This window comes from Haliotis asinina, chromosome 13, assembly GCF_037392515.1.
Source record: "Haliotis asinina isolate JCU_RB_2024 chromosome 13, JCU_Hal_asi_v2, whole genome shotgun sequence".
Classification (NCBI taxonomy): domain Eukaryota; kingdom Metazoa; phylum Mollusca; class Gastropoda; order Lepetellida; family Haliotidae; genus Haliotis; species Haliotis asinina.
The window spans coordinates 42,490,275-42,634,453 of record NC_090292.1 but is presented as its reverse complement, the minus strand read 5'-3'; the positions used below and the strand labels follow the sequence as shown (position 1 = coordinate 42,634,453).

The 144,179-nt window shown below is 40.1% G+C and overlaps 3 protein-coding genes across 4 annotated transcripts; 1 reads left to right on the top strand and 2 right to left on the bottom strand.

Moving 5' to 3' along the window:
• Nucleotides 1-54,536: 54,536 nt before the first annotated feature.
• Nucleotides 54,537-80,263, bottom strand: LOC137259923 (glutathione hydrolase 1 proenzyme-like). The gene is made up of 12 exons (XM_067797567.1): nt 80,169-80,263; nt 74,356-74,574; nt 70,865-70,987; nt 69,338-69,438; nt 65,328-65,517; nt 63,060-63,217; nt 62,331-62,480; nt 61,464-61,600; nt 59,537-59,724; nt 57,835-58,075; nt 56,466-56,579; nt 54,537-54,848 (listed from the first exon to the last, which is right to left on the bottom strand). Exons 1-12 carry the CDS (start codon nt 80,195-80,197, stop codon nt 54,705-54,707), a joined length of 1,794 nt encoding a protein of 597 aa, XP_067653668.1. The 5' UTR covers nt 80,198-80,263; the 3' UTR covers nt 54,537-54,704.
• Nucleotides 80,264-91,192: 10,929 nt separating this feature from the next.
• Nucleotides 91,193-117,067, bottom strand: LOC137259981 (uncharacterized). The gene is made up of 3 exons (XM_067797646.1): nt 116,885-117,067; nt 94,014-94,428; nt 91,193-92,550 (listed from the first exon to the last, which is right to left on the bottom strand). Exons 1-3 carry the CDS (start codon nt 117,065-117,067, stop codon nt 91,193-91,195), a joined length of 1,956 nt encoding a protein of 651 aa, XP_067653747.1.
• A 4,737-nt stretch (nt 117,068-121,804) lies between these two features.
• Nucleotides 121,805-127,089, top strand: LOC137259951 (uncharacterized). 2 transcript variants are annotated; one of them, XM_067797606.1, is made up of 2 exons: nt 121,805-122,576; nt 126,036-127,089. In XM_067797606.1, the coding sequence occupies exons 1-2, from the start codon at nt 122,120-122,122 to the stop codon at nt 126,569-126,571; spliced, it is 993 nt and encodes a 330-aa protein (XP_067653707.1). In that variant the 5' UTR covers nt 121,805-122,119; the 3' UTR covers nt 126,572-127,089. The 2 variants fall into 2 exon arrangements, with proteins under 2 accessions (XP_067653707.1, XP_067653706.1); XM_067797605.1 differs by having other exon boundaries at nt 126,033-127,089.
• The last annotated feature ends 17,090 nt before the right edge of the window (nt 127,090-144,179 follow it).

Here is a 144,179-nt window from a genome sequence, read left to right as displayed (position 1 = left end):
AAGAGGAGATTTTACTAGCGCTTCGTGGGATGGATAATAATAAAGCCCCTGCGTTGGATGGTTTAAGTAAAGTGTTTTATTTTTCAAGTTCTGGCCTTTATTACAAGATGTATTATTACATATTTATAATTTGTCAATACAAATGGGTACTCTTAGTGATTCTCAGAAATTAGGTTGTATTTCTTTGTTATGTAAGGACCCCAAAGCTCCTCAGTTGTTACGTAATTGGCGCCCTATCAGCCTGTTAAATGTAGATTATAAAACATTGTCTAGGGTTGTACAAAACTGGTTGTCATCAGTCATTGCTGAGATTATGCACCCTGATCAGACTTGCTCAATCAGGGGCAGATCTATAACGGACAACATACATCTTCTACGCAATGTAGTTGATTATGTGGAGCAAAAAGGAGATTCTGTGGCCTTTGTTTGCCTTGATCAGGAGAAGGCTTTTGATCGGGTAAATCATGATTTCATGTTCAGGGCCCTACATCAGTATGGGTTTGGTACAGAGTTTATCAACCGTCTCAACATGGCCAAAACAAAGGCCATATATTTTGGGAAATGGCGTTCTTCGGCCGACCATCCTTTCGGTATATCATGGCCCGATTCTTGCAAAATTTTAGGGGTTGTTTTTGGTAGTAATGTCACTCCTGATGATAACTGGAATAAAATTTTAACAAAATTCCACGGGGTTCTAAATTGTAACTTTAAAGATAGGTTCTTATCCATATATGGTAAGTCCACTATTTGCAATGTCATGGCCATGTCAAAGTTGTGGTATGTCGCAGCTGTGTTGCACATGCCCAAACACTTTGTCGATATTTTCACACGAGTAGCATTTGATTTTTTCTGGGAATCCCATCATTTTGAACCTTTGGCTAGAAGTATTTTATATAATGATAAGGAATTTGGAGGTGTTAATTTTCCCCATATACCTACACGCCTTCATGCTTTACGTTTATATCATTTACATAAAATTATCAACAATAGTCAGTGTAAATATGCATGTTTTGTTTTGTACTGGATAGGGTTTTCACTTAAAGAAATAAATTCTGATTTTGCTTCTAATTTATTCCCTCATTCTGATTACATAGCACCATATTATAAAAAGATTTTAGAATCTTATCGATATTTCAAGTCATTGTATCCAAACTATAATTGGTTTCAACCTGTTAAAAGTGGTGTATTTTATGAAATGTTAATTATTTATACATGTACAGAGCCTGTCATCTTTAAACACTTTCCGTGTGTACTTTTTAAGTCTGCTTTTCTATTGCTAAACGACTCGTTTCTTGACCCCGTTCTGAAAACTTTTCATGGCGTCTCCTTCATGACATTATCCCCACTAACTATACACTTTATTGCAGACGTCATTCCCTAGTTAAAACATGTACCTTTTGTAATGAAACTGAGTCTGTTGAACACCTATTCTTTAATTGTAGCATGGTATCTTCTCTTTGGAGTATTGTCAGTAAATGAGTTTTGGATGTATCGTTTGGCTTAATTGATTTAAATGCTAGTAAGATTCGGTTTAATCAGTTGTTCTTTTGTCATTGTAATTATCGGAAATGTGTCATTGTATACCTGGTGTGTTTGGCTAAACATCAGATTTGGCGTGATAGGTGTAACTTCAAAAATGGAAGGAAAGGGGTGACTAAGGAAAGTATGGTTGCCCGGTTTTTGGAAAGATTACGTTTTCGAATTGTTGTAGACAAAGCCCGTTTATCTGACACTTTATTTGATAAGTACTGGGTGCAATGTAAATTGTTTTGCACCGTTAATAATAACAAGGTGGAATTTACTTTTTAATATGTAAATGCTCAATATACTATTGTTCTCATTGTCCATTCAATTCCATATGTATATAACATGTATATGTAAATATGATTTATAAGTACTTTCCACCTTTAGTTTTGTATATGTCCCTCATTTGAAATAGTCTGCCATTCCATGTATAAAGGCACCCGTGGCGAGCCACCTCCTCGTGGTGGGTGCTGGGTAATGCTAAGAGCTCGCCGACACCCCCGTTGTGGAACCGGGGGGATATTTGGTCCACCAACCTGTTTGCCATGGGTTGCGGCCCTGTGTCGGTGGAGGACGGGAGTCTGGGGGTTGAGGGCACTGGGGCCCTGTAATCGTGTTCCCTTTGCTCAACACACCCCTTCGACCCTTACTTCACCTAGACGGGTGGTTGAATGGGCCCGGTCCAACCAATCGGCTGGTCATCCCAAGCCCCGTGCATGGAGTTTATGTTGAAATTTGCACAAACTATGATTTGGAATTGTTTAAATTTTGGTCTTGGCGCCCTTGGTTTAAGTAATATTATTTAAATATAATTTTGTTTACATGAACTTTGCCTAGAGTCTAATGCCCAGAGGGCGGTGGCTCATGGGCCAATCTTGTGGTGCATATCTCTAATGCTACTGCTTGAGTATATCCTCTTGGTATCCTTGGTGCAGCCTGTTGGAGGCCCACAGGCATTAGGCATCGTCCTTGTTGACACTCCGTGGTGGGTGGGGAGCCAGGAGGATGAAACACAAATCTATTACCATGGCAAACCAAAACCCCAAAAAGCAAAAACGTTATCACATTGATGATACTGATGATGAGGATGATATCATTACCAGACTCTGTTACTCTGAACGTAACACATGGCCTCGATTCATTGTCGCTGAATCAAGTGAGAAAAAGTTAACATCTTGTTCTCCCTTTCTGCTTGAGAAAGCAATACAAGAAATTGCTGGGACTGTCAAGAATGTTACAAAAACTCGATCTGGTTCAATTCTCATAGAATGTCTAAAGAGAGAGCAAGCGTCCAATCTTCTGGAAGCAAAATCACTTGCAAATATCTCTGTAAAATGCTATGCTCACAAATCTTTAAATTTTAGCAAAGGAATCATCCGAGACAGAGATAAGAGTCTTGCTGATCTGTCAACCGATGACATTGTTAGTCAGCTGCGTATGCAAGGAGTGGTCGAGGCTAAGTGATTCAGCTTTAAAAAGGACGGAATATATCTACCCACAAATACTTACTTGCTTACGTTTGATGTACCCAGTTTACCTCAATCAATTAAAGTAGGATGCTTCTCTATGAAAATTGACATGTACAGTATGGTTCAAAATTATTGAGAATAGCTAAAGCATTTCATATTATTAAACGAGAACAAATCAGATAAAATTGAATGTATTGTGAAAGTGAACTGACCTTTTCATGTTGTGTAGGTAACAATTTAATATTTTATCAAGTCTCCTTGAGCTTCACGGCACAGTCTAAGACGGGTAGGCATACTTCCTATCAGACAGGTTAGTGTCTCGTGAGTTATGCTGTCCCAGTATCGGACCACTTCTCTCTTCATGTCTTCAATTTTTGTCAACCCCTTTTGATTCACACATTCCTTCATCATCCCCCAAATGTTCTCAATGGGATTAAGTCAGGACTATATGCAGGAAATGGTAATGCAGTCACATTTTTCTGCTGAAACCACTGCTTGGCATGTTTTGCGATGTGTTTAGGATCATTATCTTGCTGCAAAATCCAGTCATTTCCATAAAACACATGTGCACTTGGAAGGAGAAAATTATCTAATATGTTAGTGTAGCGTTGACTTGTCAGATTTCCCTCAAACACACACAGCGGGGTCGTTCCTAATAAGGATATCCCTCCCCATACATGAAACTTTGGGCTGTACTTAGGTCGTTGATACAACGGTGCTGACGCAGACTTTGTCCATATTTTCACATTATTGGGATATACCCATATTGAGCTTTCATCAGTAAAAATCACATTTTCCCAGTCAAAGTTTGCATGTGCCAAACACCACTCAACACGCCTGTCTTTATGTTCTTGTTTCATGAGAGGAGAAGGAATTCCAGTCTTTTTCTCCCATCCAAGATCAATCAAATTTCTTCTAACTGTAGATTTTGATACAACTGTTGATCCCCTTTCTATCATTTCATACCTGATGTTGGAGATGCTTGCCCTTTGCTTTTTAGACGCTAAAATTCCCAGCCGGACGCGATCTGAGAAGTCCAATTTTTATGGGTCTCCCTGCTCCTTTCTGGTGCCCAAAATCCTTTCCCTCTTTAAAATTCTTCCTAATCCTATACACAGTAGAAAGAGGAGTTCCTGTTCTCTCTGCCAATGTATTTACATCATCAATTCCTTGATTACACAACTCAAAAATCAACCTTCTTTTATCTTCAGCAGACATTGTTGACAGTACTGAGGAAAATGACGTCTGCTACAAATTCAGGGGAGGTAACTCTAATTGTACTATACTCAGTAGGCCAAGATGAGTTACCTCCTTTATACCATTACTTAGTTTTAAGTATCAGTGAATCAGTTGAGGTGTTAGGATAGCTCAAAGTAAGAAGAAAAATTCTCAATAATTATGAACCAGACTATATGTTCCAAATCCACTGAGATGCTTTCACTGTCAGAAGTTTGGCCATGGGCAGAACACTTGTAAGAATCATGCTTCTTGTTCACGCTGTGCTGGTAAAGATCACGACAGCAGCACGTGTTCGTCTGAAATCAAATGTGTAAATTGTTCTGGATCTCACATGTCGTCTTCTAAAGAATGCCCGGTATGGCAGTTTGAAATGCGTATCCAACGTATTAAAACTGAGAAGAACATAAGTTTTTCAGAAGCAAGGAAGTTGGCAACTTCAGCTACACCATCTGGTAGCACTGCATTGAGAGGAAAGTCAACATATGCAGAGGTGATGAGACCTTCCACTAAATCTATTGATTGCCAAACAGACCTGACTTGGCTGACAGCTCAGACACCTATGAGTATTCAGGATCTTCCTTCTGTTTCTTCCTCACGAAAAACTTCACAATCCTCTGAAACTCAAACAGCACCTACACCGGTTATCAAAAAGAAGAATGTAAATGTAGATTACTCTAAGAAGCAAAATACAAGTGACCGTCTTCCTAAAGGACAAAGAGGCTCTGTTTCACTTGTAAACAGATTTGATCTTTTAGATGACATGGAGGTGTCACCTCCTCTGACAACCCGCTCTCGGAGCCATTCTCCTAAGAAAAAGGGTCGTGAACTGTCACCGATAACACATCCTAAATGACGGATACACTAATACAATGGAATTGCAGAGGACTTAGGAAGAATTATAATGATTATATATATGTATTCTGCACTTGATCTAACTCTCACAAAGTCGAACATTGTCAATGAATTTGAATGGTCTGTACATGATGACCTTTGCGGAAGCGATCACTTCCCTACGCACCTGAAATCCATAACACCAGGTGACAATCCACCTTCATCCCTCAACCAATCGGCTGGTCATCCCAAGCCCCGTGCATGGAGTTTATGTTGAAATTTGCACAAACTATGATTTGGAATTGTTTAAATTTTGGTCTTGGCGCCCTTGGTTTAAGTAATATTATTTAAATATAATTTTGTTTACATGAACTTTGCCTAGAGTCTAATGCCCAGAGGGCGGTGGCTCATGGGCCAATCTTGTGGTGCATATCTCTAATGCTACTGCTTGAGTATATCCTCTTGGTATCCTTGGTGCAGCCTGTTGGAGGCCCACAGGCATTAGGCATCGTCCTTGTTGACACTCCGTGGTGGGTGGGGAGCCAGGAGGATGAAACACAAATCTATTACCATGGCAAACCAAAACCCCAAAAAGCAAAAACGTTATCACATTGATGATACTGATGATGAGGATGATATCATTACCAGACTCTGTTACTCTGAACGTAACACATGGCCTCGATTCATTGTCGCTGAATCAAGTGAGAAAAAGTTAACATCTTGTTCTCCCTTTCTGCTTGAGAAAGCAATACAAGGAATTGCTGGGACTGTCAAGAATGTTACAAAAACTCGATCTGGTTCAATTCTCATAGAATGTCTAAAGAGAGAGCAAGCGTCCAATCTTCTGGAAGCAAAATCACTTGCAAATATCTCTGTAAAATGCTATGCTCACAAATCTTTAAATTTTAGCAAAGGAATCATCCGAGACAGAGATAAGAGTCTTGCTGATCTGTCAACCGATGACATTGTTAGTCAGCTGCGTATGCAAGGAGTGGTCGAGGCTAAGTGATTCAGCTTTAAAAAGGACGGAATATATCTACCCACAAATACTTACTTGCTTACGTTTGATGTACCCAGTTTACCTCAATCAATTAAAGTAGGATGCTTCTCTATGAAAATTGACATGTACAGTATGGTTCAAAATTATTGAGAATAGCTAAAGCATTTCATATTATTAAACGAGAACAAATCAGATAAAATTGAATGTATTGTGAAAGTGAACTGACCTTTTCATGTTGTGTAGGTAACAATTTAATATTTTATCAAGTCTCCTTGAGCTTCACGGCACAGTCTAAGACGGGTAGGCATACTTCCTATCAGACAGGTTAGTGTCTCGTGAGTTATGCTGTCCCAGTATCGGACCACTTCTCTCTTCATGTCTTCAATTTTTGTCAACCCCTTTTGATTCACACATTCCTTCATCATCCCCCAAATGTTCTCAATGGGATTAAGTCAGGACTATATGCAGGAAATGGTAATGCAGTCACATTTTTCTGCTGAAACCACTGCTTGGCATGTTTTGCGATGTGTTTAGGATCATTATCTTGCTGCAAAATCCAGTCATTTCCATAAAACACATGTGCACTTGGAAGGAGAAAATTATCTAATATGTTAGTGTAGCGTTGACTTGTCAGATTTCCCTCAAACACACACAGCGGGGTCGTTCCTAATAAGGATATCCCTCCCCATACATGAAACTTTGGGCTGTACTTAGGTCGTTGATACAACGGTGCTGACGCAGACTTTGTCCATATTTTCACATTATTGGGATATACCCATATTGAGCTTTCATCAGTAAAAATCACATTTTCCCAGTCAAAGTTTGCATGTGCCAAACACCACTCAACACGCCTGTCTTTATGTTCTTGTTTCATGAGAGGAGAAGGAATTCCAGTCTTTTTCTCCCATCCAAGATCAATCAAATTTCTTCTAACTGTAGATTTTGATACAACTGTTGATCCCCTTTCTATCATTTCATACCTGATGTTGGAGATGCTTGCCCTTTGCTTTTTAGACGCTAAAATTCCCAGCCGGACGCGATCTGAGAAGTCCAATTTTTATGGGTCTCCCTGCTCCTTTCTGGTGCCCAAAATCCTTTCCCTCTTTAAAATTCTTCCTAATCCTATACACAGTAGAAAGAGGAGTTCCTGTTCTCTCTGCCAATGTATTTACATCATCAATTCCTTGATTACACAACTCAAAAATCAACCTTCTTTTATCTTCAGCAGACATTGTTGACAGTACTGAGGAAAATGACGTCTGCTACAAATTCAGGGGAGGTAACTCTAATTGTACTATACTCAGTAGGCCAAGATGAGTTACCTCCTTTATACCATTACTTAGTTTTAAGTATCAGTGAATCAGTTGAGGTGTTAGGATAGCTCAAAGTAAGAAGAAAAATTCTCAATAATTATGAACCAGACTATATGTTCCAAATCCACTGAGATGCTTTCACTGTCAGAAGTTTGGCCATGGGCAGAACACTTGTAAGAATCATGCTTCTTGTTCACGCTGTGCTGGTAAAGATCACGACAGCAGCACGTGTTCGTCTGAAATCAAATGTGTAAATTGTTCTGGATCTCACATGTCGTCTTCTAAAGAATGTCCGGTATGGCAGTTTGAAATGCGTATCCAACGTATTAAAACTGAGAAGAACATAAGTTTTTCAGAAGCAAGGAAGTTGGCAACTTCAGCTACACCATCTGGTAGCACTGCATTGAGAGGAAAGTCAACATATGCAGAGGTGATGAGACCTTCCACTAAATCTATTGATTGCCAAACAGACCTGACTTGGCTGACAGCTCAGACACCTATGAGTATTCAGGATCTTCCTTCTGTTTCTTCCTCACGAAAAACTTCACAATCCTCTGAAACTCAAACAGCACCTACACCGGTTATCAAAAAGAAGAATGTAAATGTAGATTACTCTAAGAAGCAAAATACAAGTGACCGTCTTCCTAAAGGACAAAGAGGCTCTGTTTCACTTGTAAACAGATTTGATCTTTTAGATGACATGGAGGTGTCACCTCCTCTGACAACCCGCTCTCGGAGCCATTCTCCTAAGAAAAAGGGTCGTGAACTGTCACCGATAACACATCCTAAATGACGGATACACTAATACAATGGAATTGCAGAGGACTTAGGAAGAATTATAATGATTATATATATGTATTCTGCACTTGATCTAACTCTCACAAAGTCGAACATTGTCAATGAATTTGAATGGTCTGTACATGATGACCTTTGCGGAAGCGATCACTTCCCTACGCACCTGAAATCCATAACACCAGGTGACAATCCACCTTCATCCCGGTGGAATTTCACTAAGGCAAATTGGCCTGTATATGAGCTATTATGCGTTGAAAAATTAACACCTGATCACTTCAGTAATGTACCAGATCCCATCTTGATGTTCTCAACACAACTGAATGAAATTGCTGATCAAACCATTCCGAAGTCCTCTGCAACTCCTCATATTCGTAAACCATGGTTTACTGACGAATGCAAACAGGCAAGAAAACGTAGGAAGAAAGCAGAAAAATATTTTCGCAGACATCCTACTGTTCATAACTTCAACAACGTTAAAATTACTAGTGCTAAGGCACGACGTACGTATAAGCAAAACAAGCGCCAATCTTGGAGGAACTATGTTTCAAAAATTAATTCACGTACACCCATGTCTAAGGTGTGGAACATGGTTCAGCGAATAAAAGGCAAAGGTTCAAAATCTGCAGTTCACCATCTTAAAGATGGTGACAAATTAGTAACTAACAAAGCAGACATTGCAAATAAAATTGGCGAAACTCTTGCCAAAAACTCATCATCAGCAAATTCTGTTCCTGAGTTTCAGAGGTATCAGAAACACCAGGAAAAGACAAAAGTTAATTTCGATTCCAATAATGGTGAAGACTATAATGAAGTGTTTTCGTTACATGAGCTCCATACGGCTCTTGATCAAGCTCATGATACTGCAGCAGGTGATGACAATGTTCATTACCAGCTATTGAAACACTTGCCTGAACCATGTCTAGTCACACTTTTAGATATATTTGACAAAATATGGACGTCTGGAATTTTTCCTCCTTCGTGGCGTAATGCCATTGTAGTGCCAATACCAAAACCTGGCCGGGATCACACGGACCCATCAAATTACAGACCGATATCTTTAACCAGCTGCGTCTGCAAAACCATGGAACGAATGGTAAATAACAGATTAATTTGGTATTTGGAAACTAATAACCTCATTACAAATATTCAATGTGGTTTTCGGAAGAATCGAAGTACTATTGATCATTTAGTACGTTTAGAATCCTTCGTCAAAAATGCTATTATCACCAAACAACACGCAGTATCTATATTTTTTTATCTTGAGAAAGCATACGATACTACGTGGAAGCATGGCATTTTAAAGGATTTACATGATTTTGGTTTGCGAGGTCGTTTGCCTCTCTTTATATCACAGTTTTTAACCGACAGGCAGTTTCAAGTCCGAGTGGGTTCAACCCTGTCTGCTCATTATAATCAGGATCAGGGTGTCCCACAAGGTAGTATTTTGTCGGTCACGCTGTTTAGTATTAAAATAAATAGTCTTTCAAAGGTTTTAAGTGATTCAATTGATAGATCATTATTTGTGGATGATTTTAATATTTCTTGCCGTGGTAAAAATATGCGAACTATTGAGAGACAGTTACAAATTTGTCTAAACAAAATTCATAAATGGTGTCTGGAAAACGGGTTTAAATTTTCTAAAACTAAAACCAATTGTATACATTTTTGTAGGACATACAAACCCCATAAAGACCCCGAATTATCATTAAATGGCACACCCATCAAAGTTGTGAAGGAGGCTAAATTTCTTGGTCTCATCTTTGACTCGCATCTAACCTTTCTGCCCCACATTAAGTACCTCAAAGCCAAATGTCTGAAGGCACTCGATTTGTTAAAAGTTGTTTCCAATTCAAAGTGGGGAGGGGACCAAACTACCCCCCTTCACATATATAGATCTCTGGTTCGATCGAAACTTGATTACGGTTCCATTGTGTATGGTGGAGCCTGCAAAAGCAACCTAAAGCTATTAGATTCTGTACATCACCAAGGTCTGAGGCTATGTCTTGGATCTTTCAGAACATCTCCCATTGACAGTCTCTACGTTGAGGCCGATGAACCATCTCTAAAACTTCGCCGTATCAAATTGTCTTTACAATATATCACAAAGTTATATTCTAATGAATCCAATCCTGCTCATAACTGCGTTTTTAATCCTCTTTATGAGGATTTGTATAATAAAAAAAACTTCACTTGTTCCACCTCTTGGGATCAGAATCCAGCAATTCATTTCTGCTGCTGGCATTGAGCTGAAGAATATTTCTCCTTCCCGGCTTTTTTCTTCTCCCCCTTGGCAAATGATGAGGCCACAAGTTGACCTAACACTGACAATGTTTAAAAAATCAGATACTAATGAACTACAATATAAACAAGAATTCATTCAATTAAAACATAAATATAATACATACAAATCCTTCTTTACAGATGGGTCCAAGGATGGTGGCGCAGTAGCTTGTGCCACTGTCATTGGATCCAGAACAATCTCTTCTAGAATACCTAATGATAGCTCTATTTTTACAGCAGAAGCAAACGCAATACTAACAGCTCTTCAATATATTCAAAGACATCCTAAATATAAACAGTATATAATCTATTCAGACTCTCTTTCTTGTCTTCAGGCTATTAAAAACATATCTTGTAACCATCCACTTTTAACAGAAATTATTGAGTTATATAATGTTCTTGCTACTGGCCAATGCGACATCGTCTTTTGTTGGTTACCCAGCCACGTTGGCATTTCTGGCAACACAATGGCTGATCTTGCCGCTAAGGCAGCACTCAGTAAATCTGTGACACCACTTCTGATTCCATACTCAGACTATAAAGCTACAATTAGATCTTATATCCGTGATCTAATGCAGAAGCAGTGGGACACCCAAGTGGGTATTAATAAATTACATGAAATAAAACCCTATATTGGTTACACCTACTTGGGTTGTCAGTCCAGATTTGAGGAGGTTGTTATGCGACGATGTCGCATTGGCCATACTAGATATACTCACGAATATATACTTAAAGGTGAGGATAATCCGTTTTGTATCCCTTGTGATGAGGGAATCACGGTTAAGCATATCTTGCTTGACTGTATTGATTTTGCCATCACAAGGGATAACTATTTTTATGTCAAAACAATGAAGGATCTTTTTAATGTTAATTATCATTTTATCATTGAATTTTTAAAGGAAATAGAATTATTACATAAATTTTGAATACTATGTTTTGTAAATAGAAAGCTGATATTTTAACCATGGTAGTAAGAATTATCAACTGCGATCGTTAGTGGCTGTGCCCTCAAAGGGGGTTAAAGTAGCGTAAAATTATTGTCCCCTTGAGAGGATACGTAAGTCCCAAAACTTTCAAAGTGAAATCTAAACTGACCAATTTTTTAAACGTAGTATTTTTGTCATTTTAAATTTCGGCTACATTTTCCTACAATCACCAACGGCTGAGGGGATGGTGTAAATCCAGCTAGGGTCCATGCAGGTAGCAAAGTAATGTAAGTCCCCATGGTCCCTAGTATGGTGATCTACCTTCAGTTGTTGGCGATCTACAGCCCGTATTGTATATTGTATTGTCCAAATAGTAGTATTTGTTTTAACACTCCACACTAGTTTTAATTGTAACTGTGATATTCTAGTTGTTTTACTGTCCTTTGACGACAGGTGATTATAATGTATACATATTTCATTTCAATATCAAAATGTTCTCGTCACGATATGGCTGAAATATTGCCGATGTGACGTTAAATATTAACTCACTCACTCACTCCCCATGTATAAAGTGTTATTTTATGGTATGACTATTGGGACCCAGACACCTTTTCTTGTAATCATCATCCCTATATACCATCATCATTTTCATTTAAAGTATACTGTTGTATATACTCATGTCCATTGCTATCCTCAAGGTGTCTGGGGAGTATTGTTCTTATTGCCTTTTAATGTAAATAAACTTTATTAAAAACAAAAATAAGCAAGGCTGTGGGCCCAGGGCGAGACCTTTCCATTGCACCTCGGTTTGTTTGACCCCTGTGGTCACTTGTTGATCACTGGATTGTCTGGTCCAGACTCGATTGCTTACAGACCACCACCATATACTCGCATAACTGGCCTCTATTTGTGTCATTCTTTATCCCGATCATCATGATGTTATCTTAGCGTCACTATGTTGGGTTTTTTCTGTATCATTGTATTCTTTACCCCATCATTACCATGTTATGTGTGTTAGTGCATCATTGGCCTCCTCGTGTTGTTTCAGTGTATCACTGGCCTTTTCTTAATTGTGCTGGTCTCAGATACAAAGTCATCAAGGAACACCTGAGTTAAATGTAAGGCGAAGTTGAAGTTGCCTTGGTAAGTTAATATCTGTCATGGATGTAAGCCGAACATAGGACAATTTATTGTAGAACTGGTCTCTGGCATAACATTTCATACTTGACTTCTTATGAATAATTATTACATAATGGGTAGATACACGTCTTACAAAACTTCCTTTCTACCTCCTGTTTTCCAAATTTGGAACTCCCTCGCCAGTGCTACCCTAAACACCTCAACATTTGCGCAGTTCAAACGTATTGTTAACAATTGCAAGGATAGACCTCTGAGGCCAAATTTAAAAACAAATATGTTAACTTTGCATCACGCCATTGTCAAATAATACTGCGCAAACCCCGTCTTGGTTATAGCAATCTGAACTCAAAACTCACATTTAGCTGAAACCCCTCCTGTCCTTGTGGCCATTCCACAGAAGATCCATTACATTATTTTTTGGCGTGTCCTCGATTTAATCATTTGATTTATTGTTCCCTTTCTGGTAGGGACATTATCACCCATTTTAACTAGTTTAGTGTGTTATTCTAATTCTGGTAGGGAGATATTCACCACCTTTAATTGGTTTAGCGTGTTGTTCCCTTTCTGGTATTGAGATTGTCACCCGCTGTAATTGGTTTAGCATGTTGTTCCATTTCTTGTAGCGATATTATCACTCCATTTAATTATAAGGGTTTCATAGTCACCCAACAACCGAGTTGTTGGGATAAACTTTCCTTAGCTAAGGATAAACTAGAGAAGTGTAAACAAAACCTTACATATGACCCTGGGACTCCATAAATACTTGCTCTACTAATATTGATGAAAGTCTACAACTTACAGATGTCTCATAAATAGGCGGCAGTGATATGAAAATATGTTTGGTGTAAAAGATTTTAAGTAAGGTCTGGGCATAGCGCTATATAATTGTAATAAGTTGAAAGCAGAAAGATACAGGCATCTTAATAGAAGACGACCCCTTAAACCTATACATGCCATCCGTCTCTTTCATAGAAGATGGATAGTAAGCAAATGACGGCAGCACGAATCCTGTGAAACGGGATCCAAGAGAACTCTAAACCACTGTCACAACAGCAGAAATAATTATACGGCGATCTTCAAATACAACCGAGCGAATACATGGCAAAATAAACAACAAACTCTTGAAAACTGTATGAATGAATCCAAGGTATTTTAGTATACATGTTTGAAATAACTGAAGTTAATATCTTCAATAATGTATTAATGCATAGAATTTGCACTTTAAAGATCATTTGCCTCTACCGACAGATAACGATCACCCACTGAAAATCTCTTTGATATTTTAGGTATGAACAGAGAACCGACAGACTATATACTCGATTCCTTCATCACTAAGGATGAAATTTCATTCAGTATTCAAACTTTAACTATTACCCAAACCAGATCTAATTAAATATATTTAATGTGATATTTGAAAATTGACAATTCCCCAATTCTTGGTCAGTAGGTATTGGCATCCCGAACATAAACAAAGTGACTTGAAAAACGCAGATAAGTATAGACTCATTACTCTCTGTAACGTATTTAGCAAGATATAAATTAACATCCACATTGGTCAAAAGGCTAGTCTTTTGGGCTATTCCTTTTAATTAAGTAACTATATCACCAGCCGGTTTTATTGAGGAATACAATATCACTAATAATATAATACCGGGCAAAGGAAACTTACCACCTGATGTTGTCACTCAAAAGGTGAAACTGTCCAAACCTTCAGTAGCGCGTGTGACGACCCCGTAAACCTATACATGCCAAAACACATCTCCTTCATAGAAGATGGATAGTCGGCGGATGACGGCAGCAGAATCCTGTGAAACGGGATCCAACAGAACTTGTGCGAGCTGCTGTCGACTTGCTGGTGTACGTTGCCGTTGTCTCATCTGTCTGTCAAGATAATGCTTGAGATGTTCTATTGGATTCCTGTTTGGGGATCGTGCTGGCCAGAGCAATATGATAATGTTCATGCTGTATAGTTACGAGTCTGGGAGTATGCGAAGATCAAACCCTTCGGCTGCTGGCGCACAAAGGTAACACCGCTGAAGACCTCCCTCTGTACCTTTGAGCAGTCACATTTCCATGAAGGATGACAAGCCGTGTTCTCAGATCACCACAAATTCCCGCCCCATACCATGACACCGCCACCACCAAAAGAGTGTATCACTTGGATACAGTTTATGATAATGTTTAAAGAATTATTTTTCCCCTAAAACCAAAATAATACATTTTCTAATGTTAATTCAATTTGTCGATCAATGTTTCAAGCTATGAGAATAACTCTATCCACACTCCCTTTACAAAACTAAAATCGAACAGTAGATGCCGTACAAACTCTCGTATCTGTTCACAAAATGGTATAATTTGGTAATTTTGGTTCATGTTGACTCGATTCTCATCTGCAAACAGAATCCTCTCTCAATTACGCCACTGCCACTAAGGTGCAGTTCGAGCCAACTGTAACCTGCGTTGACAGTGTTGACGGGTTAAGGCCATTCCACGAAAGGGACAGTGAGCTCTGATGTCAACCATACGGAGTCGTTGTAGTATGCTTCGTCTGCTAACGTCCCGAGGGTGTTGCTGCTGTTGACGTCGCCGTTTCGCAGAGAGAGAGAGAGAGAGAGAGAGAGAGAGACCTCTTGTACCTATGGGATACAAAATTCAAGCTTGTAACAGATTGGATAAGGAGGCGGCATAACTGTCATACACATATTGTCTCTCAATGTGCAGCCCTCAATTCACACATACGTTCCCCAGTCTACAATACGTGGACTTCATCCTAACAACCAAACAAAATCATAGTGGTGTACCGACTCCCGTAAACACGCAAGAATAACATAATATCATATATCACATCACCGGACATGTGTCGTCTACTGACAGATTCAACAATTTGTACCAATGAATTCATGATAACTATCAGTGAAATTAACAGCCTTCGGCATACGTGGAACTGCTTGTGCGTGGTTCAGATATTACCTGTCTGAGCGAGTCAAGCAGGTAAAAATAGATGAGGCCTACTCAAAGACAAACCTTCTCAAATTTGGCGTGCCCCACTGCTTGGACCAGTGCTTTTGTCTAGTTACATCACTCCACTAGCGGACATCATCAGATTGGTGGACTGACCACTGGATTGTCTGGTCCAGACTCGAGTATTTACAGACCGACTCCATATAGCTGGAAAATTGCTGAGTGTGGCGTAAAACAAAACTCACTCACTTTTCTACAATAAATAGCATACAAAATGCTGACTGGAACTTACACACATACCCAGATGATACCACTGATGAGACATCACAAAACTGTTTGTATATATTTCTCTGCATTGCAGATTATTCTAGGTGTTCTTGGCACCCATGAACGGCCACCACCTCGTGGTGGGTGCTGGGTAACGCCAAGAGCCGTTAAAACCCCCGTGTGCACCCGGTTCAACTAGGTCCATAGCACCCCATTGCTGGTTGCAAGTAGCAGCCGAATTGGGCAACCTGTTTGCCGTGAGTTGCGTCCCGTGTCGGTGGAGGACGGTAGTCTGGTAGTTGAGGGCAGTAGGAGCCTGAACCGTGTTCCTGTTGCGCAACACACCACTTCGGCCCTTAATTCACCTAGACGGGTGGTAGAATCGGCCCGATTCTATCAATCGGCTGGTCACGCCAAGCCCCCCCCCCCCCTCCACCCCCCACAAAAAAACAAAACGTCTGCTTGAAGAAGATTATACTGATACTGACCTTAGACTGCCCAATCCTACTGAATATTGGCCACGTTTTCTAGTTGTTGAGACTGAAGATAGTACACCCTTGAAATTAAACCCTTTTGCTGTGTTGAAGGGTATCCAAGGCATTGCTGGGGATGTAAAAAATATCAGAAGATTACGTTCTAGTGCACTCTTGATTGAGTGTACCAAAAAGCAACAGTCAACAAACCTGTTGAACACCAAGACATTCATCGGCATTCCCGTCACCATCATAGCACACAAAACGAGCGAGCGAGTTTAGTTTCACGCCGCACTAAGCAATATTCCAGCTATATGGCGACGGTCTGTAAATAATTGAGTCTGGACCAGACAATCCAGTGATCAACAACATGAGCATCGATCTGCGTAATTCGGAGCCGATGACGTGTCAACCAAGTCAGCTAGTCTGACCACCTGATCCCGTTAGTCGCCTCTTACGACAAGCGTAGTCACCTTTTATGGCAAGCATGGGTTGGTGAAGGCCTCTTCTACCCCGGGACCTTCACGGGTTGCACACAAAACGCTCAATACGAGTAAGTGAATTGTACGGGACCGCGATAGATTACTCGCTGACATGTCAGAATTAGATATTGCCTCTGAAATGAAAGATCAGGGTGTTCTTTATGTGAAACGATTCACAGCTCGTAAAAATAATGAAACTGTCAAAACCAACACATATCTGTTTTCCTTTTCCCTACCATCTGCTCCAAGATCACTCAAGGCCGGCTATTGCAATCTAAATATTGACACATACATTCCGAATCCTCTCAGATCCTTCAAATGCCAAAAGTTCGGGCTTGGTGTAAATTCTTGTACTTTATCTGTTGTGTGTGCTCGCTGTGGTGAAATGACACACACAACAGAGGATTGTGACATTTCTGTTACAAAATGCACCTACTTTTCAGGGAATCATCCATCTAATTCTAAAGAGTGTCCTGTTTGGAAACAGCAAATGGCAATAATTAAATTAAAGTTGACACAAAACATCAGCTTTGCTGATGCAAAGAGACAAGTACAAAGCTTGGAACAAACAGAAAGCTATGCTTCCATGGCCAGAAGAACGACAGAAACAACATCTAGAGTCCTTTCAGTATCCACTAGCTGTCAGACAAACTTGACTTGGGTCAAAACGGATTCCCCTAACTTTTTCGCACCCGCTACAGCTACTCAAACACGAGAATCACTTCCTGTTACGTCCCAAATACAATCAGAAACATCCCCTGATCTAGAACCATCTTCTCTGTCATCGACAAAGTCTCAGCAAAGTCTCACTAAAACCAAAGGTAAACAGCACGATTCTTCAAAGAAACTGAGTGGGAGAGCCCCGAAAGGGTCACAAAATAAAATTCAGTTATTCAACAAATACGGATCGTTTGAGGATATGAATGTGTGTGAAAACGTTCATTCTAGGGCTCACAGCATGTCGCCCACCAAAAACGTGCGGGGTAGGTCCTCAATAAACCCCCCAAAAAGATAGGTTATCAGAATAATCTTTTACAGTGGAATTGTAGACGTCTAAGGACTAATTTTAATGAGTTGCAGCTCTTAGTCCAGGATTTAACACCATCAGCTTTCTGTCTGCAGGAGACCTATTTAAAACAGACAGATACGTTTGACCTGCGCCATTACAAGGCATATCATTGCTTTTCACCTCCGCGTGACAGGTCCACGGGAGGGTCTTCCATCCTAGTCAAACAGAACATTATCCATAGCCCTGTTTCACTTACTACTGATCTTCAGGCCGCTGCAGTGCGACTAACTTTGCATGTTGCGTTTACATTATGCTCTCTCTATATTTCTCCGTCTTCAACTTTTCACAAAACCGATCTTCAAGTGCTGTATGATCAACTCCCGAAGCCCTGTATTATAATGGGAGATCTGAATGGACACAACCCACTGTGGGGTAGTGTAACTACAAAAACTAAAGGTAAATTACTAGAGGAGTTTTGTTCTGATAATGATTTATGTATTTATAATGATGGTTCCAACACGTATCTACACCCTGGTACAGGGACTTATTCTTCTCTCGACCTGTCACTCACAAATTCAGAATTACTAAATGAATTCGAATGGTCAGTCCACAATGTGGACTCTGTGGAAGTGACCATTTTCCTACTATTCATAAACTCCATCAGATGTACCTCCGTCATCAAGGCGGAATTTTAATAAGGCTAACTGGGCTTTGTTTGCAACACTGTGTGCTGCAAAACTTAAACCTGACCGTTTTATTCACGCTCCCAATGCTATTAAATGTTTTTCAAATGAACTAGATTCCATAGCTGATGCGTGTATACCGAATTCCTCTGCAGTTCCACACATTCGAAAACCATGTTTCAACGATGACTGCAAACAAGCTAGGAAGGCAAGGGAAAAAAGAACATTATTTCCGTCGCCATCCTATGGTGCATAATTTAAATAAATTTTAAATTTTAAATGCTAAAGCACGGCGTACTTTTAAGCAGAACAAACGCCAATCATGGCAAAATTATGTATCCAAAATAAATTCTCGGACACCCATGTCCAAGGTATGGAACATGGTCCAGAAAATCAAAGGTAAAGGTACTAAATCTAGTGTCCATCATCTTAAACATGGAGATCAGTTACTTACAGATAAATCAGATATTGCTAATAAACTGGGTGAAACCCTTGTTAAACACTCTTCCTCTTCAAATTATGTACCTAAATTCCAGCAATATCAAAAACAAGAAGAAAAGGAAACTATTAATTTCAATTCAGAAAATGGGGAAGATTATAATGAAACTTTTTCTATTCATGAACTCCATACTGCTCTTGATCAAGCTCATGACACTGCTACAGGAGCTGATAACATACATTATCAACTCCTGAAGCACTTACCAGAGTCCTGTTGAGAGGCACTCTTATCTATTTTTGATGAAATGTGGACTTCAGGTAAATTTCCGTCTTCATGGCGTGACGCCATAGTAGAACCAATACCTAAACCTGGACGTGATCATACCGACCCGTCCAATCATCGACCTATTTCACTAACTAGCTGTGTTTGCAAGACCATGGAACGCATGATAAATAATCGACTTGTTTGGTACTTGGAAACTAATATACAATGTGGTTTCCGTAAAAATAGAAGTACTGTCGATCACCTAGTGCGTTTGGAATCAATTGTTAAAAACGCACTAATTAATAAACAACACACTGTGTCTATCTCTTTTGATCTGGAAGAAGCATATGACACAACCTGGAAATATGGTATTTTAAGAGACTTACATGACTTTGGTTTGCGAGGTCGTTTGCCTCAATTCATAGCCAACTTTTTAAATGATAGACAATTTCAAATCCGCGTGGGTTCTACCCTGTCTGATCATTACAATCAGGATCAGGGTGTTCCACAAGGCAGTATTTTGTCTGTCACACTCTTTAGTATAAAGATAAATAGTTTATCGAAAGTTTTAAATGATTCAATTGATGGTTCGTTATTTGTGGATGATTATAATATTTCTTGTGTTAAAACTATGAATACCATTGAGCGGCAGTTGCAGTTGTGTTTAAACAAAATAAATAAATGGTGTCTTGAAAACGGCTTTAAATTTTCTAAATCGAAAACTAATTGCATACATTTTTGTCGTAAATATAAACCACATAAAGACCCTGAACTATCACTAGATGGCACACCCATTAAAGTTGTCAAGGAGGCCAAGTTCGTGGGATTAACTTTTGATTAACACCTAACGTTTCTGCCTCATATTAAATCCCTGAAAACTAAATGCCTGAAATCACTTGATTTGTTGAAAGTGGTATCAAATTCTAAATGGGGAGGTGATCAAGCTACCCTCCTCCATCTACATCGATCACTTGTCCGTTCTAAACTTGATTACGGATCCATCGTATATGGTGGAGTCTGCAGCAGCAACTTAAAATTATTAGATTCTGTTCAACATCAAGGTCTAAGACTTTGTCTTGGGTCCTTTAGAACCTCTCCTGTTGACAGTCTATATGCTGAAGCCGATTAACCATCTCTTACACAACGCCGTATCAAATTATCTTTACAATATATAACAAAGCTATACTCTAACGAATCTAACCCTGCATATAACTGTGTTTTCAATCCTCTCTACGAGGACTTGTACAACAAAAAGTCTTCTCTTGTTCCACCTCTAGGGCACAGAATTAAACCCTTTCTTTCTTCGGCTGGCATTGAGCTGGAAAACATAGCTCCTTCCCGTCTTCTTTCTTCTCCTCCTTGGCAGTTGGTTAGGCCACAAGTTGACCTAACATTAACTACATTTAAAACATCTGAAACTAATCAATTACAATACAAACAAGAATACAATCAATTGAAACATAAATATAGCAATTATAAATCCTCATTTACTGATGGGTCTAAGGACGGTGGCGCAGTGGCTTGTGGTTTAAGTCCCAAAACGGTCTAAGTCAGATTTAATCTTCCACATTTTTTATCGTAGAATATGTGTGACTTTAATGTCTGGCAAATCTTGCATACAATCGCCAACAGCTGAATGGATGGTGTAAATCCAGCCAGGGACCATGCAGGTAGCAGAGGTACTGTAAGTCCCCATGGCCCCTCTTATGGTGATCTACCCTCTGTTGTTGGCTATCTATGGCCTGTTTTTATATTGTACTGTCCAAATAGTGATACTATCATTTTTTTAAGTTTCAACGCTAGTTTTAATACTAAGTGTGATAGTCTAGTGTTTTTACTGTCCTCCGTAGACAGGGTGTTCGTAATGTGCATATACATATTCCTTTTTGTCACGTATGTTCTCGTCACGATATGGCTGCAATAGTGCCGATGTGACGTTAAATATTAACTCACTCTCTCACTTTAAGTGTTGTTAGACACACAGTGTTTTGAAATGCTTTACATAATAGCTTCACCCTTCTACATTTTTACAGTCTCAGGACTATTCCTAATATATGACAAGGGAGATGATGATCATTATAACGGGGTGACGGGGACGGGTCATCAATTTGTACTTTGTACACAAAAACATTTCAAAATATGCTTACAAGTTATGGGAAACAGACACACATCATAAACCATGAACGGTTACTCACAGGAGCACATCCTTTCAAAATCCTTTGTGACGAATATATTATGATAAAGATCTTTTTATTTAGCATATCTTTTAAATATTTCGCCTTCTTTTTTCCTTATCGGTCATAAAGGATGATAATTCGTGATGACTTCGTTTATGATAAAAAGTTATCAAATATGATTTTAGGTTAAACGATAAGTGAAATACAGAAACATTTATCATTATAAGATTTTCAGTCACATTCCATCTAAGCTCAAGGTCATGTGTACAACCAGTGTAGTGTGTCACGTGACATTTTTGACGGGTCGTACACCCTTGCAAATGAATGGTTTCGTATCCGTTGAATATTAGCAAATCAAAATTCGACAAACTTATCATAGATGTAACACAATATTATATTACTATCTTATGACACCACAAAAATCTGTTAACTAAGCTCAAGGTCATGTGTACAACCAGTGTAGTGTGTCACGTGACATTTTTGACGGGTCGTACACCCTTGCAAATGAATGGTTTCGTATCCGTTGAATATTAGCAAATCAAAATTAGACAAATTTATCATAGATGTAATACAATATTATATTACTATGTTATGACAACACAAAAATCTGTAAACACAAGAATCTGTAAATGCCAACTATGTCAGCCATTCAAGGAAGATACAGTGAGTGACTGAGTTAATATTTAACGTCACATCGGCAATATCTCAGCCATATCGTGACGATAACATTTAAATGGATCACAAAAGTATTGAACGTTCGCGTGTACACACATTAAATCGTCATAGAGCTACTGCAGTGCATGATGTTTCTTCACAGGCTCGCTGGTTGTGTGCACATCTCCTTTGGAATATTTTGTGTTGGCTGGCTTCATTTAGGACATGGTATGTGCACACAAAATCATTTTATGAATGTTAAAATATGCTCTTATAATGTTTCACATTAACGTGTATATTATTCAACGTCTAGGGTTGAATAAATACCATATTTACGTCATGGGGATACGACAACATGTATTGAGCGAGTGAGCGAGTGAGCGAGTGAGTGAGCGAGTTAGTATTTTACGTCACATCGGCAATATCTCAGCCATAACGTGACGTGAACATTGAAATGAAATATATGCATGTGGTAAAATTTGTCAACGAAGGACAGTAAAACAACTACCAAGTAAGCGAGCTTGACCCCAACATTGTTAAGACGAGCTTGGGTCGTTGAAGACTAATTCTAAGGATGTCTATAGATGTCTATAGAATTTGTTCTCGTCACGATATGACTGAAATATTGCCGATGAGACATTAAATAATTACTCACTCACTCACTCTAAATATGCCTATATACTAGTTGTTTCACTGTCCTGTGCCGTCAAATTTGTTCTCGTCACGATATGACTGAAATATTGCCGATGAGACGTTAAATAAGTACTCACTCACTCACTCTAAATATGTCTATATACTAGTTGTTTCACTGTCCTGTACTGTCAAATTTGTTCTCGTCACGATATGACTGAAATACATGTATTGCCGATGAGACGTTAAATAATTACTCACTCACTCACTCATCCACTCTAAATATGTCTATATACTAGTTGTTTCACTGTCCTGTGCCGTCAAATTTGTTCTCGTCACGATATGACTGAAATATTGCCGATGAGACATTAGTCAATAACTCACTCACTCACTCTAAGTATGTCTATAATGATAAAATGTCGTTAAGAAGACAGCCTAATGACCCTCCTCTGATACACCCATATCAGCTGGTAATGAAAGACTTAAATCACAGTGTCGTTCAGAAGACAACCTAATGACCTTCCTCTGATACACCCATATCAGCTGGTAGTGAAAGACTTAAATCACAGTGTCGTTCAGAAGACAACCTTATAACCTTCCTCTGATTCACCCATATCCTCTGGAAATCTCAATACATCCACTAGTCCAGGTTATTCGTGGTTGTAGTTATGTTATACAATGTTGGAAGACATGAAAAGAGCAAGTAGATTTGAGAAAAGGGAATCACAGTTTCATATTAATCAGCTGACAATTGCTCCGCCTTAATCCGGACTAGAATTGGCCTTCATTAGTCCATGTTTGTCGTGAGTGGCAACTATCGGCGTCCAGAATAGCAGGCTATGGATCACAAGCAACTGAACATATATCACCATACAAGTGCTGTCAGCTTACAGTACTTGTGCTACCTGCATGAACCCTCACTGGGTGTACATACACCTTTCAGAGGGGAAATTATTTAACGTTCCTTCAACCCTCTTTGACGGTACAGCCACCTAAATCGCAGTTATTCATGTGCATTTTCACTTCCCATTTACAATAGTTATGCATCTAAAGGTATTCAGTTAATTCAAACCTTTTAAGACCCATTATCTAAACGATCAAAAGGATCCTCTTAGGTTGAATAGTTAAACTACCTATCCCCTGTAATGGAAACCTCAGCAGAGTCAAGCTGGGCATGGGTGACCAGGATATATACATCACATGGGGTACAACATGTAGGATCCTCATCGTTCAATACAAACGCCTACATGTATCTTGTATGGCCAATACAACACCGTCACATGGCGTCCTTTTCGAATCTGAACTGACAGCCTAAGTCGAGGTAACTAAAGACTGCCTTAATTCCATGGAATGTATTAATACCTGCTTGGATGTCCCAATTCCTCTGCATAAGAGCACGGATGTACGATCTACTGAAAACTTTGTAATCAGAGTATGGGATGACAAATGGTGCCACAAATTTTTGAGCGCTGCCTTAAGAGCAGAATCCGCCATTGTGTTTCCAGAAATTCCACCAAGGCTGGGTAAAGAACAGAAGATGATGTCGAATTGACAAGTTCATTGTGTTGTTCAGGTTTAGACTGTTTATTTATATATTAAGAGCAGATACAATGGGGTTTCAATCGGCTGTAGAGTTAGAGCTGCCGCTGGGCAACCTGGCAGAAACTGTTCTGAATCCATTGGCAGTGGCAGTGGCAGTGGCAGTGGCACTAGCACCTGCGCCATTATCGATGAGTCCATCTGTGAAAATAGATTGATAAGGTTTATAAGTGCTTCTTAATGCAGTAGATTGTTCTGGAGTCCGGGAAAATGCAAGACAAAGTCTCAGACACTGATGGTTGACCGAATGTAAATCTTAAGGCTTGAAACTGAAATTGCTTGTCATTGGAAAGCATGATTGTAAACTAAAACGGACGTCCTCTCAATCATAAATCGTGTAAATCTTGTTGTATTTCCATGTAGTGTCGTACACGTTGCATGTTGCAACGCTTTTGGAAAATGATTCAATGGCAAGTGATCACTTATTAGGTCCATTACTGATTATGCATTCCATGGGTTTGCAAATGATACATTGATGGATAAATTGACACATCCGTGTGATCTCGTCCTGGTTTAAATACTGGGACTACTGTAGCTTCGCACCATGAGTGAGTTAATAGCTGGGAGTCAATAATGCATGTGAGTGACTGAGTGAGTGAGTGACTTAATATTTAACGTCACATCGGCATTGTTTCAGCCATATCGTAACAAGAACATTTAACACTGAAAAGGACTGTATGCATTATTATAAAACCTGTCGACGAAGGACAGTAAAACAACTAGAATATCACAATTAGCATTCAAACTAGCGTGGGAAGTTAAAACTGACATAATTACATGGACAATACAATATGAAAAACAGGCTATAGATCGCCAACAACTGAAGGTAGATCAATACTACAAATAAAAATCCTGGTAAGTTTAAATTTACTTCAAAAGTTTTGCGTCTTACGTACCGAATAATGTGTGTTATCAGCTCATAGAAAATAAAAACAGAATATTTCATCATAATCTTCCCCACTGACTAAATTGAAATAGCTTCCTCTTCTTACGTTTTTGTGATATTGTTGGACTGTAATCCTATAATTAGAAGACTAAGAGTGTACAGCGAGTGTGTCACACAGTTTAGTCACACTATCTGATTTATCGGTAAGTAATTGATCTCTACTTGCCCTTGCCTTGAATTCTCTTCACAATGTTCATTTATTTTGTGTTTTGAATACTGGTGCTATGACATTTCTGTTTGTCAATAATAATGAAATGAACAAATGTCATTTAAGATTAAGCTTTGAAATTAAAATGTCTAGTATGCATTCAGACTTGGTCTCGTCGCTCTGTGGAGGACAAAATGCTGATGCTACCTAAACCCCAAGTCAGTTCTATACATTGGACATATGCTGTATATTTTGGATATGAAAGTGGCGTTTACTCTGCTTAGTGGATGAAAGGTTTACAACCAAGTGGATGTCCTACCTGCAGCACCACCATTCGACTCTAGGCAAATTCCAAAATGGAGATTGTATATTTCAGAATCCAAGTGAGATATTACGCGACCAAGACAAAAATGGTGTGGTAGTATAACAATTTGTGCAACACGATAATGCGCTGCCTACTAACAGACCTGGCCAACTACCATCTGTCTAAGTGAAGACAGGGTCGATGTGATGTACTAGGCAAAGGAACAATTTGCCTGGAACCAGAATCCCATCCTCCACCAAGACTGGGATGGAGGGAGCCAACGGCAAATGATTGCCAAATTTGGTCTTTTACGACTAGCGATGGGGTGATGTGGACCTATTCAGACCAGGATTAACACGTAGGAAGGGCGATTAGCATTATTCAGCACACCATACTGAGGTTGCTCTACCTCTAGTGGAGAAAACAATATATAAACCCCTTAGCACCTAGCAACCAGCTCTTGTTCCTACACTCAAACCATTCCCATCACACTTTCTCGTCAGCATCCCATACCAAAGTCCAAACAGTCAACAGATCAGCAGTAAGTTTAGTTTTAGGCCACACTCAGCAATATTCCAGCGGTCTGTAAATAATCGAGTCTGGACCAGACAATCAAGTGATCAGCAGTATGAGCATCAATCTTCGCAACAGGGATACGATGACGTGGAACAAGCAAATCACCAAGCCTGATCCCGTTAGTCACCTTTTGGACGGACAATTAGTAAATGTATAAGGACAGACCATATACCCAAAAGAACAAGATAGATCAACAATCGATTAATCTGGTTCTCGGAAGCCAATAACCTCCTTACTGACCTCCAATATGGTTTCCGGATCTTCACAGGCCGTTTACTTGTATGGACAATTAGTAAATGTAGGTGTTATGGAAGTCAGAGAAGAAATCACATACCAATATAACTAAGTATTAATCTTCAGCAGCATCACTACACTATTTACATATATATTAAACACAACATTCTGTCAACAGCACTGGGTTAATCATGTTCTCCCTTACTAACGTCTACACAAAAGAAGTACTTGTCACAAAACAATTGTACTGTACAATTAATTGTGTAAATTTCTTTTCCAGGTTTTCCGCTCGAAAACTTTTCACCAGGAACTGACCACTTGACAATACACCTATCAAGGTTTGGTGTTGGACTCCAGCATTGCAAGAGCTTGGTGTATCGGGTGAAGGGCTGCATGGACCATGGCCTGACACTTCAAGACAAAAATGGAAAAGCCCTGGTTGAATATAATATCGGAGGATGGTACAATACTCACTCGCTGTTCAAGTTTAAGAGTCCAGACAGGAAAGAAAATAAAAAGTATACACCGAACATCCTCAGCTGTAGCCAGTACAGGTATGTATGCAAAAATCTTTGATTACACATCCAATGTAGCTGTGACGTTCAGTAAATATACTGAAAACTAAAAAGTTGAACAACTATACACTGACCACAGTCGTATTTGACAGAAGCCGTCGGTATTCGCGCTCACCTCGCACAGCACAGTGTATTACTATTTAGTCAGTGCAAATCTGCCCAGTGCCTTTCAATACTGGAGAGTTTCCTGCAAAAGGTTACAATTACCAACATCAAACATTACCCATTACCAAACTAAGAACAAGCCCACCTTTACACTTTGGTGTTGTGGATGTGGTGCGTAGTGCAGTATTCTGTCATTCGAACTGTTCGGTGTACCAAGCAGAAAATTGCATCCAGCAATTACTTAAGGCAAAGAAAACCTTTGTCCCACATAACCTTTTCCCAAGGTTAAGTCTCTGGCCTACATAGAGAGAGAATACTGGCATGTTTCACATAAAAGGCAAGTTGGAGAATAACCTTTTGATTATTTGAGGATCAAATTGACACACAGGCAGTTTCGGGATATTTTCACTGACATTGCACTGGTGTATACTTGGTTCTTCGATCAACATAAGATGGATGGGAGAGAGTAAAGTGGTTTTCATTTTAAATGGCTGAATGACATAAAAGTGGATGAGTGTAGTTTTACGCCACACTGATCGATCAGTAAATAATCAAGTCTGCAAAGATGCATTTTCTCAAAACAATCATGTTTTGACACCTCACATTTCTGAGGCATATAACATTACATGTTGAATCTGAGAATCAAATAGTTTAAAATATATACTACGTGTGAAAACGCGTACGTTCTGAGATACAGCCATGTGGATTATAAATGCTTTCTTGCTCGTGATGTCAAATCAGTAACACTTTCCTTGAAATTCACTGTATGAGTGAACAGAACATCCAGATATAGTGATTAAGAATAGTAATAAACTTTTCATGTAGGGAGAATTTTTATTTTTTTGCAACAGGACCTCCTCTTCTAAGAATGACAATATTTGTTTTGTCAAAATGAACTGACAGTTTCCAATCAGGTTCTAAGATGTTGCAATCCAGCAATAGTATCTGATACTAGGATAACATCACTGGAAAATAGCAAAATCAATATTTCAGTCATGTCGGGAAACATCTAAATTTCGTGTTTACCGCAGTTTGTGATTTCAAAATACAATTGACTTTTTAAAAATTAGAACGAAATTGGACTTAAAATACAGCCTTGTAGAAGTCAAACTGGGCAATCAAAATAGTCTGTGGTATTATCCCCACAACGTACACATGATTCTATATAGGAATACATAGATTTTAGAATATTATACATTTTCCCTGTAAAACAATCCTTTCGTAAACATAGCAATACTTTGTGACGATCAGCCGACTCAAATGGGGTTTTTTTTCTAATCGATAAAAACAACATACAATTTATGTTTATGGCGCGATAAGCACTTTTGTATAATTGCGTAGTAGAACAGATTTTTCCGAATCCAGTCAGAGCCTCTGGTATTAGATCGTGCAGATTGGACCATTTTGATATTCATGTATTAAGTATTGATTTAAATATTTTTCCAAGGATGCTTATTAATATCATTCCTCTATAATTACCTGAATTATCAAACCAGCCGTTCTTGTTTAAATACCAAAGGAACAATACTTAAGAATTTCATCTCCAAAAATGATTTATGTATGTTTATGTATGTTCACATACTCATCTACATCCTAGCACTGGAAGTTATTAAAATAGATCTTGACCTTACAGACTCAAACTTATTAAATGAATTTGTAAGGACGTTTCATGATGACCTTTGTGGAAGTGGTATTTTCCCACTGCTCTTAAGTTTACATCCAGTTGACGTCAGTTCCATCAAGATGGAGCTTTACACAGGTCGATTTGTCTATCTCATACATTATGCACTGGAAGATTGAAACTCCTTATTCTGAAATGTTCCTGTGCTCCATTGTTCAAAACAACCTTATCTCCTAAAGATCACATACACTCTAGGGGGTGCAAATGCACAAATCTCTCATTGACGTCTCCGTGACGTAATAGTAGGTATAGATATGAGAGTCTATGCAGAATTCATCTACATTTCAGGGGGTAAACTATTTCGTTTACAGGTTTGTACAAACCTAAATCGCGACAGCTGTTGTGAAAAACGCAAGCTATATGTTCTCACAATCTACTATCATTTAGTGTTTTCTCCTGCTTTGCCAAGTTTCCAAGTTACAACCCTTGTATTCATAGACGATTCTGTCAAAATAACTTGGTGTCGCTAGGTTGGTAGGTTAGGTGGTATAAACCTACACGTTATTTATCATCATTCACTTGATGCTCATTTAATGAATTTATAACAGGTATAACGAGTGGTAGTGTCACTTAGACTACCCGACAAAGGCCCCCATTTGGCATTTCTTGTGCCTGGATCGATCAAAGGATAAACCGATAACACGCTGATTGATTAATTACTTTTATGGCGAATTACATGGGGATTTGTCAAAAGGTAGTGTTTACATATGTACATTTACGAATCTATACAGAATACACTCTGTCGTGGATGTGTCTATGTGAAAACAACACCCTCCCTTTAAAAGGATTAACCGCCAATACATTGATTGATTGCTCATTATTGGCTAACAAAAATTACTATTTTTAAAAAAGAATGACGCACATTATGCAATTAGTTGCCAGGTGTGCTATCTTGGGTGACCAATGAGACTATACAACATTTCGAAAAATCGGAAACGATACATCACGTTTTCGTATATTAGACTGTTAAAAAGACACATCAGTTGGGAAATCTGCAAATGAATTATATATCACTCGTTTTTGTGGATATTGATGGATACATTCCTCGAACAAGTTAATAGCCTGGCATTGCTAATATAAGTTTAATTTCTTTTAATTTTAATATTTGCATTTTGTTTTTATTAAGTTGTCGTAGCTTTCAACAGAATCATTGTTTTCGTCCTGAAGTGTAATGATACAGTCGACATACACTTGGGCGTGCGTGCGAATTATGATTCATATAGGCAAACTATAAAATGTCTAGATATTACACTCCTGTTATACATTCGCAGATTGCTTCTTTTTATTAAGTTTCAAAATGCATACAAGTATGATTATAAAGTAGTTAGGATTATGAGACCAAAGATGAAGACGTATATTGACAAGTGTCTACATACTGGCGAGTGAACGTTTACAAAGCAAGTAAATTTAGCAAGTGAAGAAATTTATCGCGCCGTATTTTCACCTTGACCCTGACCTCGTTTATGTTTTGTTACAAGTTGTGTCATGCAAACTCCTTTTGGTCATGATTCAAATACGCATTTAACTACTAGTAGAAAGTATTTTTGATTTTCTAACTTGATGAAAACAAACCATAATCTCATTAGGTCAAATGGACTTTAATCCGTGACTTCACGATTTTCAAGAAATGGCGGCGCCCTGTCTGAGGATAAATGATATTTAAGTTTGTTTCTCACTGACTTACAAAATCAAAATTACTTTTCACTGGTATAAAAATATGTATTCAATTGATGGAGATTGGGATTTTACATGAAATTGCTTATAACATAACAATTTCACTCTTGGAAGCGATGCGGGGGGTCGATATTAAGAATGATCACGAGTTGCATTGTGACGTCATATTTCACTTCTGTTCTGTAAAAGGTGTTTTGGAGCGGCGTTAATATAAGCCATGTGGCTTGTTCGCCAATCCACATTTCATTTTGGATATAAAAATATGTTTATACCATATAATATTACTTGCGATAATATTGTCACTTCGACTACAACCTCGCTTCCGAGGACAAAAAGCGCTATATTCATGCAAAATCCTTTTGGTCACCAATGTGTTGTAAGCTGTCTTGATTTCATGAACTCGATGAAACTTGAACTCCATTTCTTAACTTGGAAGCTTGGTAGGGGCGAACCATCAGATTTAGTATATACCACAGGCTTTCACAACGCTCGCTTCGCACACAGAACAACCAATTTAAGCACAAACTACGTGGTACGGTGAAAATCTATGCATAGTGACAACATCACTCGACCCCAAGGAGTAACTGACGGCAACACAACAATTCGGCATTTCATTGGTGACGTCGAGAAATCAGCAAAATGACGAGCTTCCTACACATTTTATATACAACTAACTGTAAATCGTTCCTTCTATGACGTCACTGCACGGGTTTTTTTGGTTGTTGTTGGGGGTTTTTTGTCGTGTTTTTTTGGGTTTTTTTTTTTTCCTTCATATGCAGTGGCAAAAATTGAGTTTATCCGTTCTATAAAGTAGGCTAGGTAATGGCACTTCTCTAGGAGGATTGACTGGCTGACTGACTGACTGACTGAGATTAGCTTGACGGCGCTTTTAGCAATATTATCTCTAAAATTACAACCTTAGGCCTTTACGAAAGTTTGGTCCCATTGCAACCCATTGGTTAACCTTAAGTTCAGGTTGATAACTATGGTTGAACCGACCTAACCTTAGCTTCTCTAAGGTTGGGAAGGAACTATGGTGGCTGATTTTATTCTCTCCAACGAGATTGAGAGAGTGAGTGAGTGCGTGAGTGTACAGAGATAGAACCTGTCAACTAGACATGCCGAATTCACGTGGTAACTAGCGACGCTTCCATTACTCCTGCGCTGAAGAGTTCAGCCTTAGTGAAGGGTACGCCTAAGGTGGGAGTCCGAGTTAAGCTTGCCCGGAGGTTGTTTTGTGCAACGGGCGTTTCTTTTTCTTGAGGTGATCGTAACTCTAACCTTAGTGTTTAAGGTTGACCTCAGCTAGGGTTGTTGTAAACAACGGAACACTGGGTCTTTTCAAACCTTTTCTGATGAACTGATCATAGCTGATGAATGTATTCCAAAATCCTCGACAGTCCCACTTATGGTTTAGCATTGCTTGTAAACAAACTAGAAGGGGGAGAAAAAATGCGAAAAATATTTCCGTCGACATCCAACTGTCCATAAGTTGAATCAATTTAAGATTTCTAAAGCCAAGGCTCGTCGCACATTTAAGCAAAAGAAACGACAGTCATGACAAAACTATGTATCTAAAATAAACTCACAATAAAATAATTTCTAAGGTTTGCACAAAATTTAAGTAGTGTAGTGTTCACCATTCTAAGGAGGATGATATTTTTCTCACCGAAATATCTGATATTGCCAATAAAACTGGTGAAACGTTTGCTAAACATTCATCTTTGTTTAATTATTTACCAGCCTTTATTTAAGGCCTTTAGAGAGTAAATGAGTTAATACTTACCGTCACACCGGCAATATTACAGCCACATCGTGACGAGAACAATTCATTTAATAAACTGAAAACATTTGGAAGAGTATACCCTGTCGACAATGAACAGTAAAAATACTAGACTATCACACTTATGAGAATAAAACTAGCATGTAAAACTATAATACTGTAATCGGAGAAAACAATACAATATAAGACACGGGCTATAGATCACCAACAACTAAAGGTAGATCACCATACTAGAGACCATACGCGGCCAAAAAGCTTGTGAATGTTTTGGAAAGATGAGGTTTCCAAGACATTTACAATTTGGGAAAGATGATGTTTCCAAGACATTTACAATTTTGGAAAGATGATGTTTCCAAAACATTTCCAATTCTGAAAATATGACATTTCAAAAACAATTTCCTATTTACGAAATTACGAAGTACGAGGTTTCTAACAATTTACAATTCTGGAAATATCCAAGAGGACAAGGCCTTCTGTTTTGTTAATTAATGAGTGCTTTAAGTCAGTTAAGACAGCCTCTGGAATTAAAACGGTCAAGTCCCTGTCAGAAGCCGCTGGAAGTAAGTTAAATCTTTGATGACGAAAAGCAAGATTTATGGAGGTCAACTGATTTTCACCTGAAGAAGGAGCAGCATACGCTTTGAAACTTCGTGTTATTCACAAACAAGTTGGCATCCATAAATCTTGTTTTTCTCATTTAGAAAAAGTAAGTTAATATCTAGTTATCAGCTGAGCAACAGGTTTGTTCGACATGTGGCGATATGATTATCGCTCTAATACACTGAGGGATGGTTTGTGCAGTGTGGTATGTGTAGGCAGTGAAAGTTGTATTGTGCTTATTTGTTTTTGTTGTTCATTGTATGTTTTGTGTGAAGCTGTCAGTTTCTGTGTATATGTGAATGAGGATCATTAGACACACATAACTGTAACTCTCTAACCAATGACTACTTAGAGAATAATTGTATATCTGTATATATTTATACGTATTAATAATGTTATATTTATGCAATATAGTCATTATCTATAACGTCGCATCCTCCCTTTCATGTTGCGTGTAAACATAAGCAGTAATGCTTGTTTACCAAATTCACTTTCGTAAATAACTATAATCGAGGAACCTCGCATAATATGATATCGAAAACAGACTGAACTTAACATTATCCCATGGTCAGTATCGAAGTTTGTTTCATAATTTTGATAATCCTTTCTTTTATGCATATAAAATTATTTTAAAATGCCATGCTTTTCTAGGGTGGGTGTCACGATGGTGACATTTTTTTTTAACACATCAAAAGATCAGCATGCAGATATCGCTTCAATCCTTTTATGAGTAGCATTAATCCTCTCAATGCTACCGTCGAACCCATTCGACAGGAGTGCAGGATAATGACATCTCCAAATAAAACTTGCAATAATTATTCAACGAGTCGGATTTACGTGTCATATGAATGATGTATGGAATGTGCTAATTCTCACCTTTTTAAATATGTAATGTTCAATACGTTTATATACCTTAAAACGAAACGCCCGCGAATTAAAAATGAGATCGCCGAATTTCTCGGCACGCAGTCGAAAATAACGGCCATTGTTGACTTCCAGCGCACCACGCCGTGTGGTACCCAGTCTAATATTTTCTTCATAATGAAATATTTTTTGATAGTTTAGTCGATATTTTTTGTTCCTTGACGAAGAGAAAGCTCATAAGTTTCCCATTTTCTAAAAATTAGTAACTTTCGGCTCAAATAAATATAAACAAAACCAATCTCAATGTTATATCATCGATTGGACGAACAGAAACGATCATGGCAACGGCGGTAAACAAGCAACTCCACATGTATCGTGATGCCGAAGAAAATGTGCCATCCTTTGGACATATCCAATTATTTTATCTGGAATTAATTACACGGTGTGAATAGGTAAATGTTATTGCCTCTGCACAGAAATTACCAGATTTAGCGATTTTATTTTGATTTGGTTTGATAAACCTTCCAACAATCACAAAGTTGACAGCCGTTGGTGACCCGAAAGGGCGTGGCCAAACTCGCGGTCTTTCTAAGTGACAAGATACGAAGGATGTTTGAAAATATGCGTTCATAAGCAGAATCTGAACACATATACATTGAAAGAAAACGACTCAATACCTATATAATGCAGATCATGAAACAGTATCACAATATTTGTAATTGTACCCACCCTTGATGAAACCGGAAGCACGTACACGGCATGGCACTCGTGGAAGTAAAATGTGAACGAGTTGGAAAACGACCATTGATACATTTTCTAAACTGATTCAAATTCCCGTAAGATCCATACTATACACCAGAATTACCTTTCAGTCATCCTCAGTCATTTACTGTTAGTTGTGTTCAATAGCAGTTGTCATTTGTTGCTTGTGTTGTAGTATTTCTCCTGAAGTTAGCCGTCCATGTGTTGATCTTTAGTTTAGCAAATCGATGATTTTCGCGGTCTATTTTTTTCAAAGAATGTTCTGACACGGGGAGACATATAAATTGTCAGTGTGTCGTAACAATAACAGAATATTCTTCTGTGTATATCGTTACAAGAAGTACAATTTTGATGAATGAAGATCTCATGAAAAAAAATCATTTTTCCTTTTGCAGAAAAGAACGAAACCAGAGCTGGTGTGAGAATGTAACGTACAGTAAATGTATTTCATAAAAATTAATTACTGCTTAGAAAACAACTGTCATCGTCTTTGTGAATCAGTATTTATTTTAGACATTAAAACAGCTAAACATCACATCTTTTGTTCACGAATTTGGAGCAAAATTGAAATTATTTTGTTACTCCAAACAGCAGAGCTTTCGGAGTTAATTCTACCTAGTATAATGCAGGTAATGTTTCAGATCAAATTGTTTGACATGTGTGCATATTTGTATAAAAAAAATCATGTCATGTGGCTCAGTCCGTGGTTCCATACAGCTTTTAGATATTGCACTAGTGCAATCTGAACTGCAAAATGTACCTCATGTTTATGGCCATACTTTTTACCTACTTGCACACTGTCTATGTTCATATTTTACTGTTAAAACAGACTTCATCTGGGAAACAGACTGATGATCCAAACTCTTGGAGCAGTGATTACACTGACAGTGATCGAAAGACAGACTCATTTTTTTCTTGTGATGAAATTTCATGTAGTAATATGAAATTATCATACCAGACCTAGAATAATTTTGTCATAGTGAAGTTTTGAATATGGAATATCAAAACTACAAGTGACAGATAATTAAGTGTTGAGTAGGAGGTGCAACCTATGTTAGTCTTTGGCATCAAGGTAATCATGTGGTGGCAAGTAAATTTCTTTTTTCCTAATACTGAGCTCTGCAGTGAGTGGTTTTTGTTGTCCAGTTTGGAGCTATTCTTTAAGATTTCAATTTGGATTTTTTTTATTGCCATGTGTATATGGCAAAGACATACATGTATATATCAAATGATTCCAGATCTTTAACGGAAGACTGCTCAGTCCTTGGCATTTTGTTATTCAAGGAAGACTGTTCTTCATGTTTCTTGTTTCATGATGGTTTAGGCTATTGAACACTAAATAATTGGAGTATATCACCATCAGACACTTCAGCAAACAGAAACAATCCTTGAAAGTTCATTAGACCCATTTCATATTGTGACATTGCTCCTAAACCCAGGAAAAGACAATAAGGTAGAATAATATATATTTACAGAATATGAAGCATGTTTACTTTCACCAGAGACAATATAACTTCTTATATGTATATGGTTTCTTTTTTATCAAATGATAACATTTTCCAATAAATTTACATGTACTGTTACTTCAACAACATAAATGACATTATTTGTCATGTGCGATTCAAAATAATTCAGCAAACAAAGTGGTACTGCTGAAAACAAAAATAACTCATCACCCATTTGTATTTGATGTACATTTTGGCACGATATTATGAAGAAATAAAATACACAAAATAATTTGTAACATCTATCCATATATTTTATGGCATACATGTAGTTGTAATAAAAAATTGTGCAAAACTGTCAGCTTTCCACATTACTGAAAGACATTAATTAAAATTTGGTTATTTACACGTTGCTAATGCATTGACAGATTTTAAGTCTCTTTGCCTTTGTCTATTTGAGAGAGAAAAATAATTGTCATATTATTAATATCATTTAACATATTAAAGTATATGAAAAGATTTAAAGTTGTAACCAGTTATGAAACATAAAGCATTGACAAATCTATCGTAATTATTCATCAAGAACGTTAATTCATTGCATAAAATTATGAATGTAATTCAACTTGTTCTAAAGTGAGACATATAATTTTCCCAATCATGTAATATGAACGCAATTTTTATCAAATCATCTCCGATTTCATGTGAAACTATAACTGAAAATATATTTTTGTTTATAAAACATGTATACTGCAGTTTTTACTACACTACATCGTCATAAAATGAAAAGCATGAATGTTATTTTGAAACACAAATGCCACGCCCATATCCGCGCACATGTTGTTGAGAATGATCTTTGTACACGTTTTTGTGTTGGACCATGTGAAAAAAAGAATAAGCTGGGATCAACATGCATCACAATTATATCTTTGCTATCTTTATATTCAGCTGACAATAAAGTAATGTGCCTAATATGAACAAAAATTTAAATAAAAGATACTGAAAAACTTGCATCTGCAGTGTTGATCGACTACTGTTTCCGGGTCACGGGAGCATACAAGGTCAAACTGGTTCGGCTATGTGCGAATTATATAGTCAAAAATACACCAACAAAATTCTGTGAGCTCTGATTAATCACTTTAAACAGTTATTTGTGCTAAATTCAGGCGAAATATCTCCAACTTTTCTGTTCATATTCAATAGCGAATGAATTTCATCAAGCAATCCCCGTCTGTGACATCACATCCGGTGACGTTTGCACTTACTAGAAAACAAGTTAGATTTCACGATCTTAATTTTCGTCCGTCTTTCGTCATACTAAACGGAAAATGATACATGGAACACTTGTAGAATGAGAAATTCTCCCTCTTTCACCAGGTCTTACACAGAAGAGTTCTGTAATCTTTCGTCTGACCAAAAAAGCTATATTTTATGTAGGAGTTCGACGAAGCGCGCCATGTTTGTTTTTTCGTATGCGTAACACGATTTAACACAGTCTTTTTGTGGGTTTGTGCAAAACTTAATGAACCATAACACTTGATATTTGCACTCATGAATGCTTATGAATCATGTATTTTATTCTGCTATTTTCATTACATGACACGTTTAAATAAACGTAATAGTGCCATTTCAGTAAGACCTGTCATGTCATCGAAAATATTATTTGTTTACGACGAACGTTTTCGATTATTTTTTTTCAGAATTATTTTTTAATTTGTCGTCGCGCGGATATTTGCCGATACAAATATACGAAATTAAAGTCAGATACTTATGAAATATCAGTAGTAAGAATATTGAAATCGGTTTGCGATAATTGGACAATTTATACGGTTCCTAGTATAAAACGCATCCGGCTACCAATCGAGTAATTCAGGTAAATTCAGGAAAATTTACTCTATTTATGTTTGTCTTGTAATTAATATCTGTACGTTTGAAATTATCTGGATATTTTTTTATAATAATGTTTATTTTTGTATGTAGTATTAATGAGCTGAATATTTTTTCAGTTGTCCCTTATTTAGTGACGCACTGAGTGTTTGAAATCACCCACCCTCTTATTAGCGCCTTATGCTGAAATTAATTCAGCAGGCTAAAGGTTAAACAACAGGCAACTGCACATTTCAAACGTTAAATCAAAATTTTAAATACATAGAAGTGCAGGAATTATCAACTAAGATGCAAAAGTAATTACCAAATGATTAACATGCTGACTGATTAATTACTTTTATCTTGCACAGTGGACTTGTCCAAAGGTAGTGTCTATGTGTGTAGATTTACTAATCTTTACTGATTATACCCAGTCGTCAAGTACCTGTCTAAAGACGGTTGCGTAAAAGCAAAGTCCGTCCTCAAATGATTAACTGCCAACACGTTGATTGACTGCTCATTACTGGCTAGCCTAACTACCGTTTTTTAAAGAATGGCGGATGTCATGCAACTGGTTGCCAGGTGTGTGATCTTGGGTGACCAATGGGATGATACACCAACAGGAACAAACCTGAAACCACAGACATGTCTTTGTCGTTGCTTGTGGATATTGATGGATACATACCTTCACCAAGATAATAGCCGGACATTGTTGCAGACGGTGGTCTGTTTCATTTGTGACCTTTGCGGTTTGTTTTTATTCATTTGTGGCAGCATTCAACGGATTTTATTTTTCGCCGCGAAGTGCAATGAGGCAGACAACATGCACTAGATAGTAATTAGGTCGTGTGTGATATTTGTGGTTTGTTTATATTCATTTGTGGCAGCATTCAACGGATTTTATTTTTCGCCGCGAAGTGCAATGAGGCAGACAACATGCACTAGATAGTAATTAGGTCGTGTGTGATATTTGTGGTTTGTTTATATTCATTTGTGGCAGCATTCAACGGATTTTATTTTTCGCCGTGAAGTGCAATGAGGCAGACAACATGCACTAGATAGTAATTAGGTCGTGTGTGATATTTGTGGTTTGTTTATATTCATTTGTGGCAGCATTCAACGGATTTTATTTTTCGCCGTGAAGTGCAATGAGGCAGACAACATGCACTAGATAGTAATTAGGTCGTGTGTGATATTTGTGGTTTGTTTATATTCATTTGTGGCAGCATTCAACGGATTTTATTTTTCGCCGTGAAGTGCAATGAGGCAGACAACATGCACTAGATAGTAATTAGGTCGTGTGTGATATTTGTGGTTTGTTTATATTCATTTGTGGCAGCATTCAACGGATTTTATTTTTCACCGTGAAGTGCAATGAGGCAGACAACATGCACTAGATAGTAATTAGGTCGTGTGTGATATTTGTGGTTTGTTTATATTCATTTGTGGCAGCATTCAACGGATTTTATTTTTCGCCGTGAAGTGCAGTGAGGCAGACAACATGCACTAGATAGTAATTAGGTCTTGTGTGATATTTGTGGTTTGCTTATATTAATTTGTGGCAGCATTCAACGGATTAGTTTTTGCTTGCCTTCGGCCTATTGTTTAGGCCACCAAAGGGCCGTAACTCTAAAGCGCTACCTTAAAGGCGTGCTGCTAAAACACTATTGCTGATGATACCGATTGTGACCCAATAACTATCACTTAATCAATAATAATACAAATTTCAGAAAACAACTTCCCGTAACAACCTGAACTGGAGATCTGCTCCTGACAATATCGCATCCAAGCACAACAAATTGCATCTGAAAGTATTGACTCATACCGAACCTGAAAATTCCGAGAAGTTCCATAGTCTGCTACGAATGGCCAATTATGACATTTGCAAAGATTGTACGACAGTGTGCCAGTTGGTTTCTGTTACGTTGCCATTCTCTGAACCATTTTGATACTGTACTGTCGGCGAATCTGAAAAGTCAAATAATAAGATATGGAGTATATGATACTGTAAACAGATGCTTACTAGACTTCAACTTTTAAATGCACAAAAATTGTTAGAAACTGACTACAAACCGTTAACTGACAACAGTCAAAGACAGCACAAACGTGGGCAGAATTAATAAAATTAATCCATTTTTGTCGTTGTCAACTTTCTGGAAATCTCAAAGAAACGAGATGAGTTAGATTTATCGTTGTAATAAAAAAAATAGTACATAATCAATTTATAAATACCACGTCCATTTTCAGTGCACAAAACAAATCAAATTTAAAACTCCTGCCAAGTGGGATGCTTCAAATACAAAAACATGAAGGGGAAACACATGCAGTATCCAGTGATGACAACGTTACGTTATCTGAAGGGGAAATACATGCAGTATCCAGTGATGACAACGTTACGTTGTCTGAAGGGGAAATACATGCAGTATCCAGTGATGACAACGTTACGTTGTCTGAAGGGGAAACACATGCAGTATCCAGTGATGACAACGTTACGTTGTCTGAAGAGGAAGCACATGCAGTATCCAGTGATGACAACGTTACGTTGTCTGAAAGGGAAACACATGCAGTATCCAGTGATGACAACGTTACGTTATCTGAAGGGGAAATACATGCAGTATCCAGTGATGACAACGTTACGTTGTCTGAAGGGGAAATACATGCAGTATCCAGTGATGACAACGTTACGTTGTCTGAAGGGGAAACACATGCAGTATCCAGTGATGACAACGTTACGTTGTCTGAAGAGGAAGCACATGCAGTATCCAGTGATGACAACGTTACGTTGTCTGAAAGGGAAACACATGCAGTATCCAGTGATGACAACGTTACGTTGTCTGAAAGGGAAATACATGCAGTATCCAGTGATGACAACGTTACGTTGTCTGAAGAGGAAGCACATGCAGTATCCAGTGATGACAACGTTACGTTGTCTGAAGAGGAAGCACATGCAGTATCCAGTGATGACAACGTTACGTTGTCTGAAAGGGAAACACATGCAGTATCCAGTGATGACAACGTTATGTTGTCTGAAAGGGAAACACATGCAGTATTCAGTGATGACAACGTTACGTTGTCTGAAGGGGAAACACATGCAGTATCCAGTGATGACAACGTTACAGAACAGAGAAGAACAAGCTTTGGAAGGAATGAAACATATGCTAACACTCAACATAATTTGAATCATTGTTGTCAAAGTTGAAAAAATGCTAATTGGAAAATGAAACAGACTAAAAATGGAGTTAATATTGAGTGAGTGTGCGAGTGAGTAAGTGAGTATGGTTTTCCGCCGCTTTTTGTTATAGTCCAGCAATGTGAAGGGAGACACCAGAAATAGGCTTCACTCGTAGCATCCGTGTATGGGAATGAACCCGGTCTTTAACAAGTAGGCTGCACCACCAGCTCTATTTAATATTCAGTAAAATTACCGTAAGTCCCCGTGGTCCCAAGGAGAGTAGCCTATCTATAACCTGTTTCTTTTTATTTATTTTCATAATGTCCTGTCATTTATAGTTAATGTATTTTGAATTTAAATCAAGTTTTAAATGTATTTCTGGGATAATCTAGTTGTTTTACTTTCCTTTGCAGACAGGTAAGAATATTTGCCAACTTTCTTTCTATTCTTTTATATATGTACAGCTTTTTTTCATCTATGGCTGAAATACTGCCGATGTAACTTTAAATATTAGCTCACTCATTAAGTGTAATCGTCTCTAAGACATCTTTTACTTTGACATAAGCAGTCTTTTTCAGGAAACGTGTGAGCAAATTGCTTCAAGCGCATACGGCAGCATCTCTTCAACTGTTCACAGGATTGTCACGTTTGCAAACGTCTCGAACAGGCTCTTGGTTGCCTAGCACCAGATGGTTTGCCATAGACTTCTATAGTGATGTTATGTTTTCGTAAATAAATAAAAAGTAAAAAACAACAATCATTCAGATAAGCCGCAATAAAAACAGAACTTCCCGCTTCCAACCATTTGTTCGAGGACAGGAAGCTGCACAAAAAGCAAATGTCACCTACTGGAAAATATCTGTACACACGATAAGCATTAGTCGTGGTGATAAAAAATACAATACAGCATGAACGATCCACCACAACCTGCACCATAAGATAACGCTGTAAGGCAGGAACGGCAGTGGCAATTTGATGCAGGGCAAGCGTAACACAGCAACAGTTTGCCCTTACACGGATCCCTTTTTAAATTTATCAAATGATCTGCGAATACGTTTGAAAATGAAGTGTGCAGACTCCCTTTCTCCAGAGCCTGCACCCCTTCTTTCTCAAAAGGTTATATCCGCCCAAGTTGTCACCGTCCAGCTATGGGAACACGACCCATTTTTATCTCTAAATACAACCGAGGCAATGCTAACAAAGTAGTGGATTTTAATGTGACTGACAGTGAGGCTACAGTTTGTATATACACGTGTAAGATCTTGCATGATCGTGAATCTTGTGCATGAGCGTCAGCTGTCCTATCATATTATCACATGCTCGTTCAGGAATTCACCATCAGCAAAACATTTTGTTCAAAATGCAGTGTTGTTGAACGTTTCATATGAAGTATATACATTCTTATTTGTTTGCAGGGTAATAATATGGATTTATACACTAACACAGGTATATTTTGCAGACTTTGATGTCGTATTCCAGAATATTCAAGATTGTGCCCAAGCTGAAACCTGCAAGGATTAAACTTCGTTTATGTTCCCTCTTTGTGACAGGTCGTTTTGGATACGATGGGGGTATGGCCGTATTGCGGTTGGAAAGGGAAACACTCTTGGCTGGGATATCCTCTATGACGAACAAGATGTGACAGGCAATGTCTCAATTCAAAATGTGGGACAAACAAGTTATAACTACAATCCTTACAGAATCAGGCTAGGTAACGTTGAATATCCAAAGCTGCACATACATGTTGACTATATACCACCATATGCTGTATAGGAATAGCAACTGAGCTCTTGGTAGAGATGTTCCACAAAATAATAATGTCACCTATTCCCCATATGGGTACAGTGTGTGAAGCCTATTTTCTGTTGTCCCCCGCTGTGATATTGCTGGAAAATTGCTAAAAACGGCATCAAACTAAACTCACTCACTCACTCATAGAGATCCTGAACTTGTAATTGAGACCAATTCGGCGAACACGGACGTACGCAACAAGATGATTGTTATTGAGATGCATGTACAATGTAAACACACACACACACACACACACACACACACACACACACACACACACACACACACACACACATCCTCTAGAACTAAGATAAAAATTTAATGACACCCAACCACCTTTCCATGATTTTTAAGCACAGCCATAAATTATGATCCAGCCCTGATAAGTTTTATTCCGTCAAAAGGAAGTTAAGGCGAGTGCATATGTCCCAAATTGCACGATATACTCTTGAATATTGTCGAAACTGTGAAATTGGGCGTGTAACACCATGAATATGAATGAAATTCCGTTTCTTTGTTACTTAAAGGTGGGCAGGAGAGGGGAAGGTTTACGCCAGAGGGGGGTTTTGTCAAGTGGAAGGATGGTTTAATCATTCAGAAGAAGGTTCATCTCATTCAGTGCAGCGTCGCATGCTTTCAACACGTTGACTGCGGGATGTTCAGCCACCATAAAGGTCAAGTTCTCTGTGAACTTTTCAACAGGACTTCATCGACATTTACATTGAAATCACAGAATGGGTGGATGTCGTGGAGGTTGCTCTATTGTTAAACAATGGTAATGTCGTTTTGTATGGTCCTAATCTGAAATCCTATTTTAGAGATATATGCTGGTTTTATTTTTTGATATCGTGGTATTCTAATCGGTTTCACTATCATTCGATGACTTTTTTTCATAATTTACCACAAATTACTATATATAACAATTAAATGTCATGCACTTCGTGGTAGGGTCGACGTGCTCGAATGTTCTTTTAGTCACCAGTACACTGTATGTCGCATGAGACGGTGTCCTAGTGCCATCGCTGCCGAACATGTCGTCATTAAAGAACGACTTCTCAGATGAATTGTCCGGATGTGGTAGTCCAGCCTCAGGTGTCGTTTATTTATGTATTTACTACTACTATGCTGCTCTCATGGGTTGTTTTATACTGTCAATATGCTTGCATCCTGTGTTAAATCAGAAAAGAGTATTTTTGTTAACATTTGCAACGTTTAGGCGATTCGCTAACATGTTGTTTTTTTCAGATTCTTCCTGGAAATGATGGGTCTCTACCACTCCCTTGTTACGAGAGTGTATTTCCGGTAAATTGCATTATTGATTAAGTAATAATTATTATTTTGATCACAATGTTTAAAGTTTTGAGTGATGTTATTATGGATCACATTTCGTATCATAAATGTTCAGTACTTGTCATACTTTGGCAGCAGGCTTTAAGGTAGCGCTTTGACTTAGTGTTTGTTTTGTGGTCTGTACTTCCGGAGACTACTAGAAGCGTCTACGTTAATGGTCATATTGTGCTCGAACATTCAGGAATCGGTGTCTGTGTATATAAAGGCTGGTTAACGTGTAGACGACGGGACACACACAGATTAGCTGTAGTATATATATACGCCTGCCTCCGTCAACGTTTGACCAACATAACCGCTTCCTGTTTATATGTGTGTTGCTGGAAAACCCAGAGGGAATGAAAGTGTTTCTAAGCATATTGAACCAACATACTGAGACAAGAACAACAATATGATATGCAGTAACGGTTTGTATGAACGTTTGTAACCTAAATCTAAAAGTGGAAATAAAATCTCAAGATGACACATATGTGTATCTTGTTCATTTGTCAAGCAGGATAATTGCTGACTGAACAGCACACATGCTATTTTCACATGTTTAATTTGGCACAGCTGGTACTTATAACAGCGTTTAAATTTGGAACAATAATGCTATAATATTTGTCATTTTACGATTAGGCAGAACCTGGACCATATCCATAGCCATTTAAGATTACTATGTACTTTACTCTACCTATGTGGGGAATCGAACGAGTGAACATTGTAACCGCTAGGCTACCCCATCGTCCTGAACTGACTCATAATGGATTGTCCATCGGGTTCACTCCCAGTGAGGGACTTTAGCTTTACGCCGCACTCAGCAATAGTTCAGCTTTTTGGTGGCGGTCTGTAAATAATCGAGCCTGGACCAGGCAATCCAGTGACCAGCAACATGAGAATCGATTTGCGCTTTTGGGAACCGATGACACGTGTCAACCAATTCAAGCGAGTCTGACCACCCGATCCCGTTAGTCGCTTCTTACGACAAGCATACTAGCCTTTCATTGCAAGCATGAGTTGCTGAAGGCCTATTCTACCACGGAACCTTCACTAGTCTGGCGTTCACTCCTAAAAGACGGACCTATAACATAGATTTATTTAGCTCAGTCATGGTGCCCATCCTGTTTGATTAGTGAGCTTTCTCGGGGTCACTACAGAATACAGTAACAGAACAAAAATTAATGTTATTCTTCCAGATAAAAACACACACACAAACATACATAGAACGTATAAGAATGTTTTCGTGATGTGGCAGCGTTTGGTCCTGTGCACAGAGCTCAGGTGAGGAATCGTTTAAGGTTTAACAACGTAAAGCTCGGGCAATCCTCGGATTGGTGACCGTGTTTGGCGGTGTTAAGGCGTAAAATTGTGATAAAAATGTGGTAATACTTGCAGAAAATTGTAATATCCCTTGACGTCAAATGAAATGCGTGTGTAAATTTTAATTAAAATCAACATAAATTGTAATACGCAAATTTGTCGTGGTGAAATGTAATAAATATTTACGTGAATTGCAATAAGTTTTTAGTCATTCATAAATACACATGTCTGTTTTTCGTTGCATTGTTTCATACATAATATACGCTTGTTGGGGCGATAACTCAAGAAAAAATGTTGGATTTTGTTCAGATTTGGTACGAGGGCGAGAATCATCGACACCGTTTGATTTTAGTGACCTTGAGATAATTTGTAAGGTCACAAGTCTTATGGTTTGCTAATATAAAAAAAATGTCAGCGCGTTGATTCAAGAAAGAAATGATGGACTTTGTTCAAATCTAGTACCGACGTGTCGTTGAGAGATTCAGTGACACTAGTTGATTTTAGGGTGTACCCACACTTTGCCAGCAGCTGAATGAGCGTGCAGGGCGAGTTGTTCCCTGTATAATATGGCCCGGGGTAATTAGGCTACCCACAAAATTGACACTGACTTCATTCGTGCATATATTTCCACATAAGTCGCTCTCCACCTTCCACAAACTGTTGGGTAACGTGGTCTGCAAGGTATTTTAAACCTGTAATGTCCATATCACAGTCTTCGCCACCAATGTCGCACAATCGTAGAAATGGACGGGCTGCTGCACGGCGGACAAGCTGATTCACCCTGACTTTAGTCCGGAAGAGTGCTTGCAGGTCGAATGGTTGTGCGCTTTTCTATATAGCTTGTCTGTAATGGAACATGCGACCCTTGATCTGGCATTGAAACGGATAGCGGATAGCTTTGTGGGCGTCGATCACGAAGTCGTTGAAGACGTGTAGGGTGAAGGACGCCGTTCTGGGCGGTGGCTTTCTGTTTCCAGGTGCTGAACAGCCTTTGCTTCGTATTCTGCTTTTTGTCAGGCAGAAGAGCTAATGGAAACATCTCATCGTCGAGGAAGGTGTGGGTTGAGTAGATCTGGTAATATAGACCCGGACACATGCGGAAGGTATCACCACAGAAGTAAACGCCTGACGTGGCAAAATGGTAGATGTTACCTGGGGTGGAAAAGACGAGGAGCTTGTTGTCATCTTCAGCATGTAGGAGGAAATTCTCTCCACTGGTAGTCTGATGATAGACGTCAGGCAGTTCGATGTTCTGGTGCTGTTTCGGTAAAGGTGGAAGCGTCTTAGATCTGGCTTGGTATAGACTGGAATCAGCACTGTACAGAGTTGACACTGTTTGTAGAACGTCCTCCGACTCAGAAGCCTTAATATTTCCGAAAGTAAAGATAGATACATAGATAGTGTGTTAGATACATAGATAGTGTGTTGGATATTTTATCCTTATTTTTCCTACAATATACAACATATAGTATAGTTAAGATAATTAGGTCACAGCAAAACTATTAGGGATTTGCCAATTTAACAAATGTTAGTGCCTTAACTCAAGAAAGTACTCAAATTGTTTGTACTCTTTTACTCATTACATAGTCTTAAGCGGAACGCCACTCATTCTTATAAACTTGTGGTTAATTCATACCAAGCGATTAAAAATTGCCGAACGCCGTCTGCTTCAATCTCGCCCGCCAATGAAACCAGAGACACATTGTACGTACCTCTGTCGCTATAAGGAACGATTTTCAGTTAGTTGTGCAGGAAGGTCGTTATTTTCCTGATTTCTCGACTTCAACAAAGACATGCCGAATCGTTGTGTTGCCGTCAATCGCTCCTTGGGACCGGGGGATGGTTTCACTAAGCACCGATTTCCACCGAACCCCATAGTTCATGCTAAATGGGTTGTTTGTGGGTGCGAAATGAGCGTTGTGGAAGCCGGTGGTATATACGAAATGGGATGGTTCGCCCCCTTCCCCGCTTCCACAATAGAAGAGATGAGATTTGTTTTCAACGATTTATAGAATTAAGACTACTTACTACAAAAGGATTTTGTATGAACATAACGATTTCTGCCTGGGAAACGAAGCTGTGGTCGAAGTGACAACATCAATCCGTACATAATAATGACATACAATAATATTCAACGGTAACCAAAGACTTCTCCAACCGAAATCAGATAATGCCGGGAATAACAAACAGTGTGGACGGTGACTGATAATACAAGTAAGACAACATTTATTTGAGTAAGTACGGAAAAGATATAGTACATGTATGACATCGCAGAGAGATAAATCAACCACTGCAACGGCATAGGACAAGTACTTCCTCTGTACCTCTACTCGTGTATCATTCGCAATTTCACAATGTTATAATCGCCGGGTTGTTTTTGTGCCCGTGGTGTCAACGTTTACTACACGAAGTTAACGCTGATTATAATCCCCGTGTTACCTAACAACAGTTTCACCCCCAAGACAACCTGTAACAAAATATGTATCACGCCAATGCCATGTATTTACATCAGGAGAGACGGTTGGTAAGATGACAATCTCATCACTGTGCAACAGAGGTTGATTTGTATTTATAAATCGATCGATGGCAAGACATTGACCTGCTGGGACGAGAGCAGAAAAGTCGCCTTCATCTTTGTTCAAATAGTGAAGATCTTGGTTGGAACAGATCTTCCCTAAGCATTAAACTTTACGGGATCGCGTTATCAGGCTTGCTGACCGAGTTGACACATCCCACTTGTGTAGATTCATGCTCATGCTGTTGATCACTGGATTGTCTGATTATTCTATAATAGAGCATTATCATGCAACTTGAAAAACCAAACCATCAAGCACACACATTTTGTGAAATAGTGTTGGTGAAAATCGTGGCTATGGCTTTACGTATTATTGGGACTTTGCAAGTGTAATATCAGTGTGCAGACATCATAGGTTCTGAAGAACATTTCTTAGTTCTGCGAAAAACCACACATCCTTACAGTGCCTTTATGGATATTCCAACATCCTTTCGTTAGTTTATTACCGTAATGTTATAGTCAGCTTTCTACTTCGTCATCATGTGTTTGAATCAAGTAGACCCGTGGAGGTTCCGTAGTAGAATAGGCCTTCAGCAACCCATGCTTGTCATAAAAGGCGACTATGCTTGTCGTAAGAGGCGACTAACGGGATCGGGTGGTCAGGTTCCCAATTGCGCAGATCGATACTCATAGTGTTGATCACTGGATTGTCTGGTTCAGACTCGATTATTTACAGACCGCCACCATATAGCTGGATTATTGCTGAGTGCAGCGTAAAACTAAATTCACTCACTGAATTAAGTAAGAGGAAACACTGACTGACTATTTGCTCTCGACACATAAGGCACATTGTCATTTTTCTGTGGAGTCGAGGGCTGTTCCTAACAGAAAGGTTCTACAGGATATGATTCTGACTTGGAGACCATCATAATTCATACTGGGAAACGTGAACACATATCAACACATATCAACACATATCAACACATATCAACACATATCAACAAGTGCGATGTGATATGCAGTTCGTTATTTTGGTAGTGCCCGAAAGTCTTTGCCTCTTGCCATTCGACTAATTCTACAGTTGTCACTCAAGCATGGATAACTCACTCAGACATATACTTTTCAAAACAAGTAGGGGACAATGTAAACAAACATTTCAAAGACGCACCGCCATTTCCATCTATTACGCACCGGCTCTTTGGTTCAACATCTTCAGGCTATATCGTCAATTATTACTGTTAGTAAGACCCGGCTGAACCATTTACGCATAGCAATACAACCTCCCGAACCACACTGTATTTCTTATCCTTGGATACGCTCTTTTGCTGATATCCGAATGCAATCCAATGATCTCCAACAAGCTCATGATGCCAAACGGAGTGATCAGTTAAACTAAGGACGGAATCTTTTTTTCAGCTAGGATTACTGTGTACACTGATCAATCAAAGTTCGATTTACTGATATTCTTGCCATATCTTATGTTTTGTGTCAGTTCTGTTTATTCAGTTATACCAGTTAATCAATTTGATGATTTAATATTTATTTTACAACCATTAAAACCATGTTCATCATTACATGTTGCACGTGTTGGCCCTACAATGCACTGACATTATCATCACACTTCACGTTTCATATTTCTGAAAGAAACATTGTGTCAATTATTTCATTTACAGCTATGGATTGTGGACCAACAAACTTGGAGAATGACAAGAGGCCTTCCTTGGTATTTATAATTTACGCTATATTTTCTGTGATATCTTTTATATAAGAATATTATTCATATAACCTTTACAATGAAGCAAACACTGTGTAGATACATAGAATACACCTTCTTGACCTCGCTCAAAATGTAACTGTACATGGATTCAAGCGTAATATATATTCATATATTTTAATTTCCAGCTTTTCTGTCCTCTCTGCCAGACGTTTGTTTCAAGAAAAGCACGTTATCTCCATCTCCGTAACGACAAGATGTTTATCTATCTGCAAAGAGGTTTCGGATGGATGACAATTTTTAATCAGGTTAGACATCAAAGAATTTTTAGATTTCTCTACATCGAGTTTGTACTGTCACTTTGCTATCCATGTTTAACATATTTAATGTATGTATCATACATGTAAATGTAACTGAAAGTGAGAAAGCTGTAATATGTATTTGATATTTTTAAACACATTTTGTCTACGTTATCATATATATTGCTGTAAATTATGTCTCATTCATTGGAAATATTAGATTTTACAAGCTTTTTTTCAGTGATTTTTTTTCTCCATTCAGTTGATGATTCAAATTGAATGTCCTGTTCTTTTCCAGACACTGACCAAGATATTAGCAGCGCATTCAAGGTTTGAGAGCTAATCTCTCCACAAAGTGTGACTGAGAGCCTGATTGATTCGGATTCAGATGTTTCGCCGGATATCAACCAGGACTCGCATACACCAACAAACATCTACAGAAGAACAAAGCACTTTGTGCAGTGTCTCGCGGCAAAGTCGATCGTCTTCATTCAGTGTGCTTACCTCTTTAGAAATGCTTGTGTGGAGAGAAGTCTCTTATTTTTCTTTCAGCGCCTTAGTTTCTTAAAACAATACAGCGAATTGTGTACTACTGCAGATGCCCTGTTGCATTAAAATGTGAACTATTCTAAGAATTGAAACAGTTGAAGAATAACAGGTGTTATTTTCTTCATATAAATATGTAATATGATAATACAACTAAGCGGAACACTCATTGCCATTGTCATATCCCCTGTACAGAAACCTCGCGGAAACCTATATTATCCAGGATCCACAAGGTTTCCATAAGACCATAAACTTACTTATTCTAGCTATGAAGTGGAAACTCCCAACTACAGTTTCAGTTGACGGAAACATGACGGAAACCAAGACTTGTTAGTTTCAGTTGTGGAAACTATGCGGAAACTCTCTTCGTGCGTTTCCTGAAACAGAAACCTAGCGGAAACTTACATTACCCAGTATCCATCAGGTTTCCGCAAAACGGAAACGAAGTTATTTTTGCTGTGACCCGTGCCAGCACAAGCTTGCTTCATATAAAAAACAACTTTGCTGTTTATGCTGAAAGTAGTGTCACATGGTATATAAGCCCTGGGGCTGAGAATATACTTCACTGTGAGTGAGTTTAGTTTTACACCGCACATACAGCAATGTTCCAGCTATATGACGGTAGTATGTAAATAATCGAGCCTGGACTCGGCAGTCCAATTATTAACAGCATGTGTATCGATGAACACAATTGGGATACAATGACATGAGTTAGCCAGCGAGGCTAAACACCCTTTCCGGTCATTCGCCTCTTACGACAAGCATACGTTACTGCAGATCAGTTCTATCCCGGATCTTCACGGGATCAACCTTGATTATTTACATGCAACGACTTCAAGTCCGGATCAAATGGTGTCGATGTTGTGTAGTACATGTTACCTTTGTAATGTCTGGTGTCCGCTCAGCGACAATGACATCCCTTTTGTTCTTCACCCGAGAGACAAGATGGCTGACAGTAAAGACGAACTGTAAACACCCGACAATGCGACACAAGTCTTCACACATTCTTGCCTGCCTGCCATAATTGAAGTGTTGTCTGAACGACAGGTTCACCACAGCTTGGAACTCCAGAACAACATACACTAGGGTCAAATAATGCATGGTACTTTCCTTCTGACTTCTCGTCAACTGCCGCTCATCAACTAAGTGTAGAATGAAAAAAGTATGTACAGAAATCTGAGAAGATAGTAAAAGGCTGAACGATTCACCGTCATTAAAAACGTTATCACAACAAATATCACTTTCCATGTTTTTCAGAAAATTCATACATAGCATGCTATCAAACTTTAAAAATTAGCATCACTTTGGTAAAACTTTTGATTGAGTGAGTTACGTTTTACGCCGCTTTCAGCAATATTCAAGGTATACAGAGATACAGGAGAAAACGTAAATGTAAATATATAGTAAATATACAGTAAATGTGAAATAAGACTCAGGAATTTACATGGCACAAGAAGAGCAGCTTGATGCAGAGATCTCAGCAATATTCCGGTTATATGGTGGAGGTCTGGACCAGACAATCCAGTGATCAGCAGCAAGAGCATCGATCTGCGCAACTGAGAACCGATCCCAATTGCGTGTATCGATGCTCGTGCTGATGGTCACTGGATTGTCCGATCCAGATGATTTGTTTTCTCAGATCACCGTCATATAGCAGGAACATTGCTGAGTGCGACGTAAAACTAAACTCACTTTCTACGTGACCAATGACAGAAATGCTGCCAAGAAGCAAATATCCCTTCATGAGTATATAGCAAATACTGGCTTGTCCATTCTTAAATACGTACAACTTAAAAACTCACTCACTTACAGATAAATATTGGCCTCCTGCAACACAGTGCATGTCATATGAATCGACAGTGGTGCCATCGTATCCCAGTTGCGTACATTGTCAGTCACAAGAATGTCTGGTCCAAACTTGATTCTTGTCAGGCCGCCGTATTCAATATTTAATAACTTCGTATGGATCAACAAGGAATCATACGCACGTTTTGCGTCGTGCAGCCACAATTCTTCTTCGTCACTGAGTGAGTGACATTTGTTATATGCCAGCCGTATTCACCCAGTATCTCGGCGGGGAACTCCAGAAATGGGCTTCACACACTGTACCCATATGGGAAATCAAACTCGGGTCTTCATCGTTCCGAGTTAATGCAGTATCCACTAAGCTACTCCAATGCTTCCTTTGATCGTATAAATGCAGATTCGTTTCGTTTGATTGTTTTCAGCAGCAGTTTAATATTTTAGCTTGTTTTTAAAGAAGAAAATGACAAAGTACCAACTACTTATGCACGCGATATTTTGCCGTCGACATGTCAAATGTATACACATATGTGTTTGGTTCAGGACATTCACGAAAATTTCTGAAGCCTGAATGCTTTCTCTTTTTAATGATTAAGTCGTTCTTTGGCTCAAGATGTTCATTAAATCATAGGATCTATTTCTAAGAATTCGGTACATTTCAATGGTCAAATGAATGTTTGCCATGTCCTTGACAAGGGCCATGTGTTGGTGGCTTTAGGTCTAGATTACAGACCTTAGAGATAAACATTACTCCAGTAAATCCTTTGAATCTTTGCCAGAAAGCTCAGATTCTTTGTTCCAGTAGTTTTAGAGAATGCATTTCTATTTCAAGACAATATCTATGTCTATGTTGGTTCAAATGTTTGAGTAACTGTATTCAGGCATCTCAGAATTTATCTCCGGATATATGTGCATGTCCCCGTTCCTTGTTGTACTGGCCATAGTATGATAAGGTCCTGACCTCACTAAAATCATAAATGTCTAATGATCAGTTTATTATAAAGTCTGATCAGTCAATCACAGTGAAGTACGCTGATAATACCTCACAGGGTTTGTTAGAATGTTAAGTCTTCAAAATGAAGGAAAAACTGGCAACGGTATAAGAACCTATACCGAAATGTCGCATCATGATAAATAGACAAGTTGTCGACTTCTAAAAGCCAATCAAAACCATCTTCAGACTGCAGCCTGGTTCATGTAGACTCATCTCTTGTGCACTGCACTGAGTTGCTGTATGCTTTAATCCAACTACACCAATGATAGCCCCGAGGACCCTCCTGTCGTCTCATAAAATCCTTTCTTTTTAAAATATGGAATTTAATTGTGTGCAAAATGATATAAACTCAGAGCCAAGGGAATCACAAGGCCATATTCAGGGCCACATATTTAGTCAGGGCCACCTAAGAGACATAGAGAGTCATAGGGACCCATTCGACACCCCCTGGCAGAAAATAATGTTTATATCTTCTGTCGGCAAACACCGAGTTACGTTTCTTTTGTTGTTCAGCATATGTTTGTTTTCATTTCTTTTATACTGTTAACCTGCGATAGAATATTCTGTTTTAATCACCAAATTAAATATGTTCCCGAATTTGTTGGCTGTCCGATTTTCTGTGGCTGCAAGTAGACGTATAAAGGTTATGAATCAGTTTTATTTGTTTCTGTCCCCATTAGATTGAGGTCAAACCGTAGAGTGACTAGCCTAGTTAACTCTTTCTGTGATATACTTGTTGTTTTATTGCCCTTTTCCCACAGATTTGACAATTTAAGTTTATATTGCATAAATGAATGACGCATATTGCCGTGGAGACTACTCACTCATCCACCCAAGCACGCACGTACTCACTCAATCGCACGCTCGCACGCTCGCACGCTCGCACGCTCGCACGCTCGCACGCTCGCACTCATGCTCTCACTCTTCCATGAAGGTCCAGTCCATCCATACATACCAGAGCTAATCGGAGTTCCACAATCTGGATACCAGTAACACCCGAATCAAAACATTTTTTCTGCGTTATGGTACTTCGTCAGTCTTACTGTTAACTGTACAGATATGATTCATTGTAGTTACACGTGAAGATACACGGCTTATAATTGGTCTACAATCCAATTAATCCATGGTTGTCGTAAAAGGTGACTAACAGGATCTGGTGGTTGACTTGGCTGAGCCCAGTGTTTACTTTAATTTGGCAGTTGGCCATCAGGGTCTGAAGCCACCCTGCAGGCTTTAAAATGTACAGATCCATTTTGATAAAGTCAAACCACTGAAAACAAAATAGACTACACTGACAGAGTTTCACTCTCTTTCTACCAAATCAATAAGCAAACACTATGACGCAGAGGGACGTTTTATTTGTAAACCAGTGGTGTTGAAATTTCTGAACGTTAACAAACAAATATAATTATGTACTCAATGATCATGAATATATATACTGAACATATATATACTATGTAATATATTCAGTACAACACTAATGATTCGCGATTGATTGGATACGATGCATTAAAACCCGTCCGGTTCACCTCCCTTTCGAACATCACAAGCGCCGTGCCTCACGTTGTCCTTGACCCTGACTATATTGACAACAGACGTAAAACCATAGCCGGTGACGTTGTGACCTTTAGCAATGAGACCATTTAGCACTGCCTGCAATGGAATAAACATATGCTTGAATGTTGATAAAGTTAGCATCACCTTGGACAGCGCTGTTCAGCTGGAAAGATTACGCGTTCAATGTTAAAACCTTATTGCTAATTCACTAGGACCTTTTTTCCTATAGTTATAGTCAAGGGGGCGATGTGGGAGAACTGTCCAAGACACCAGGCTAGTAATCCAGCGAGCTTGGAGGTGCCAGAATCGAGCCCACCTGTGACCGGTGTGAGTTCTCATTTAATTAATGTCTTTTTTAAAGAATTATATTTGTTGACTGATTTGTAAATAAATGAATATTTTACGATTGGAAGATTGTTACTGGCGAGGGAGTTTGAAGTACCGTGAACTTAGTCCCAAAACATTTGAAGTCGAATTTAATCTTCCACCTTTTTAGGTGGAATATTTTTGCCATACAATCGCCAGCAATTTAGTGGATAGTGTAAACCCAGCTTGTGACAATGCAGGTAGCAGGGGCACTGGCCCCTAATATGGTGATCTACCTTCAGCCCCTAGTATGGTGATCTACCTTCAGCTGTTGGTGATCAGTAACCCATTTTTGCAAGGTATTGTCTAAAGTTTTCTGTTTCTAAAAAGACATACCAGCTAGTTTTAACTCTTTGTGCTACTCTAGTTATTTTACAGTCCGTCGGTGACTTGTTCTTTAGCTACTCATGTTTATTGTGTATCTACAACATTTCTAGTCACTATATGGCTGCAATATTGTCTCAATTTTAACTCACTCACTCACTCACCTGTGACCAGTTGTAAAAACCTTGGAGACTGTGTGTTCAGACTCTTTCAATGTTGTCACAAACTCTTGTGTACACTACACAACCCTGTGCACTTAAAAGAACCCACGAATCCGTTGGTAGATGACCAGATGGGGGCCACGCGAATACGTACAAACATCCTAGTTGCGGGTACAGCAACGTGCAGTAAACATGGACAAAGTACTGTGACTATGTGTCCCGGTCCACCAGCTGTGAATGGGTACCTCGTAAGGATGGGAAAGCCACATTACCCCGGTACCCCTAGTAGGCTACAAAAGTTGTATGATCCCCAGGGAGTTGAGATTGAAAATACGATAATGGCCGTCGTAGCGTTACGACTGTTTCAGGTTTAGCGAAAACTAAAAAAAAACTTTAAAAAAACTAGCGAAAACCTAGCAATATTTCCTAATTCGGGAAAAGAATCGCCATAGGTGAAGTGGAGTATCAGTGGAGTTTCATCCTCAATACACAAGGTGCGCAATGTTTAAACCTCACCCGTAGAATTTCCTGTTCAATACGCAGAGCAACAAGATATGGGATAGAACCTCACCTTGTGGAACTCTCTGCTCATTTACGAGATGACACATATGTATCTCGCCACGCCTGTTGAGCTTTCATGTCAAGAAACAGTTTGTGCATACATGTATATACATCTGATAACACTCACCTGTAGAACCATTTTCTCAATCAACAGTTGACATATGTACACCTCTGATAAAACTCACCTGTAGAACCATTTTCTCAATCAACAGTTGACATATGTACACCTCTAATGAAACTCACCTGTAGAACCATTTTCTCCATAAACAGCTGACACCTGTATACATCTGATGTAACTCACCTGTGGAAACTCGTCTTCCACTGACAGAGTGGGTGGGAGAAGCTGGTGGTGAAGACGTTTATAGTCCAGTGCTTGACCTGGGCTCATTCCAAACTTAAGGGTGTTCAGGGTTATCTGTATAAAAAAACGTGAAACAGATTCATCTCAAATACACTGATTATTTCATGGCTCGATTTTCTTTCAATGTTCATCAGGAAAACAATCAAGTTTATGAACGTGGAAATACAACGTGTTTGTGGATCCTATTCCCGCAGTAAGTTCACATTTTTAGAGCTAAAGTGTGAGAGCTAAAGTATGAGAGCTAAAGTGATGTAACTATCGTGATAATGAACTTACAAAGTATATTAACGTGTGAACTGACATATTTCTTTATAAACACTGTTGTGATTGTGAACGGTGTATATTAAGGCGTACGTCTGCCAAACTGTGCTCAACGTGTGTGTGAGAAGTATTGCTCAAGCGTTTTGACTGTTGTGATAGTGAACCGGTATTGTATATTAACACGTTTTTTTATGTGAGATAGTACTAGTATTCCAGTACTTCCTAGTATTTACTATCCATACTGTTTTTTTTCAACATTCACACTAATAACGAAACAAAACAGCGTAATATGCTGGGACAAAACAGTGGTTGATATGAACGCATGCCTCTTGCTAAATAGAAACTAGAAACATAACTGGGGCTAGTCGGAATTCGATCACATTATCAAAGATTTCACATGTACCAAAAGGACGCAGTTTCCACAGTTACTTGCGGCGCCTGAGACGACAAGGTGAGTGAGTGAGGCTAGATTTACGCCGCTTTTAGCAATATTGCATCAGTATTACGACGGGGGTCACCAGAACGTTCGGTCATTGTATCCATGTGGGGTATCGAACCCGGGTCTTCGGCGTAACGAACGAACACTTTAACTTTTAGGCTACCACATCGCCTCACAGGCGACAAGGCATTGACACATATGATATGGTGTAGCAAGTCTTACTGCACGTTTATATAAGTGTTTTTTAACAATTTTGTTGATTTTTTAATTTTTGTAATTTGTATTTTAATAGTAATGGTGTCAGTGTGTTAAGTATTTTTCAAACTTTGGTAGCCAGTCGAGCTAGCTGTACCAGAAACTTACTAGCCAACAAAATAATTCTCTAGCCTGAAAGTCGGATGTGGACGGTTTTATAATTAAGCTACTGATATGCTGCACATGTTTATCAAGTCATAATTTGCATAATGTGAAAGTGTGTCATAGTCAGATAGAGTGATGTAAATGACCCCATGCCAATTCAATGCCATTCGGGCCTGGGACTGTGAAGATTTGATGGCCCGACTGGATGTTTACTAGTCACGGGGCACTGAGTAGCGTATCTAAACGTACTAGAGATGCAGCAGTTGTAATCCTCGTGCCTCCTGATCCACCTAGCACCAGGACGACGTCACCGGAGTTATCTACCACAACAGAGGGACACATTGACGACAGAGGGCGCTTTCTAGGCTTGATAAAATTGGCGGGAGATGCCGGCACGCCGTACACGTTGACAGTACCGGGTGTCGAGAAGTCGTCCATTTCATTGTTATACATAATTCCCGTTGTTCTACCAAGTACTTTAGATCCAAAGCTGAATAAGGGAAAGTGAGTGAGTGAGTTAACAATTTAGTTGCATTTTCAATATGCCAGCCATATCTTGACAAAACTGATAACAAGTTAACAAACAATAACGTTAGCGGTAGATAATATTAGAGCATGAAATCTGTCGACAAGGGTAGTAAAACTACGAGAATATCACCACTTGAGATATTAAAACTTATTATTATTATTATCATGTTACTTTATTAAAGAAGATTATATGAATATTTGGACCAATACAGTATAAACTAAACGATCATAGATCGATTAGATCGAACAGGAACGTACCCGTGCACGCATTATATAAACGAATAAACGCAACTTAAAAACAACAACACATGAGTTGTAAGTGTTTATGAAAACGCATTTATTGCTGATTTTGACAGTCAAATCGTGTGTTCTTCTTGCCATACCAGAAGGTCAGAATATGCCTACTCTTTAGAATGGTGCCATTCCCGTATTCGTATTTTGACCCGTGAAGATCCTGGTTAGAATATTGGCCTTCAGTAACCCGTGGCTGTCATACGAGGCAAGTAAGGTGATCAGGCTCGCTGATTTGGTTGACACATGTCATCGGTTCCCAATTGCGCAGATCGATGCTCATGTTGTTGATCACCAGATTGTCTGGTCCAGACTCGATTATTTACAGACCGCCGCCATATAGCTGGAATATTGCTGAGTGTGGCGTAAAACTAAACTCACTCACTCATTCACTGATTTGGTTTACACATGTCATCGATTCCCAGATCGATGTTCATGCTGTTGATCACTGAACTGTTTGGTCTAGACTCGAAAATTGCGGAGTGCGGTGTGTAACAATAGGTCAGCCAGCCCACCATCTCCTTTTTGTTTTGCGAATGTCAGAATTGAGACTAATTTAAGAAATACACTTATCTCTGCCCAAATACACTAATGTCTGCCCAAATAGTTTGTTATAAAGCACAGCACAGTAAAGCACACTGAACTATTATATTAATATTTACTTTCTCAGCAAAGTGTCAATTCTGGTATGTTATGGGCCTAATTGCACTGCTGGAAACTGCACGAGGCAATGACAACGGACATACATCTTCACGTCCGTTACCACACATTGTGACGTTATACAAAGGTTGTAGTTTATCTCCTAATAAAGTACCGTCGGCGCCTTTGATCTTTTACAATTACTGATCCGTGAAGGTCCGGGTAGAAAAGGCCTTGAGCAACCGATGTTGCCACGAAAGGCGACTATGCTTGACGTAAGAGACGACTAACGGCATCGGGTGGTCAGACTCGCTGACTTGGTTGACACATGACATTTATGCAGATCGAAGCTCATGCTGTTGATCACTTGATTATCTGGTTATTTACAGACCGCCGCCATATAGCTGTAATATTGCTGAGTAAACTAAACTCACTCACTTTACAATTTCTTATATTAACATGCTTACATCTTTAAACATGAAACTGCACTCACTAGTAGTTAATGGTCGATGTAATCGCTACGGCATTCCCTTCTGCATCCACCACCGAGATATGAGACGTCCCTTGGTCTGGCTGGCTGGAGAAGGTGGCGCCGTAGTACGTGGCGTCGTGAGTAGCTGCGTCATCAATTCGGGCCCGGGTGGCGTCGCCGAATTCCCGGGACGTCATGTTCCTCATCAACTTCACAAAGGAGATAACACTAAGCATTATCTTACCTCACACATTGATGTCGCTATCTGATTGTCTGAGAGGGCTGTTCTGTTTATTTTCAATGCACCCCGTATACAACCGAGGTGTATTGCAATACACCCCGTTGCCAATAGCAACCCATTCGGCACATCGTGGTAGTTATCTCGAATAGCATTGCATCAGGCATGATGCACGAAAATTTCCGATGTTTTACGAATGCAAATCAATGGAAGGGGGATAAGTCTAAATCTCTTTTTCTTGTGTCGTCTGCCATGTAGCGATGGCTACGAAAAAATATGCCGCGCATTCCAATACATGAACTTTGACAAGACATTCAAATGTAGTCCCTGTGAATATTAGAAGGGGGATGACATCGCGACGACTTTACTAAGACATTACCTACGGGAAAAAACAGCAAAATGCAAGATTCGAATCGTTTGATTCACACACATTGTTCACTGGTCCCTCGGGGACCATGGGTTGAGGTACCCTCGTGACCAGTGGACAACTTATAGCGCCTCTATCGGACATCCGGGAAATTAGAGGCGACTATAGAGGGTGGAGCAACTATTGCGACAGGTCCTATTGCAACTTACTACTGCGATAGCGAGCAAAGTTTGCGATCCTACTGGGAAGTCACTTCCCAAATATAAGATAAATAAATACAAGCTGAAGTAGTCTCGGTGCCTTTGACTAACTAAAACCCGGATCAAATAAACAGTTATGACACAAACTTATAGCACCTTGTCGTGTTTGAAGTAACAGGGGCGGATAACTCTAAATCAAAGTGAGCGAATCTGGTACTTCCTGTACTTCCGATGGTATTTATCAACGGAAGTCAAATACCAAACTATCGATAGTCACAGATACTGTCGATGCATCGATTTTTTCCTTTGTATCTTTGATTAAGTACTATCGGAGACTCAGCAACTGCAATCAATCGAGAGTTCGATACATAGTTACAGGACTAGGGATCACCAGACATGGGTGTGTGTTGCAACCAGTTTTAAATGTTTTGTATTTGGGGGAAGCGACTTGTATGATGTGCTGGTTATTCCTGAAGGATATTTTATGCTTAACCTGGTCGCCATAAATATGAATAAGTATTGCAGCTACATGAATGCTATTTAATCTGTTGGCCAGACATTCAGGTGATTGATATTATGAGTGTTGGACTTGGCAGTTAGGATAGAGAACCTGACCGCCTGTTCCCACCAGTCGTCTCTTACGACAACATATTTCATTGGACAAATAGTGAAGGATCTTTACACCAAGTCACGTTTTTTAAAGGAAATGAAATTATTTGAAAAGTTTTGATGATATGCTTTGTAAATATACATAGATTCCGGCCAAGGACTGAAGTGATTGTGTATATCCAGCTAGGGTCCATGCAGGACAGACAAGTATTGTAAGTCCCTATCGTGCCTGTTGTGATATATCCTCATTAGCTGGCGATCTGTAGTCCGTTTTGTATTGTATTGCCTTCAGTAGTTAAACACGTTTTAGATTTAGACACATACTTGTTTTATATTGATACCTGTGATAATTCATTTGTTTTGTTTGAGTTTTTCATAATTTATAATTTATGCATAACTTGCTTTATTCACAATATGGCTGAATGCCATGTAAAAGTATGGGGCAAGAATATACACAAGAAATTGGTATTTGATTGTGACTATTTTGATACCGCTAGCTAAAACACATGTGTTGGTGCTACCGGGTATTCTCACCTCTGCAACGTTTTCAAAGTCTTCATCACCCAGTTCTGTTCTCTTGGCATACGCAAACTTGAAAGCTTCCGCTATTCTGTGGTATGTCAATATTCTATTGTCGTCATTCGAGACACTTTCTGTCGTCAAGTTGTACCCTGAATATATAGAGAGCTGACGTGAATGAGAGAGTGTGTGAGAGAGAAGCGAAGAGAGATTGAGAGACAGAGGGGGAGAGAGGGGAGAGAGGGAGACAGAAGAGAGAAGGGAAGATGGAGGAATGATAGGAAGAAAGAAAGAGTGGGATTGCATGAGGAGAGAGGGATTGAGAGTCAGGTGGGAAGAGAGGGAGACAGAAAGAGAGAGAGAATGAGAGAGAAAAGAGACGGAGGAAGATGGGAAGAGTGAGTGCGAGAGAGAAAGAGAGTGCGATGGAATGAGAGGAAGAGAGATTGAGAGATAGGAGAGAGAAGAGGTAGAGAAAAAAAGTGAGAAGGAGAGCGTGATGGCGAAGAGGAACAGACAGACTGACAGAATGAAAATGAGAGAGATGCAAGCGCCTTACGGGTGACGTTGACGTAAAAAAAAACAACGTGTTGTCAAAGTTGAAAACACCTTTGAAAATATTTCGAGTCATACACGTTTCGATATAGAAGGACGAGTGAATAAGGAATACATATTACCAAATGTTTCCTCTTCGAGACAACCATAGGTTCGACATGTGCATACGTTTCAGATCTTATGTCATTCCAGTCCTTAAGCAAGCGTCAACGTAAGTAAAGTAGGTGAAACATGACGATATTCAAATACTGCGATTGAGTTAGTAAATAATACTAAAATATCTCCGAACTGCATGCTGATATAGACACGATTAACGCAAGATTGTACCGTCCAGGATATTGAGGATGTACGCATACACAGCTCCACTTCCGGGTGCGGGCATTGAATGAACTGTAGTGCCGTCTCTCAAGGTGAAGGTTAGTGGAGTGCGCCAGGAGACGGTGTACGTGTTTAGATCTTCTTTTGTTATTATGCCACCTGGAATAACACACGGTTACTACTGTCATCAAAATGAGACTGGAATATCTATGAACAAACGTTCAAGTAAAATCAGAATGGTACTTGGAATCGTCAGATGGGATGACGTAAGAAGCAATTAACGGGATCGGGTGGTTAAGCTTGCTGACATGATTGACATATGTTATCGTATCCCAATATTGCATAGATCGGTTCTCATGCTGTTGATCACTAGATTGTCTGACACAGGCTCGATTACTTACTGACCGCCCCTATATAGTTGGGACATTGCTCTGTGCGGCGTTAAGCAGGGCGTTGCCTTCAAATTTATTATAAATACAGACATATACATGTGTTTGTCTGTGAGAAAAACTGTCCGTGCATGTGTCTGGCTATGTTCTCAATTCTGCACCCAGCTGTTCTCTGATGGAATGATCATCCAACAATGCTCTCCAATTCCATAAAGATGGAATATCGCTGAGTGCGGTGTAAAATTAAACTCACATGGTCACTCTCCCACTCTTTAATAATGTAATTGATCTCTGCACCAAGCCGTTCTTCAGGTGTCACGTAAATTCCGCAGTCCTATCTCACACTCACCATTCTCCTGTATCTCGGACACTATAGCATCAGTCAGGCTTCCGTTATAGAAAGCCAAGGCCCCCTCAGTAGAGATAGTCTCCAGGGTGTCTGCCAGCTTGGGATAGGTCACGGTGTCTCCTACCCCTACCACGCCTCCGTTGGCGCTGAAATACATTCTGCAACAGGAAAACAGGTGCATGGAGTAAAACCAAAAGAAACGTTAGTACCATTCTTCCTCAATGACTCACGTACCTATATCAACTATCGTCCACCTTAGCGCTAAGTAAGTCTCATACCGTGATACGGTCGTATCCGTGGGCGGTGTATGTCAACAAATGTTAACAAGGTAATGTTAGATGTTCCTAATCACTATTTCACAATATCAAAGAACTGGAACGATTTTTTTTTCAATTTCCCCGACTCTACAACAGTAGTTTCCTGTTATAACAAGTGTAAAATGGTAGCTTTAAAATTTATAGTTTATATTTGCCACAAAGCAGACATTTATGTCAACATTTCATTTAGACTTCTAAATCACTCTCATTGGGTTATTTCAACATGGTCGACAATATAATTCTTCTGATAAAAGTGCATTTCACCTAAATACGAATGCATCTAAGGATTTTATTTCATGATTTGCATAAAGCTGAGTTGCTCATCTTTCTTGTAAACCAATGCCTTCTAACATACCTTCGATAGTTTTTCAGTAATTCTTATGAGAGTAACGTTTCTTTTGGCTTTTAGTATTGTTTGATAAAATGCTGACATATTCACAGTGAGTAAGTGTAGTTTCATGCCACCTATAAGCAACAGTCCTGGAATATCACAGCGGGAGACACCAGACAAGAGCTTCACACACTGTACCCATGTAGGGAATTGAACCAGGGTCTTAAGCGTGACGAGCGAACGCTTGTACCACAAGACTACCATATCGCACATGACATATTCAGAAGTAATTATTGATGGACAACATGGCGCCTTGAGCAAACATCAAACCAGAAATACGATATACGATATACACTTATGATTTGTTTGATTGCAGTTTGAGAAAATGCGAGCTTGCCACATATTCTAGACATGCATGGACTAACGTGGGTATATTAGTTTCAGGATCGTGTGACGACTTCCTTGTTATATTTAAATGATCTTTAGCCCCTTGTCCACCAAGTGAGGGAACAGGTGTAAGAATCTGTACAGAAAAGTCGCATCATATTGTGAAAACGAAGCTGCCATCCGTATCTTGCTGTTATGGCTACTTGATACCTGTGTGAGACACCTGTGTTGTTTTCGGCGCACTAAACAATATTCCAGTTGAACATAAATTCATCATATTATTTGACGTAATACGCCCGAAATGTGTCATCAATGCTGTACTCCAGAAACATTAATTAGCATCATTAATTAGTTCATTAATTTGCATCTTCTAAAATGCAACGATATGTGTCAGCGAATTCTGCGAGCCTAACCATAAAACTCTTACAATTAGCATGAGTTACTGAAGGTGAATTTTAATCCAGATTTTCACGGGTAACTTGTCTTGTGGTAGTAGCATTTGAGATGTAATTGCCAAGATACTACTCTCAGATCTAGGTCGCAGTTATGTCAATAGAATGCTACCAAGTGCTCCAGGTTGTTGCACCGTTGGCACCTTATCAACAAATCCATCGGTCTACCTGTATGACAAACACGGGTTTAATGGGACCTTATCAACTAGTTCACCTGCCTACCTGTATGAAAAACACACGTTTGTTGGGACATTATCAACAAATCCATCGGTCTACCTGTATGACAAACACGGGTTTAATGGGACCTCATCAACTAGTTCACCTGCCTACCTGTATGAAAAACACACGTTTGTTGGGACATTATCAACAAATCCATCAGTCTACCTGTATGACAAAGACGGGTTTAATGGGACCTCATCAACTAGTTCACCTGCCTACCTGTATGAAAAACACACGTTTGTTGGGACATTATCAACAAATCCATCGGTCTACCTGTATGACAAACACTGGTTTAATGGGACCTTATCAACTAGTTCACCTGCCTACCTGTATGAAAAACACACGTTTGTTGGGACATTATCAACAAATCCATCGGTCTACCTGTATTACAAACACGTGTTTAGTGGGACCTCATCAACAAATCCATCGGTCTAACTTATTGACAAGCACGGGTTCATTGGGACCTCAAGCATAGGTAACCAGGAAAAGTCAAACCGATTGTTATACCGACACAGGTAAAAAGATGCTTGTTTATATGTCTCAGCAAACACACTGTACATACGTAAAAGACCCGCTACGAAGTAGATCGATCGATCGGTTTATTCCAAATGCAGTTGCCTCCGTAACGTTCAGTCCTTCTCGGCATATCTTGATTGTAGGCTCAAACAGATTTTTCCAGCGTAATTTTCCAAATCTCTGGTGTGCCTCCCAGTACCCCATTAATTCGCCTGGGACAGCAATAGCAAGGCCGCCTGAAATTAAATACGTTATATCGTATCGTGTTACAGATTTTAGCATGAGTGAGTCTATTTTCACGCCGCACTCAGCAATGTTTCATCTATATGGCGGCTGTCTGTAAATAATCGAGGCTGAACCAGACAACCCAGTGATTAAAAGGAAGAACATCGATCTGCGCAATTGGGAACCTATGATATGTGTCAACCAAATCAGTGAGTCTGACCACCGGTCCCGTCAGTCGCTTCTTACGGCAAGCATACTCGCCCTTAATGGCAAGCATGGGTTGCTGAAGCCCTGTTCTATCCCAGGACCTTCACGGGTACACACACAGACATGGGATGCTGAAAATCAGTTCTACCCCGGATCTTCAGGGGTCTTGTGGATATGTACTTTTGTATGGCTAAAGAACCGCAGATCGAATTGTCTACGGTCAGAGATAGTGTGACGTTGATAGTCAACACATATCACCAATAACTCGGCAAATTGTGACACTATGACTGAGTATTGTTGTGATTTATTGACACATTCAGTGTCCTGCCTGACGAGACTTTAAATTTTTGTGAAATCCGATGATTATGATTTCAGGTTTCTCAGCACCATCTCTGACTGATCTCCCACCCATCCACCCACTAATGTATTCATCCACTAATTCACCTCTACCACCTGTGTAAAGATGAATACAGTAATGTGATATTCTAAGACAGAGATCCACCCACGCTAACGATACAGATTGAGTTTTTGTTTCCAATCATTTATATCTCAAGCACTCTTATTTCGGTACACGTGCACCCTACATTCCTGTAGTTCTCGAAATCTCAATCCTCCTACTGTGTCCATTACCAGTCACAAGTCAAGATGACGCAGGACGTGAACATGAGTGAAGCACTAAACTATCAAAAAGAAATGTACGGCCTTTCTTTTGCACTTGAGTGCACTTCTGTTTTCAATGAGATAAATGTAACTGGCTTCTGATGACACGCCCCCTTGTCTCTAATAAACCCTAATAAAATTTCTGAAATGCATGTCGAAGTTGGGCCAACATGAATACAGGACACGTTCTGTGGATAATAACTTTATTATGCTATTATTTATATGACTGATGAAGAAGAAAGAACTATCTCTGTAACGTCGTGTAAAGGACAACAAAGCACGCTGGCATCCACAAAACGTGTCATGTATTCATCTTCTAATAACCAGAGATAAAAGTCATAAATATCTTCTGATGACATACTACTCTGTAATGACATCTAACAACCTGAGGAATAAATCAGAACACGTTTCTGATGAAGAAACACCACCCTACATGTAACAACTGTAACAACATCTAGCACCGTAGAAAAAGTCATAATTTGCCTCCCGTCATCCTGTCTGTAATAGCATCTAATAACCAGACTTAAAAGTCATGATTTCCTTTCAGTTACATGTCATCCTGTCTGTAATAGCATCTAATAACCAGACTTAAAAGTTATGATTTCCTTTCAGTTACATGTCATCCTGTCTGTAATAACACGTAATAGCCAGAGATAAAAGTCATAATTTACTTCCAGTAGCAACATGTCATCCTATCTGTCATAACAGCCAATAACCAGAAAATCATAATTTCTTTCCAGTCACAGCTGGCTTCCAGTTACAATATGCCACCCTATCTATTATACCATCTGATAACCTGAGATAAAAGTCATAATTAACTTCATGGGTTACAACATACCACTCTGTTTGTAATAACATCTAATGGCCAGAGATAAAGGCCATAGCTGGCTTCTGAGGGTATGTCATCCTCACTGTAATAACATCTAATGGCCAGAGATAAAGGCCATAGCTGGCTTCTGAGGGTATGTCATCCTCTCTGTACTAACATCTAATGGCCAGAGATAAAGGCCATAGCTGGCTTCTGAGAGTATGTCATCCTCTCTGTACTAACATCTAATGGCCAGAGATAAAGGCCATAGCTGGCTTCTGAGGGTATGTCATCCTCTCTGTAATAACATCTAATGGCCAGAGATAAGGGCCGTAGCTGGCTTCTGAGGGTATGTCATCCTCTCTGTAATAACATCTAATGGCCAGAGATAAGGGCCATAGCTGGCTTCTGAGGGTATGTCATCCTCTCTGTAATAACATCTAATGGCCAGAGATAAGGGCCATAGCTGGCTTCTGAGGGTATGTCATCCTCTCTGTAATAACATCTAATAATCTTTGACGAAAGTCAGAGGTGACGTGCCACCCTATTTGACACCTATTTTATTTTGACACTGATACCAACATATACTAATGCGGAACATGACTTTAACCTCGGTCCGGGAATATGTCCAACTCTATATTATCCACCATATTGTGTTGTAGTGATCTAAATGCTCATAAACTGAATACCAACAGTCCACCGCGTTCATAAGTTTATCAAATCAAAACTGTTAGCCATTACTTCGTCACTTGCAGTCAACTAAAACTGAGACCAAACAACTAAATTTCTCACTTATTTCGCATGTGAATATTCATATAATTACACTTTTCGGAGTGGTTTTAGTATAAACCGTTTACAGCTTAATCATCAATCCCGCCCATGCACAATAATTCCAGCTCGCTTTCTACGTGATAGAGGGAAAGCAGAACATATCATTTCACATGCTCGGACATAGCCAGTCCATTACATTTTCGAAAAAAAGATGTATGGCTCAAAATCTGTAAACAGAAACAGGTCATCTGAAACTAGACTGACAATCAATGAGATACTGACATAGCTTCAAGAGACCAGTGACCCGTGTCGTACAAGGTGGCCTTCTCCGTCTACCCGTGTTTACATTCCCTCTCTATGAAACATTGCTGTGTGTTCGACCACATTCTTATTATGTGTACGGCAGAGGCCTTTGTGTCTTTTCTGTGCATGATATAGCTGATTTCCATAAGGAATAAACCACTATTCAGAAAAAGTGTTAATTCAACCTCGGTGTATATTTACCAGCAGGCGGCATATCTGTTTCACCAGGGCTGATTAAAAACGTATTTACAGTACGTATGTTTCTTATGAGACATGAACAAGAAAAACATACTCTCAAAAGTTAGGTGGAAAATCTTCAAACATAAATGGTATTATTTGTTTTAACTTACCGTGTCAAAAGAAAGAGGTTAGGGGGACAGCTTATTATATTATAGGTAATTTACATAGCGCACATATCCAGGCAACTAGTGTTTGTTCAAAGTGAATCGAGGGGAAATCGAGGGAAAATAATTTCCCTCAATCATTGGATGTCAGTCTCATCGTACTATCAATCTCAGCTCCCTGGGGAGTATACAACCTCTGCTGCTCTAGGCGCCCCTGGTTTATTGTGTCTTTCTCATCCTAACTAGGGACCCATTCGCAACTGGGTAGACTTCAATACGTAGTCACAGCACCTTGCCCAAGATTATTTCACATTGCTGTACCCGCAACTAGGTGTTTGCAGGTATTCCTTTGGACACCATCTGGTCATATGCTAAGGTATGTGTGGGTTCTTTTAAGTGGACAGGGCTGTGTACCGTACACTAGGGTTTATGACAACACAGTAAAAGTCTGCACACAAAGCTCATTCTAAGTTTTTTTCACCCGGGCAATGGTGCGCTCGATCCCGCCACCTCAACCTCCCTGGATCACTAGCCCTTCACTTCAGCCAGCTGGCCCACCGCTTCCAAGCTTAAAACGTTGGATGGTTACGAGTGTAGGATTTGATTTACAACATGGGTTAAATATGTGAAGCGAACTTTTCTGTGTGATTGGTGAAATATTGCTAAACCCGGCGTAAACTTCACTCACCCATGAAGAAAGGAATATCAGCTACACAGGACCCATTTCTTGCAACTCACCGTTTAGGGATGCGGCCCTCTCTCGTCCAACATACATTGTGCTGTTGGCGGCCAAAGGCGCCCTTTCTCGGGCATCCAGAACGTAAGACGTACCCGAGGTTCTGTTAACAAAAACAAAAAAACGAATATTAGTTTCAACATTACATTTTCAAATGTACTCTTTTACTCTTACCAGCTGCAAAGTAAAGTATCTGGGGAAGGACAATAGCGGCAGACATTCGCTTCAAACATTATTTCGTCTGAGAGGTGAAGAAAAAATAGTCCTGCGTACATGGACAATTCTGTTCTTCCATCACTGTCAAAACAGAAATTGTGAACTATTAATCCTAATATTTAAATTCCTTTACCTGTTCCCGTATGTTTTATATTTATTTTCGTTTGATGATACGCATTCCAGTTGAAATGTAATTCAAATCCAAACGAAAATTCCTTGACAATATATGCTTCGAGTCCACGTTGGTCATTGAAACCAGAGCATCCTCTGACTGCATGAACGTGGAACATTCCTGTTAGACCAGGATGCAAGCGGAAAATATACACTGGAATCCAAAGACCACATGTGCAGTTCTCGAAACAATATCATCTTTTATTCAGTGATTCAACAAGTGAACATATATTAATGGTATTGCTGGTTTGACAGATAACATTAAAAATAAAATTAAATGACTTTGTGAGTGATCGATTTTGTTTCATAAATAATATATACGATTAGAAAAACACACATCTTACTCTTTCCTATTGTTTTCAGCCTGTCCACCTGCATTCCTGCTTGTGGGAAATTAGAAATGCATGAAAGATGTGTATGTCTTAGATCCGACCATATTAGAAGGAAACTCCTGTCTGGACAATGCATATCTTCATTTGTACTTGGTGAAATCATGTTTGCAGGATTTCTGTAAAGCTACAGTGCAGCAACAGTCCCAATCAATAGCAAATCAATTGGGTTGTAAGACATTTAGCATCGGATTTCTTCAATCATGGCCATTGTGAACATTATTAATACTATTAAGTAATATTAAAACCAAAACGTTCTAGAAATGAGCATCCTTGATTTGGTTTGCTATCCCATGCCGCACTCTTGATTGCTCCTGTTACATGGCGGGGCTCTGTAGATAATCATGTCTGGACCAAGCAACCCAGTGATCAAAAGCATGAACATCGATCTACGCAACTGTGATACGATGACGTGTCAGTCACGTCAGCAAGTCCGACCACCCGATCCCATCAGCCGCCTCTTACGACAAGCATGTGTTACTGAAGATCAGTTCTAACCAGGATCTTCACGGGTAAACCGTTTGAAAATCGATGGAGACTGAAAATATTATGCAAAACAAAAGGTTTCACAAACGACCCTCCTCTGTAAGTCAACAGAGTTTACCCATGGATTAGTATGCATTGAAAAGTTGACGAATTGGTCTGTCTCCACTGCATCGCAACATTAACATCTGCGCTTACTGAGGTCAAAAATTCTTCATGACATATACCATTATTTTATTATTCATAAGTTATTATTATTAATGCATTTACCTGTTGTAAACCGTCATAAAGAAACCTCCTCCTAATCCACAACTTTGTGCATTTAATACACAGGAACAGAGAGCTGTCGCTATAGCTGCATCAACCGCTGATCCACCTTTGGCCAAGATGTTTCTGAGAAAAAAAAACATATGCTCACGGAGAAATCATTTCACTGATGTGTGTTCCCCTGTGTGTTTCACCCAAAACAACCAGACTTTAAAACAAGAGATGAGACGCTTTTCTTGGCGACAGCTCCAAAGAGCAATGAAGTAAGATGAAAATATACTCTGAGGCGTGCACGTATGGAGACGATAAATCTTTAACATGTACATATATTGTGATGAACTGTGCAACGTGTGCTGATGATACCCTCTAGGACGAGTACCGGATGTTGATGATATACTCAGGAACTGGTATGTATGCTGATGATACCCTCACAGACGAGTACAGAGTTACACTCTCGAACGGGTACTGGAACGAGTACATATGTTGATAATGCACGCTGGGACAGGCTTTAATGTTGATGATACACTCAGGGACGACTACGGGTGTTGATGTTGAAGTAACACACTGGAACTGGTATGTATGCTGATGACACCCTCTCAGACGGGTACAGAATTACACTCTCGAACGGGTACTGGAACGAGTACATATGTTGATAATGCACGCTGGGACAGGCTTTAATGTTGATGATACACTCAGGGACGACTACGGGTGTTGATGTTGAAGAAACACATTGGAACTGGTATGTATGCTGATGACACCCTCTCAGACGGGTACAGAGTTACACTCTCGAACGGGTACTGGAACGAGTACATATGTTGATAATGCACGCTGGGACAGGCTTTAATGTTGATGATACATGCTGGGACGTGCATTTTGTATGGGCGACAACGCGCCTCCGAGGTTTTTGTAGACAATGAGGGGAAGGGAGTTCCTGATCCCGATTGTTTCACATTGTTTACCAAAACCGAGAAGTGTTTTCTCTAACATATATGGATAATTGCTATTTAGATGATCATTTAGTGAAGCTATATAACAAAAACTATTTACTAATTACTGTAACTATAAATCGATAATTTTTAATAACGGCGTCTGCCTACAAATCAGAGAAATGCAGATTCAATTTTCTTAGGGAAAACACTTTCACTTTGACCTTGATCTTGAACGATATTTTTCAAATGATTTTTCAATGAACACTCGTATATATCATTTGAATGTTAATGTCCTTATAGATTTAGAAAAAGATGAAAAATGAAAACATGTAAGTACAGCCCGGGAAAAGGTGTTTCTGGCAAAAAGTATTTTTGTCCTAAAAATAAAAGGTGTGAAAATATTTCAGCGATAGATTAACTGTTATTAACTTTTAAACAACATTTTCATTATTAGGGCAAAATTTTCCAAACACTCACAGAGTTGGTGTGACGTTTTCACTGGAATCAGCTCTTCATTGATTATTTTTTCGTTTGTCAGTTTTTCAGTTTGACTGCAATTCATCGATCCGCTTTTGAGCCAAACTGACTATACTCAATGAAAAACTGATTATAAATAAAACATCATACCAACTCTGTGAGGTTTCGGCAGAATTTGTAACATATGATAATATGTGACAAGTCGTCACACCTTTCTGGTCTGTGACAGAGATACTATATTGGCTGGCTGCTTTGAATTCTGGATAGAACAATTAGGAGATAAACATCATGTGGTGGCCGATTTCAGGGTGTTACTGAGTATTTGAAGCACGGGAATGCATTTGGAACCGACGGCATCATACCAACTCTGTGAGGTTTCGGCAGAATTTGTAACCCTAAAATTTAACAAAAAAGTTGTTTAACAAACTGTCATAAAAATATTGACACAGTTCGCTATTTGTTACGAGGGAGGAGTGCAAAGAAAGGGACAGCCAGACGTGCGAGAAACGATGGAGACAGCACAGGGTAATGAATCAAACACTGTCGGCACTTGCTGTCCCTTTCATTGAGTGTTTTATGTTTATTACTTTTCGAGATTGCAGTTCATTGGTACGCTTTTGAGTCAGAGGCACTATAGTGAGAAGGTTTATATTGTTAATGAAACACGCTGGAACGGGCATTTGTGTTGATGATACACTCTGGGACGAGCGTTAATGTTGATGATACACTCTGGGACGAGCGTTAATGTTGATGATACACTCTGGGACGAGCGTTAATGTTGATGATACACTCTGGAACGGGCATTTATGTTGATGCTACACTCTGGCACGAGCGTTAATGTTGATGATACACTCTGGGACGAGCGTTAATGTGATGATACAAGCTGGGACTGGTACGTATGTTGAGGATAGGTATATTGATCATTCACTCTTTGGCAGTACGTTTATTGATGAAACAATATGGCAAGTGTACGAGATGGGGTGCCCGATTGGTAACACCTATAAATTACTGAAAGAGGATGGACGATCGGTAACACCTATATGTTACAGAGAAGGGATGGGAGATCAAGAACAGATATATGACCTCCTTCTTTATGCGGCGAGTACGTAAGGTGACAATATGTAATCACAATCTGGCGCAACGATGACTTAGCATAACTCTTTGTAAACAAACGCGCGTATTCATAAATAAGCAGAGACTGGCATAACGCCAGCGATTTGTGAGGTTTTCATACTGCCTTACGCCGTTACGTAAATATTTTTCTACAACTGCAGTAAGGCTTATGACAATTCATGTTTAAATTTCAAACCGTCTGCATCGTTTGCTTTCTTAAAGGATTCGATGGCAGCACGTGGAGCCGTACAACCCATGTAAACATAGGATCGATGCCCAAATCGAAATAGCGTTACAAAACATTTTAACACGAAGTTTAAATGCATGTGCAGACGTATCGAAAATAAAGTTAAGAAATATGTACATTATATTGAATATAGTAATATGTGACAAGTCGTCACACCTTTCTGGTCTGTGACAGAGATACTATATTGGCTGGCTGCTTTGAATTCTGGATAGAACAATTAGGAGATAAACATCATGTGGTGGCCGATTTCAGGGTGTTATTGAGTATTTGAAGCACGGGAATGCATTTGGAACCGACGGCGTCAGACGGAGGTTTCAAATGAAATATTCCCGTGCTTCAAATACTAAATAGCACCCGGAACTTGGCCAACACATGATATTTATCGACATTGTAAACACAGAAGTAAACCAAAGGGTTTTACTGTCTGCACCCGCTTACATCGAGCAGTGAAGTGTCATCAGCTGGTCGTTTCAGCTGGTTCCCATGGCAGCATGTGGAGCTGCTCATTTGTGACGTCATTCTGACTTGACGTCACAATATGATTTGAATGACGTCACCACTGTTGATGACTCAACAAAACAATTGTTTGCGAGGTTTCTACGTGTCAATAGGCAGTGAATAGCCTTGCAGTTTGCGGGAATCTAATACCATTTGATCATGTCTTTCAACCAATCAGATTACAGAACACAGTGTCTTTTGGTTTACAAGGAATATTTAATGAGACTTACGTTCCAACTTCGGAGCATTGTTTGGTATCAGACGCAACAGAGGCAAATCTGAAACTTGCTGTTTTAGATTTCCTTTCTCCTGGAGTTGCCGGTGTTGGTGTCGATGTCGTCATCGTTGGTTTCTCTCGTCTCAGACCAAACCCAATGCCAAATGCAAGCCCGAGAGCTATAAGCATCGACCCTCCGAGGATAGCATATATCAGATGCCTTCTGGCGGAACTGTAATGAATGGCATGATATCATCATATCATAAGGAACATCTAGATGTTACAGGTAAAGTGTGGAAGATCAGCAACATCTAGATGTTACAGGTAAAGTGTGGAAGATCAGGAACATCTAGATGTTACAGGTAAAGGGTGGAAGATCAGGAACATCTAGATGTTACAGGTAAAGGGTGGAAGATCAGGAACATCTAGATGTTACAGGTAAAGAGTGGACGATCAGGAACATCTACATATTACAGGTAAAGGGTGGAAGATCAGGAACATCTAGATGTTACAGGTAAAGTGTGGAAGATCAGCAACATCTAGATGTTACAGGTAAAGTGTGGAAGATCAGGAACATCTAGATGTTACAGGTAAAGGGTGGAAGATCAGGAACATCTAGATGTTACAGGTAAAGGGTGGAAGATCAGGAACATCTAGATGTTACAGGTACAGGGTGGAAGATCAGGAACATCTAGATGTTACAGGTAAAGGGTGGAAGATCAGGAAAATCTAGATGTTACAGGTAAAGTGTGGACGATCAGGAACTTCTAGATGTTACAGGTAAAGGGTGGAAGATCAGGAACATCTAGATGTTACAGGTAAAGAGTGGACGATCAGGAACATCTAGATGTTACAGGTAAAGGGTGGAAGATCAGGAACATCTAGATGTTACAGGTAAAGTGTGGAAGATCAGGAACATCTAGATGTTACAGGTAAAGGGTGGAAGATCAGGAACATCTAGATGTTGCAGGTAAAGGGTGGAAGATCAGGAACATCTAGATGTTACAGGTACAGGGTGGAAGATCAGGAACATCTACATGTTGCAGGTAAAGGGTTGAAGATCAGGAACATCTACATATTACAGGTAAAGGGTGGAAGATCAGGAACATCTAGATGTTACAGGTAAAGGGTGGAAGATGAGGAACATCTAGATGTTACTGGTAAAGAGTGGACGATCAGGAACATCTACATGTTACAGGTAAAGGGTGGAAGATCAGGAACATCTAGATGTTACAGGTAAAGGGTGGAAGATCAGGAACATCTACATATTAGAGGTAAAGGGTGGAAGATCAGGAACATCTACATGTTACTGAAAGGGGATGGACTATCCGCAACACCTATATGTTAGAGAGAAGGGGTGGAAGATCAAGAACAGATATATGTTACAGGAAAGGGATGGAAGATCAGGAACAGATATATGTTACAGGTAGGGGTTTGAAGATCAGGAACATACACATGTTACAGAGAAGGGATGGAAGATAATTACCATAAACATGTTACAGGTAAAGGGTGCAAGATCAGAAACATCTACATGATACAAAGAAGGGGTGGACGATCAGTGACACCTATGTGTTACTGAAAGGGGATGAACGATCGGTAACACCTATATGTTATAGGAAGATCAGGAACATCGACATGTTACAGATTAGGGATGGAAGATGATTCACATATACATGCTGCGGAGAAGGGATGGAAAATCAGGAACATCTACATGATACAGAGAAAGGCTGGAAGATAATTAACATATACATGTTACAGAGAACGGGGATGGACGATCGGTAACACCTATATGTTACAGAGAAGGGATGGATGATCAGGAATATCAACATGATACAGAGAAGGGATGGAAGATAATTAATATCTACATGTTACAAAAAAGAAATGGAACATAGTTAAAATGCACGTGTTACAGGGAAGGGATGGAAGATAATTAATATATGCATGTTACAGAGAAAGGGTGGAAGATCAGGAACATCTACATCAGGAACAGTAGCATGCAATACAGAAGTGTTGGCAGGTCAGGAACAGTAACATGCAATACAGAAATGCTGGCAGATCAGGATCAGTAACATGCAATACAGAAGTGCTGGCAGATCAGGAACAGTAGCATGCAATACAGAAGTGTTTGCAGATCAGGATCAGTAACATGCAATACAGAAGTGTTTACAGATCAGGAACAGTAACCATGCAATACAGAAGTGCTGGCAGATCAGGAACAGTAACATCCAATACAGAAGTGCTGGCAGATCAGGAAGAGTAACATGCAATACAGAAGTGTTTGCAGATCAGGAACAGTAACATGCAATACAGAAGTGCTGGCAGATCAGGAAGAGTAACATGCAATACAGAAGTGCTGGCAGATCAGGAACAGTAACATGCAATACAGAAGTGTTTGCAGATCAGGAAGAGTAACATGCAATACAGAAGTGCTGGCAGATCAGGAACAGTAACATGCAATACAGAGGTGCTGGCAGATCAGGAAGAGTAACATGCAATACAGAAGTGCTGGCAGATCAGGAACAGTAACATGCAATACAGAAGTGCTGGCAGATCAGGAACAGTAACATGCAATACAGAAGTGCTGGCAGATCAGGATCAGTAACATGCAATACAGAAGTGTTGGCAGATCAGGAAGAGTAACATGCAATACAGAAGTGCTGGCAGATCAGGAAGAGTAACATGCAATACAGAAGTGTTGGCAGATCAGGATCAGTAACATGCAATACAGAAGTGCTGGCAGATCAGGAACAGTAGCATGCAATACAGAAGTGTTGGCAGATCAGGAAGAGTAACATGCAATACAGAAGTGCTGGCAGATCAGGAAGAGTAACATGCAATACAGAAGTGCTGGCAGATCAGGAACAGTAGCATGCAATACAGAAGTGCTGGCAGATCAGGAAGAGTAACATGCAATACAGAAGTGCTGGCAGATCAGGAACAGTAGCATGCAATACAGAAGTGCTGGCAGATCAGGAACAGTAGCATGCAATACAGAAGTGCTGGCAGATCAGGAACAGTAACATGCAATACAGAAGTGCTGGCAGATCAGGAACAGTAACATGCAATACAGAAGTGCTGGCAGATCAGGAACAGTAACATGCAATACAGAAGTGCTGGCAGATCAGGAACAGTAACATGCAATACAGAAGTGTTGGCAGATCAGGATCAGTAACATGCAATACAGAAGTGCTGGCAGATCAGGAAGAGTAACATGCAATACAGAAGTGCTGGCAGATCAGGAACAGTAACATGCAATACAGAAGTGCTGGCAGATCAGGAAGAGTAACATGCAATACAGAAGTGCTGGCAGATCAGGAACAGTAACATGCAATACAGAAGTGCTGGCAGATCAGGAAGAGTAACATGCAATACAGAAGTGTTTGCAGACCAGGAACAGTAACATGCAATACAGAAGTGCTGGCAGATCAGGAACAGTAACATGCAATACAGAAGTGCTGGCAGATCAGGAAGAGTAACATGCAATACAGAAGTGTTTGCAGATCAGGAACAGTAACATGCAATACAGAAGTGTTGGCAGATCAGGAACAGTAACATGCAATACAGAAGTGCTGGCAGATCAGGAAGAGTAACATGCAATACAGAAGTGCTGGCAGATCAGGAAGAGTAACATGCAATACAGAAGTGCTGGCAGATCAGGAAGAGTAACATGCAATACAGAAGTGTTGGCAGATCAGGAACAGTAACATGCAATACAGAAGTGCTGGCAGATCAGGATCAGTAACATGCAATACAGAAGTGCTGGCAGATCAGGAAGAGTAACATGCAATACAGAAGTGTTGGCAGATCAGGAACAGTAACATGCAATACAGAAGTGTTGGCAGATCAGGAACAGTAACATGCAATACAGAAGTGCTGGCAGATCAGGAAGAGTAACATGCAATACAGAAGTGTTGGCAGATCAGGAACAGTAACATGCAATACAGAAATGCTGGCAGATCAGGAAGAGTAACATGCAATACAGAAGTGTTGGCAGATCAGGAACAGTAACATGCAATACAGAAGTGCTGGCAGATCAGGAAGAGTAACATGCAATACAGAAGTGTTGGCAGATCAGGATCAGTAACATGCAATACAGAAGTGCTGGCAGATCAGGAAGAGTAACATGCAATACAGAAGTGCTGGCAGATCAGGAAGAGTAACATGCAATACAGAAGTGTTTGCAGATCAGGAACAGTAACATGCAATACAGAAGTGCTGGCAGATCAGGAAGAGTAACATGCAATACAGAAGTGCTGGCAGATCAGGAACAGTAGCATGCAATACAGAAGTGCTGGCAGATCAGGAACAGTAGCATGCAATACAGAAGTGCTGGCAGATCAGGAAGAGTAACATGCAATACAGAAGTGCTGGCAGATCAGGAAGAGTAGCATGCAATACAGAAGTGCTGGCAGATCAGGAACAGTAACATGCAATACAGAAGTGCTGGCAGATCAGGAACAGTAACATGCAATACAGAAGTGTTGGCAGATCAGGAAGAGTAACATGCAATACAGATGTGCTGGCAGATCAGGAACAGTAACATGCAATACAGAAGTGCTGGCAGATCAGGAACAGTAACATGCAATACAGAAGTGTTGGCAGATCAGGAACAGTAGCATGCAATACAGAAGTGCTGGCAGATCAGGAAGAGTAACATGCAATACAGAAGTGCTGGCAGATCAGGAACAGTAACATGCAATACAGAATTGCATGACATGTTACATAACAGTGTTGACAGATCGCGAACATTGCATGTTACACAGAAGTGTTGGGAGATCAGCAACATTGAGATGTTACACAGGACTGCTGGTAAATGGGGAACACTGATATGCTACACAGAAGTGTTGGGAGATCAGGAAAGGTGACATGTTACAGAAAAGGGGTGGAAGATAATTAACATATACACGTTACAGAGAAGCGTTAGCAGATGGGAAACACTGATATATTACACAGAAATTTACATATAAAAGTCAATGATCAGGAACATTGAAATGATTTCATTAGCGGTCGGACAGGGCAGCTGATATGTTTATGCATAGCGTGTGGCCAATGAACAACGAACGAGATAGTACTGAAGTGTTTATAGATAGGCACTTCTTAGAAATGCTGAAACATCTTCAAACATCTCGGTCCCGAGAGCCTCATATTTATCACAGTTCATTGAATGCATTCTGGGTTGACAGCTACGTTCAGTGCGTCCGGTTTTAGGTATGACGGGACGCGTAAACAGGTTTGATAGGCCGAGCATATTACGGCGGAGTGTCTACCGGGTACTGGTGAGTGCTGAGATGCATCAACCTTATAAATTATTATTAGTATCTGCACAGTGTTCGGGTGTACATATTTGATGTATTGAGAGACAGTCTCCTGGAACCAGTGTGTTATTTGACAAGTACATAGAACAGCGATTAAAAAATTATAGTTTGCTTTTTGTTGCGCGTATCTTCTAGTCTATTTTGTTTTGTGTTTATTGCGTTTTATTTATTTTTTGTTCCAAATGTGTCATACCCAGATTTGATTGCGTTAAAATGTGTATTGTCAGATCGTAAAAAGCATGTGTATTAATCACAATACAAATATTGAGTACTTTTGAGCGGATGGTTCCTTTCAAGAATTGCAACCAAAATGCAGTACACAAATGAAGATATGTTCAGGAAAGTGTTTTAGGAAATGGTGCTCTGTTCTGTTATGCGAAATAAAATGTTCATAGAGATCTATGAGCTCGTCAAGGAACATTGAGGCATTTGCTTCTGACCTGTACTGCTTTGTTTTGTAAAAGAACGTATATGCTCTTCTGTTATTACCTACTAAATATGAGAATCTTACCTTCTATATTTTTCTTCTTCACCGCCCATGGTGTAAAATCCAGTCACTGTATTCACCGTTCGTTGTGTCTGCTCTCCACGTATGAAGCGGTAAGCATTCAGTCATGACCATTAAATTGTGGACTACAAAAGTACAAGGGGCATACCATTTACTGTGCGGGGGATCTCGGGCTTTCCTTAGCATGACATTTCATCCTTAGGGCGAGTTTATCCATGTTTATCACAGGCCTTTTCTTTCATGTATCAAGCATACTTTGTTGGCGTTTGCCTGTCCCGTTCAGAGCGACCAGGCATATTGAAGTGGAGCGCTGAAAGTAGTTGGATGGGTGTCCATGTTTGCCTAAGGCCTTACATCTCATTGCAACACACGTACATGTGTTCACTTTTGTTTTTGTTTTACGCCGCAGTATTTCAGTTATATGGCGGCTGTCTGCATATGATTGAGCCTGAACCAGACAAGCCAGTGATCAAAGTATCGATCAACGTAAATGAAGACGAATTCTACCTGGTTAAAAGAACCGAACAACAGCACAGGGGCGAGGTGAATGAGTTTCGTGATTGGTTGTATTGTCTGAGTGAGAGAGTGGGTTTGAGTTTATGCTGCTTTTAGCAACTCATTCAGGACTTCATGTTAATTATCTCGAATAACATTGCATCAGGTATGATGCACGGAAATTACCGATGTTTTTCGAATGCAAATCGATGGAGGGGAGATAACTCCTAACCTGCTCTCCTTGTGTCCGCCATATCTAGCAATGGCTACGAACAAAATTGCTTCGCATTCCAATAGATAAATTTTGACAAAATGTTCAAATGTAGCCCCTGTGAATATTAAGAAGGGGAATTACATCGCGACGACTTTACTAAGACAATACCTACGTGGGGTGGAATGCAAAAACAATAAAAGCAAGATGCAAGATTCGAATCGTTTGATTCACACAGTGAAGTGTACTATCCGATACTCATGCTTCAAACAGTTCAAAATTAACACTGAGGCGTTCGCTAAGATAATAAGTTGAACAAGTTAAAATATTGGTGGGCGAGCTGGCTATGGTCCCAGGCTAGTGATCCAGGGAGGTTTCGGTTTCGGGATCGAGCCCACCTGTGACCGGATGTAAAAACCTTGGAGTCAACTTTGTGTGCAGACTCTTTCAGTGTTGTCAGAACCCCTAGTGTACAGTACACAACCCTGTGCACTTAAAAGAACCCACGAATCCGTTGGTATATGACCAGATGGTGGCCACATGAACACGTGCATACACCTAGTTGCGGGTACAGCAACGTGCGATAAACAAAGTGCTGTGACTATGTGTCCCAGTCCACCCAGCTGTCAATTGTGTACCTCGTTAGGATGAGAGAGCCACAATAAACTCGGTGCGTCTAGTGGCAGCAAGAATTATATACTCCCCAGGGAGTTGAGATTGAAATACGATGTGCTGTTGAGATTGGCATCCAGTGATCGAGGGAAAAATACCAGCGCCTTGAGCATGCACTAGTGCGTGGATATGTGCGCTATATAAATATCCTATCCATCTATCTATCTATCTATCTGTCTGTCTGTCTGTCTGTCTATCTGTTCCGGTAAAATCACGGGGGGCGACACCAGATGTGGTCTTTACACACTGCACCCATGTGGGAATCAGTCAGGATTTCTGACGTAACAAGCAAACGCTTTGACCATTAAGCTACCCCACCGCTCCTACAAACGTAAAAGGTTCTGTGCTGAAACGTCGTATTATAATAGCGTATAGGAGTTATCATCCAAGAAGTACGTGTAATGTTTAACAGTCTGAAATAATCCTCGTGTCTAGTCACGTCCACGACCTGGTGGTATGTGTCTTGTTTACGGTATTTGCATCTGTAAACCTGCATAAGCATGTTCTGATTTCAGTGAACACAAATGTCCAAGAACTTGGCAATGCTGTCCTTTCTGAATGACAGCCTCGATGAATGGTGCGGGACACGGTTGACTGAAATTCAGATCAGCTAAGAATATCAATAGGGTTCATTCGCTCAAAGGTGACAACCTGACGTTTCTTTCTACTGAGTCAAAACGTAACATGACATCAAAGTGTAACATGACATCGAAATATAACATGACTTCAAAATGTACCCTGACTTCAAAACGTGACAACATAAAAACGTACCATGACATCAAAGCGTAACATGGCATCAAACTAACATGGCAAGTAAATGTACCCTAACTTTATGACGTGACGTGAAAACGTAACATGACATCAAAACAACATGACAGGAAAATGTACCCTGACTTTAAAACGTGACATAACCAAATTGAAACATGACACCAAGTCATAACATAACTTCAAACGTAACATAACTTAAAACCGTAGATTGACGCCAAAACGTTACACACCAAAACGTAACATAACTTAAAACCGTAGATTGACGCCAAAGCGTTACACACCAAAACGTAACATAACTTAAAACCGTAGATTGACGCCAAAACGTTACACACCAAAACGTAACATAACTTAAAACCGTAGATTGACGCCAAAACGTTACACACCAAAACGTAACATAACTTAAAACCGTAGATTGACGCCAAAACGTTACACACCAAAACGTAACATAACTTAAAACCGTAGATTGACGCCAAAACGTTACACACCAAAACGTAACATAACTTAAAACCGTAGATTGACGCCAAAGCGTTACACACCAAAACGTAACATAACTTAAAACCGTAGATTGACGCCAAAACGTTACACACCAAAACGTAACATAACTTAAAACCGTAGATTGACGCCAAAACGTTACACACCAAAACGTAACATAACTTAAAACCGTAGATTGACGCCAAAACGTTACACACCAAAACGTAACATAACTTAAAACCGTAGATTGACGCCAAAGCGTTACACACCAAAACGTAACATAACTTAAAACCGTAGCTTGACGCCAAAGCGTTACACACCAAAACGTAACATAACTTAAAACCGTAGATTGACGCCAAAACGTTACACACCAAAACGTAACATAACTTAAAACCGTAGCTTGACGCCAAAACGTTACACACCAAAACGTAACATAACTTAAAACCGTAGCTTGACGCCAAAACGTTACACACCAAAACGTAGCATAACTTAAAACCGTAGATTGACGCCAAAGCACTTAACTTAACTTAAAACCGTAGATTGACGCCAAAGCGTTACACACCAAAACGTAACATAACTTAAAACCGTAGATTGACGCCAAAACGTTACACACCGAAACGTAACATAACTTAAAACCGTAGATTGACGCCAAAACGTTACACACCAAAACGTAACATAACTTAAAACCGTAGATTGACGCCAAAGCGTTACACACCAAAACGTAACATAACTTAAAACCGTAGATTGACGCCAAAGCGTTACACACCAAAACGTAACATAACTTAAAACCGTAGATTGACGCCAAAGCGTTACACACCAAAAACGTAACATAACTTAAAACCGTAGATTGACGCCAAAGCGTTACACACCAAAACGTAACATAACTTAAAACCGTAGCTTGACGCCAAAACGTTACACACCAAAACGTAACATAACTTAAAACCGTAGATTGACGCCAAAGCGTTACACACCAAAACGTAACATAACTTAAAACCGTAGCTTGACGCCAAAACGTTACACACCAAAACGTAACATAACTTAAAACCGTAGCTTGACGCCAAAACGTTACACACCAAAACGTAACATAACTTAAAACCGTAGATTGACGCCAAAGCGTTACACACCAAAACGTAGCATAACTTAAAACCGTAGCTTGACGCCAAAGCGTTTCACACCAAAACGTAACATAACTTAAAACCGTAGCTTGACGCCAAAACGTTACACACCAAAACGTAACATAACTTAAAACCGTAGCTTGACCCCAAAACGTTACACACCAAAACGTAACATATCACCACATCGTAACACATCAACATGCAACATGGTTTCAAAGCGTAACACGAAATCAAAATGTAACATGAGTTAAAAATACAGCATGACATCGTCAAAACGTAACATGAATTCGAAACGTAACATGACATCAAATAAAACATGACTTCAAACGTAAAAAGAAACCGGCAAAACGTGTGAAGACTTCAAACCATAACATGCGTTCAAAACATAACATGATACGGTCAACATGTAACATGACTTTAACGTGTGGCATGACTTCAAAACGTAACATGACTTCAAAACATGACGTCGTGAAAATATTAGTGTCCGATGTGTCAAAACAAGCTGCATTTGAAAGTAATACCTTGTCAAAAAATCAACTGGTTCGTCCTCTGTGAATAACCATTGAATTTTATTGTGTGTCTACTACTGACATTAGAATATAAACGCACAATGAAATACCTGCACATTGCGATCGACGCATGTGTTGACATACACAATGACACAAACGACAAACTAGATGCACACACCTTGCCCTTTTCAGTGTGTTTGACTAAGTATGCACTCACATACAAAATGACGACAAGCCATGATCTGCGTCAGTGCATTCTCGTTTCGGCCTTGCTATAACCCTTCCCGTTTCGTGAACGATCAATTGTTAACTCTTTGCTTTGGAGGCGGATCTAAATCTGGATTACGTAAGACTCCAACAAAGCCGTATGATATTGTTGCTGTAATGGAACAGCCCCAATGCTCCATATAACTAAGATGAAAAAAATAGTGTGTAGTTCGAGAACATTGATCGGGAACACTGACATGTAACATGACGTCAAAACAAAGCGTGACATCAAAACGTAACATGACTTCGAAAAGGAGTGAGTGAGGTGAATAACAAGTGGGTCTTCCCTCAACGCCACCGCCAGTGAGTTTCGTTGGAAGCCGCATTTAGCAAACATTCTTGCAACATCACGGCGGGGAACACAAGAAAGCGGCTTCACGGGGGAAATCGACGAGTCAACGCTTCAGCTACCAGGCTATCCCACCGTCGTCTCACGGTAACACAGCCGTGGCCACGAAAAGAATAGGCTTTCCAGCTTGCTATGAAATGGACGACTCATCCGTCAATTCAAATCCGGAATACACAGTTCAGGATGAACCTTGTGCCTATAACGTTTATATGCAAATACAGTGCTGCATTGAAGCGCTCAGACAATCTCTAATTTTACACCATGAATTTTGAAATTTCAAGCTTACAGGTCTCAATAGCAACATGTGTCTGTGTGTATTGTATGTGCGCGCATGTGCTCGTGCGCGTGTGTGGGTGAGTATGTAATACATTTTGCTGACTCAAGGCCCCTGCCCCTATGGTATCGCATGTATACCGAGCCGTACCATACTGCGATTGTTAGTGGCTGTACCCTCAAAGGGAGTTAGAGTAGCGTAAAATTATTGTCCCCCTGAGAGGGTACGTAAGTCGCAAAACTTTCAAAGTGAAATTAAAACTTACCAGTGTTTTAAACGTAGTATTGTTCTGATTTTAAATTTCAGCTACATTTTCCTACAATCACCAACGGCTGAGGAGATGGTGTAAATCCAGCTATGGTCCATGCAGGTAGCAAAAGTAATGTAAGTCCCCTTGGTCCCTAGTATGGTGATCTACCTTCAGTTGTTGGTCATCTATAGCCTACTTTTATATTATGTATTGTCCAAATTGAGCTGTTAGTTTTATCTTCATATACTAGTTTTAAACTCGAACTGCGATACTCTAGTTATATACAATAATACTATTCTTTATAATCATGTTTGTTCTCGTCACGATATGGCTGAAATATTGCCGACGTGACGTTAAATTATCACTCACTCACTCACTCACCCAAACGGAATACAAATGCGTGAATCCACTTTCGGGTGTTACTCGAATATTTCTTAAAACATTACTCCTTCATCATTCTTCGTTTGTCTCGTTACAGGTCGGAGAAGTTCGATTCCGCTAAAGAATTAAAATGTGTGAAGCCAGTTTCTGACAGTACAACAATTACGTTGATCAGTTACAACTACAAAAACGTGTGTAACTGAGATTGTATGGGCTCTTCGCTGTAGAACTGTATTTCGTCCCACTGTGAACGTTTTACTCTCTTTCCTCTATCCGAATGAGTGTTATTCTTATGAATACAGATATATCATCTACACGCGCGAATGTATTTGCTATTTCAAATGATAAAATGCTTATAATTTCCACTCTAATTTCCACTGTGTACACAAATCATGCTACTTGCGTCGATAACAACCTTGTGAACAAACGTGTGTGTTGAGATTTTATGTGCTTTTCAATGTAGACGTGCATAAAGATGTTCAAGTGTGAACAATGGACGGGTTTACATTTTTTTATGTGCCCAGGTGAGTGTTATTTGTTAGTATGCAAATATTTGTTTCACATGCTCGGGCACTTTTGAAACTATAAAATTTTCAAATTATAAAGTGTGGTCGATTTGTCACGATAAATTACAATGTGTTTTCAGACTCAACAAGGAAACGAGACTCGTCATGCATAAATATGACCCCTCATGATGTGTTATTCGTTGACTCACTTACTAGCTCTTGTTCTGTCACTTGGGCTTTCAGATGTTTGAACATCTAGATGGCATCCATCATCCTGCCCTCGCTATCTCCCACCCAGTGACTGAGAGACTCGCTCATCCATTCACTGATGAGCTGATTCAGTCACTCATCCACACCTTCTCACTCCCTCCTTCACTCAAACCCATTCACCCACCCACTTACTCACAGAAAACCCACACACTCGCTCACTCAAACTCATCACACCCTCATGCAAACCGACCCGTGAAGGTCCCGGGGTAGAATAGGCCTTCAGGAACCCATGCTTGCCATAAAAGGCTACTATGCTTGTCGTAAGAGGCGACTAACGGGATCGAGTGGTCAGGCTCGCTGACTTGGTTGACACACGTCATCGGTTCCCAATTGCGCAGATCGATGCTCCTGTTGTTGATCACTGGATTGTCTGGTCCAGACTCGATTATTTACACTCCGCCGCCATATAGCTGGAATATTGCTGAGTACGGTGTAAAACTAAACTCACTCACTCACTCATGCAAACCCAGTCGTACACACAAACTCACTCACTCAACCCCACTCACTTATTTACTCAAATCCACCCACTCATCCTAACTCACTCACTCACCTAAACCTACTAACTCATTAACCCATGCATAACCCCGGGGAGGGTTGCTGGTGTGTGAGATTGCCGGATTGTGTGTGGCAGGGCATGGTCATCCCACAGATGACATCCTTTCCTTGTCAACCTCTGGCCGTGTGGACAAGGCGTCCGACTTCGGAACAAAATGTCCCTGGTTTGAGTCCCAGCACGGTTTCTAGGTAAAATTATGTATGTCATGAAGTATTGCTTAGTGTCAAACCCGGACAATCCGAACTGACGTGGTTCGCCTATTTTATGGTCGTTCGTAACATTCCACACCAAAACAAAACAGCGACTGCTGACTCAGAAACAACGATTCCAAACATTTTATGAGCGCTTATCACGTTAATCGTGTGAAGTCTTTCGGCAGGGTTACAACATTGGTGCAAAAGGAGCAAGCAGGAAGGAACGCAGTGCGTGGTACCAATATGGAGAGTTTTCTCAGAAGTCTCCACTTTTATCTTTCTGTGAACAGTTCCTTGCAAATTACAGAATAACTGGATAAAAGAGTAGTGACGAAAAAACACGCAAGTATTTTATTCTTGGTTAATGACTGTGGTGTAGCCAAGTGGTTTAAGCCTTCGCTCATCACACCGAAGGCCCGGGTTCGATCCTAGTACATAGGTGTGAAGCCCATTTCCGATGTCCCTTGCTGTGTTATTGCTGGAATATTGACAAAAGCGGCGGGAAACCCAACTCACTCACTCACTATATTCCTGATTGGTTCCTACCAGGTCACATCTTTTTCAAATGGATGTCTGGTATCTTTTTGTGAAAATAATAGCCTTGTCCAAAACAAAAAATTGTTTTACGCACGCACCCGAAACATTCGGTCAGTGGGCTTAACATGCTCCCTTATACCAAATGGGTAGGACAGCCTGGCGTTCGCTCGTCACGCCGAAGACTCGGGTTTGATTGCCCTCATGGGTACAATGTGTGAAGCCCATTTTTGGTGTCGCCAGCCGTGATATTGCTGGAATATTGCTGGAATATGACTAGAATATTCCTGAAAGCAGCGAAACATTAAACTCACTCACTCACCAAACTGATCTGGGGGTTGTGAACGGAGGGTAAGAAAGAGATGAGAAATGTCGCGGTAAAAGAAGAAAACGATAGACAGAACAATGGACAGAGAGATATGCCTGCGTTGTTCACGTATAATACACGCGTTCTGTAGATGTTTACCTTTTGTTCAGGTTTAGTTCAGGTTCAGTTCACGTGATGTTGTGCAGACGTAATTTTCGGGATGGTCAGTTGCTGCTCACGTGCATTTCACGTGTTATTCAGTTTTTTTCTGTGTTGTGTTTGTATTGTTCACGATTTATTGTCAAAGCGCTGATATGTGTGGCTCACGTGAGGTTTAAGTGTTGCTCAGGATTAGTTCATGTGTTGTTTAGATGTTGTTCAGATATATGCGTTCACAAGATGTGGTTTAGTAGTAGTTCACGCGTTCTTCACATGCAGTTCACGTGCTTAGATGTGCTTTATGCGTTGGTCAGATGTCATCGAAATGTTGTACATCTGTAAATTATGTGATGTTCATGTGCACTCCACCTCTTATTACCATCAAAGTAACGAAACACAGTTCAGTGATCAAAGATTTATTCAGCTCGATATAAAAATGTAGAAAAGTATAAAATAATCACATTTATACCAATCATTCACTGTAGATTAGAACTATTTACAAACACTTTACAATATTACACTTTACACTAATCCGTCTATTCGATGTATTTTTTAAATCTACGTTGTTTAAATTACCCCTAATAATTACATGTGAATTGATTAACTTCTTGTTTCTTGAACCAAATAATGCAAAAGGATAAATAGTAACATTTTCACAAGCCCGATATATACAAAAGTTGCATGAGATGTTTTGGTATAAATACGTTTAAAAAACAAATACATGTATTTACAATGTACAAAAATATGTATATATGCACAAGCAACAAGCACACTGCCTAGGGCAAAACAATACATGTAACCAACTTTTAAAAAATTAAAACGAACATCTTGACCCTCATACATGAACAAGAATTCTAAGACCTCAAAATTCAAATCTATTGCAATTACTTAGAAATTTCAATATCAAACATATGTTTGTTCTACAAAACATCGAATTAAACAATTTGGGGTACAGATTTCGAATAGTTGTCAAAACGTCCCTACGTAACATGACGTTTATGTTTGAAATCAACGACTGTCAACAAACCGATCACAGTGTATGGTGGAATGTAGCATTTTACGATTAAGCTATAGACGCTAAAGTATGCAACAGGTTTAAGCTGCTAAGCAAGATGAGTATGCCTATTAAAGATGCTAAAACCTGATATTTTATCGAGACATTGGATTTAACTATTTGAAGATAAAGTGAAAAAATGACACGAATTGAGGATGCAGTGTCCGTTTGGCATTTGAAGCAAATTTAGTCAAACCACATAATACTCACTATCTCAGATACCAGCACATATTGACACCCACTGTGAGGGGAAGCCGTCATTAAAGCTGGCAAGGTTCCGTGTGTCAATATTGTAAGAAAAAAAAATTGTTTGATATGTTTCACTTTACTTTTTGACACATTTGTATATACGTTCAGCAAAGACCAATAAAATCAATAGCAGTCAGTGTTGTCTAAAAAATTGTTTTTCATACATATTTCGGCAAAGACATTATTGACGAAACCACTGACGAAATTTCATCAAACTACTTTTATAAATGTGGTCCTATAACCATGAGTTCTGTGAAAATGATATTGCGTACAAACGACTTAATGACTTAACTTATCCTACGACAAGAATGCATACAAAGTGTCATGGAGGCTCTCTAGAGTGGCGTTACACGTGTTCCAGTGATGCCCAAAGGTGAACGTTCACACCATACAAAACTACACATTCTACATTTATGCTACATCTACGAAACACATATACAATAAATGTGGTACAAGGCATCATTAAACGGATTAATAGCTGCACATTTACAGTTAGGTATTCAGGTATGCACATCAAATAACGATGATGATAAACCTGTTAGGCCGTCTTCGATCTGGATTCAAGTACACCGCATCATTTCTGGCAATGGAAGCATGATATAGCATGGTATAGCATGGTATAGCATGGTATAGCACGGAATAGCATGGTATAGCATGGTATAGCATGGTATAGCATGGTATAGCACGGTATAGCATGGTATGGTAGAGCATGGTATAGCACGACGTGAATAGTGCATCGAAAGGACCTTCTGTCTGATGTATACTGCTTAGGTTAATACAACAGTGGTACAAGGTTTCATGGTTGGTAGTCTTACCTTCACATCTTATCATACCTACATTGTCATGGTTTGATGATGTCGTGATTACCTCATCCCGCTGTTATAGACATATGAGTATCATTGGAATAAACGTGGACGTGACTGTGTATGAGAAATGATCCTCGTTGGACATCTTCGTTGATCATCTTTCAAAAATACTGACGTCTTTTATAATGCAAGCCCACGGTGACTTCAACCCGACATTCAAAATCCAAAGGCGTGCAATCCAAATCAACCGAAGCCCTTAACGAACCTTTGAGCATGAGATTACCTTCTTCAATCCAAAATCAGTTCTATTTACGTTACACCCAATGTTTCTTCTTCCGAAGATGATCTCAGATCCTCGTATAATGTATAGGCCTCCTTGTAGTCATGAAAATTAACACTAACACCAGCGGTCACCACCTTACCTGTTTCCTCGAACAACGTTCCTTAGGAACCATCTACAAGATAAGTTGCATCCAAGGTGATATACCGTTCTACATATTAACCGGCATATAACTACCATAGACGTCTTCTAGGAACCTCTAGGGAATGCTTATCATTAAGTCAATATGATACTTTTCATTTATGCCCACGTGCATAGTCTATTATTCTTTCATTCTGTGTTCTCATTACCTACTTGTGTAAAGTGTCGGAGCACATGCAATGGGTCTGTGGACAGTTACCCACAGCACAGTTTAGACTGCACCAGTCCCACATGTCTTGTCGTTCAATCCACACCCCCACGGGTGTACATACCCGTTCGATGGGGACCTCCCCCCGATTGGAGTTAACGTTTGGGATGACGTTAGGTCCATGTGCTCCCGCTGCAGCATTGATTGGCTTTTCTGCACCAAATGACCCGTAGTCACCATCTTTAGACTCAAAGGGTGATTCGGGTGGCAAGATGTTCTCGGGGTGGTAGGGCTGGGGGTCTGGTTCTCCTCCCATCCAGTAGGGGAGATGGGAAAAGGGACGGTCCCTCCTTCCAAAGTAAATCCACCAGGGAAATGTTTCTGATGTCTGAGCTGGCGTTATTGTTGTTGACGGGAACGTTGTTGTAGTCGTAGTTGTTGTCGTTGTTGTTGGTGGTGGTGTTGTTGTCGTTGTAGTCGTAGTGGTTGTAGGAACGGGTCCTCCCCGTGCTTTGGATACAACTCTATTGCTTGTGTCGGTATCGTCTATTGCACTGTCGTTAATCTTGCTGAAGACCTTCCACAATCCAGCTGAAAGACTATCAGCAGGTGCTCGTACCCACCACGGTAACATCTTGGGGGGTAGCTTCTTCACTGCGGGCATAGGTGTGACCGTGACACGGGTGATGTCCGTGCGGTGCTTTGACAACCACTTCCAGAAGTTCACTGGCTTCTTCGTCTTTGACCTGGGTGTGGTGGTGGGTCTGGTTGGTAGGGTGGCTTCCGTTGGGCGGGGTGTGGACAATGGGGTGGGCCACGTTGCACGTTCCGGGACTTCGCCGTCGGGGAAACCAAATGGTTTGGGGGTTGTTCGGGGATTGATGGGGAATCGTGGGGCAGGCCGGATTGGCGGTTGAGGCTGGCGTGGGAAAGGAGGGAACAGTGGAGGTTGAGGTTCCTGTGGGTAGAATGGTGGTTGAGGAGGGAGCAGTGGGGGTTGTGGGGGGTAGACTGGGGGCTGTTGGGGGAAGAATGGAGGTTGTTGGGGAGGGTACTGGGGAGGAAAGAGAGGGTGTCCTGGCACCTGAGGTGGCTCTTGGGGATATGAGGGGGGCGTTGGGGGTTCGAAAGGATGTTGTGGGGGCTCGAAAGGAGGTTGAGGGGGCTGAACAGGAGGTTCGAATGGAGGCTCTGGTGTCTCCACAGGAGGTTCCGGGGTATCCGGGTAGAAGGGTTCCTCTGGCCAATCAGGTTCCCCATTACTTGGATTGATGGTGATGTCAGAACAAGCATAGAACTGTTCCTGCTTGCCGCATCCAATACACGATGTTCCGTCTGGGTCCTGCCCCCAACTGTTTGCTGAATTGGAAAATAGTAACGTTAAGTTAATATGTTTCATCTTTTGTCTCACGAAACATTTAGCTATGTGGAAGCCTAATTACAAAACATCAAGGTTAACACCCACATTGAAGGTGTGAAGCCAAGTTTTGTTGTCCTTGCCTTGTTGTTTTTCAGAATGTTGATAAAAGCTACGCAGAACCCACTCATTCGCAAATAATATTGTACTGATGTGACCAAGCTCACGTTTCTTTTTGCATTTCCCATAAGTAGTTTTTTACTGAAAAACTCTTCAATAAGTTTTAAGCAGGGTGGCTCGGTGGTTCGAGCACTAGCATTTTAGGCTGAAATTCATATTTGTTTCCACCCAATATGAAGCATGTCTGTGATGCGTCGTGAATATTGAAAAAAGCAACATAAACTGCAAGTAACTTTAAACACCTTACCCATTCTTAATGATACAAGTGGGGACTTACACAGTCGCAATACCTCGGTGTGTGTTCATGATATCAATCACTGGTTCCGTCTTATTTTTTCACGACATAGCTACAATATTACTTAGTGTGGCGTTGGTCAATATACTACTGAGCTGCATATTTGTTAAAATGAATAATCACGTCTTTTCACTTAGGACCTGGATAGACGCTAATAATACCCACGACCTTCCAAACACATTTCTGGTATAACGCCATCTTAGCAAAGAAAACCCGGGTTCGATTCCCCCACATGGGTACAATGTGTGAAGCCCATATCTGATATCCCTCGTCTTGATATTGCTGGTATATCGCTGACAGCGACTTAAAGTCTAGTTAACAAGTGAGTGAGTGAGTTTAATATTTACGCCGCTTTCTGCAATATTCCATCCAGATAGTTTAGTTTTACGCCGCACTCAGCAGTATTCCAGCTATATGGTTGTGGTCAATAAATAATCGAGTCTAGACAATTCAGTGATCAACAGCATGAGCATCGATCTGTGCAATTTGGGAACCGATGACGTGTGTTAACCAAATCAGCAAACCTGACCACCCTATCCCGTTAGTCACCTCCTACGACAAGCATAGTCGCCTTTCGTGGCAAGCATGGGTTGCTGAAGGTCTATTCTACCCCGGACCTCCACGGGTCTCGAAAAACTATTAGTAATAACAATAGAACGTATAAATACGCATATACAAGTATGTCTATAGATATATGAACTGATGGATGCATGGGTGGATGGATGGATGGATGAAGGGAGACAGATGGATGGGTGGATAGAAGTGTTGTAACTTGAGATTAAAACTTTTCACCAAAGAACACATTCCATTTCTTCTGAAGATTGGGTCTTCAAATGTGGAACCTAACACACTGCAACACAAAGTCTTGATCAAACCCCCTCAGCCTCCGACGGACGACTGAGTGACGTCTATGTTACGTACTCTTTTGGCTCTTTGTTTTTACTGTCAAAGCGTGCTGCCAAATATAACCCGTGTTAGGATCACACTTACCAACATTCCACTTCCACTGAAACAGACAGTTCCTGCAACTGATTCCCCATGGTAGCCTGACCTTCACAGTGTACGTCCCGATCTTGTACGGCTCGGGGAGGTACCATCTTGTCTCCCCGTCCTCGGTCTGCAGGATGTGCTTGTCTAGGCATGCGTGAGAAACCTCTCGGAAGTTACCACTTTCATCCCTCTCTATGTCGTCTTCATCCGGGTCATCGTAGGGACACAGCCTGAATTCGTACCAACCTCTGTGATTGGCTGTGATGTCAGTGGTCACTTCGATGACGTCACCTTCATTGTATTCCCGCGTAGGGGTACCGATGTAATACCTTCCACCCCTCTCGTGAGCTCGTGGTGTTGGATCCCAGGGATCACCGCAAACACCGCACGTGCCGCCAAATCTGTTCCAGAGTTGCTGTAAGCAAAGACAATACGATGAGAGTCGGACATAATGACTAATCATGTGTACACCTTGTGTTAAATCAGATTTTATCAGAAAACAGTGTCAACGTGGCAAATTATTGCTTTATGGAGTGAGTGAGTTTAGTTTTACGCCGCATTCAGCATTGTTCCAGATGCATGGCGGCTGTTATTTTCTGGATTTTCTGTGAATTACGTTTACCTATGTTTGTTGTGCTCAGACAACCCTATTTCTACTGTATCTCCCCAGTCATGATTCAGGTTAAATTTACAGGTCCACAGCAACTTCTGCTGCTTGCAAGAAGAGTGAGTGAGTGATGCTTTCCGCCGCTTTTAGCAACATTCCATCAATATCACGACAGGAAACAACAGAAATCTGCTTCGCATTGTTGCCACGTGTGGAATCGAACTTGACGAACGAACTACTAGGCGGTGGTGAACCTAACCAGAGTGACTGATCAGATGACTGAGTTGTTTGTATCTTATCGTCGCCCAATAATGCTTATCGGTGCTCATGAGGTCAATCACTGGATTTGCTCTTGGACACTCATTTCGTTCATCGTTTCATGCTTGTTCTTCAAGCCCCGTTACTGCTTGAATGTTCTGTCGGTATTGTTTTGTTTCATCACCTGAGTCACGATTAAAAGGCAAAGACTAAATACTCTAGTATTGCGTTTGACACCCTCATTTCAACAATGTCATGCACCGTATCACTGGTCACTCCATGCCCAGATATTTTAGTTGAACGCTGGGGTAGCATTGTGATTAAAACATTCGCTATACCACCATGACATTGCTGAAATATTGCTAAAAACAGCTCGAAACTAAACTCACTCGCCCGTTCTGCTCACAATATTTGGGTGATCATTCGATCCCTTATTTCTCGGAGATCAATTGGCAATCACTTGACAGACATTTCGTCATCAGGGTTTATTGTACTTAATAATTCGAACAAAAACGTACGTGTTGTTTGCTTTTGGAGTCGAGAGAAACATGCAATCGTCTTATCAGTACCCTGTGTTTGAGTGTATGCATGTTATAAACTGCGACTTCGCACATCAGTAGGCAAACACCACTTACTCCGACAATTATACATATATATAGTTCCTCCATTCCAATTCCAAGCCCCAAGCCCTTTCAAAAAAACTTCCTTTATTTGTGTAGCATTGTCGATGGTGACAAGAACTCAATAAACTACATTCATGGGAAGTAGGACAACCACAAACAGTTCTGCATTTTCCCATAAGTTATGTTTCAGATACACGCGAGTTCATATGTGACCTTCGTGCAGGTCAAACAGCAGTATCCTGACCTTGACCTCAAAATACAATAAAAAAAAGCAGGAAGCTGATACAATTCGCTATTTGACCAACAGTCTGCCATCGATACATATTGTGACAAGCGTTACTGGCTCACAACAAGAACATCCCGAAATATAAAGAAATGCCCTTTCACCAAACATCGTAAGTCCACGTCAAACCGTTCAATCACTTAGGTCAAGTCAAGGGTCACTGGGTAAACAGCGTATTTGCTTAGAGAATTAAATGAGGTCGAATTGACACGTTAGGCATTACACAAAATAAAGAGGATACCTTTTAAGGACGAATGGACTGCCTACCAGCGACAGCAATGAAAGAGCAATTGTTCCTCGAGTGTAATGGTTCCGCCTGGATAAAATTCCATCGGTGTTTATTTCTCCTTACACCGAAAATGTGTAAACGTGTAAGGCTCGAGGGTGTTAATCATTTCAGTCGGAATGTCCTTTAGCTCCTTGGAGAAATCAAACCAACTGTTTTGTGCGACATTCCGGTTCCGAGTCAAGGTCAAGATGGATAACGAAATAAATGAACTGGATGTAGAATTGCTGAAGACGGCAACATCAAATCTATATCATGAGTCAGTGAGTGAGTGTTGTGTGTGAGTGTGGTTTTACTCCGCAATTAGCAATATTCCAGCCACATCGCCGCGGGGACGGTAGAAATGGTTTCACAAATCCATATCATGAACAGAGTGAGTAATTGTTGGTGTCAAAAAGGCAACATGGTCAATGATTGTTGTCGGCATTGCTGGACACGAAATAAACCGTGATCTGTTTAATCCCCATTTAAGACACATCCATGTCGTACATCGTTTAAGAGGTACTTTGTTGCATAGCAACGGATACAGCGAGATCAAACAGGCACCTGTGTATCTTGTTATTATCTTGTAAGCACAGTTTCAATATCAATGCAAATGTCAGGTTTTTAAATGAAAGTACAGGCTATCTTATGGTAATTATTGGATTCTCTCACTTAACTACAAGATAAAATGTATAAATCATTTCCAACTGCATCATTAGTCCAGATGCATTGAATATTGTACGAAAGAGGAACTGAAGTACATGCTGCCGTTATGACTACGTTTGATCTACTAACACTTGTGTAGACGTTTAAATATGGTCCGCTACTCTAAATGTGTCAACTTCTTTCGTAACTTTTGTTCAATCGATCACAAACTTTCAAAGAATAAAAACGTATACCCTATATCCACGTATGATGTGATATTGAACAAGGATAAAGGTTGAGTCTGAAATTGGCTTCATGAAGAAATATCTGAACTATACGCAAATATTACATCATAGTACTGAAAGTGTAATCGGAAACTTTTTTGTTTACTCGTGTTCATCCGACTTCCCCTCAAGGAAATGGCCTAATATGTACAACAATGTTGACGTATGACATGACAACCGATGACCGATTTCTTACAAAATGGCGGCTTCACTGACAGGGTACATAGGATTTGCGAGCACACTTCCCTTGATTCAGGGTTCGTTTGAACATAAATGTGATATGTAAGTGATCAGAATTACTCTGACTGTCTGTGTGTTGTTATATGTTTTCATCGTCTTCATTGTAATTATATCGTTCTGCGTGATTTTGGTTCTGTTATGGCGTCGCGCTGCCCGGAAATTTTGACAATTACTAATGAAGTGTCAACTCTTTGCATTGTATTTAATTTTGATTTCGTCTTATCTGCTATGATACCCTTTCCATACATAAATATATTGAGTCATTCAAAACAATGAATAGCCGGTTGGATGTCGGAATGTGCTGCACACTGTAAAATCGAAATTTTTGTTTGTTTACATTTCAAATTAGGATAACGTTTGTTTTCACACCCAGTATGTTTCGTTTCATTTTACACAATGTGACCGGTACTGCGTTGTTCTATTTTTGCCTTGATAGAACAACTAATAAAGGGGATTGGATGGTACTTTGTGTCTTAAGCCAGGTGCCGCTCTGATTACTGTTAGGTTGACCTGTCGTCCATAGATTCCTTAACACACAGAGTAATCGTTTCTGTCTCTGGTTCAAAGCCATTATGATACATCAAACTGAATACTTTTTATGAACTGAGTTTAACCTGTTGGCGATATCGACACTTATTGATCTTAGTTGTTTAAAGGGTTCGAGTCATTAGGGGCTTGTATGGGCGAATAATTCGATACATCTTGGAGTTCGACAAATCATGTTCGAGAGAAACAGAATAAATAAATACGAGTGTATAACGAATTCGAGAAGGCAAAAGAAAATTGAGCTGTTGCGGTTACATATGACAGGAACAGAATAAATAATTATAAGTGTACATGTATAAGGAATTCAAGGGGGCAAAAGGAAATTGTGCTGTTGTTGTTGTTGTTGTTGTTGTTACTGCCGTTAACATTAATAACCCATAATCCGGGGCTAAAAAATCGCATCGTCCGACGCCCGGGACAAGTAAGTTTTCATTTCGGGCAGTCAAACCTGTTTTTAAAACGGTCCCTTTCAGTTTGTCGATTCATAATGAGTCTCTTTTGACTTTTTCATTCTAACTCAATAATTTGCATATGTTAACAAAATTTTAGGATTGTATCTTGGGAAACGTATATGGAAGTCAGTACAACAAGAGACACAAGATATTTGCCTCTCACTTTCTGTGTTTTCTTTCTGCATTGTTTAAATTTTCATATCAGATTGTAATACAGACAGTGCAGGCGCGACATGCAGGGTAACTAATCCACCCACTACAACGACATGTATACACGCGAGTTAACCAGGCAACCCCAGATCTGGGTTTTTTCCTCAACGAAGAGACATTCTATATGGATAGATAACTTCTTTTGTACAACAGATGCGTCGTTTCGGTGTTGACATCTTTACCGAAACGTCGACTCGCTGCCATGAAAATATTGTCTATACATAAAAGTTCTCCATCTTCATCATCCCAGCTCCTAAATGCCATTTAAAGTATCTGATAGATCAGATTCCATATCTCGTCACATCAAGGATCGAATTCGATTCCGCGAACAGGTACAACGTGATTCCGCGAACAGATACAACACGTGGACCACTTGCCTAATGTCTGATGTCGCCCGTGATATTTAACAAGGAATAAAACAATATCCATTCATTTTCATATCGGTATGGTCGCAATCCCAGGTTAAATTCACCTGTGTTATTTTCTCATCACAAATCATTTCTCTTTCATTGTGCCGGCTTCAGATATTTCAATTTGCACAGAGCCTTTTTGTTCGAACCCAAGCACAAAATAATACAACAAACAAGTTTTTAGTCCGTATCCTAAACTAAAGATCCAAACTTGGAAAACAAACACTTTTTACGTCCTCTGCCTCAGAAGCACATCACCAAGACACGTCGTTCAACAACAAAACCCAGCCTGAGCAGCACCATCGTCGGTTTAAGTACGTATAAAAAAACAGGTATGCGAATGTGCATAATTTGAGCAATTCAGTCCACCCAGTCTGCATAAAGAAACAGTCCGCCAAAGCTCCCAAATTCGTCAAGTAGCAGAGTGCTCAAACACACTTGTCGAGCCACACAGAAACATGTGTCATCCTCTCCATTATCTTTCAAACAGCCTCTGTATCTTTGGTTTTATTTTGAGACAGACTTTGGTAAATATACATATGGGGAAAAAACATCTAAAATGGCTTACAATGCTGTTGTTTTTAATCGCCTTTGTGCTACAGATCGTGTAATTCTTTATGTTCTTCTAGCTTACGTGTTTGTTAACGTTAGGAAGGTAGCATTGCATGAAATAGTTGTTTAAGCTGAGTATTTCACCACTGTGGACTTTGTGGTAGGGATTAAGCTTTTCTAAATATACTGAACAAGACAAGTAACGTGACATGGTGTATTTGGTGCATGTAAGTTAAGTTATAAATACACCACGAGTTTTCGATTATGGACGGAAGCAAGAATTGTCATATTTGGGACGACAAAAGCACATATTTGATTTTCGTTTTGCTGAAACTATCAGAGCCATTTTTTTGGTTCGACCAGTCAAATCCTGTAATTATCCACCAAAACGTTCTTTCAAGAGTGTTTACTCTGCTTTTAGCTATATTCGAGCAGAATCACGGTTATTTCAATTGTATGGTCAGATGTAAGAGGTGTTTTAGGGGGACGACGAAAGTACTCATTTGGGTTCATTTTGTTTTTGTTTCTTTGTTTTTTTTCGGACTGAGATTGCCAGACTGAGGCATCAGATTGTCACCACACCGTCGTGATCTAACCCATTCCATTAAATTGTAAGTCTGATAATTTACTGCCTAAATCCCACTGGGTGCCTACGACCCTCAGGCCTTTTTGGAAGTCGTCACATGCGTCGTAGGTTACATTCGTGCTTGCACTTGCACAGTAAAGTACATATTCTTGTATTGCTGGTTTTGAGTCCAATCCGTGTAGGAGGAAGGAGTAGATAAGTCGATAGATACCGTTTTTAGATAAACAGATTGACGGCGAGAGAGAACGACAGACATAAATGAGAGAGAAGATGAGAGACACAGTAGGGAGAGAGAGGATGCGAGAGACAGTCAGGAGAAAGAGGATGAAACAGACAGTAAGACGAGAGGGTGAGAGAGACATAAAGGAGAGAGAGGATGAGATAGTATAAAGGAGAGAGGATGACAATGACAGTAAATGGAGAGAGGATGAGAGAGACAGAAAGGAGAGAGAAGATGAGACAATAAGGAGAGGATAAGATAGACAGGAGGGAGAGATAGGATGAAAAAGACAGAAAGGAGAGAGACGAGACAGGGCGTGTGTGTGTGTATCTGTGTGTTTGAGTGTGTCTGTGTATGTTTTGATACTGCTGACAGAAGTGTTTAACCCACCTCAGTCACACCTCACCGGTCGTTGTCCAAACACCGTAGTCCACGCGTCACTTCCAACTTTGTCAAGTTTGCTGAACTGGCAAGTCAGTAATTGACCGGATGGAGGAACTGTCCCTGTGAATGACCACAATGTCCAAATCGAGCCCAAGCCACCAATACCTCGCACTTTCCTAACTAGTGTGATGACAATCTTGTTGATCATGCGGGGAAAACAAATTCCAAGGCAACGACCGGCATTCGTTGTTTTCCGACGCCATACACTTTTATACAAGGTTGGTGCAAAAGAGGAAATGACCACGAATTTTGATTTATTTAATGAGACAAATTCGAAATTGTTGCTCGTCCTTACTGTGTATATACATACAGAGACGTTGTTTATCAACACAGTCGGAGACCTGGTGGGACTATATGAAACAGCACCTGTCTAAACATATTAATTGTTAGACAAACAGATGAAGTCACATACGGGAGACTATGCCCGTCTCAGCTAAGTCAAACTGCCGTATGGCCTTTGGAAATGTACAGAGGTGACAGGTAGAATAATGCTGTGTGAAACCACACATATCCAGATACATCTGCCTATTTGAGATATTGATGTAATGGACAGTGCACTGGTATACATTATCTAAATTGCACACCTCTCAAATCTGATTCTAATGGGACTCAACATTTTGAATGTTCCTTTCGCAATGTTGTCTGAAGTAATTGTCGTTTTGCATTTCTTCCTCCTTGAACCGTGAAGCTATACCCGGGTTAGAATAGGCCTTCAGCAACCCATGCTTGCCATAAAAGGTGACTATGCTTGTCGTAAGAAGCGACCAACGGGATCGGGTGGTCAGGCTCGCTGACTTGGTTGACACATGTCATCGGTCCCCAGTTGCGCAGATCGATGCTCATGCTGGTGCTCACTGGATTGTCTGGTCCAGACTCGATTTGTACAGACCGCCGTCATATAGGTGTAATATTGCTGAGTGCGGCGTACAACTAAAGTCCGTCAACTCACTCTTTCTTCTTGAATTCAGTATAATGGAGACAAAATTCGTGCTGACATAGTAGCCTCAACCATAAAGCTTCATCCACAATATTATTTTTAAAATTTTATTATTTTATTATCTTTATTAGGACTGGTGCATCATTATCAATAATAATTTCCAGAGACGTTATAAACATTATCAGTATTATTGCGGGTAACACGACATCGTCAACTGGGTATCCTCCTACACTTTTTGAAAACTATTTTCCTCCAAAATTACTCAACCTAATACCCCTGTTTTACCCAATAATTGCGAAATAGTTAAAGGTCACATGCAACCAAAAAATCAAACATAATTAAAACACATTTATCACTTATTCATGACATATAATATACATTGCTGCTTTTAAGAAAACAAATAAACAAAATTATAAGCGTACAATCGCGATTCAAAAGTGCAATATTTTGTACTTGGGCTTACTTCCCCCGAAACGAAGCCCTCGGGAGACCAAACCCAGTCATAGCGGGTGGATATGCACTCAAGTGTAACGACGGCTTCCGATTGGCTGTTCCATTTGCTGACGTGCTGAGGGTTCATGGTGTGTACAGAAAGATGATCTATTTGATGGGCATTTTAGAAGTATAGCCAGTCACAAGAAAGTAAGATTCTTTGTGGATAACAACATCTTTTTGTGTAGTTGATGCGTCGTTTCAGTATGGATTCATATACTGTTGTCAAGCAAAATCATATACACCAAAAGAAGTCGGTATCCATGAAGAATGTATATAGAGATGTTGGGTTTAAAAAATACATGTTCTCTCAATTTGCGCTCGATCCAATAAAAAATCATGTCAGTAGAGATGGTAAACTACTGTGTGGCTGGAATCTGTCATTCGTCCAAGTACAAAACAGGACTGGAATCTGGAGTTTGCACAAGTTTCCGTCAGATCCAGTCATCCGAATAAAATGAATGTAGTTTGTTTGCAACCCACAGACATAAAAACATGTCATGTGTATCACACGTGCCTAATTACATAATGTGGCACACACGGGACTCGGGTGCAGGAGTCATAAATCAACTTAATTTCTTTATGTCGTATAGTCTGATAGGTGTTAAGTTCAAATTGCACGTGGTCAATGATTGAAGCTGTGTATTGCATGTTGTCTTTAGCAGACAGGCAGACAGACGTGCAGGTGTGAATAAACGAGACACTGAGTTTTCTCTGTGACAGAGACTGCTTACCACAATCAACAAGTTGTTTTACGTAACGAGTAGATTATGTACTTGTTTGTGTACACAACCAAGACTAGACTACTGCTCACGAACTTTTTCATCAATGACCTCCTCAATTTGCTAAATGACAGTGATATCGGCGTTGACATAAATAATGCCAAGATAGCCTCACTAGCATATGCTGATGACTTAGCACTCCTGGCGGAAAATGAAAATGACCTTAATGTGTTATTAGATATTCTTCATACCTGGTGTTTGGAAAATAAACTTAACATTAACAGTGAAAAGTCAAAAATTGTACATTTTAGGAACCCGTCCCAACACAGGACGAAGTTTGTCTTTAATATTGGGCCAGAAATATTAGAAGTTGTCAACCGTTATACCTACCTTGGACTCCTTTTAACTGAAAATTTAGATTTTAAGGCAATGGCAGGTACAGCGGCCAAATCTGCTAGCAGAGCACTCGGCTTACTTATATCAAGGTTTAAGTTATTGGGGGGTATGCATTATGATACATATACCAAACTGTATGACAGTATGGTATGATCTGTTCTTGATTATGGCTCCGCCATATGGGGTACCTATGATGTTTCTGCTGTTAACGCTGTACAGAATAGAGCCATTAAATTTTTCCTTGGCTTGGGAAAGTTTGCCCCTAATGTAGCCATCAACGGGGATATGGGTTGGATACCACCCAGTGTTAGACAATGGACAAGTGTTGCTAGGCAATGGATTCGTTTTAAATACATGCCTGACAGAATTAACAGCTTTGTTTTTAAGTGGGCTGAAGTTAAAGCGGGAATGAGTATTAGAAATTGGAATTTTAGACTTAGAAAAAAGCTCAGTGACCTTGATATGGGGTATGTTTTAAATCCATCCTATAGCCCAAGTAAAAACCTGATTTGTACAGAAGTAAAAACTAAATGTATGGAAGAGTATATTTTAAATTGGAAACATCGGTTAAATCTCGAAGAAGGCCGAAGGGGTTTAAACAAGCTAAGAACATACAGGCTTTTTAAACATGACTTTTACCCTGAACCCTTTGTTACCTGTAATATGCCTAGGTGTTACCGATCAACTATGGCCAAATTTAGGTGTGGTGTAGCCCCAATAAGAATGGAAACTGGGCGATATGAAAACCTACCTGTTACAGATAGGAAATGTTTCAATTGTGCCGATCGTGTCGAAGACGAGTTTCATGTACTGTTTCACTGTGATGTATATAAGGATATTAGAGAAAAACTTTTCTCGTTTTGCTATTCCCGTGATGAGGACTTTTATGATTTAACAAATACTGCAAAAATGCTGATATGTCAAAGTGCCGATATTTTTTATTATTTTGCCAAAACCTGCTTTTTAATATTACAGAGAAGGAAACGTCTTTTATACTCATAATGTTTTACCAGTTGTATGTTTTTACTACATCTTATATATGCTTATAGGTTTTACGATTTGAAACGACTACTGTCTCTCATAACTCACATTGAGTGGTTCTGTACTTTTACATATGTTTTATATCTGTTGTATATCATGCTGTACAGAAGTGAGACACAAATAAACCATTGTCTGTCTGTCTGTCAGACGCTGGGCATGCATACTGTTTCAAGCTCCGCGAACCTATTCACTGCGCATGCGTCATGGACGCAACGCAGCACAGCTGTTGAAACCAGTTTTCCCCCCAGCGCTGGGGGGAATTTAGTGAAACGTTTGAACTCCGATTTCGCGGGCTTTTTTTTCATCGCGTTTTTTTCAACTTTACAGGTTGAATTGGCATTTTTTTATGATTTGTTTCGGTAAGTGCACACCGAAAGGTACCAGAATCTGCAAAGTTGTGTTTTACGTTGCATGTGACCTTTAAATTAATGTCTCTGATTTCAGGGGAATGCATTCTGCCTTCAAGAATCAAGGCTGAAATGATATTCAAAGCGGCATATCTTTTCACTCTCTTATCTTTTATCAGTAATTTAGTAAATATAAAACAGTATCATTAGTTTCCGAGATTTGACAGCCTCATAAATGGGGTTATCCTCATACATTTTTGTGAAAAAAATGATATTTATATTTCCTACACAAATTATTGAATATATTGTTTAATCAAACAATGAAGAAATAATTAAGTTAAAGATTCTGATTTCAGGGGAATGCAAGGCTGAAATGATATTCAAGGCTGCATATCTGAGTCTGCTCTGCAAATTCAACATCATGTTTACCCTCAAGAAGATGTTCTCTTACGTGACTACATAATGTATGAATGTCACTATTTTTGCTTTGACCTTAGATAAAATCCCAAGCATTACAACAGCTGTAATTCAAATAGAACAGAAAGTAAAGAGAACAAAATGACAATTGTGACAATGTTTTCTGAACAAAAATACACAACTTACAAATGGCCCTTTAGCGTTAAAAGAGAAACAAAGCCCATTTGAACATGCATGCCCGTAATAAAAATTATTCTGAATCTGCTATGACAATAATGATATAGTTTCACTCAATGACTATACAAATAATTTGGACGCTTACTCTAAAAAATGAATTTTGTCAGTTTGCATTCTGAGCAAATACTGCACTGTTTAACCGCAAGCAAGTATGTGAGCGTTCTCTTTCAATGATGCCTCGGACATGCTTGCTCCACCCTATACCAACTATCTCATCGCCCCTATCATCCAGGAAATCACAATGCCTGTGAAAGAAGCTGTCAAAGACGACACATCTCGTTTACGAACGTTGTTTGGGATGAAAGGGTCACTGCTGTTGGTTTAGTATTGCGTAAAACAACCCGAAGCTTTGATGGATTTAGACAAGCGTAGATGGGCGGGAAGACGATCGAGAAGTATGAACACTTGTAAACACGTGTTAAGAAGAAAGCGATCAGGAAAATCCTGTCGAAGACCCAAGTTTGTTTTTATCATAGCCCCGTTAATTCTAATATGAACAACGTCGTGGAGAAGTTGACTGTCACGAAATTGGATTAAAATTACTGAGATGAAAAAATTGCGATTTTGTTAAACATTTTGGCGATATCGTCCGCAGTTAATTTTTTGTCTGATCTTGACATTTGCAGACGGTTACTAAGCGATGTCATTTGACAGATGCATTCCATATTGTTTGCCTCGAGGTGAATATTAAATATTGTTCGGAGGTGTTGAAGTCCGGGCTTATGAGTTGTGTGGATTCAAATTGTAGGAATCATTTGAAATGTCAAAACGATTATGAGAATCAGTAAAGATTACAACGACAGCGAGGTTCACTTCTCTATGCAAATAGCAGCTCGCAGCGCACGAGTGTATTGTATTTGTGTGGTAGTGGTTGACACGAGCAAACCTGGTTTGCATTTTACATTCATGTGTTTTTGTTTCTTTTACACAGATGATGTTTTATATATTCGCAGTCACTGCAGTGCATGCTAAAGGCGGAACCACATCCAAAATCAACCATCCAACGTCGAACGAAGAAGTTAGAAGTTAAATATTTGGTGGTTTCAGCATTTTCGAGAAACGTTTTTAAAATCATAAAACCCAGATCTCATCATTCCAAGAAATATTGTTGATGCCAGCCGAGATGAAGTGAAAGAAGCAAGATCCTGCAAGAGCCAACTTCACAACTTCGCATAATGCCTGCTTTCCGTACATCTCAATCATCAACACGAGCATTCTTACTATACAAATCAGACATTTGGCTCGTCCTGCTCCTCTGTAACCTCCACAACCCCAAAACTAAACCCCTATACCCCCAAACCCCTAACCCACGGGCGATTTAACGGGTCCTGTGGTTTGTCTGGTTTATGTGATTGGGAGGTCTTGATCCAAGTGTGGATCAGTGCTCTCTGAAAGTCAATCACTTGGCCAGCTTATGCTCGGGGTATGGTGGGAACCTCATATTACTGGTCTCTGCCCTTAGCTGAGAATTTTCAGGAATGGGTTTGATAGTATTTGAAAATGATGCCCAATTGTACGAATATTCTTGAAAAAGAATGGTAGATTTTCACCTATGGAGGAAGTAAAGATAATTTTATGGGTCATCAATTCTAAGATACAATTGAATGCAGATACGTTACAATATCGCAAGTAATAAATGGAATCATTCATAACTCGGATGGGAAGCTTAAGAAGTCTGCGGTGGTTGTGTGTAGCTTTACCATTAGATAGTAGGTAGTTCAGCTCTTTCATCAAAGTGGACAAATCAGTGGTTGATACCATGAACAACCTGCCATACAACCAGTGCACTGTATCAGGTCACGGGAAAAAGTTGGGGCTTACCATAAACAATCGTGCACAAGACAACAGCTGTAATCTGTGTGACTTTCAGACTTGAAATTTCAACGGATAGAACAAGCCCAAGCAGACAGAACAGAGAAATAGAGTTTATTGGTTTTACTGGATGAAACGTGTCGATTTTCTAACCCACAGTGTCGCTAGTTTAGAGGCTTGTTGCTTGTGGTCTGTTTATGTGACATTGACTTTTTGGCCCATCAAACTATACAAGCAGTTGTCATAATTTCATAACAAATACAACGGTCTGTCTACAGCATACAGTCAGTTTGACGACATAATCCCCGAGAGTCACCCGGGTGTTACAAAACTTAGGAATGCGGAAAGACCGGTGTTCAAGAGGATGATACAAAAACAGAAACTTGAGGCGTTTGCTGTGGGATTCCCCCGGATCAAGACACTGACTTGGACACACGTGTTAGCGTGAGAGTGTGGCATCAGTCTCCGGTGGCAGCGAAAACAGACTTAGCCGTACCTCCGTGTTTAGATGCGGTTACGGTAAATGCTAGAACTGTTACCGAACTGCTTGGGCAAATAGGTCTAGGGTGGCGGAGATGGAAGAGTACAGGATGCACCTCGTGGTCATTTGTAACACCTTCCGAAACTAAACCCCTTCCTGATTCTTGTTCTTTTTATTCGTATCTTACTCCCATTCTGGAATTAGCTTGACCCCTATCGAGTGCTTCCTACCTTTTGATAGTTCCCTGTCGTCCTTTTAGAGATGGTTGCGTGGGAACGTTTGTCAGTTGGAAATAAGTTTCAAATTACTTCTGCTTCAAACTTGAACCCGTGAAATCCGAATTGGCGTTCAGAAACCATGCCTGTCGTAAGACGCGACTAACGGGGAGTCGGTGTTGTTGACACATATCGTCGTATTCCCTTGATCGATTTCAATCTGTTGATCACTGGATCGTCTGGACCATGCAGGCGCTATTATTTACAGAACGCCAGCATACAGCAAACAGTGCTTTGACGTCGTGGAAAGGGGGATACAGGGAAGTGGTATAACAATCACACTGAAAAATGTTATGTTCTCTGTTCTTAATCGACGGTCATATTGTGAATGATTGTAAATAATCCGCAGACTATTCGTAACCGAGAACTAGCTTTTTAGTTTTGGGCATATAGTTAAAGAGAGTAACGTAATTTGAAAATGTCTAGGCTGTGACTATACTCTGTAATTACATCAGATAGCATATTTAGCCATGATATATGATTTGAAATGATTGACAGCGATAACATTTAGCTCCCATTGTGAAAATTATATTCCTGCATTAATGATGCTGTCAGCAAATGCAGCCTGAATATTTCTTATAAAGGACCCATGTGGGCATTCGAACCCGGGTCTTTGGCGTGACGATTGAACGCTTTAACCACTGAGCTACCCCAGTTCTAACGGATGAACACAAAACCGTAGCATCATACATGGTTAGTAATATGTTTGTACATTGAAAACTAATGCGTAAATGAGTGTTAATATAGCACAAGAACTATCGTAAATCCAGACGCTGACATATTGACATCGCCGGTGTTACTGATGTCCGGATGAACAAATCTTTGGTACTTAGTAATGTCTAAACATGGACGTTTGAGAATTTCCTTGTTTATATTCGCTGCAGTGTCTGCAGCAAACGGTGCTTGTAAACAACCTGAGATCAGTTCCCTAATGCGACCGTACCGCAACGACAGCCATAAAGCCGCAGTTAAATTATAAGGGTTGAGGCGGTCTTAAAGCTACGATCGATTTGTAGAGCAAGGCCGCGGTGTTTATCCAACTGGATAAACTTCACCCTAAACAATATATTAACAAAGGAAATAGTTTCAAAACATGCTAAAAAGGGAATGATTTCAATATGTTCAAGCATATTTAAACTTACATTACAAAAACGAGATATTCCACGATTTGTGAATGAGTGCTGTTTTACGCCGTTTTTAGCAATATTCCAGTAATATCACGTTTATGGACACGCGAAATGAGTTCCACACATTGTACCCATGTGGGTTCATCATGATGACATGACTGAACTGTTTTGAAATGAATTTACCTGTATTAAAAAAGAAACCGTGGTACATTTTGTAATGTATTTCATATAAACTTCTGCCTGAATACAAGGGAAAGCAAAGTGCAAAAGATATCGCCTTGGCGTATCCCACTAACATATTCCGTGGTTGTCAGCATGATATTGATTAAGATGTCCATCAAAAGAAAAACAAAACAATTAAACACAATCGTGTCGATCGTCAGTACCTCAGCAGCCAATGTTTACAAGAAGCATTAAAAAACAGAGTCACGTGACATTATTCAAACATGGCGCCTTAATTTGAATTTACGTTTGACAAATTATGCAATGCTTGGACACTTGGGCGTGGAGGTGATGATTTTAGCTTGTAATCAAATACGGGACTGCACGAAGGTCAGTAATACTCAAACAACGGGTCTTGCCTGTTCGCTGTGTTCGTTACGACATATGACAATGACCTTGAAACGGAATACGGTAAGTCATTAAGGAAGACGGAAGTTGCAATTTTGCTATAATTGTGCCGACGACGATGTCGTGGTCATTACGACAGGAGCACGATAGATTCTACACAGCCCACGTTGACGTGAATTTGAAGGAAAGAAACTTCCACAATGATGTGTCACACAGTTTGAATCGATATCTGCACTGACATTTTCATTTACCAAAAACGATTCTGATCATAAATATAAACATAAACATGATAGATATAACTGTAGTTATTGATACTAAAAATGTTAAAATAGGCCAATATGGACAATATTACGAAAATAGTACAATGACATCATTGTACACTACAGCAACTGGTGCCAGTAATTTTTTGGAAGTTTTAGAAATATTCTCGTAATACCACAGCAAGGAACTTCTCACACTGAACCAGTAGAAAACTGAACGCGGGTCTTTAGCTTGACGAGGACAACGCTTTACCTTGTTGGCTACATCTTTCATTCATCACGTTTGAGAGCATTTGTCAATGGTTACAGCTGTATGGTTACAATGCAGATCCAGATGACATTAGTGTAAGGCAAATGAATATTTTCCCTATCAAGATATCGATGAGTTTGTCATTTTCATTAATACAAATTACAAACTAAACTCACTCACTCCCGATAGCCTATGTGTACACCTAAGATGAACTTTGGAGTTGTGTTATACATGGGTTGGTCAGAATGAACTATATGGTCTATCCTATAGTTTTCAGCTGACTTTTCATTGTCAACCTTTAAGACTGTTGCAAACAACACGAAAGACAGATTTCCAATCGGTGTTCATTCTACACCTTTTGATTCTTCCATTATGGAGAGTGAGGGATCGATCTTTTTCGTAAGTGTATTTTACATCAAGGCAGATATTTTAACCCTTCATGTTTCCATTTCAGAACATTCATGTTGCTCTGAAAGAGTTTAAAAAGGTGAACGTGGCCCTGTATAAAATGTTGAAAAGGGGCATTTTAAAACAGATTTGACATTTGAAAACATGACACACTTTATATTCTTGTATATTTTTACATACAGTCGTTCAACTTATAAAAGCCTTTCAGAATTTCATTGGGCCTGACATTTGTACATTAATGGAACAGCAAGAACAACGATAAGAGGAATGGTAAAAGAACAAGAGTGAGTGAATTAATTTAGTTTTACGCCGCACTCAGCAATATTCCAACTAACTGTAAATAATCGAGTCTGGATCAGACAATCAAGTGAGCAACAGCATGAGCATCGATCTGCGTAATTGTTAACCGATGACATGAGTCAACCAAGTCAGCGAGCCTGACCACCCGATCCCGTTAGTCGCCTCTCACAACAAGCATGGTCGCCTTTTATGGGTAAAGAGAACAATAAGAAAACTATATCTTATATTAATATTTTTATATTACAGAAAGAAATCTGTACATACTTTAACATTTGTATAGTATCTTTGGTGTATAAATGTGTGTGAAAAGAATCAATACAGTTGCCGGTATTGTTACATTCTTTTCCTATATGGTGTGCATTCCAGTTCAACCTTCAAGGGTACCCTAGTTCATAAGGCGTTCCCGTTCGATTCCCGACATGGGCCCAATCTGTGAAACCCATTTCTGACGTCCCCCCTCCGTGATATTGCTGGAATTTTGCTCAAAGCGGCGGAAAAACATACTCACTCACTAGAAGTTCAAGGCTATTGTTCGCTGCATGGACTGTCGCTCTTGTTCAGATATATAACCTTGATTTTTATGAGTAGGAAGAAAGGGCGAGAAGAAGAAACACCTGTCCCAGTTAACATATTTACCATTCATCTAATTCGACATAACTCATGTGCTCAGGGTATTTGTAAGGTTATTTAAGTTTCGAGCAGGTTAATCAATACCCCAGGCCAATAAACAGGGCATAAGCACCAGATCTTGTTTGGAACTCTGCCGCACAAATATTTAGTCTCATAATGAAAGGGAATTCGAGGATTTCACAGTTTGACGAAAGCGGATTTTATAAAAATTGGGAGTAAATATCAAATTTAGGCTTGACCTTTGTTTTGAGGAGACTTGATAACGGTACAATGCCAGTCTGCATATAACGTGCGCTGGGTTTGTTGAAAGGTCCGAGCACAAAGCCGGTGACCTTGAAAACTCGACATCTGCTTTGTTTAGGTCTTAATAATTTATTTCATTACGTATGACAGCAGTTCAATTGATTTGTACACAAAGAGAATATTTCCCTTTTCAATAAGCTTTGTGAAAGATTATTGCGAAAGAAAGAAATAGTTTAGAGATGTTCTTATGAAAGTCCTCAAGTTCACAAGAGCTCGCAGTTTGGCGAAAGTAAAGGCTGTTGTTCTTAGAGTGACTAATTCATCATATACGTGGCTACAATAAGATGAAACAAGGTCGGAACTCGAACAGTTCGATAAACATGAATATGACGTCACGACTGAAGAAAGACAGCTTGAGCAAAATCTGTCAGACCATTAATTTGAAAAAGAAACATTGATTTAAAAGGTTAAATTGAAAGTGGAGTCGGTTTTTTTGATGACATTTGAGTAATTAGATGGATTTTGTCAGGATGTTGCATTAATACGCATTGTACAAAGTGAAAAGGGGGAAGGCGGGGAGGGGGGTGGGGGGTTGGGGGGGGGGGGGGGGGGGTTGCAGAAACGCAAATAATGTTCACTTCACGCCAGTAATGTTCAAAGTAGCGTTCAGTACATAGGGCACATTATTTGTGATTATTGAAAATTGTGTTATCATTAATATCGCACTTACACTTTTGTGACAGAATGAAGATTTAAAGGTCACGTTCAAGCATCAAACATAATTAAAAGACAGTTATCCTTATTCATGATATATATGAAATGCATTGCTGGTTAAGGAAAAACAAATAAACAGAATTATAAGCGTATAATCGCAAATCATATGTGCAATATCTTGTAATTGGTTTTACCTCCCTCGAAACGAAGCAGTTGCGATACCGAACCCAGTCAGAGCCGGTGGGTGTGCACTCAAGTGTGATGAAGCCACTTTACTGGCCACTGATTAATTTGCCGATACGTTTAGCCGACTCTTTGGATATAGCTTATAAGCCCGATAGGTGTTAATTTCAAATTGGACGTGGTCAACGATTGAAGCTGTGCATTGCATATTGTCATAAGCAGACAGACAGAGAAATAGGTGTAAATAAACCAGACACTGAGTTTTCTCTGTAACAGATTCTGCTATCACAATCAACAGGTGTTGGTGTTTTTATGTAACAAAAGCAATGCACAGAGGTAAGACTTTTTTTAGCATGCTTTTCTTGCCAGCAACTCATGCACGAATATGTCACCACTCACTTGTTGTGAGAAATATGTTTACTTGCTTCGGCCATTTTGGGCATTTTTACGTTAAGTTACTACTCCGATATTCAACGATAATCAGTCGATATTTAGTGAACGATCATCGATCTGTATAATCTATATCGATAGCAAATCCTAATAAACACCAATAATGTTCCGTACGTGCCAGTATTATCCAGTTCATGTCGATAATGTTCAAAGTATACAAAAATATTTACTACCCGCCAATAATGTTCAGTACATACCGGTATTGTTCAGTATATAAAATAATATTCACTACATGTCAATAATGTTCAATGCATGCACATCATAGCATCAGTACAAGTGAATAATCACTCGCAAGGGTTCTTCTCAAAGAACACGCAAACAACAATGTTCCACCTAATCAACGACACCAAGGACGAAAGACTTTACTTAAACTGTCAGACTGAGTTAATCAGACAAAGCATCATTACCCCCAACAGCGTGGTTCCCTGTGTGGTAACCTTCAAGGTTACATACTTATCTGTAATCATTTATTTTGGGAATAAACTTTCTTTCATTTATTTCGTCACGCCTTGACGATAGGTAAGCAATGATCACATAGCTTCAAGCTGCTGCGGGCGAGGAGATCCGACATCCGAGCTATTGGTAAGTGTTGTGCTACAGTAGAGTGTATAATCCTATACTGTCCTTCTATCTAAATATAACCGCTGACACTCGAACATATATTCATCCAAGGGATTAAATGTTTTCACGGATGTTTGACAATCTTTTTTCTTTTTTTTTTCATTTTGCAGACGTTGCTCAACTGGACACGTTAGAAAAATATAGGCATATTTATTCAAACATTCTTTGTCATATACGAGTTACCAAAACCTTTAGCATGAATAACGTTCAAAATTTAACAATTTCACAGAAATGGGCATTTTGCAAAGAATTGTAGTTTTAGCATATTTTAAAAATATTATTTTATTTCACAGGTCTCCGATCTTTAAGTAAATGAGCGAGTGAGATTTGCAACCGTGAACCACATAAAATGCTTTCTGACAAGTGAATGCTGTGCTCCACGCAGGTCGGAGAATTTATCATTTTGGAGAAACACAGGCTTGGTGTTGACAAAATTGTTTCTGTGGTTGAAGGTTTAAGTACCCCGAAACACTGACATAAGTTATAAAGTACATTGGGTGAATTCGCTCAACATTTGATTCCGCTTATGGGTACCCGTTAGGAATCTACCTCCCATCACAACGCTTATGCTTGAAAACCCCATGTATAAACTTTCCTGCAATAACAATATAGTTTAGTATATTACTTCACAAAAGAGTGTCCAGCCAGAAACTTATGGTCGTGGTTCGAATCCAGTTATGGTTCTTTGGTATAAAGAGTACTATATTAGTGGTAAAAAGCTAAGACGTGCAGTGCATATTCCAGCATTAACCTGGCAATTTGTGATAAAAGTGGATCACTGTTCAATGTGGTGTCTGACCACTTAATTGTACTACAACACAACAGACGGAGATATAAATATGGTATCTCTGGAATGTCGTCACTGGAATATACCCTGCCCACCGTGTACCATCCTCTTAATCACACGGTCCTATACCCTACAGGTCTAGATCCAGAGACCGTGACACAAATTATATCAATCAGCACGACTTGTAATACCCACGACAGCAGGCATTACCACGACAGAACACATCTGCTTCTTCCAGTGTCTTTGACCAGTAATGACATTCCTGGAGGTATCATCAATTAGATGTAATGCAATACTATTTACGAAACCTAGAGCGACCATTGGATCTCATTATATTTCGTATAATACAAACAGCTTCACACTAACTTAAGGTTCAAACAAACAATATGCAACTAACAGAATCTGAAACTATATTAAAATTTGAAAACATATCTTTATATTTGTTGAAATAATAATATAGATCTTCTTTTAAGCTGTTTAAATATACCGATATTTGTTTCCACGAAAAGAAAAACAAATACTCCAATCTGTAAATAAGAATAACGATATCAAATGAACTGTTTACCTAAGGTTCCTGTTGTCCAAAGAACGAAATACCCGAACAAACCTAATTGTTAATGCGATAATTTCGAAAATATGCGCCTACTTGCACAAGAATATTCAGGACTGGTATCTGTTCTTGTCAAATGTCAGTTTTATATCTCACGTGATTAGTTAAAAGCAGAGATTATGTATAGAAATAAAAAGCATTTTACACAAAAATTTAGAGCTTTTGTGCATTTTCCTATTAACGTTTGAAACCATGTTTGTCATCAAGGTGGACTGACATTTCTTCCAGCTTTGTTTAAAATGTCACATTTTGTCGGGTTAGCGTTATGTCAATTTGATATTTTCCATAGGGTACTATCAATTTGATATTTTTAAATTTCATACAGGAAGGTGTTTTCTATAAAATGCACCACGTCTTCACATTCTTTCCGTTTCTAATACATATACAACATTTCAGTTATCTGCAATACCAGACATATCATACTTCGCTGCCCCCCAAAACTGTAAAAAAAACATGCAATAATCGTTATATCCCACATTCCTGATAACTGTTGAGTTATATAAAAGTCGATGGTACCATATGGCATATGATCCTTAATTATAGCTTTCTGAACTTATCAGGTCTGAAAACGTGCAGCAGTGATCGCAATTTTAGATAATTGTTACGGTCTATATAAACAGACGGGGCAAGTGACTCGCCCCGGCGTATCCCATTCTTCGTCACGTTGGCAAACGTTCGCAATTTGTTTGTCACTTGTGTAAGACGAGCAACGTTCCACAAAGAATTCTTTTAGGTAATATCACACAGAATTATAAACGGTTGTCAACAGCAACGCCCTTTCACCATAAACACTTCTGTCTGACAGGTGTTGGGACAAGGATTAAACTATCTTTTTTTCATTCTGCCTTGCCTTTTTGTTCCGTTAGAGCTTAGAAAGGAAAATGCGCTAGAAGCATATTTTAAAGGAAATTGTAATCGCGAATAAAATCATGCACTTCCCTCACTGCGGTTATTTATACCACGAATCATTATGTCTCTCCCCGTGTTGATTAGGTTATCCTGACAAGTACAATACAGTCTCCCCGAAAGAGATGTTCAGAATGCTAATGTTTAAGGAGAGATAACTATGACACGACATGCTCCCATGTTCAAATGATTCACGTTAAACGACTAATCAGAGAGCACGTATATAAGATATTAGTTACAATCTCATAAATTACAGCTGTAATGATAAGAGTCTAATTTCAAATTTAGTTTCATCGATATTAACCCTACCTACTCCATTTAGTAAGTGTTGCTCCAATTATAACATATAGCATAAATACATACGTGTAATATATTTTAACATTTCGTTTGGGCAAATTGGTTTATATGTGTTTTTCAAAATGTGTACTACCATGTACATCGAGAAATATATTGTAAAAAACAGTTTCCATATAACAAGGTGGGGTTGGTTTTAAGGCCACTTTGAACATGTCAGTTTTATAAGGACATATGTAAAGCTGGTCTTGGGAATGAGATTCTAATCCCCTGTGAAATCGAACGAAAGTATACTGCGTGGAAATACTATCTGGTAAAATTATGTGGAATTATGCATTGAGTGCGTTGAGTGGAACGGTGCACTGACATGTTTCTAATTTTCAGATTTTCAGATTTCAGGTTCATGGTAGAGGAAATCCTTAGGTCTTCCTTATTTGATGGTGGTCTCGGACGTTTGCCAGTTTAATGGCACTTACGAACACGTATATCAGCTGACAAAGCCAGTACCATGATTCGACGAAAGACCCAACGTAATGCAAGTTGTAGACGCTAACACCTGTGATTAGAAACAAGACCACGACAACGGTGCTGAGAAAATTGGAAACATCATCAAAGGATTCCAATCTACGATTCTAGTGTTCTGGGAAGTTGTACATAAGACGGACGTCTCATCTGGATTATTTGTTTTATTGTCTATGACTTATGAAAGTAGAATATTAATTGGTTTACCTACCGTTTGACCTCCGCAGTATCCCTGATTATCGTCATAGTCAGCCTGGGGTACCTCGAAGCCGAATCTCCACATAGATGCACGTGAGGGTGGGTCTATCAGTCGCCCATGCCCGTCAACCTTCCCCAACAGCAGTGAGGAGAGAAAAGTCAAAACAACAGACACTGCACCTACTTCCATTTTCATTCTAAAGAGTCTCTTGTTGTGTCCCTCATAAAAAGTAGCAATGTAAAGTGTCTTCTACGACGTCCGCGCGATGTTAATTAGAAGTGTCTTCTCCGAGGTCCGCGCGATGTTAATTGCAAGTGTCTTCTGTTACGTCCGTGCGGTCTTGTTTCGCCGAAAGACGGCCGTGTTTTGAATCAGTATCAAAAACACTTGTCAATATATGAAGGTCGAGGTGAGCGGCATCACAGAGGGGTAGAGACTATGACAACATCATCTCCCTTGTTGAAGTGACAGACACGACGAGGGGGGTGGGTATCACGCAGCATATTCGGACAAACTGCGACAATCTCGACGGGCGAAATCCTAAGCTGATGCAACTGCGTCACGGCACGTGCTATGACGTAGCGTCCTCATCCGCGTGCTACGGGAATGCGTCGTGACGGGCTCTCGGGGCAGGTCGGACCTAGAAGTAATAATTCTTGTAGGGGGGTCTACGGCACACCTCATGGACAACACCGGTAGGCTATTCGCGACTCGCTGCATGCCCTGTAAATTCTTCCTCGGCTTTTACGATTGCTATTTGCTGAAATTGTTTGTGAACGTGACGTCGATGGACGCCGTTGTTTCGTTCTCTGCTAACCAAACATGTGTCCGTTCAGCTCCATTCACACTCTCCGTTCTTTGGAGGCGACAGTATCAAAACTCCCCTCTTGATTTTGTTTACAGATTCGTCAACTCTCGGAAACATGTGACAAAGGATTATGGCTTCAACTCCCATCTCAGTACTTGGCGTGGAAGTATCTTATTGACCAAATAAACATAGCTGACAGCTTTTGACGGGCAGAGGCTAAGAATTTATGTCAGAATTCCATTGATGTTTGTTTATTTTATTGGAAAACTGTTGACCTGACGTGTCACGATAAATTAAAAAGGTAGATACATAATGAAACGGAATTTGAGAATTGATGAGATACGAAATTCACTCCTTCTGTCGAGATTTTGTATTGGGGATAAATACAAGGGGCCTTACAAAAAGAACATTAAAACTGCTTCCTAATCCGAAAAAACATAAATTTTAGACGTGAGCAGTCCTCTGTCAGATATGATAACGAGGTGATTATTATGTTGAACCATTTAAGGCGGAGGGGGACAACGACATCGTAAGTATGTGAGAATTAAGATCATTATGAATCGTACGTTTCATTACGAGGTAGGGAAGGGCAGTTCCTTCATGATGAATGAGAGGTTCTTATGATTACGAATAAACAGGAGTGGCTTGTTCCCCTGTTAAACATGTCGTCAATCCCCAGGCGTGTTACTCTGCCCAACAGAGCTAGCATACAAGCTTTATGATACTTTTGATTTTCTAGCATGTTAATGACGTATAACTCTTTTGAAGTACTTCAGGAACTGTTTGTTAATGGTGATGTTTTTCGAATGTTACGGTTTTATTAATGTTACAGCGTTATTACAGGTGCCTCTTCCAGCAGAGGAATCTGTCTAATCCGCTAACCTTGATATTAAGAATTGATAGACAAATGGTGATGATGATGATGATGAGGAGGAGGAGGAGGAGGAGGAGGAGGGGGGAGAGGAGGATTAAAATGATGATGATTAAGATGATGATACGGAGCTTTTAGCAATATTCCAGCAAGATCACAACGGAGGACACCAGAAATGGGCTTCACACATTATACCCATGGAGGTGTTGAACCCAAATCTTCAGTGGGACGAGCGGGCGTTCTAGCCATTAGGTTAGACCCACCGCTCCTATGTGACTGTGGCGTAATAAACTCCTTGTTTATTCACTCAGGTTCTCGTGTTGTGTGTGGGTTGGTATAGTTACACCTCCTAGCTGCCAAGCGAGCTGATTCCCCAAACTCGCGAGTTAGCAAGTGGTGGAGAATCCGAAAATACGATTCATGAAGAGATACGAATCCGTACTAATACCAAGTTCAGGGACGTACGTGAGTGAGTGAGTGAGTCCCGATTAACCATGCTCGCCAGGATCGAACAGTTGTTTACAGGAATGTCCTCGGCGCCTCCTAAACGCACCATAAATCTTTGCAATACGCACGAGGAACTGAAAACTGTTTGCAGTTAACAGTGTTTCCAGTTGAACATTTAAATCTCAGAATTATAATCAACATAGGATACAAGTTGTTTAACAAACGATCATAGATTTAAATCGCAATTATTGGTTTGTATTACAAGAGGGTGGGGCCATTAAGTGACACACCGAGTACGAGCAGCCCTGGTCTAAGTTAACGCTCATCAGATACCGCACGTGCATTTGTTTCACTGTTCCAACTGCTGATCTTAACCCCTTATAATACAAACCCATACTTCAATTCTGAGATATAAATCATCTGTTGGCAAGGTAAAATTATGAGGATTTCGCAATCTTAATTTCACTTTTTTTTTTATTTACATTTTTGCAAAAACTGAAATTCATCGGTACGACAATAACGGGCATGGCTGACAGGTGTTCTGCCATATATTATGCGGCCGGTAAATAATCGATTCCTGGCAATCAATCAAGTGATTGATATCATGAGCACTGATTATTTATAGACTGGGGACTCCCCATAATGATCTGGGTTAAAATTGGCCTTCAGCACCCCATCTGTTGTAAGGGGCCACTGTCGGGATCCTTTGACTTGGTTGATGCATGTCATCGCAATTACAGTGATATGTGCTCATGATGTCAATCACTGTATTGTTTTATCCATACTGGGTTATGCATAGACCAAAGTCAGAGAGCTGTAATATTGTCGAGCGCGGCATAAAACAAAAACCAAATCACTGGGGGTTATTACAAATTCACGCATGAAAAACTTCATTCACTGGACTATCTACAAACAGGTAAAAAACACCCACAAGTATTTGTTTCACAATTTCCTGAACAAAAAATCTCTTTTTGTTTTTATTTCATTCAACGTTACAACAAGACGAGACAAAGGATAATAGTTATGATGAAACATGATTAATGAATTATATCACTATATCAATAACTAAATTATAATTATCATTCTTTTCGCTCGCGGAAATTACGTGTAAAACTGTTTTATACTAACTATTCAAAACATAACTATTCAAAACCACAGGTATGCGCTAATACAACGACCAGGACCAGGGGAAGGAAAGGAAACGCAGGCGGTAGCCTGATCAGTTTCCGGCGTTTCCGTACAAAACAAAACTGGTTTCCTGAAACATGGGCGCACTGACACTGAGTTATAGTACTCAAGTACTGAGGCACAAAAGGCTCTTGAACTTTAAGCAACTCGACGCCCTTACCTGCTGATATATTACAAGGTGGAACAGAAAATAATAAAAGTTAAAAGACAAACAATATTCATGGAGGTAATAAACAAAGACTAATAACCTATTGTGAATACATCGTGATATTATTATTTAAACATTTGTTGCATGCATGTTAGGTATTTTCGTAATATTTTGTGATATGTGATACCTACATGTAAAACCTGAGCTATGTCACTTACACGTCACAACAACATTTACTATAATAATCCTATTGATTGATTTATAAACTAATCAAATGACATGTACATTCGTGTGACCTATACATTGAAACCGGGCGGTGGGGACCAAACAATCCAGTGATCAACAGCACGAACATTGATCTACGTATTTGGAAGGCGATGACATTTGTCAAGAAAGTGAGCGAGCCTCACCACCCGATCCCCTTAGTCGCCTCTTACAACAAGCATGGGTTACTGAAGATCAGTTCTAACCCAGATCTTCACGGGTCTGCCTGTGCATGAAGAGCACATCCATAGCTGTGATGCGAAGTTATGGAGAGTTATTAACATATCTTAGCAAAATATTGGAGCGTCCGTTTACCTTGGGAGCGGAATCTAGGTTCGATCCCAGGGTCATTCTTAAAGGGGAGTAAACATATTCACTATACATAGATATAGTGACATATATACAGATTATAGGTGTCGAAAAGTTATGCATATTTGCGCAATGTTTTTCATGAATTGACTCTGCGCAAAATATGCAAATGCAATTGGGTGGTCAGGCTTTTCTGAAATTTCATATCATTGTGTAGATCGATGCTCAGTGATGCCAGTCACAGAATTGTCTGGTCGAATTTTAAATATCGATGAGACAGCTTGGACATATAGTACGGAAAACCTTGAGGTGTGATCGGAAACGGGGAAGAGACGGTCATCATCGTGTCAGGAGTATTTTCAGATCGTTAAGGAAGCCATAAGGGAGGCCGGATTATCTTCGAGTGTGGTCAAAATAATAATAGATAGCACGTCGTTAGCGGGGGCGGCAGTCCTGCGTCTACTCCAAGCCTTTATTTCCTTCTGACATGCGCTTTGGTCTGTTTTGTTTGGGTTTTGTTTGCTCCGGCTGAATTAAGTGTTTTGTTGTTGTTGTTGTTGTTGTTGTTGTTGTTTTATTCAAAGTGTTCTTACACATGCAGATTCCCATACGCACCTCCAACGTACCGACATCCCTACACTTACCACAAATATACTTCCTCTTTTACACACAAGCACACGCACACATTCACGCACACACACACACACTCACACTCCATACCAACAGCTCGGATACCACACACACCCATCCCCACCAATCCCCACCCACGCCACACACCTCCCTGACATCATCACACACATCCACAGCGACTGAAATGATTCAGTTCGACGTACTAAATATGCAAGTCATTTCAGCGCTATATGCAATCAATACGTTTGTACTAGTTGTGCGCACAATAGTATCGAGAGTACCTGTTTCACTGGAGCTTGTCCAGACGCGAAGTTGGGAATTTGGGAAACACGCTGAAAATATGTGGGATACAGTAATTCCCATGCGGAGTTTTCTGTGAACGGAAAGTATTTGTGTCATATTCTCGGATTCAGCCTAGGCACAATCTAATCACTACCCAACAGAGACAAGAGAAGACAATTTGGCGTACAAGGAACCTCGACGTGAGCGAGAAATCTCCTTTCCCACGAGTAAGCTGATACTATTATAAGTACGACAAATGATAGTTGGGCGGCGCGCACAAGCCTCGAAGTGAATGCAAGCATGTCAACCGCTGACCCTTATGAATTTAAAGCCGTAATATACGGCATTGATGAACATGGACACGAAATATTAAAGGAGAATTCCGAGGTTCAGATACCTATGTTTTTTCACCTCGTGTCAGAATTCAAACACTTCATCATGGATTTCGTTGGAATAGAAAGCATTGCGGAGGAGCTTGGATTTATTCAATATGATGTGTTGTTATACCGTGTGAGTGACAACAACGAGCGGTTCGCAGTGAGGACACAACACCAGTATAGTATGCAGATGCTGAAACTGCGTGCCAACAGAAATGACATACTTGAGATCATGATTTGTAAGAAGATCATTGCGTGTGTCAAAGGTCGCCCGGGATCTATTTTAATTGTTCCCACGAGGTCAGGAGGTCAGACAATGAGACGAGACCCGGATGTTCAACATTCCGTGGTATTCCAGAAAGAAGACCAAATGGAAGAGCGTAAGATAGACTGGGAATTTTATGTTTGTTGTATAAACTAGTATTATTTCAAAAACCTTGGCTGTAAGGGACTGTTCATTGTTCATGCCTCGGGGTGTGATGGTGCTTTTAAGAGGGACGTCTCACCCATTCTGTTATGGGTACGTACGGGTCATCAGTTTGGTACACATGTACGGAGGGAGTGCATGTGTGTCAGGGATTGGGGGCGTCTGTAGTTTTATGCATAAAATATACTGAGATAGATCAAATAAGTGCTTACTTACTTTGTACATACATCATGTGGGGGTGGAGGGGAGGGGAACGGATCGAGTGTGTGTAATGGGTGAGAGTGTGTGTGGGGTGGGGGGACAGGGGAGTAGACGTTCACAATGTACATGCTACTCTTTAAAATAAGAAGAACCTTCCACAGTTATCCGTTCTTCGTATTGTCGCCCGTTTGAATGAAGCAAAGCTGACAACAGCTGCTCAGTCGTAAAAACGTACACACTCAATCATTCAATGAACAGCTTGTGACTTGAACCCGTTAGGAAGCATCTAATCGCCCAGACATCAACCCGTCCAGGCTTTTGCAGTCAACGACAGCTTCATATTCAGTAAACTAAGTTTGTATCTAACTCCCTTATGTCGAACTGACGGATATGACGACTACCTCCAGTATATTTCACTCGTATAACAAACTGTGACGAACTGAAATTCGTTGTCCTTTGGAGTTCCTTATTATCGATGTTTTGTGACGCAAACTTGTGATGCGTTGGAGAACTTTCTCCTTTTTATCCCCCCGGCATGTAATGCGGGGGGATACAGTCGACGCGTCGTCCACCGTCCATCCGTCCATCCGTAATCATTTTGTTTCCGGAACATAACTCCGAAACCGTTCAATATTTTTCGACAAAACCTGATAGATATAGTAATCTCAGCCTATGGTTGTGCCTTTTGCTATTTACAGATGTTTGGCATTCATTTTTTTTCGGTTTGTTTTTCCATGGAACATTTTGGTGTTGGTCTTATGGTGGTGTGGACTTCGTTTGCGGAGCAGAACTAAAAAACCGTTCACAATTTTTCTGCAAAACTTGGTAGATATATCAATCAGAACCCAAAGTGGTGCCTTTTGCTATGTACAGGTTTTTGTGATTAATTATTCTCTTGGTTTCCATGGAAACGTAGTCTCAAAATGGAGGGATGGGCTTCGTTCCCACAGCACAACTCGAAAACCATTTCATATCTTTCAACAGATCTTGGCAGATAAATGAGACAGATCTTGAAATTGTGACTTTGCTGATTACAGATATATGGCATTTATAAGTTTCATGAATTCCATGGAAACAATTCAAATATTGTTACTCAGTTTAAGAGTGTACACATATTAACATAGTCTTAATATATACCCCACATTGATTCAATCTAGACACATTTATATGTCAAATATCTTTATATCGAATGCACTTTCGCATTTTATATCTAAACCTATATTGAGACTTGAACTATTGAAGCATATTCAGTTCAACAATATACATATATTAACATTGTCTTTATGTACCCTATACTGAATCCGTTCAGATACATTTAAATGTCAAAGGCGACTCAGCTTGTCGTAAGAGGCGACTAACGGGATCGGGTGGTCAGGCTCGCTGACTTGGTTGACACATGTCATCGGTTCCCAGTTGCGCAGATCGATGCTCATGTTGTTGATCACTGGATTGTCTGGTCCAGACTCGACTATATTCAGACCGCCGCCATATAGCTGTAATATTGCTGAGTGCGGCGTAAATGTAAACTCACTCACTCACACACTCACTCACATTTAAATGTCAACTATCTAAATGTCAAATACATTTTCGCATGTTATACCAGAGGATATATTGAGACTTGTACTATGGAAGCATATTCAGTTCAACGGTGTACAACAGCAATGCTAAGTTAGTGTTGTAATGAGGTGTATGTACCTTGTCTCATGGATACAGTCTGAACACTAAACGATGCCCTGTGTTATACTGTTGTACTCCCTAAGGTTCAAAAAGGGCATGGTAAATTCATCCAAAAGGGCAATGGCATGTTGGTGAGGATTTTTGAACAAGTAACAAAGTGAATATGAATTCAAATGATCTTAAAAATTTTATTCTAAAGTTACGATGTCATTATTACTTGTTCTCGTCACGATATGGTTGCAACATTGCCTATGTGACGATAAATATTAACTCACTCACTCTAAAGTTCATTTATTATTCCTCTCATTTTGTAGTTTTAGATTTTAATTTAAAAAAAAAAAGCATTTCAAGGCATTCATCTCTTATCGCATTTGTATTGTTATACCATATTTATGATTGGGATCCAATGGCAAGGCTCTCAGACTTGGCTGATACATGTCATCAGTTTCCTGCTGCGTAGATAGATCCTCATGCTGTTAATCACTGGATCGTCTGGTTCAGAACTGATTTTTACAGACCGCCACCATATCACTGGAATATTGCTGAGTGCGGAGCAAAACTAAATTCACTCACATTTATGAAACGAGTGAATGGTTTGGTATTTAATTTCATAGATATGGCATTACAAGGGATATATGGTTTAGTATTTTATTTTTTACTCACCCAACATTAGGAAAATAGTATCTGAGAATTCAAATTCCAGAACGAGTGCATTACGCCGTCAAAACAAGGATAACAGGTATGAATACATTTCAATTATTATTGTCAAAATTAGTGTGTTTTATGTGGTTTTAACAGTGAACAAGTGACTATGAAAATGGGACAAAATGACTTCAACAAACACATTTTGAATGCTATTACACGCAACCGAGCAAAGACTAGCTGAAACTGCTTTCCTGAAAAATACTACGAGTGTATATACGGACTCACATTATGTTTTGATCATGTTTCTTTGATCGTGTGAACGAGTGCAAATAGTTCCGGCAGCACGCGTTGTTATTACACCAATGTGTATTAACATAATGTGTAATAACATTGTAGATTTATTGAACAGTGACATCTTCAAGGAGCGAGCAATAAGACTATGTTTGTGACGGAGATGACGTAGCTGTGATTGGTATGACGGTATTTTTGACGTTTTTGGAAAGTTTAAAACATCACCCAACCCCAGGCCGTGTCTTTATCACATGTGGACGCGTCCGAGAATGAGTGAGTGAGTGAGTGAGTCGTGTAATGGTGGGTCACCCCATCACCAGGCACGATGTTGCTGGTCGTCAGCAGCAGTGTATCGGGATCTGTGAAAGCACCTTTGTCACAATACAGCAGGCCATATACGGACCGCGCAACATGCACACAAACTCAACAGTTTGGATATAGATAGAGTATGTGAACAACTTCATTTATTTTCTACACGTTAGGGCTATACTTGTTCTTTCATCTGTTGAACGCAAAGGTAGTTTTTGAACGCAGAGATATGTTTTAAAGACTTGTGCAATAGCACACTCGTTCATGTTGCCCTTGTTTGTTTCAGCAGCACTTCCACTGGCGCATAATAACATCAGCATGCCAGAGAGGAGGCGTAAAAAGAATCCCCAAAAGGCGGAAGATGACGATTTGTTCGACAAAATCCGACGAACCGACGTCGTCCACAGGAACGACCGGCAACAGGCAACGTTTAACGAACTGGCAGCCATGTTGAAAGAGCTTAACAACTCGGCCCCGGTCTCGGAGGGCAAGTTTGTGTGTGGTAACTGCGGGAAGGAACGCCTGGTGTGTCCCAACCGGAACAATGTCGGACGAGTCAAGTACTTCCGCCGGAAACACTATGACACTTGCGTGGCTTCCGGTGGAAGAGGGAAGCAGAGAGCCTCAAGGCAAAATAAGCCGTTTAGCGTTATGCCCTTTGACGGCGACGAATCTGTCGAAGGAAGTCGAGACGATCCCGAGTGTGTCGAGGAAACGATGGGATCAGATGTGTCAAGGGAGATAACTCCAACTAAAGACATGATCAATACCGTTCCAAGTTTAGTCAATTCCAGTGTGTATGTAAAGCAGGAATGGAATTCTTAAAGTGGACCGTTTTGTTGGGAAATAGGTCATGCAAGACAATTAAAATGGACATTAATGAAATTAAAGTGATAGGGACAAAGGAAGGGTGAAGTTTTAGTTCGAGGGCTGAGTCTAACATGCATATGCCCTGTAGCCGAAGGACCTTAGCTTGCAGAACGCACACACACGTGTAGTTAATTGCAAATGTGTATAAAATGTGTCTAGGCGCGTGTGAACAACTTGCATCTGTCATGTCGGGGAAATTTGAACAAATTTAAGCTGAAGCACTACTACATGTGAAGATCCCTATCAGGAATGATCTTCAATAGCCCATGCTTATCGTAAGTGGTTACTACCGGGATCGGGTGGTCAGGTTCGCTGACTTGGTTGATCGTATCTCGGTACGGGGTTGGAGTTGCATAATGTCGTGCCAACGTCTTCATCTGGATTATTGCTCAAACAATACTCACTCATTATTTAAGTAAAATCATTATTTCACGCAACTTTCTTTATGAATAAAGTAACATCTACCCTTCCAATGGCAACACGTGAAAAGGTTTCAGCCAGCATTACACTGGGGCATCAATACAAGGGCACCAATACATTGAGGCATCAATTCAAGGGCACCAATACATTGAGGCATCAATTCAAGGGCACCAATACATTGAGGCATCAATTCAAGGGCACCAATACATTGAGGCATCAATTCAAGGGCACCAATACATTGAGGCATCAATTCAAGGGCACCAATACATTGAGGCATCAATTCAAGGGCACCAATACATTGAGGCATCAATTCAAGGGCAACATTGGTGTAATATCCAAAGGCTGTTTCCGAATTCTCAACAAAATCAAAACAAAATTCAGTCACTCACTACTAGTCTCTGCCAGATATAGTGAACAGCCGAAAAACAACTTTCGAAAAAATCAATGTTTATGTCGTGCATCTATATTCTTGACAAAAGCCAGTGTTACGCCCAATGTTCATATTTTCAGTGTCACCCATTTCACGGTTCTTGTCCTACAGTCATGCAAATAAACTGTCTTAAATTCCAAAAATGTAGAATATTTACGCCCACGCTCACTCGCACCAAAAATGATGCCAAACACTGGTCCAAACTCCGTTCCTTATATATCGCAGACGAAAAAAGGCATTTTAGTGGCGCTTCCGACAATCCTATGTCCTCTTGTCAAATGTCAGTGAGTTGCATCATACCCCGTTCCGTTTTAGCAGTTTTCCAGCAATATTCCAGCAAGATCACAGCAGGTGTCACCAGAAATGGGCTTCACACCTTGTATCCAAGTGGGGAATCGAACCCAGGTCTGCGGCATGACGAACAAACTCTAGCTTAACTTTCTGACCCTGTCGGTGTCACATTTCCAAGAGTCTGTTTCCATGAGTGAGTGAGGGAGGGAGGGAGCGAGTGAGTCTTTACGCCGATTTTAGCAGTGTTCCAGAAAAATCACGGCGGGGGATCCCGCCTCCCAGCGTGACGAGGAAACGCTTTAAGCTACTTCACCCTGGGGCGGGTTGAAGTGAGGAAGATTAAAAGGCACTGAACATCACGTTCAACATTAAACTGAGTGAGTGACTTTAGTTTTACGACGCACTCGGCAATGTTCCGGCTATATGTCGACCCAACATTACATCACAACGGACATGGGTAGAAGTGAACACAGGTTTACGCCTCATTTAGCCATGTTTCAAGGATATCACGGCTTGGGACAGCCGAAATGAACGTCACACATTGTATCCATGTGGGGAATCGACACAGGGTCTTCAGCGTGACGAGCGAATACTTCTACCACTAGGCTACTCCACCGCCCCACAGCATACAAGAATGATTTTGGAACAACATGACCAAGGCAAACGCTACGTGATGTTCATAACTGTACATAGCTTTAATAATCACAAGTATGGATGTATTCTTATGTGGCTGATAGATCAAGCAAATCAGCTCAGACTTTATACATCCGATAGGAAATACCAGACGCCACATGGGGTACACCCGGTATGCATGAAAATTGATGCTCATGCTTTTCATCACTGGGTTGTCTGGCCCAGACTCGATTGTTTACAGGCCGTCGCCATACAGCTGGAATATTACTGAACTAAACTGACGGACAAAAGAAAAACTGGTTTCACAAACCTGGTTGCAAAACTGATTCAAACTCAAAAACATTGTTTACAGCAATATAGGAACATTCTTGCAAATCCAGCCTTCGTGGCTGATAACATGTAATGAACGTGCAGCATGATTTTTGGGTGAAATCTGCGTTTTTGCATATAATTTCAAAAGTGCTTTTACGAAAATTTCGTGCAAAGATCGGGTATAAATAATGACTAAAACTCTTCTCTGACATTCGACCGTTTAGATTTGATGAACAAGAATGCCACGTTTAACATCTGTACAGCGCGAGAGAGCGATAGGAATGCTGGAGATGGGTGCAACCCAGTCCAGGGTTGCGACAATCATGGGCTGTCATAAAACCACGATAGAGAGACTAGTGCAACCTGTCAGACAGACTGGTCAGACATCAGACAGACCACGGAGTGGAAGACCACGGGTAACAACGCAAAATGAAGACCGCTATTTACGTCTGCTTCACCTTCGTGACAGATTCCTCACTGTTACGTCATCAGCAAGAGATGCACTACAACACCCCATCAGCAGGAAGACCGTAGCCCGACGTCTCCGCCATTATGGACTGAGGGCTTATCGACCATTCAGAGGAATGACCTTGACCCTGCAACATCGACGGAACCGATTGAGGTGGGCTCGAACTGTGCAACTCTGGCAAAGACGACAGTGGGACAGAGTGGTTTTTTCGGATGAAAGCAGATTCAAACTCTTCAATGCTGACGGCCGAGTGCTGACGTAGAGGGGAACGGACGTCACGTTGTTGTGTTCATGAGGTGCAACCCGATGGTGGCGACAGTGTGATGATATGGGGCGGTATTTGTGGTGACAGAAAAACTGATTTGGTTGTCATTAATGGTAATCAACATGCTCAAGGATATATCAACCAGGTATTGAGACCAGTCGTGCTTCCCTTCATACAGAATAATCCAAGAACTCTGTTTCAACAGGATAACGCCACTCCACACAGTGCACGTGTTACAAGGGACTTTCTGAACGCTAATAACATCCAGGTTCTTCCTTGGCCAGCCAGATCCCCCGACTTGAATCCGATAGAACATCTGTGGGATCACCTCGGGAGACGTCTTAAGCAACGTCAACAACGTCCTCATGACCGACAGACGTTAACGCAAGCCCTGCAAGAGGAGTGGCGTCAAATCACCCCAGCAACTGTCAGGAGACTGGTTACATCTGTTAGACGTCGTGTCAGGGCGTGCATTCGTGCTAGAGGTGGACACACTCCATACTGATGACATTTTCTTAATTTTTGGGTGATTTCGGTGTGATCGACTTATGGACAATCCAACTGCTTGAACAAAATTCATTATAATTTCTTAAATATCCACCATATTTTTGTTAGAGCGTGTACACCTGTTGTCAGTTACCATCTCTTTGATATACAGTCATAATTGCTTACATATATTGTCTTACGTTTTCATTTCATAAGAAAAAATGTTTCTGCATCCAATAGCAAATATCAGAAACACCACAGGGGCATGCAAGAAAAGGATTATCAACAACAGCAGGTATTGCTGATATCTACTGTTCAAACATCCTCAATGTCTCCAGGGTAAACGTTTTGATAAATCTCCACTCTACCCTAGATGCATCTATGTTTGTCAAGGCTGGTATTTTAATCACCACCTTTCGCTGGCTCCACATTCTCACAGCGGTCAGTCAAATAAGCCGCCGTTACAACCGAGCTTGCCAGTTTCAAAGATAGCGGTCACAGTTGTGAAGGTTTATTCGCAGTGAAATTTGGGGAAAATTATACAGACAAATTGTCAAGTCCGAAACTTAAAAAAATATATATGAAAGAACTCCTTCTACCTCTTTCAAAGTTCCTCTGCATGATCTGAACGGTTTGATAATTTGAAAAGCGAAAGTGAGTTTTGATTGGTACGCTAACCTTCCCAGCGTCGACACCTGATTGGATGAAAATCCAGCCATGGGAGGTAATAAATTTATTGGGTCGTAGATGCATCCAGGTATGGTGGAGAATTGTCGGTACCTATACCTTGGAGATATCGAGGATGCAGTACCAACTGATGGACATCATCCACACCACCACCCAGCATCTGAACCCAGTGTACGAAACAGGCACTGACCCGCCAGCCCGTGTCTAGTACAAAATGAGTCGGACCAGTAAATCGCCACAATCATTAGCTGGTGAATTTTCATGGGATCCTTTCATAAATACACCACTCTCTCCGACTTAAAATACTCTTTTTAATCATGCAAGATTATTATCATCATGCTCACCATATTAACAGCTTAATGGTGAAATCCGTGTCTACATTCGAATTTCGGGCTATTGACTAGCTAGTACAATTTGGAAACTATTTTGGACATTGTCTGAACCTGCTGCCATATAATCCGCACCAATCTGAATCGCACTCCCTTACCTGAAAGAACTGAAACCAACAATCAGTAATAATTACTTGGTCATCATTCAAGACGTGATGACGTCAACAATATCCTTCTGACCACAGTCGGTTTACTCAGGACTACCAGCTGAAAACAGATGGAGATGATCCACCTATGTGCCTATCTTGTGGTGAAGTGTTCAGCACAAAGCATGTTCTGCTGGACTGGGTGGACTTTTCAGATGCAAGAGATTCAAATTGTGAAACAATAAATCTGAATGTCTCTTTTCTCGCGAGAGCGGACGTCCCATCATGAAGTATTTGCGAATGATTGGTCAGTGTTTAAAGTAGCTGTACAGTTGGTTCCGAATTCGAAAGGCAGACGGAATTTGGCATATGTTGGCAACATGTTTATGATAAAGACATGACGTGAGACATCGAGACACTGAAAATGCGCCCATCCACCGTCAACACCAAAGATGATCTTGTGACAAAGTAGAACAATGCCCAAAACCATTTATCAGGTGATGCTACGGTAAAGTTGACAAGTGTTTTAGTTGATAATGTGTCATCAAATGGGGTGTTCACTGTCTTAAATGGATTTAGGTTAGTCACATCGTTGGACAGACAAAAGAACCACAGGAGCGGGGCTTTTGTCCAAGGTGCTTTTGTCATTCGTATCTACTCGTCTCTTTCCGTGACCTACAAGGTGACTCGTACCCCTCTCGTACGCCATTATTGCCAAGAAACGTGGCAAACCAATCAAATCATCAAAAACGCATTTAAAAACATAAAAATGGCTGAACCGTTGAACTTTGAAACATCGCTAAACTATATCAAGCACAATTTTAACATAAACTTTGAGCTAAAGGATGAACAACTTTCAACACTGAAATATATTTAGAAAGGGAATGACCATATTTATGTTTTACCCAGGGGATGTAGGATATTCATAGAGGCATGTTTGGAAATTCAGAGTTATCTTTCCTTGATAGTAGTTTTCTTCTGCATGCCCGTTTGCGCTTAGACAGGACCCAGTCGTAAACATGGCCACGAAAGTGGTACGAGACGCCATCCGGCTTGCCGGAATGACACGAGTAGTTAAGAATAGTGCTTTTGTCTGCGGAGCTTCGGTCGTATGGGGCTTTTGTCAGACAATCTAAACATCGTTTCCCCACCGTATACGTATGAAGGCAACCAGACCTATTTATCGTGATCATTCATTAATCTATATGCAGATGAAGATAAAAGAAAATAATTAGATAAATACAATTTTGTTTTGATAATAGTCATATATATTGTAACTTGGACCCATAAGATTTAATGAATGAGGCAAATTCGAAATTGTTGCTCATGTTTGATGTGTATACAGAGACGTTGTTTGTCAACACTAACCATATGTTTGATGTGTATACACGTACAGAGACACTAACCATATGTGCGTCTTAGCTGAGTCAAACTGCCATATTGAGATGTTGATATAAAATACACTGCATTGGCATATATCATTCAAATTGCACACCTCTCAATCTGATTCTAATGGGACTCAAAATTCTGAATGTTCATTTCGCAATGTTGTCTGAAGTAAATATCGTTTTTGTTTCTTCTTGAACCCGTGAAGGTCCCGCGGTAGAATATGCCTTCAACAACCCATGCTTGCCATTAAAGGCGACTATGCTTGTCGTAAGAGGCGACCAACGGGATCGGGTGGTCAGGCTCGCTGACTTGGTTGACACATGTCGTCGGTTCCCAATGATTGATGTTCATGCTGTTGACCACTGGATTGTCTGGTCCAGACTCGATTATTTAGAGACAGACGCAATATAGCAGGAATATTGCTGAGTGCGGCGTGGAACTAAACTCACTCACTCACGTAGTGTAGCTGGATGAGAAAGCTCAATAAAAAAATGTTTCTCGGGCATCGGCACTTTTATTTGTGCCGTAACAATATTTTACTGCCATTTAAAAAAAATAAGTTTGACTTGTCAGCGTCCCGATCAGCAATTTGTCCACTATAAGAATGAGCGTCTGTAAGAATCTACAACACAAGATAAACTTCTTAAACTTTATTTCTAAGAGGAAAAAATGAAAATATGTTCGTCCCGCTACCAAAGATGGAAAAAAGTGTGCCCAAAAAACATTTAATTTGTTTTATACAGCCTAACATGTTTTCGTAACGGAGACAGCGAGGTGGCACGAAACCTCAACGGTGACAGGTCAAATTGTTCCATGCATAAACGCTATCCAACATAACACCATTTTAGGTATTGCCACTTCTGCTGGCAATTTCTTCGTATGTCATTTCTGCTGGAACGTGTCTGAGGGAAGAAATGGGTTTACTTATCCGGTGTGAACACAATCAAAGCCGATTCCTAGACCCTTCCGAAACAAAAGAAGAAACATTAATATATAATTCAGATTGAGGCACTAAATTACAAATTACAATTTTACAACTTACAAATACGCATGACATATTAGTATTCATGTTTCGTTTTTGTTTCGGAACTAACATCAGATGAAACTGAAGGTGCCCTGCGGTGTTTGTTTTCAAATTTGGTGTTTTGGCGTTTTCTAGTTTCAATTTACACTGTTATGAAGAAGTATGTTTGTTAAACTTCGTTCCTAAAATATATATATGAAATAGACGTGGTCTGGTCGCTATACTGCTGAAATAATGCCGATGCGTCGTAAAATTGTATGTCACTCAGCCACTCACTCACTCACAACCACCTTCCATTGCCTACTCAAGAACAACCACCTCACATACAGACACCTCACCGACTGATGCTCACTCTCTGACAACCCACTGGCTACCTACTCGCTTCTGACAACCCGCTGACAACACACAACTAACATACAGACACCTCACATACAGACACCTCACGTACAACCACCTCACATACAATAACCTCACATACAGACACCTCACATACAACCACCTCACATACAACCACCTCACATACAACCACCTCACATACAGACACCTCACGTACAACCACCTCACATACAGACACCTCACGTACAACCACCTCACGTACAGACACCTCACATACAACCACCTCACATACAGACACCTCACATACAACCACCTCACATACCGACACCTCACGTACAACCACCTCACATACAGACACCTCACGTACAACCACCTCACATACAACCACCTCACGTACAACCACCTCACATACAGACACCTCACGTACAACCACCTCACATACAGACACCTCACGTACAACCACCTCACATACAACCACCTCACATACAGACACCTCACCAACTGATGCTCACTCTCTGACAACCCACCGGCAACCTACTCGCATCTGACAACCCGCTGACAACACACGACTAACACTAACACTACTCACACCGATATAATTCACAACCTACTGAGAACTTATTCAATTACAACCAGTTTGCCCATAACTCTATCACAACACACTCACAACCTCTACACAAACCATTCACTCACAACAAACCCACAATCCGCAGACAACATACTCATAATCACGACACATTCATTTTATTGATGTGTCAGTAACAAGCGAGCAAGTCGCGGATTGTTCAGTTGCCATGTGTTGAGTGAAGCTAGCGTAAAATATAAGCGCAGCAGTTAGAGACTATTTTACCTCCTGTTATGGTCCGTTTGGCTCAAAAGCGGACCTATGAACTGCAATCTAACTCGAAAACAAATAAACATAAAATACTCCATGAAAAGCTGATCATAATTAAAACATCATACCAACTTGGGTTTTTTTTGCAGACGTTTTATCCTGAAAATGAAAAAGTTGTTTAACAAGCTATCATAAAGAATTATTGACACAGTTCACTGTTTGTTACGAGGGAGGAGTGCAGAGAAAAGGACATCCAGGTGTTCGAGAAAGCGTGGAGACAGCACAGCACAGGTTAATAAATCAGAAACTGTGTCGGCACTTGTGCACGTGCTTCTCTAACACCTGGCTGTCCCTTTCTCTGCCTAAGGCCCGCGAAGATCCGAGTAACACTGATCTTCAGCCCATCGTTATCATGAGTGAGTGAGTGTGGTTTTACAACGCTTTTAGCAATATTCCAGCAATATCACTGCAGGGGACACCAGAAATCGGCTACACACACTGCACCAATGTGGGGAATCAAACCCTGGTCTTCGATGTGAAAAGCGGACGATTTAACCTCTAGGCTACCCCCACGGGCCCATGGTAGACGAGGAATGGGCGTCACATATTGCATCCATGTTGAAAATCGAACCCGGATCATAAGCGTGACGAGCGAACGCTTTAACCAGTGGGTTAATGAGCGGCGTCGGAACGGATGGTCAGACTCGGTGCCATAACTCATGCATTTCATTGCATCCCACTTGCTTTGATTGATGTTCATGGGCTGTTTACAGACTGCTGGAAGTTTTGTTGATTTCAGGTACTGGAACTCGTGAATGGTATTGGTAACTATCGCGCTTTCGCTCGTTAGATACCAAACCATTCACTCGTTTCATAAATATGGTCATTACACGGTTTAGTATTCTCTGTGTGTGCACATATCACTTTTACCTAGCAACCATCGTTTCTGTAGTTCATCACCAAAATTACATACATTCAGAGACTAAGCGCTGGGATTTGGGGACAATTCCCAAAACACCACCACGCTGCAGATCAGACTTCAGAAGAGGTGCCCGGTATATAACATACTTACATGCAAAAGAAAGTACATATACTGCGCTTTAGACGCATTTCCCACAAAAATAGCGACTCACAATATAAATAATTTAATAAATATATACATGGGTTGGAACTGATTCCAAATTACTGGGTGAACCCTATATTTTGCACGTATATATTTCTATGGATAAACGACAAGCTGCGTCTTCATTTCTTACACCACATTTTGATTATGAAATCTGTGAATTCGAACTGTAGGTTTAGCCTACATGGGCAGCATAAGACTGGTGTTTAACGCCACAAGACAAACCATTGATTACAATTATGAACATCGATCTGGGATAAGTGAGGTTTGACTTACATTCCGGCAGTCGCCTAAGAACCTGGAATACAGATTCTCATTCTCAGCACGACTAGTGGTTAAAGCGTTCGCTCTTCACGCCGAAGCCCTGGTTTCGATTCCCAGGGTACAATTTGTGAAGCTCATTTACGGTGTCCTCCGCAGTGGTATTTCTGGAATATTGCTAAAAGCGGCGTAAAAGCATACTCACATGCTTGTAGTATGCTCTCGGCTTCACTTGGGAGGATGTACATAAAGAACACCCCTCAGCCTGCACGTACTTGAACAGTTGACGACGGTTGTGTTGGTGTTGGTGATGATGATGATGATGATGATGATGGTGATGATGATGATGATGACGGTTATGATTAGGAGGAAGAGAAGGAGGTCTACGACGATTGCTGCAAAATTCACAGTCTCAGTCTTTGTATAGTCCATACAGTATTCGCCAGGATTTTGTCTATGGTTTCGGGATTTATACGTTTCCAAGCTAAACTCCTACTTACCCCTCGTGCTCCTGGTTGTTAACCAATGAGGTTTCGGGTTGGAATATTAATATCTCCAGCATAAATCATGCCTGTCGTAAGAGGCGACTTATGGGATCGAGCGGACAAGTGCTAACTTGGTTGACACATGTCATCGCATCAGAGTTGTGCATCGATGTTCATGACCTTGATCACTGGATTGTCTGGTCCAGACTCGAGTATTTACAATCCTCGGCCATATAGTTGGAATATTGCTAGTTGCGACGTAAAATTAAATTTACTCACTCACTTATCTAGATGGTACCTGGGCTATCTCTACACCCTTGTTACAAATTCTGAAAAAGGTAGTGAAACAATGATGGTTTGCTTAACAACTTTTCTGTTTTGTAGAAAACAAAAGTATGACAAATTTCGGCAGAGTTGGTGTGTTTACCCTATTTACTTTGGCACTGGTTTCAGACATTTACGATTATTTGTTTTTGAGCTAGAGTGCAATTCATTGGGGAGATTTTGTCTCAAACGCACTGTACATAAAGATAGGCGGGCTGAATCAATAAAGATGTGTGATTCATGTAACTGCATCCGCGGCGTAGGGTGTGCTCATAATTCATGAAACGAAGTATTATCACAAATTCGATTATACTTCATACATTCTTTATTCCTCCATAATACAGAAAAGTGCGTTCAGAGTAATTTACCAGCTAAGATGAGGATGTAAGTTTATTGGTAATCCCGAGTCAAGCTGAGAGTCTTTCTGGGATGAGTACAGGGGCCCCTTTCACAAAACTCTCGTAAGCCTAAGGTCTCGTAACTTTTCTCGTAGCATTTCCACCTCCTATGTTATGGTATAGGAGTTACGAATGCTACGAGAAAAGTTACGAGACCTTAGGCTTACGAGAGTTTTGTGAAACGGGGCCCCAGATTTGTAACCACTGTCTGAGCCTAGAGGTGTACATGGCATGTCCCTTTGGTCACGGGAGGTCTGCAGGACAACAGATATGCTGCCAACTCTATGTCTTTTGGGCGTGTAGTGCTGCACTTACATGTGGGAGCACCACAGATTGTCTCCCTGGTATTGGTAGCTGGATCAGTGACAGATCGCATGAGTCAAGAGATCATTATATTGCTTTCCACAGTTTGAGAAATCCCCGCACACAGCTCCATGAAATCTCACACATGTTGACAACAAAGTTTGCCGCAGGATTCAGGCATGGGTCAGACTTCGCCACATGTCATCCAGTGCCAGTGGATATCTCAGTCTTTGCCCATATAAAATGGCGAAGGTCAAGGTCGGAGAAGATTCGATCTCGCCACCTGCTCTCGCATTTCTTCTTCACTGCGATGTTAACAATATTTGTCCACTTCGATTGGCTTGAGAATATCCTTGTTTTTAGGACAGAGTGCAGATAGTTCGTTTAGTCATGTTTGTCCAGTATCGTGCATATGTGGAGCAGGTAACCCAGCTTGTTGTGAACATGCCTGAGTAAGGACAGGCGAGTTACAAACAACTTCCTGGGGAAAAAATCTGCTTTAGAATTACATAACCGTCCTAAGAACTTCCTGGTATCAACTGATGATTCAATGAAGTTCCAACCGGCAAGGGCGTTACAAATAAGTGTGTGTATTTCTTGGGAAACCCTGAGCAATTTTCAGAAAGAATCTTTGAGCACGCTTGAGGGCAGTGACTTCCACTTTAGATAGCTACGTCTATCGTTCTCACCCATATATAGCTTTGAGTAAGCAGATTGTTCTTATCAGCTTGTGACTTGTCAGTGGGTTGAGTCCGTTTTGGTGTACTAGCTGTGTCCATGATAACTGTGGCTTTAACTTTGTCTGACGTGATGGTGATCTCCTGGTCCTTTCTGAGTTCTTGTATTGCTTTCCTCTCATCTTTGGACAGGTTGTTCTGTTGGCTTGGGGTCTTGCGGATGATGTCAGCTATTTGGTGTCGTGGGTAGTCCACATTGCCATTAGGGGCCAGTTGTTGCAGTTCTTTCTCTATGTCGCTGATGTACACATCTGGGTTGGGACGTGGGTTGGTGGGCACATAGCTTAGTCCTTTGGATTGGAGTGAGATCTGTGAGGTTGTCAAGGGTTTGCTGCTCGGGTTTATTACTGTTTTGTTCAGGTATTCATCTCTGTTTTCCTAGATATTTTGTTCATGTTTTTTTAGATTATTGTTGAGGAGGTCTTGAAATTTCTTGACGTGGTTGTTTCTGATCTTGTCGTGAAGTGACTTAGTTGAGGTGGCCGCGATGTTCTGAATCTTTTCAACGAGTACCCACCCCATCTAGTCAGCAACACCATCACCAAGACACTGAGAGAAACTCCCAAGCCAACTAAACCAGAACCTTCCCCCATCAGAATTAACATACCATACCATGGCCAGATAAGTCATCGCATCAGCCGTCTCATCAAGAAAACAACAGGAATAGACGTCACCTTCCGTAGCGACACCAACCTGAAAACGCTACTATCAGCTAATGGACGCGGGCCAACAACACCTAAATGCAACAATACAGGATGCACCTACCAGATCCAATGCAGTTGTAAAGAGACATATATTGGTGAAACTGGTCGACCACTGGCTGTCAGGTTAAAAGAACACAAAACATCAATTCAAATCAGAAATCTGCTGTATCTGAACACATGCACAACCCCAATCACAAGATTGTTTGGGACAACATCATGACATTAGTTAGGAACGCCAATGACTTCAAAAACGGAAGCTCTTAGAAGCCATTGCAATCAAGAGGAACAAGCAATCAGTCAACAGAGACGGAGGTGTTTACTTACCCAATGCATGGAACCACGTTATCCTCAGTGACTAATGTTTATCCAAACATCTTTACCTGTAACTCGTTAACCTAATCAACACAAGCCTGCACACCAATCAGTTGAAGCCTGTACATCAATTAATAGAAACCTGTATATCTTGTTACCCATTGTTATCGGTCTACTGTTATGTGTATATATACTACAACGCTTTAGTTTTACCTTACCCTCACTTCACCTAAAGAAGAGACTATGATCTGTCTCGAAACGTTGTGACCTTGTATAATAAAGTTGAACCATAGAGCATTTTAGTTTGATTCCTCCAACTTCTAAATGCCTTTGAAACAACTTGAAACAAGTTTTTCAAGAAGGTCAAGGAATCACTTAGAACATTAATTTGACAGTCATCTTGCATCACACATTTGTTAGTGTTTGTTTTAAGTCGTTTGTTTTAAAATGAAAATCGTATACATTCAAATTACATGTCATACACACATCATCTTTCAAAAGGGACTACATTCCATGTGAGGAAGTGCAGATGACGATACACTCTCAAAACATTCAATAATATCATATATCAACACTGACTAACTCCGATAAATCTCCTAAATATTTTTAATCGTAAATAAAAAAATGAAGATCCCCTATTTTTTAAGAGTATATTAAATAAAATTACAGGTATTTGGTTTTGAGTTAGAGTGCAGTTCATTGGGGAGATTTTGACTCAAACGGACTGTACACACAGATGAGGTGGCTGAATCAATAAAGATGTGTGATTCATCAGACAGTATTATGTGTGCTCATAATTCATGAACTGAAGTATTATCACACATTCGATTATTTTTCATAAATAATTATTTTAGTACAAATTCGATCTTAAGATGTCTAGACATGAATTCATATTTTAAAATCATCTTTGTAAATTGCTTATAGTTTTGTGTGTAATCGGATTTTGTTCTTTATTCATTGTGTGATACCTTGAAAAATATTAACATTAGATGCTAAAATATGTACTTGATTTGACGTTAACAACTCCTCTTGGTGTCAGAGTTTGGATTTGGTAGGGGAAAGTCAGCTTAGTAATAGATCTCCGCATTCATTCACTGGTAAAGGGGCGGTGGGGTAGTCTAGTGGTTAAAGCGTTCGCTCGTCACGCCGAAGACCCGGGTTCGATTCCCCACATGGGTACAATGTGTGAAGCCCATTTTCTGGTGTCCCCCGCCGTGATATGGCTGGAATATTGCTAAAAGCGGCGTAAAACTAAACTCACTCACTCACTCACTGGTAGACTACCACCCACTCACCCACACGCTCGCTCACATATTGTGCAGATCGATGCTCATTGATGTTGAACACTGGATTGTCTGGTCAGGACTCACTTATTTACAGATCGCCGCCATTTAGCTGGAATACTGCTTAGTGTTGCGTTAAACTAAACTCACCTACTCTCTAAGAAGCTCACCAACTCGAAACAAATGCAAGTCGACGATTTGTGGCAAGTCCAGATTTCACGTTTTTAGGCTGAAACTGAAGAAAGTTTCCGATCACGTTTATTACATATTATGAATACAATTCAGGAACTGTTTTTAACTTTTTCTGCAAAACCTGTTCATTTTAGAGATTGGCTGTTTGTCTAGGGACTTTATTGAACTACGGCAGAAGCTGGGCAGTGTGAATGGAGAAATTGCACTTCACTCATCGCTGACACAGTGATGGTAGAGAGTAGAGGGTGTTTCCCTCAACATGTTTTCATCAACATGTTTCATATAGGTGCCCATGGGAGGTGCGCTACATCACTTCGAGCTTCCCTAAAGTGTTGAGATGGAACATACTAGTAGTCAGTGTTTGAAATAACCACCGGCCCGAAGGCCCAGCGCTGCTTAAAAATTGTTACTGTATCAACCGGCAGTTTCAAATGTGTGTTTTGTTGGGTTTTCTCTTTTTTGTTTTGGGAGGGGGGGGGGGGGGGATTATTGGTTTGGGTTTTTTTGTCAGTGTTTGTGTGGGGAGAGACTTTAACCAAATGGGTCTGCAGATCTCAATCAGGATCTGTAGATTTTGAGGCCTGCATGTAACGGCAGGCCCTAATGGCCGGCTGGTAAATTAAACAATTGCAAACAATGAACAAAGGCAAAGGTTGCATCTAACTCTCTCGCTCATTTACTCCACATGTTGCTAAACTGATGCAATAGTAAGTGAGTGAGTATAGTTCTCCTTCGGCACCAGGTCACGCGAGACCCCGTGAGATTGCTCGTGAGGAATCGGCTTCAGTGCGAGTTTGGCATCGGCTGAGGTCAGCAGGTTAACAGCAACAATTTGGATTTTGGAATTACATATTCTGTGGAAGTGGTACAGGCGATTTCTTGTGTACTTAGGGATATGTATATTTTTACTTTCATCCAGGGACAGATGTGTGGTGAGTTGTGACTTTGACAAGACTTTCGAACTTTTCTGCCCAGCACGTTTTTTCACGTGCGTTCCCCACATTTCACAATATGGCGACCAATACACAGGGTGTTGCCATTCTCGACAAATTGCAAAACGAACTTTTGGGAAAAGCAGTGTCGACCCCAAACCGGGAGTCGGATATTAGCGCTAATATTGAGGGCCATATATCAGAAGAAGTTTCTGTTGTAACAGCTACTAATGAAGGCGGGGGTGTTTTTTCCCACGAAGAGATTGAAAATCTCGAGCAAAGTGACAATCCCGTTGAGGGAACTGGTCTCGGACGTGGTCCGGCACCAAATATAAACACTGGCTTTGGTAGTGAAATTATTAAATGTATGCGAGACATGAAAAAAGAACATATTAAATCCTTAAACGAAGTTGTAAATCGGGTTTCTAAGTGAGTGAGTATAGTTTTACGTCGCATTCATCAATACTCCAGCAATATCACGGCGGGACACACTCTGTACCCATGTGAGAAATCGAACCCACGTCTTCAGTATGACGAGCGGAGGCTTTACCATTAAGCTATCCCACAGATCCAAACAGATGCTATATAACACTCGCCCGCTGATGAACACGTGCCAAAGGTAACATTCGAATATTTTTTTCCTTGTTTAACACCGCACTCGGCAACATTCCGGCGAGAATGAGAAGATGATGATCAGTGAGAGCGCAAGTAAGGTTTCAGCATTATTTCAGCAATATCGCGGCGGAGGACAACAGAGATAGGCTTCACATATTGTACCTATGTGGCGAATCGAACCCGGGTCTTCGGCGTGACAAGCGAACGCCTGGACAACCTTACCGCCCTGGGCAATGATCTAATCTTGATAAATCCGAGTTAGAGCTGACCTTCGGCAAACCATGGTTGTCGTTAGGGCGACTTATACGAGTGCGGCTGGTTAGGATCGCTGACACATGTCATCATATTCCATTTAAGTAGATCGATATTCATGATATTGATCACTGCATGGATTGTCTGATCTAAACTCGATTATTTTCAGACCGCCGTCATATACAGACCTGTGTCAGTTATAATGGACCATTTGACCTCATTTCCATATACTTTCAACATGTTATTTCAGTGTAGCATGAATAATTTTCATTGAGTTATGGACGGATCTCTCTCAAATTTGACTGGCACATTTGAAATCATCTCTGCTCTGCGCACATAATTTCAGTTCGATTTTCCGACCACTATTTAATTGATGACATCACTTTTTCCACTTTACGTTTCACAATTCACCATCCCACTGTCAGCCATGTTAAAGGTGTTCGCGACCCTGTGTTGATGAATAAGCAGCGGAAAATTAAAGAGAAATAAGTAATGAGATTGTAGACAGGACGATTCTTCACAAAAGTGCGAAATTTGACTTGCCTCTTGCGAATATTTAATTCATGAAAATTATATATGCTACAGTGAAATAACAACAAACACACAAGCAAACATCCCTTTTAGCTGATAATTATTTTTGTTCAACCTTTTCAACATTTATGATTTTTGCGGTTGGCAGGTTCGTAAAATGATTAACAAATTCGTACTCGGACTTCAATGGAAGACCGAATGTCCTCTTTCGGCTCGACCTAACTATCGTTGTTGAGTTCAGACTACATTTAAACGACTGGGCCAGGCATTGAACTTGAAACACTCAGAGGCTTTTGAAATGTTGTTCTACACTCACTGCGAGGACACGCGGGGCTGAAAGTGATATGTTAAACGCTGCCCCCGACTACCGCTAGCGTAGCGTCGTACAGACCTAGTTACACACTGTCGATTTCGTTTCCCTTGAATGTCAAAATAACCTGACCTTTAACTTGGCTTGTTTGAGACTCCGTCCGTATGTCGGTGTCAAGGGAAGAATTGTGTTATTTTCTAAAACTGACTGGTGCATTAAGTTTTAAGACTAGTTGGAAGTTTAGGTTCATGGCGATCGCATTCGTAGGTACCCACATTTGCTGTCCCCCACGTAGGCAGTGGACCGAAAATATTTTTACTCTAGAGTAAGCGGCCTTTCGCCTTGCCGGGCACTTGTTTACACTCCCACAGTGCGATGCTAGTTTCTTGGCGACTAGCTATAGCTATATCCGGCTGACTTCGGTCGTCTACTGGCTGATGTCTGAGACTGAGTAAAGAAAGTGTCCTGAGTATGCCTTATTTAATCACCTAATCTCTTACAGGTGAGACAGTGATCTGGCAGGTATGCTCTGTCTCTTTCAGCTATGTCAGGTCGACATTAATGCTGTTTCGGTTATAGTGCCTACTACACTACCACCGTCACACGACTGAGCTGGACTGAACTTTGTTTCCCCTCCAACATTAAACCTAGATCATTGTTAAGTACAATTTATGTATGATACAGTGAGTTTAGTTTTAAGCCGCAGTCAGCAATATTCCAGCTACACGACGGACGTCTGTAAATAATCC

Bases quoted from the DNA above. Each gene is read 5' to 3' on its own strand.
- LOC137259981 (XM_067797646.1), bottom strand. From the start codon at position 117,067: ATGAAAATGGAAGTAGGTGCAGTGTCTGTTGTTTTGACTTTTCTCTCC. The intron at 94,429-116,884 runs GTAGGTAAACCA...CTTTGCTTACAG, and splicing joins GATACTGCGGAGGTCAAACG to CAACTCTGGAACAGATTTGG. The intron at 92,551-94,013 runs GTAAGTGTGATC...TTTCCAATTCAG, and splicing joins TCAGTGGAAGTGGAATGTTG to CAAACAGTTGGGGGCAGGAC.
- LOC137259951 (XM_067797605.1), top strand. From the start codon at position 122,120: ATGTCAACCGCTGACCCTTATGAATTTAAAGCCGTAATATACGGCATT. The intron at 122,577-126,032 runs GTAAGATAGACT...TGTTTGTTTCAG, and splicing joins AGAAGACCAAATGGAAGAGC to CAGCACTTCCACTGGCGCAT.
- LOC137259923 (XM_067797567.1), bottom strand. From the start codon at position 80,197: ATGGGCGGTGAAGAAGAAAAATATAGAAG. The intron at 69,439-70,864 runs GTAAATGCATTA...TTTTGTTAACAG, and splicing joins TTTATGACGGTTTACAACAG to AACCTCGGGTACGTCTTACG. The intron at 59,725-61,463 runs GTGAGAATACCC...TCCTTTGTGAAG, and splicing joins ACTTTGAAAACGTTGCAGAG to TTGATGAGGAACATGACGTC.